General features: G+C 34.9%; 1 protein-coding gene across 1 annotated transcript; it reads left to right on the forward strand.

The window, feature by feature from the left end:
- The first annotated feature begins 42,260 nt into the window (after positions 1-42,260).
- Positions 42,261-92,896, forward strand: RAP2A (RAP2A, member of RAS oncogene family). The gene is made up of 2 exons (XM_074191924.1): positions 42,261-42,677; positions 88,381-92,896. Exons 1-2 carry the CDS (start codon positions 42,364-42,366, stop codon positions 88,616-88,618), a joined length of 552 nt encoding a protein of 183 aa, XP_074048025.1. The 5' UTR covers positions 42,261-42,363; the 3' UTR covers positions 88,619-92,896.
- Positions 92,897-144,179: the final 51,283 nt, after the last annotated feature.

Consider the following 144,179-nt stretch of genomic DNA (forward strand, 5'->3'; position numbering starts at 1 on the left):
TTCTCAAATGATAATTAGCAGGCAAAATATAATTGAAGAGAGTTAACCTAAGTGATATAGGTTTAATTGAGTCTTGTCTCTCAATTGAAGAGGTCCAAGATCACATCACTATGTTTGAGATAAAAAGCCCTGAAAAAAAAACAAGAGTGTAAACTTTAATTTAGGTATCTCATTATACTCTGACTGGCTTTAATCACAAGGTGCTAAGCACCTTGTCTAATGAGGGCATCATAAGATGCAAGGACCTGAGACGATATCTCTTTTAGTTACAATCATTTGTAAAGTTCTCAGTGAGACTTCCAGAGCCTTCCAGTACAGATCTCCAAGATAATTTCAGTTAATTAGATCAGGATGCTTCACTTAACAAGGGATTAAGTGGAGGGGGGAGGGAGTAAAGTGGGAAAGAAAATAGGCCAGGGGCAAGGAGCACAAATAGTTCAAGAAATGATATGGCTTTGGAGGATACTTTGGCTTCTGAAGAGGACTGTGTATATTTGAAAGATGCTTGAAAAGGGGGTAAGATAAAAAAATGATTATAATTATAATTTGATGCAATTTGAGTCAATGCTGCTTATAAAACAATCAAGTAAACAATCTATGATGATAACTTGATAAAAATAGGAGCTTATCAAACAATCAAGAACTGTGATTGATGATACCTGACTAATAATATTAATGCACCAAAGGAAGAGACACAAAGATTTATAATTTTAGAGGGGAGAGAAGGGAGAATGTGAATGCTGTGTAAATTCTATTCAATAGATTTAGCCCAGTGACAGAATAAGATACATTCCCATGTGGGTTTAAAAATCTAACTTAATCTACAGGGAAGGGGGGACTGGGAAAGGGGAAGATAAGGGAAGAAGGGACTGCTAAAAGGGAAGGGAAGGGAAGGTATAAGTAAAAACTGAAATTTAAATTTCTAAAAGATAAATCAAAGCAGAAAGGTATAAAATTTTGGTGAAGAGGAATAAGAAAAAAGGAAAGAGATAAATATAAATGGAGAAAGATAGCATGGAGGGAAGTACAGAATTAGTAATCTTAACTGTAAATGTGAATGGGATGAACTGTCCCATTCAATGGAAACAGCAGAATGGATTAAAAACCATAATCCTATAATATGTTGTTTATAAGAAACACATTTGAAGCAGAAAGATACACACAGGGTAAAGGTAAAAGGTTGGAGCAAAATATATTATGCCTCAACTGAAGTAAAAAAAAAAATCTGGGGTAATGATTCTAACCTCAGACAAAATAAAAACAAAAATCAATATCATTAAAAGGGATAAGGAAGGAAACTACATCTTCTTAAAAGGCACCATTGGGAATGCAGCTATATCATTGCTAAACATGTATGCACCTAGTAGCACAGCTTCCAGATTCCTAGAGGAACAGTTGAGTGAATTAAAAGGAGAAGTAGACAGCAAAACTTTAATAATGGGAGACCTCAACCTCCCTCTCTCAGAACTAGATAAATCTAACAACAAAATAAATAAGAAGGAAGTTAAGAAGGTTAAAAAAATCTTTGAAAACTTAGATATGATAGACCTCTGGAGAGAACTTAATGGGAACAGAAAAGAATATACTTTTTTCTCTGCAGTACATGGCACCTTCACCAAAACTTACCATGTACCAGGGCACAAAAACCTTATAATCCAATGCTGAAAGGCATAAATAATAAATACATCTCAAACCATGATGCAATAAAAATTACATGTAATAAAGGGTCAGGGAAAGATAAACCAAAACTAAATGAAAATTAAATAACTTTATCTTAACTAACAGGTGGATCAAACAGCAAATAATAGAAATAATCAATAATTATATTCAAGAAAATGATAATAATGAAACATCATATCAAAATTTATGGGATGCAGCCAAGATAGTTTTGAGGGGAAACTTTACATCTCTAACTGTATATATGAATAAAATTGGAAAAGAGGAGATCAATGAATAGTATGCAACTAAAAAAAGCTAGAAAGAGAACAAATTAAACATCCCCAATGAAATACCAAACTAGAAATTCTGAAAATCAAGGGAGAGATTAATAAAATAAAAAGCAAAAAAAAAAACCCTCCAAAACATTGATCTCATAAATGAATCTAAGAGTTGGTTTTATGAAAAAAGCCAATAAAATAGACAAACCTCTGGTTAATCTGATTAAAAAAGCGAGAAAAGATAACCAAATAACCAGTATCAAAAATGAAAAGGGTGAACTAACCACCAATGAGGAGGAAATTAAAGACATAATTCAGAACTACTTTGCCAAACTGTATGCCAATAAATTGGACAACTTGAGTGAAATGGATGAATATTTACAAAAATACAAACTGCCCAGATTAACAGAACAGGAAATATATAAATTACTTAAGTAGCCCATTTCAGAAAAAAAGAAATTGAAGAAACCATCAATAAATTCCCTAAGAAAAAGTCTCCAGGTCCAGATGGATTTACAAGCGAGTTCTACCAAACATTTAAGGAACAATTAATTCCTATTCTACATAATCTATTTTTAAAAAATAGGAGAGGAAGGAGTCCTACCAAACTCCTTTTATGATACCCACCTGGTGCTAATACCTAAACCAGGAAGAACCAAAACAGACAAAGAAAATTACAGACCAATCTTCCTAATGAATATTGATGCAAAAATCTTAAATAAAATTTTAGCAAGGAGACTACAGTAAGTTATTACTAGGTTAATACACCATAATCAGTTTGGATTTATACCAGGCAGGCAGGGATGGTTCAACATTAGGAAACCACTCAACATAATTAAAAATATCAACAGTAAACCAGCAGAAACCATATGATTATCTCAATACATGCTAAAAAACCCTTTGATAAAATACAACATCCATTCCTATTAAAAACACTAGAAAGTATAGGAATAAATCAATGTTGGAGAGGTTGTGGGAGTATTGAGACATTGATGCATTGCTGGTGGGAGTTGTGAACGGATCCAACATTTCTGAGAGCAATATGGAACTATGCCCAAGTTTTCATTAAAATAATGAATAGTCTCTATCTAAAATCATCAACAAATATTATATTTAATGGGAATAAACTCAGAGCATTTCCAATAAATTCAGGGGTGAAACAAGGATGTTCACTATCACCATTACTATTCAATATAGCATTAGAAATGTTAGCAGTAGCAATAAGAGAAGAAAAAGAAATTGAAGGAATCAAAATAGGCAATGAGGAAGCAAAACTTTCACTCTTTGCAGATAATATGATAGTATACCTAGAGAACCCAAGAAAATCATCTAAAAACCTCCATGAAACAATTAGCAAATTCAACAAAGTATCAGGATATAAAATAAACCCACATGAATCATCAGCATTTCTTTATATGAACAACAAAGCCCAAGAACAAGAGATAGAAAGAGAATTTTATTTAAAATAACAACAACCTTGATGGAAGCAGCTCCTCTCAGCAGTTCAGAGAGCTACAACAATTTATTAGACTGACTATGGATTATGCTATTGCCATCCAGAGGAAGAAAAACAAAACACACACACACACACACACACACACACACAAAGACAAAAACACACAAAAACAACCCTTCAGAATCTGATAAAACACGATCTCTTATGTATGTCTTTCCCTTAATCCTAATTCCTTATACTGAAAATAACTAATCTATAAACATGTTTTTCAAAATATGTATGTACAATGCTAACCTAACTGTTCCCCACTAAGGGGAGGGGTGTGTGAAGGGAGGGTGGAAGGAAATTTTGTAACTTAAAAATATACATGTGCATATGGATGAAAATAAATTTTTAAAATAAAATAAAATAACTGAAGAGATGTCATGGTGCTGTATTTACACAGGAGAGATTAAAAAGAAAAACATAATGGGTGGAATAATATCAGAAATAAAAGGAGAATTAAAAATCTAACTTTCACTATTTTAAGTGGAATGAATTAAACAATCTAATAAAATGAGAAAGCCTGGTAGGATAAGAAAACAATATTTTGCTGATGAGAAACAAAATTTAAAAACAAGGTGTTAAAAGAAAAATCCTGATTAGGGTCTTGACATGATTTATTAAGGCAAATTCAGGAAATAAAACAAAAGAACTTTTATTAGAATGTCAAGTCATCAAGCTGTTGGAGTGAGGCTTGAAGTCAGATTCAAACTTCCTATCTACTTTTATAGATGAGAATAAAAGAATTTACAAATAAGGATAAGACAATCCTGACTGGTAGACCTCCATGGAGAGGTGGGTTTAGTGGTACCTCAGTTCCTCCACTATAACAGGATCATTGGAAGAAAGTAGTCCTACAGGGATGGATTTTTTTTCAATAGACAAGATTAGTCCTCAGGGGATGGGATTATTAGTGCTCTATGAATCCACACACGGCTGAACCCCATATATAAAAATACAATCAAAGTTAAAATACAAAGGTCACTCAGATGAATTTCTGCCCTAGTAGCTAATTTTGCACAAAAGATATTCACAATAAAACTGAAAAGATGGGAAAAAGTGAATCCAATAAAGTAAGAAGTACAATCACAGTGTCTAAAAAAGCAAAAACAAGCATTTAAAATTAAAAGGAATCTTAATTCTAATTCTTCTTTCACTACATGACTAATATGGAAATATGTTAAACAAAATTATACATGTATAACCTATATCAGATTTTTTTGCTGCCATGGGAAATGAGGAGAGAAGGGAGAATGGTAGAAAAAATGTGGAACTCAAAAGCTTACAAAAGGATGAATGTTGAAAACTGTCTTTGCATGTAATTGTATTTTTTTTTAGCTTTTTCAAGGCAATAGGGTTAAGTGGCTTGCCCAAGGCCACATGGCTAGGTAATTATTAAGTGTCTGAGGTCATATTTGAACCCAGGTACTCATGACTCCAAGGCTGGTGCTCTATCCACTGTGACACCTAGCCGCCCTCTTTGCATGTAATTGAAACAAATTTTTAAAATTTAAAAATATTTAAAACTACAAAATAAAAATAAAAAGGATAGACAAGAAAGCTACATTATGCTGAAAGGAACCATAGACAACAAACCTTTTTTAACATGTACCTAGGGAAAAATAAAATAACAAAAAGAAAATGGAAAAAAAAACTGAGGATCTTGTGATTATTTTCTATTTAGAAACGTACACAAGAAGAAGATATGCTTATTTCTTCCCTTGCAGCTATCTTAACTGGTGAGGAATGTAAGAATGATGACAACTACAAGAACAGGTAGAGGCAGTGAGAAAAACCAGTAAAAAATAATTAACAAATCATGAATTAAGTCTTTCTGACAGATGAACAGAGTACAACTTAAAAAGGCTGTGTGGCATGCCTTCTGCCCTTTAGCATCATATATAGTCTTGAACTTCAAAGAGTGACTACTTAGACAATAAAGTAGTAATCAATAGAACTGAGTAAGAGTTCACTAAGTCAAGCCAACCAATTTTGCTTCCTTTTTTAAAAGGATTACTTTCTTAGGATCAAGATAATAAGACATTTCATGAAGCTAGTCATGATATCCTTATAGACAAGATGGAGAAAAGTGGAATGACAATTTAGGTAAGTAGATTCAAAACTGGTTGAACACATTTTTGACATATTAAAAGAGAATTAATTAATAGATCTAGCAAAGTGGTGGATACTTTGATAGTATGCCTCAGAGATCAGTATTAGACCTTCTTTTATTCACCATTTTTGGTGAGTAAAGACACAAAAAGTCATACATAACAAATCTACAGAATACAAAACTAGGAGTGAAAGATCCCTTGGCAAGTTCACAACTCAAAAAAACAGGCTAGATTGAAACCAACAAGTTGAAATTCAAGAGGCATAAATATAAAGCTTCAATTTAGATTTTTTAAATTGTTGCAAGAAGACAATGGAGGGAAATGTGGCTAGAGAGCAGTTCCTGTGAAAAAAGGTCAAGAGACTTTAGTTGACTCAAATTTTGAACTCTGTACTGTGGCTATTAAAACTAGTCAATGCTATCTTATTGATCTATTACTGAGAATATTCAAGTGATAATGGAGGACCATCTGTGAGAGATATCAATAAAAGTCAGGTCTCCACTGAATGAAAGATTGGGTTAAATGATTTCTATGATCACTTTCAATTCTAAAACTTTATATCCCTCCAGAAAAATAATTTTAATTCCAAAAATAAAAATGAGAGTGAATAACTATTTTATTTTTAAAAAGTGTCTAAATATAGTAAATATTCCTTTGTGAATTTATGCCTATATCCACAAATTTACATTACCAGTTAGATTTACATTACAAACCAATTAGATTTATATCATTAAGAAGAAGATAAAGAACTGAAGAAATTAACCACAAGCAAAAGGCTTCTTATTCATTGGTCTCCTATTCATGTAATAATCTTTCATCATATAAGTTCTATTATTTCGCACAATAATTCAGTTTCCTCTCTAACCAAACCTTAGTTTCTAAAGTTCTACCGAGCTCTTCTTTTTCAGTGTGGAAAAATCCACATTTTGGAAAGAGGAACTAGTGACAAAGAAAAGTTTGAGGTTGCCCAATAGAAGGAAAATCTTCTATTCTCATATCTACTGAATGTTCAAGATGTTAATCTCACTTGTATAATTAAGATCTTTTCAGTATTATCATTGGTGACCTGAGAGTCTATTGAAGTTAGAGAGTAGTAGGACAGTCAGATATTAACATTGGTTTAAGTTTAATTTTCTTCTTGCCTTATGATCATATTATTGAAAACTATATACTTCTTAAAAGCAGAGATTTATTTCTTCAAAATTATGATGGGAAATATACCATCTTGAAGAGAACTCTCAAGGTAAACCAGCTGTTGGCTACTAAGTAAAGTTGGCTGCTGAGGTAAAGAATTGAATCATTTAGAAATTAACTTCAGAATTATATGTAGAAATTGTCCACTCTTACTCAATCCAGTATACTGATTCTATTACTTCCATATAATTTACTACCACTGATTTTTGAGTTGAATACAGCCTTTTCTAATTAAATTCATCAGAAAAAAATCCTCACATTGATTTGAGGAAAGATGTTTTGGAATAGCATTCAAGTACGGACTTAAGAAGCAGTGGTAGCTACACTCCACATCTCCTAGATGGATTATTAGTTTCATGATCTGATATTTAGATTTTACTTCATATGAAGGAAATCAGATTTGTAAAATTTGTTTCTTTTGCTTTTTGAGGGGGTTACTTTTAGGGGAGTGGTTAGGGATTTGACACAGGCAGATACAAAAGCTATTAGTGAGTGATCTAGAGGTTTGCAATTCAAGTTCTTGTTTTCTGACTGTCCCCTTTATTTCCTCAGATACTCAAACTTCCCCATCCTTTCTTCAGTGAAGCAGTGAAGCAAACCACAGAGTTTGAGGCCCTTTGTTTCCTTCAAACCTCTCTCAAATCGCACCCCCCCACCCCCCCCACCCCCACCAATCCTAATAAAGAATCATATAAAATCAGCCCAGATTGAATTTAATTCCTCTGGGCATAGAGACCATGAGCTTTTTAAGGTTTCCAAATATTTTGTTTCCTGGGAATTTGCAGAAAACCCAAAACATTTTCTGATTTACCAAATAAGTTGGGATTGATAACAATGAATACAATAACATAAATAAAAAAAGAACACCTTTAAAATAAAACTGAAAGCTGAGTATATTTGGCACAATAGTTATACTACTTATTAAAAGTGATTGATTGTTGGTTGAATAGTTTCAATGACAAATCTTGGCCTTAGAGAACAAAAGAAGAAATGTACTTCTCTCCTGAGGAAAATAGGGTACTAGAAAAGTACTATGTTGCACAAGTTGCTAGATACTGACACTACATTAATTGTTTTTTGATTAACTGTTTTTCTTTTATTGTAAGAGAGGGCTCATGGTGTGGAAGGAGGTGGTAGAAGGAAGTGCATGATTTATTCAGCAGTGACTGTAATGTAAAAAAAAAAGACCTGATAAAGTTCATTACTACTAATAATAGCTAAAATTTACATACTACTTTAAGGTTTACAGAGCAATTTACAAATATTATTTCACTTGATCTTCAAACAGTGAAAGGTAGGCAATATTATTATCCCAATTTTACAGATGAAGAAATTCAAGCTGACAGAGGTAAGTGACTTGCCCAGAATCACATAGTCAGCAACTACCTGAGGCCAGATCTGAATTGAAGTCTTCTTGCCTCCAGGCCCCAGTGCTCTATCTACTGAGCCACATAGTTGTTTTTTTTATTATTTAATAAAGAAATGCAATGTAATGACACCCCACATTACCAAAGATAAGTTTGATGATAATTTTATGTGATAGAGACTCTTGTCTTAAATTCTCATTTATAAATTCTTCAATGATTCAGAATGACTTCTGAAACCATTATTTCATTGTTTCTTCCTCTTTGACTAATGTATTCTGAATTCTGCCTTGGTAGGGGCAATAAATTAAGCTCCTCACTCAACATCAAGTTGGTACAGAATGTATGTATTAACTTACCTTCCTCTAAGAATTGTTTTTCCTTTTTTGTTTCTCTGCATCTGAGGTTTAGGAGTGACTAGAGCAGAATCTGCAGGCTAATGTAATAAGGGGTCAATCTGCTGTTTCTTTGGCTTAGAATTATAAATCCAACTAATACCTGAGATTGATTATTTGTTTTAGACAGCAAACTACAAAACCTAAAACGGATTGCCTAATTTGAAGCTCTATGGCATGTACTAAATTCTCAGACATAAAATAAATAATTCATGTAAATAAGTAAAAGGAGACATCCAAGAGCAGAATTGTGTGATTATCCTTTTAGAGTAGTTGAAATAAATGACAAGTTTCATTAACAGCTGGCCTTAGATGATTGTATAAAGGCATATTTAACTAGCAACTACTTAACTGAGACTAGTGTATAGATTAAGGAAATTCTACTGTCAATCCTTGACTTGTTGCTTTCTTAATTAAAAATCTGTACTTTCTCAAAAGGTGATCTCAGTATCTCTACCCAAGTGTATGTGCTTGAAATAGTGTCCAAAGCCACCAGCTAAGCAGAATAGAAGAAACAAAGAAAGTATTGTAATATTTTTATCTGGAGTCATTAGGGTCTGGAGAACAAGCATAGAAAAAGTGAGTTGTACTTCAGACTTTCTACAGTGCTGCTGGGTGGCTTTGGGCAAGTCACTTTAATCTCAATTTCCTCACTGACAAGATTGGAATCATAGAATCATTGAGTAAGTATCCTGTGTTTATAGTTTGAAAGGATTAAAGGTCACACAGACAGCAAAGACAGGTATATTGAAATGTAAAAGATGCTAAGGGAGCATTCCATACCCTAGAAAGGGTTTAAGGTTTGAATTGCTCAACTAAGTATGAAAAAGGATCTACCCCTTCAATAACTTCATCCCCATTCACTCAACTGCATAAATCCCAATAATAATCTGGAGTGTCAAATTAAGTAAATGTGGAGTCCATCACTTAGGTAGCTGGCACTTTTCAGTCTTTAGGGAATAAACTCCCTGAAACTGCCTTCCCTCAGGTGATTACTACTCCCAGTGGGATATGTTATCTCCTATCAAAATTTGTCTTCTTTTAAAAATTCTAATAATAACTGAAAAATATACATAGTTGGTCAAAGTCTGTGTGAGATTTCAGATGTGGGACAGTAAAAAAGCCTTTAAAGAGTACTTATGAGATATATGTGCTGGGTTACCTCAGTCAGTCAAAAAGTATTTATTGAATGATCACAAGAGTATATTCAATTAAATCAATAAACATTTGTTAAATGCCTGCTTTCTTTATGGCTCAGTTAAAGGTGACAGACATAGATAAAAGAGTTGGTCTAAAATCAAGAAGATCCAGACAGAAGGATAGAGGTGGAGTCAGAAAGACTGGCCTCAGACACTTCCTGGCTATATGACCCTAGGCAAGTCATTTAACCACAATTTGCCTCAGTTTCCTCAAAGGCCTAATAATAGCACCTACCTCCCAGGTTATTGCAGGGGACAAAAGAGATAATATTGTAAAGTACTTGGCATAAAGCTTTATATACAGGAAGAGCTAGATAAATTATTATCATCATTACTTCTGTGGATGTCCTTTAAACTGTGCCTGGTGCAGCCTAGGTGATTAATCAAAGCTTGTTGACTTTCTTTCATATAATGTCTGTGTGACCCTGGGCAAGTCATTTAAATTTCCAAGGAACAAGGCACCCCAGTAAAACTATAAATTGTAGAGTAGGTTCTGATCTACCATGGTGGAAAAAACCACTCAGTGGGAATTCCCAACTTTAATGAAATCACTGATCCCATTGAAAACAGTGTTTTTAAACTCTGCTAGGTACTGGCACTTCCCACAGTTCCTGATCCATTTTAGGAACTTAATAAATGCTTGCTTACTTGCTTGATTGCTGCAAAGATGAAAGAAGGCAGAATTCCTGACCTCACAATCTTATATGATGATGAGAGGTACAAAAATAATTGCAAAAACAATTAAGGATGTGAAAGATTAAATGGAGAAAAATAAAGATTAGGGAGGGAGGATATAAGGAAGGACTTACTAACTTGTGTCTAGAAAGAATATGTAGAAGAGATGGCACCTAAGCTGAATGTTGACTGATTGGAGAAAGATTTTAATAGACAGAGATGTACAGAAGTAAAATTGTTCTTGATGTGACAAAATGGGGTAATTTTCAAATTTTGTTGAGGGTATACCAATGACTTGACCTATCTGCCACCTGTTAATATGAATATAGATAAAAATATAGATATATGCATATTTATTTTTCCCCTGATTTAACTGATCCAGTTTAGTTTCCTATCTTCTTTTAAAAAAAACACAACACTATTTATACATTTTACCTTGGCACAGCACATACTTCTCAACAAATACTCAAACTCCTTGTCAAAACACAACAATAAACTTCAAGAAAACAGTTTAATTAATCAACAAACAGGAAAGATGTCCTTTAACCTTGGCAATTACTAACACTGACATTAATTGTAGTAATTTGCTATAGTTTTGTTGCCTTTATTTACATGATTGTAGTATGTATATTCTTCTTTTGGTTCTGCTTTCATCAATCTGCATACTTCCCAAACAACAGGATCATGAACAGTGAACCATTGCTATTTTCTGGAGCATTCCTGGTGCTTGTTGACATCAAGCTTTATAAGAAGGGGAGACAGGAAAGAGGTGTCTGATAGCTACATCACCTCTCCCCAGGCTTCTCTCAAAACACTGACATGAATTGAAGAACACAGGAACTGACCTAGCTTGAAAAAATGGTTTGGGGGCTCTTCCAAATAATCAGTCAAATATCATCACCTTATGGCTTATCCAGACTATGTGTGTAGACCTGTGAAGACCTATTTTGAACAGAGAGGGGCATTTTAATATTTTTCATATTGCATTTATTCATAACAAAATCAGACACTGTTAAAATGCCAGTAGGAAGAAAAATTGATGTTAGTCAGTCTCTGCACAAGTTTCCTACTTTCATCCTCATCAGTCCCTGCCATAATTTAAACCTGTCATTGAAGGACAGCCTTCAAGCTCAAAATGAACTAAACCTAAGGGGCAAGAGGAAGAGGAAGAAAAAGTGCAATCTTTTGTGAGTGAGTTGAAAAAAAATAGGCTACTCTCACAATCAATTGGGAAAATGTGTAATCAGAGGGCATGCTTAAGCTATCCATCTATCCATAATAGTTCATACTTACATAGTGCTTGAAGTATTGCAAAATTGCCTTATCTGTACTGTGTCACAGTTTATAACACCATTGATCACTTCAGATTTAGGCCACATTGATTACTCAAAGATTGCTGAATTAGAAAAGCAGGAGCATCATGGTTCACTGACAAGATGTCAATGTATGGGCACCACACAGATATTCATACATCTGTGTCCCATATGCACATCTGCAAGAGCTGGGAGAGTGGGAACTGTGCCATTGGATTTATGGTAAAATATCATATATGGGGGGGAATAAATACTATTTGATACTAATGCTCTGATTTCATTCCTCTAAAACAAATCTCTATCATAAATCAAAAAGTTAAAAGCTCCAGTCACTTCTGTCATCTGTTTTTAAAGTTTGGAGATTGTTTTCAAGTCTAAAATCTTTTAAGCCATGTTTCCTCCTCCCTCACCTTCCCAAAGAAGTTTTAAAATTCTTTCTTCTATTGCTGGTTTACTATGTAGTCCTGAATAAATAAAATTAATCCTCTACTCCAAGGGTTCTTAAACTTTTTTTGTGTCATGAATGCTTTTAGCAGTGTGGTAAAGCCAATGGACTCATCAGAATAAAGTTTTCAGATGCATTAAATAAAACACATAATTGTGTTAGGATTACATAGGATTACAAAGGAAATCAAAAGTTAATGAAAATAAATGTGATTTTTTTTCCCATCCTAAGTCATGAATACCTTGAAAACTATTCAGGGTTCCATGGACACCAGGACAAAAACCTCTTGCTTCATTGGTTCCCGATCACCTACATATAACAAAGGAAATAGTTTTGGTAACATAGATTTGAGATGAGAAAGGATCTTAAAGAAATTTTATAGATAAGGAAACAGACTCAGAGATTAAATGCTTTGCCCAAGTTCATAAGGTAGTAAAGAGCCAGGATTTGAACCCCCAGCTCCAGGGATCTTTCTTCCATACCAGGATAAAAGAAGGAGCAGGGGTACCCAACAAGAAGTATGCTTAGCTCATTAGCTTAGCAAGGAAGCATGGTGAATATTTGCTAAATAACTAATTTTTCTGTGGAACATTCCAAAAATGGTAGAAGTAGTAAAAGAAATATTCATGTCATAAATATGTTATATAAAGATAGTTATCTTTGTGAAAAATTAGTCTGCTTTATGTATATGCATATTCTTGCACATAATTTATTTGCCATCATATTTCATGTTGAATAGGGAGCATAGAGATTTTATTAAAAGGCATGAGAACAGGAAAGGTTGAGAACCCCTGCCTGGCAGCAATTGTGCATATAACTAACCAAGGGACCATCATTGATTATTTAGTAATTAACCTTTTTTGGCTTACTCCTACCCTAAAGATTGTGTTAAGATTAAATTCTTTCTTATTTTCACCCTATTATCTATAATCCTAAAACTATGACATAGTTTAATCTATGAAACATTTGTAAATGTGATATTTGGTGGATAACTATGATTAAGGTTGAACAAGGACCTTAAAATACCTTGATTAATCTCCCAAGGTCTACAGATTCTCTTGCAAACCACTCAGATTACCTTTTGAGAGAAGGTCCTCTTTATCTATAGATAGCTGTGCATAAACTCAAACTAGTCTTAATTGCCCCTTTCCTAAAGAAGCACACAATTATCATTCCTATCAAATGGTTTGATAAAAAGAGTCAGAACCACACATCAGCCCAAAACCCCTCAAAAATGGCTAAGCTATAAAGACAATATTGCAATGAATATTGTATGAATTGACTGCAAAATTTTATTAACTTCAATAACTTTTAAAAGCAATTAAGCTCCTTAAAAATCTAGCTTTGGGCTCAGTAGTCAGGTACAAGAATGAATATAAAATATGGGTACAATGTTGGTCATTTCATGACTTTTCCCAAGAAGAAACATAAAAACAAATTTTATGCTGTTGGGGGTGATCAGGTTACTTTTTCTCAACTACTTAGCACTATGACAGTATCTCCATATTTTATCCATTCAACAAGATATAGAGAGAACTAGCTAGGAACCAGTAATTGAATCTATTCAGAAATGATGGATGAATCACATTAAAATTAAAATGCACAAGAAAGGATCTATTGCCATGAGAATTCTCATAACTTGTCCTAAGTGCTGAACTCCCCAGTGGTTTGCTGAACTCATAGGGCTATTATGAAGATCAAAGGAAATAATATATGTGAAAGTTTTTGAAACATATAAAATACTACCAATGTGAAGTCTAATATCCCTTATATAAAGTCTATATGAAATGTATTTCTCAGTATGTCTCTAAAGTAGAATCTACCCCATCTTCAAAATGGGAAATTTTATTTCCCCTAAAGTCACAGAGTTAACAACTTGCTTGGGCATTTTCCCAAAAAATTAAGGACAGAATCAGGTTTCTCAAAAAATCTTGAAAGAGAAACAAGAAGCATTCAGATTCAATGATTCAACTATTAGTTCTGGTAATAGTCTGTTCCATCCTGTTGGAAAAAAATAAGAGATACAAGTAACATTAGTATTTGGTAGTGTTTTTCCATCTATTGCCATTTTTGATTCAATAGATAAGAAGCATTTACAGGCCAAACTATACCACCTTGAGTATAGGTCATAGGCTATTAATGCTTTCTCAGAACCTATACAATACAGATTATGGACTAATCTCTGGTTAAAAATTATGGAAATTTTTTAACTCTGGGCTCTGGTTTATTACTAACCTAGGTAATATATTCCACTTATCAACATTTCTGTTTTTCAGTTTATAATCAGCAGAGAGAGAGAGAGGTGAAACAACTTTCTCAATTTCTCAGAATTTATTTGTTGTCATGGTAAGACATGAAATTGGAACTTCTGACTCCAAGAGCAGCTCTATTCATTATTTCACGCTTCTTCTCAGGAGTATTTAGGAATAGCAAACATCCCCATCCTGATGCTCCCTACAAGGAATTTTGCATTTTGGAAGGAAGTGGGACAGCAAATTCAGCTAGAAAAACTATACAGGGACCTCCAGATTAGAATTGAAATAAAACTTCAAGGTCACTCAGCACTCCCTCTTCTTGTTCTGTTTTAAGATAAGCTGTTTTAAGATTTTGGAGCAATACAATAACAATAACCTGGACCCCCACAGATATTCCATGCCCTAGTGGTTATATGCAGCCTTAAGATATAGAAATGTGAACTTCTTGTACCTTACTCTGACAAGATAAGAATGTTCCAGGATATCCTCTAGTAATATTTAACGCTGTCTCTCACTAAACTCTTCTGGTCTTCCAAGCACTTTTCACCCCCTGACACTTAGGCCATGGCTCAACAACAAAAGATGTAAGCAATTGGAGTCAGAAGTCCTAGGTTTAAATTCCAACCTTGTGATTAACTAGTTGTGAGATCTTAGATATGATGATTTACCATTTGGGACCACAGTTCCTTTATCTTTAAAATCCATCTCTCTAAATTTACTTCTGGCTTAAAAATACTATGATTGCATCAGACAAGCATAGTTAAAATTGAAGTCTGTTGAAGTGATGCAGTTTGGAACATTGATTGAGAAAGCGAATTAGTAGACATTTACTCAACTTTAGGCAATTTCCATAGAATAGAAGTTATTATATTTACATCAAAATCTCCAGTAAGACTACTCAAGATTGGGACAGCTAGGTGACAGGGTGGATAAAGCACCGACCCTGGAGTCAGGAGTACCTGGGTTCAAATCCAGGTTTCAGACACTTAATAATTACCTATCTGTGTGGCCTTGGGCAAGCCACTTAACCCCATTTGCCTTGCAAAAACCTTAAAAAAAAAGACTACTCAAGATCTATAAGGAATATACACAAACATATAATAATACCAAGAGATTTTTCTCAACACATAATTGTCAATGTCATAAATGCAAACTATTAACAAACCCCTGAAAAAATGTACCAAATCAATAAAAATAAAGGAATTACAAATTTAAAAAAGCTCTAAGCTTTCATTCCATCCTCCCAAAATTGGTAAGGATGACAAAATAGAAAAATAATCAATGTTTGATTGACTGTGAGAAGATATTCAAATTAATACATTTTTGGGAAAAGTATGAGATAGTTCTGACTTCCTGGAAAATAATTTGAAAGTATGTGTAAAAAGTTGTAAAACTGCTCCTATCCTTTAATCCACTTATCCTATTACTGGATAGTAATGATAGTCAATGACAAAAAATATGTTTCTGTATATACCAAAATATTCCTAGCAACACTCTTAGAGTAACAAAAATTGAGAATAGATATTAATCAATTGGCATATCATTGAAAAAAATATAACATTTAATTTAATGGAATATTATAAGAAATGTCAAATGTGGGGAATTCAGAGATAGTTTCAGGAAAAAAAGTCAGTTTAATACCTAAGAGAAGCAGGTACTAAGAGAACAGCAGTTTTCACATCTTTTTTCATTTTAAGTTCATTCAAAAGAGAAAAGAAGCATTCCAAATAGATAGCTAAATAGATAAAACCCCAAGTTATAGTAGCTTAAAACAAAACTGTTTCAGGCTGATATCTGCAGGAGCAACAGAACTCTCTACCAGAAATCTATATCTTCCTTTTTTTTATCATCAAGCCTGCATCAGAGAGGTAAATATTTCTTAATATTTCCATAGGAAGAACAAATTATAGTCTGTAGGAAAGTAGAGCCAAAACCTTTAGGTAACTCTGTAATTCATTAGTACCAGTGATGACTTTCTCAAATATTAGGGATAGCAAAAGACTGAAATTTAAGAGATGCCTGAAAAATAAATGATCAACACTGGAAGAAAGCCAGAAGTCTACTATTAATTTCTAATGAAAATCTCACAGTGGCTGAAAGGAACCAAGTAATGCAATTAAAAGAAGAAAAAGAAAAGTCATTAATGAACTGATTGATTGAATGAGGATACACAGAAAACACTTCATTTTCATAATAGTACATGAGCAAACACAAAAACCAAAACCTGAAGTATTCACTGTAACCCAGGAAAAGAATTTCTCATTTTACCAAGATAATAATACATTTATATGTGCATTTTATAAAGTTTTTTTCCCCTTAAGTCTATAAGGTCAGGAAGTACAAATATTATCATTCCCATTATATATATAATAATTACACTTCATATTTACATAGCAGTCAATGTATAAAGCTCTTTTGTGTTTGACTGTTATTTGTCTGCATGCTTAAAATAACTCTCTAAGGCAGAGAAAGTATTCTTGTATTGCTATTACAGATGATGAAACTAAGGCTCAGATATATTGTGATGGACTAGGGTCACAGAGTTAGTAAGAGTTAAAACCAAGATTCAAAACTAGGTCTTCTGACACCATGTCTAGGTGTTCTTTCCAAAATATTTTTATCTTTCAGCTTTTGCAGAGTTTCATAATGCCATTATCATGCTGCATCATTATTATTTTTCATATAATCAGAAAAGAAGATTATTTCTGCTATTATCCTATTGTCTCTCTCCAGCAGTAAACAGTCATATCTTTTATCTTTTTTCCACTACACCTGGCACTATGTGCAACTTAAGGATTGTGGTACTCCATTCAGCCATCTTAAACTTGCTACATAATTTTAGTGTTACAAATGGCCTTCATACATTATTTTATTTGATCTTTGTCACAGCCCTGTGAAATAGGTAATTCAAAAAACAAAATCCTTACTTTAAAGATGAAAAAAATAAGATTCAGAGAGTGTCTGAAGTCACATTACCAGCAAGTGATATTTGAGCATAAGAGTAATTAATAGGATATGTTGAGTGTTTCTTTGGATTTTTTTTTCCTCCTGGAACCAGGAGTAGTTTCCTTTTAATAAGAGAAGTATTAACTAATCCTGGTACATTAATCTCCAGTAAAAATGGAGTTCACATTTTTGAGTCTTTATACCTCAAAGAGTCACAGAATGTTGAAAGGGACCTCAAGGATAACCTAGTTCAATCCAGATTTGATTAAGAATTCCTAGGAAAGGTTTATCTAGCCCCTTGTTTGAAAGCCCCGGTGAAGAACAGCCTATTATCGCTTGAGGCAATCAGTTCCACCACTCAGTTTTGGTTTTTAGGAATTTTTTCCTTACATTGAGCACAAATTTGTCTCTTTGTAACTCATACTCCAATTGCTCTCTCCTTAGGGCCAAGAAGAAAAGATAAAATGGACAATGTTGATTTTTCTAAAATTGAAAAGGTTTTGCAGAAGCAACATTAAAATTAGAAGCTAAATAGTAAACTGGGAAACCAATTTTGGATACAAACTTCTCTGATAAAGATGTTATATCCCAAATACATAGGGAATAGTTCCAAACATGTAAGAGCAAGAACTATTTCTCAATTGATAAATGGTAAAAGGATATTGACAGTCAATTCTCTAAAGAAGAAATGTACATTATCAAAAACCATATGAAAAGATAATCCAAATCTAAGACAAATAATACAATTTGAGGCTCCATCTTAAAATCATCAAATTGATAAAGATGGTTTAAAAAAGGAAAATAACAAATATTGGAGGAACTGAGTGAATAAGTACATTAATATACTGTTTGTGGAGAGTTATAAATTAGTACAAACATTTCTGCCAAGCAATTTGGAACTATATATTAAAAATTACTAAACTCTTCATATCCTGTAACTCAGTGTTATTACTACTAGAATGATACCCCCCAAAAATGATTAGAGAAAAAGAGAAAGGATTCATATATATAAAACTATTTTATACTTTATATTATTGAATATCTTAAAACAAAAGGAGTGATCATTGAGAAGTCAGGAGTCAGAAAAAGGGATAAAATAACATTCTCAAGGTCTTTCTAACTTTGGAATTGATTGTGCAGCATCAGAGACACTGGCACAGGACCATCTAGTGTGGTGTGCCCTCATTAATGAGCAAGGCAGAATGGAAGCAAATCAAAGGAAACTTGAGATGTGCAAGTTTAGAGAATGCATCCCAGGTGTTCACTTAAACTCTTTCTACCTAATCTGTAGTAGAGCATTATGAACTCTGTATTGGCCTGATCAGCCAGTCAGATAAACTGTAACTTGCCACTAACATTCTGATGCCATTTTGGTACTCCTGATAAGAAAGGACAAGACTAATCAGCTTGTTAATGTAATGGAGTATTATTGTGCCATCAAAAATAAAGGTGGGGAATATAGATAAAGGGAGGGGAAAGGGGGGAAAATACAAACAGAGGAAGACAGCATGGAGGGCAATAAAGAATAAGTTATCGTAACTTTGAATGTGAATGGGATGAACTCTCCCTTAAAATGTAAGCGAATAGCAGAGTGGATTAAAAACCAGAACCCTACAATATGATTTCTCTCTCAACACACTCAATTTGGATCAATGTACAACATGGAAACAAAATAAAGACCGACAGATTGCTTTCCGTGGGGGGTGGGGGAAGGGAGGGTAAGATTAGAGGGAAAAATTGTAAAACTCAAATAAAATCTTTAATGAAAAAAAATAATTAAAGGAGTGAGGATTCCTAGAAACCTAGGAAACTTGCAGGAATTGGTGCAGTGTGAAGTAAATAGAACTAGGAAAACAAATTATAAAACTACAAGACTGTAAAAGCAAACAACTATGAAAGACATTTAATGAACAGTTATGACTTCAGAAACCTGGCCAGGAAGAAACCTCCCATTTCTTGATAGAGAAGTGATGAGCTAGAGATTCAGAATTTGTTTAATGGGGAGGTAATATATTTTGTTAGTTGAAGTGAGGAAGAAAAATAAGGAGATGGTAGGTTATAATTATGTCAAAAAAGAATAAAAGGGTGCTGATGAAACATTTATAAAATATACAGAAAAGTAGAAGGCAGTTAAGAAATAGATGTGGACAAGTTGTGCATAATTAAGATGCATGGTTAATATGTAATTCTCTTTTTTTCTTTGAGTATGGAAATGATCATGTTTGTTGATATTTGTCAAATTTCTAATTTTTTAAATGAAAAAGAAATTTTGAAAAAAATGAGAGAAGATAAACATTAAGCTGTAATGTATTTGCCACTCTTCAAATTCTGAGATGTAATCTTTAGGTTTTGGAGTTAGGTCAGAAAGTTTTAACTAATGATTACAGAAGTCTCAGTTTCTTCTTGTAGCCAGAGGAAATTTTGTCCTTAGATCCAGTTGTATTTCCTGGAACATGATTAGACATGTAAATGAAACAAATTTTATTGTCAGACAATCAATAAACATTTATAAGCATCTATTGGGTGCCAGGCACTGTTAAACGATAGTTCCTACCCTCAAAGAGTTCATCATCTAATGCTATTCAAAAATTTCTCACATGCCACAAATCTACCTAGTAATGAGGTAAATTTAGAGTTTAAGAAATATGATGCTTCAAAAATGTCATGTAAAATGAAATAACATCTTCAATATGAGGGAAGAATTTAATAAACCAAACATCTGGAAATGGATCATAACTGTAGCATCCTACAAGACATTTCACTTTGACATATAATCTATACTTGAACATTACTTTTTATTTTCCTCAAAATTCTGGTAATATTTTAAATGTAGGGATAGCTATTGGTCGGGAAAATTCCCTGGATGAGGAAACTTCCTTTATCAATGCAGACTGTCAATTTCTCTGCAACTTAGATTCTTAAGCAAGCTTCCTAAGGCCCTGAAAGATGGAAAGGACTTGTAAAGATAGCATCACACAGCCAGAATGTGTCAAAGGTAGGATTTTGACCTAGTTCTTCTTGGCTTCAGTTCAGACCAGAAGTGTTCAAAGATGCCAGCTACTGGTCAGTTATGGTCAGCAAAACACTTCTTTCCCAATCAGATTAAAAAGTAATTGGGAAATGTTTAACAAAGTTAACAAAAGTACAACATAAATAATTCTAATTTGTGGTTTTTCTAATCAATATGCACATCAACCCTTATTAGGTTGACAACACTGGTCTTAATAATGCTTCTGCTTATTTTAAATATGGACAGTATTAAGTATTCTGTTCCATAAATCATCAGCAGTTTCCCAAACATGAAAGGAGCATTTAAGAGAGCTATACAGTCTCTCAGTCTCTTCTTAAAAAGTTTAGAAGCTTGTTACATTAAATGTATAGTTAGATAGTATAGACAGAGAACTATACGGGAATTAGAAAGGACTGATTCAAGTTCTGCCTATAATATATACTGTCTGTGGGACCCCAAGCAAATGACTTTACCTCTCAGTGATCCATGCAATTCTCTGAAACTCTTAGCAGAGCCAAGTGCTGATTTACGTCAGAAAGACTGAAGAATAATCAATAGCAACATTCTCTTTTGGATAATATAGGATTCAGAAAAATCAGTAAAAATCTTTCTCATCCTCAGGTAAAGCAATACACTGGATAACTGCATCCCATTCAGTTTGGGATATGTTTCAACACAATACAGTAAAAAGGTATTTTATAAAAGAATTAATCAACTCCTACAGGTGTCACAGTGCATTAAAGAAGGAAGCATGATAAATTACCAATGAAATATTTGGATCAACTATCCTAATCTGAGCAATAGAGAAAAAAAACACAAAAATAATGATACCTAGATCTTGACCCTTTTTTAACCTCTAGAAAAAGAAGTGCTGCAACCTACTATTTATATACCCTTAGGTTAAACCATTTAACATCTCAAGACATCAGAATCTTCATCTGTAAAATTAGTGGGTTGGGCTAGATGATTTCTAAGGTCCCCTTTTTAGTTTTCAATCCTTTGACCATGTCTTGTTACCTATGAAGCACAAGAACTATTTGAGACACCTCAGGGTACCAATACTTTATATTTCATGGTTTCAATAAGGGGTAGAGATAAAAGACTTTATCCCTCCTTACTGAACACTTGCTCCAACATCACTTAATAATTGTGTGACTTTGTGTCAATAACAACTTCCTCAGTTCGAGTTTCCTCATCTTTGAAACAGAAATAGTACTGCTTTGCCTCCTTTGGGTCTACATATCAATTCAATGAAAGACACTTTGGCTTGTGCATTCCACAGTGAAGCTCTAAGGGAAAAAGACAGGGAAAATTACTGATTTGGGTGTATACTGGTTCATACCAGCTACCCCCCCCCCAATGGAACATTAATTCCATTAAGACTTCAACAATATAGCATGTAAACAAAATAAACTATTTATTGATCTCAATTCACCTTCATTTTATCTAGATTTTTTAAAACTATAGATCATTTTAGATAAATTTATAAAAGGTGGTTGAAATATCATTTTTAATTTATTTTATACTACATCTGTATACATCATAACTGTCTTCCTGAGACCCAATATTAAGTTTGATTTTCACTAAAATTGCATGTAATACACATTTCTTTTGCTTGTTTACATATGTAGTATAATATTTTCATTAAAAAATTATAAAGATAACAAGGAAGTTCTTCCTGTTTTCATGGGAAATAACCAAGCCTAATTAAAAGGTGCTTTAAAAAAAGAACTCCTAACTAGGAGAGAAAATGTTGAAAAGACATCTAAATGCAGAAGCAGAAGACAGGTTAAAATTCTGCCTGTATACTACCTGTGTGATATAACATGATTCACTTGCTCTCTCTGAGCCTCTTTCTCAGCATTAATAAAGCAAGTAGATTTGATCAAATGACCCTTAAGATCTCAAATAATTCTATCCTTTTTTTTTGACTTAATGAATGGTTTAATTTCACTATAACTTCAAAGTGTGGTCTATAGGAGGAGGCTAAAAATCTACCATCCCTTAATCTTGTTTCTCCTAGTTAAAAGTAGCCTGAAATTTATCTCATCATTTTTTGTCATTTGTTCACAGATTTGTCTTTTCCATCTATTGCTGATATTTGAATGTAATTAATTATTCATTAAATAACTAATATTTTCTGAGCCTGAATGTGAGAAGCATTAATGAGGATGGTAGAAGAGATTCTAATCTTTGAATAGAAAACACAGATTCCCAATTGAATGATTTGCCCCAACAAAATAACTGGATTACTGCTGAAAAAGAACATCTTATCAAATCTAAATGTTTAAAGCTTAAATACTGAATCATTGTGACAAGTATAAGAGAATTTGAAGGAATCAGCTTATGGGAGCATTCCAAGATTTTGAATATCCTTAGAACAATCTGAAATTAGAAGAGGACTTGACATAGTTTCAAGAATCATAATAGAAATACTTTCACAAATACTTTATAAATGAAGGCAGATTTAGGCAGAAAAAGGTTAAGTGATTTGCTAGGAACCCACTAGGGCATATCTACGAAAGACTGAAGAACTTGGTTCTTTCTTGATTTAAATCTAACACTATATCCATTGATAGATCCATTTTCATGATTCAGGAAATTGCCATTGTTCACAGAAAGTAACGCCAAAAGAATTTAATTATAAAAAGAAACATTATTTATTGACCCCATGTGTAACTAATAAAAATAAAAGAGAAGAGACTAAATCAACATTCTATAAACTAATTTGACTGTTCTTTAAGTCTTCTTTTTTACAATGTATCCTCGATTTTCCTTCTTTATAGAATTTCTGTATATAGATTTAGAACCATTTTCCATCTCTGAAATAAATTAGGTTTACTTCAACTTTACAGAACATTAGGGCCAAGCACATCTGAAATTGTGAAATAGATGACATTTATCTTTGGGGTTCTCATCATTTTTCTAGGCCATTTTCCCTTGGTAACTCATCCATTTATTATATTTTCATGTTCTCTTTCCCCTCACTCTTTCAAAAATCTATTTTCAGCAAAAATTTGACTTCTCCAGTAAAATGTAAATGACTTGTCTATCTTAATATGTGTTCTCTTCTTCCAGATGTATGTGTATTTTAATTGGAAAAAGCTTTAATCCAAAGAAATAAATTCTTGTGCATCTGGGAGTCATTGGAAGCTTTCCATCAGTAAAATTCGACCAAATCATTGCCACAAGGTACATGTAGACATTATAGGAGGAGTTAGGATGTCAAATTCACAGCTTGGTCACCTTTAGCAGAACTTTGGGTAGGAGGGGAATGGCTTGCAGGCTTCCCCAATATCATGTTTCCTCAGTATAATTCTTTACCTGAAACAATTTGTCATTCATTCATGCCTTGTGTTTCCCCCCATGTTTCATGTTGGGGTTTTTTTACCCCACTCTGTGTTGACCCTATTTCACATGCACACACACACACACACACACACACACACACACACACACAGAGATTTGGATGTGCTTGAACACATCTTCCCGTCCAGTCCCTTGAATATATTATTTCTTAGATTTCTGTCTTTGAACTTGGATCTGCTTACAGGTAGTTTTCTTAGCTCTCTGGAGCTGGATATTTTACTTGAATCACTACTTTCCTTTAGCTTTATTTACTCATTAACTAGCTTATGTGAAAAGGCAATATGGAAATAATGGAAAGAATTGGAGTGATAAGAGATTACATTCAAATCCTAGATTGACTACTGCCTATCTGTGTTTGCCTCTGGAGTCACAGAATTTGAATACCAATCTACTCCTTACTCTTACTCATCTACTTATACTTGATTTCTTTTGGTCCATATTGCTATAAGTAAATCTTGAACTCAACTAGATGCATGCGAAAAGTCTCTTAATACCTTTATGTTCCTGCTTCATTATCTGTATAATGAAAAAGTTATTATCTTGTAATAAAATCTGGAATGGGGAGGCTAAGTGGCTTAGTGCATAAAGCACTGGCCTTGGAGTCAGAAGTACCTGGGTTCAAATCCAGCCTCAGGCACTTAATAATTACCTACCTGTGTGGCCTTTGGCAAGCCACTTAACCACATTTGCCTTGCAAAAACCTAAATAAATAACTAATTAATCAGATAAATAAATGAATGAATGAATGAATAAATAGATAAATAAATAAATAGAATCTGGAATGGTCCCTACCCCTCTCTTTTGGGGATGGAAAGTAGAGTTCAAATAGTTGTGATTTTTATTCTTCATTTTTGGAGGGGGGGGGACTAAAATATAGGTTGGGATGATGTATATCTTTCTAAATTTTATCTAAGGCCTGATAAACATGTATTTCTAATTTAACCCCTCCCATCTATTATCCTTCCCCCTATTTGTGCCATTCTACTTTTCTTGCCATGATCCTGAAAGTAATTTTATTGCTTTTGTTTAGGTTAGGGTTCTATTCTTTTTTTTTTAAAGAGGTTCTTGAGATTCGCTAGTCTACTGGTTGTTTGTTTTGTTTTGTTTTATAAGACATTAAAATGTACCTTTTTAAACAGACATTTTGTCAGAGAATTATTCAGATTTTCTGAGAATGGTAATATGTTTTAAAGAGAGAACTATAACTATATACAGAAATGTTTGGATCAATAATCCTATTTTGACCACCAGAAAAGGCACCTAAAAAACAAAGTGGGAATTTGTTCAAGAAAAGGAAACATATGAAGATAAGGTAAAAGTTTATAATATATTTAAGCTCAGTATGACCACTCCAAATCCATTTTAGTTCTAAAATTATATATTCATGAATAATAGGCAGAGTAATTGTTTACATAGCACATAAGCAAGGATTCACAATCCCAGCTTCTTCTGGCATTGTTATCAAGAACTCTGTAATAAAAGTTTTATTCCTTTGATTTAAAGTTTTTCCCAAATTAATGCATATATCTCTGGAAGAAAGGTTGGAAACATGTTTTTGATTCTCCATAATTTTTCCAAGGGAAAAGGTGAGCCTTACTTTGGGGCTTTGATACGAAACCTGCCCAGAAACAAAATTTCAGGTAATTCTTTGAGACTTAGCCTATAGAACCTTTAATATGCAAATCAGTAGAGATCTTCAGGAAAGTCTGGATAAGCTTCAAAACTCTGAATCTATAATGGGATGTTCATGTAAATCGTGTACAGGGCTGACAAAACAAGAGTGGGCTGTTATAATCTGAAATTGTCTCAAGGATTGCAAGTCAGGACCATTCTGTAAGCAGAATGGAATTTCAATGTTGCATAGAACAAGCAAAGCTAGTCTGTTATTATCTGCAATAGTCTCAAGAGTTGTGAGGACAGATTCAAAAGAGACATTAGAAAAATGCAAATTTTGACGTGACTACTATGATGAAGCATTATAAGAGAAACCATTACGGTAAATAAGACTTTGACTGGATTAATAAATGCCTAGCCCCAAGGCCAAGGCACAAATGAACTTTGAGTGAGAAATAGTTCAATATAAAATTTTTATACTAGATAATGCAACAAAACAAAGGATGATCAAAAAGCAGAATTACTTGAATATGGATGTTGCAAATAATAACAAATAATAATTGCAATGAATAATCTCAAAGAATCATCCAATGAAAGGTCAGGAAAGATTAAAACATCAAAGATCTTAATAAGATAAGAGAAAGTGATGAATGCTGCAGATAGGTGGCAGGATAAGTGCCTGTGTTTTTATAAGAGTGGCAGTAGAATTCTTTTTGGTTTTGGATCTGGGTCTGAGTGACTTTTTATATTTAAGACTATGATTGAATTGACTATAGAGAAGACATTATAGTTTTAATGGAAAACACAAATAGATAAATGATTATGATAAAGAAACAAGTTTAAAAATTATGACATTATTATGACATATTAATTTCTAAGAATTCCATTAATAAAAGGAAATAGGATACAGTTTGGATAAATTGTCAAGACTGAACACTAAAATACGTACTGAAAACATAACTTAAATAAAAGGACATTTAGAGCTTTAGTATGGGAGGCTGGGGACCAGGGAAAGTATTATTTATCGGCTAACTCCAGAAAATCAGAAGTCAGAATCATGACATCAGATAAAGTTGAAATTCAATCAAAAGGCATAATAACTGGGAACTATATCAGCACTAAAGGATCCAGTGACAACTAAAGTATATCAATATTAAAAATAAAAATAAATTGGAAATAGCATTTTAATTTTATAGGAACATAGCTTCAACTGTAAATACTTAAAGTATTAAAAAAAATTAGTTGACTGCATGATATACTCATATGTTTGAGCCAAGAGCAACAGAACTCATGTATAAATTAAAGATACTATCATAGGTTCATATGATGAAAGGAATATTAGAGGACACTAAGCCCATTCTTTTCTATGACAGGTAAGGAAACTGAGGATTAGGGAGTTTATTTAATGTTGAGTATCATCATAACTTTTTTATACATTAAAATTTAGTGTTCCACATTTTCATAAACATCACCTAGTGCTGGTCACTTCTCTTCAGTTTGTGGTTTTCAATCTACACTTCATACCAGAATATATTCATTCAACAATATTCTGTGCCCTTATAGCAGGTATGACAGCAACGTAAAAATGAAATGAGTTACATGATCCAGGGTCACAAGGAGTTTGCAATAATAGAGTTTGGGAGATAACTACTAACAAATATATGCTGTACAACATTATGGCAAGAAGTAAATTTATTCAGACTAAGATGATGATGATGCCAATAATGATAATATTTTGTCCTTCGTTCTTTTCTTTTTAGGTTTTTTGCAAGGCAATGGGGCTAATAGTTTGCCCAAGGTCACACAGCTAGGTAATTATTAAGTGTCTGAGGTCAGATTTGAACTCAGGTACTCCTGACTCCAGGGCCAGTGCTCTATCCACTGTGCCACCAAGCCACCTCTTGTCCTTCATTCTTGAAGAAGACCATGACATCAGGGAGGTGATGCCTTGACAAACACATGAACTGGATTTGAGTGGGGGAGGGGTGGGGAGGCTGTGCTAAGTCACCAGCCTCAGTTTCTCCTCCAGAACCATCTGGGTCCAGTGCCCAGATATGAATCAGGACAACTGGAGATGGTCCTGGATGTGAAGCAATCAGGGTTAAGTGATTTGCCCAAGGTCACAGAGCCAGTAAGAGTCAAGTGTCTGAGTCTGAATTCGAACTCCCATCCTCTTAGATCCTAGTCAGTGCTCTATCCACTGCACCACCAGAGTGATGAAGCAGATGGAATTAACATGGAAAGTCTTGCTGAAATAAGTCTGAAGATGAACTTGAAAAGAAACATCACACTTATCAAGTGGGTGAAGAATCCAGGAGAAGTATGGGAAGAAAATCAAGCAGGTCTGAAAGGTCTGAGAGGTCTGAAAAAAAGTTGTTGATTAGCTTTTTCTGATAAGTTGATTAAAGTCATTCTCCACTGTAGAGTTTGGTCGTCTTTGAACTTGAATGTAAGCTTTCCTTTTTTAAAAAAATTATTTGTATTTTATTGGTTTTCCAATTTTATACAACAGTAGCTTCTACCCATCATTTTTGTAAGGTTTTGAATTTTACAATTTTCCCCCATCCTCCCTTCCCTCTCCCTACCCCCCCCCCCCAGAAAGCTGTCTAATAATCTTTACATTGTTTCCATGCTAGAATGTAAGCTTTTCAAGGACAGATAATGCTGACTGACTCTACCATGTGTCTTGGGTTCTTTAGATCTGAAGGCAGCTTAACAGTTTACTTATTATTAACTTGCTTATTATGAGTAGCTTCTTATTATAGAGATGTTTTGTATTTGTTAAAATTGCCTGACTTAGAACATGTGTTCAGAAGCTTTAACCAATAAATTTAGAAAAGTTAATGCAGATTTTCTATTATACCCAGTGTGAGACTTAAGACATCACATAATATCTGACAAACTCCTGAATTACATTACAAATATTTATGATGGTTGCTGTTGTTACATCCAATACTTCTGTAGCTCTATATTTCCAGAGTGCTTCACCATTCTATTACTATTATTCCTTACAGGTTTGGGTTGAAAAGATTTTTTCTAGGGAAATATATAAAAAAGGGAATATTTAGCAAAACATTTTAAATTACATTATTTACAAAATAAAAAACTCAAACATTATTTACACATTCCTAGTCTATTCACAATTTTCCTTTTCAGTAAAATTCCATTTATTTTCCCACATTCCATTTCAGCAAAAATACACATGAAAATCACTGTAAATAAATATTCTTTCACCTTTTCCTTCACTTTCTTTGTTCTTTGTTTTGGCTCCTATTTTTTTCTTAGTGAGATTGGTTTTTTCCTTTTTTCTTCCTGATGGCCTCAGGTCCATAATTAGTCCTCTGTGACAGTTCTTTTATCCTGTCTATTTAGATGCTAAATTATTCATTATTGTGACTATGTTGTGCCTTAATTCCAAAATATATTGATTCTCTGCTCCATTATTTTGTAGCTTCTATAATCTCTCCGTATGTGCAAAACCTCAGATGTTTCTAGTTTCCTATTCACAGGAGACTATTGCTCCAGTGTGTCTAACATTCGTTTCTGTTTTTTTCCCCACATCAACATATTTTCATCCCTGTTCTATAGTCTTCATTCATTCAATTGTTCTTTTCCTGGAATGGTTTCCTCCCTCCAAATATACTTTGAACTTTCTTCCAGAAAAAATGGATGTGTTCTATTTGGAACTACGCCCAAAGGGCAACAAAAATGTGCATACCCTTTGATCCATTAGTACAGCTACTGGATCTATACCCTGAAGAGATAATGAAAAAGGGTAAAAACATCACTTGTACAAAAATATTCATAGCAGCCCTGTTTGTGGTGGCAAAGAATTGGAAATCAAGTAAATATCCTTCAATTGGGGAATGGCTTAGCAAACTGTGGTTTATGTATGTCATGGAACACTATTCTATTAGAAACCAGGAGGGATGAGAATTCAGGGAAGCCTGGAGGGATTTGTATGAACTAATGCTGAGTGAGATGAGCAGAAGCAGAAAAACACTGTACACCCTAACAGCAACATGGGGGTGATGTTCAACCTTGATGGACTCATTCATTCCACTAGTGCAACAAGCAGGGACAATTTGGGGCTGTCTGCAATGGAGAATACTATCTGTATCCAGAGAAAGAACTGTGGAGTTTGAACAAAGACCAAGGACTATTACCTTTAATATAGAAAAAAAAAAAGATATCTTATTGTCTGATCTTGCTATCTCTTATACTTTATGTTTCTTCCTTAAGGATATGATTTCTCTCTCATCACATTCAATTTGGATTAATCTATACCATGGAAACAATGTAAACAATGCCTTCTGTAGGGGGTGGGGGGCAGGGAAGTAAGATTAGGGGAAAGATTGTAAAACTCAAAATAAAGAAAATCTTTATAATTAAAAAAAAAGGAATGGATGTGCTCTAAGGTTTCCCTAAGTATTTCATCCTACTTCTCACATTCTCTTTGTTTTTTCTAATGAGCATTTATAAAATTAATATTATGTCAATTTTTTTGCCTTGTAATTTTGTTTTATTCTTTTAAGTGGGCATGTTTTATTTTCCTTTGTGCCCTCTAAATACCCATTCTATATTTAACAACTTCCTTTCACTGTAGATAACTTCCTCTCATGTTATAGCACTATTCATTCACTAAGATTTGACTCACTCTCCTATTACATTGAATTTATTTCTGGCTATTCTTTCCAGTTTTGGATGCACCACCTTTTACATCCCCTGACATTGCTGGAGAAGCAATATATTCCTTACTTCCCATCTCCACTTCCAGACTTTCCCTTTACAAACATCAGTTAGCAACTTCTCTTCACACTGAGGTTCATTCTTCCAAATGTATGATCCAATCCAGATTCTAGATCCTTTCCCCTATTCATTCTCTCTTTTTTTCATAAGGATTTGAATACCTGACTCAAAGTCTTCTTTTGCACCTCAAACCCTGACCTTATACAAGCTTTCATCAAGTTGTATGCTCTTTCCTAATTGTTCCTCAGCTTCCTCAGCTCTCTTGACCAACTCCTTTACTTCATCACAGTCTCATAAAGGAGTCACCCTCTTGATCAACATTCACAAATGCTCCACTTCCATTATCAAGAATCTGAAATTATTTGAACCACCCAAACTTTTTACCATTTCATCTTTCCATTACTTTATTTTTCTTAGAACTATTCTTTGTTCTTATTTTTAAATTCTATTCTTGTCTGCCCTTAGTCCTCTGCCAGGCCATCCTTCTGCTTTCGCTGTACATTTTTTTTCCTTATCAATTTTGTCAACTAGTGCAGCATTACTCCATCCTCTAACCCCTTGTACTTTGGTCATTAATATCTTGCCAAACCCCAACTACTGCTATACCATCCATCCATATCTTATATTCTGACTAAGGGACTAAAGGGAGTCACAATAAATTATTAAGAATCACACAGCTTATAAGGTACTATCTCACACCTATCAAATTGATTAAGATGACAAAAGAGGAAAATGATCAATGTTGGAGAGAATGTTGGAAAATTGGGACATTGATGCATTATTAGCGGAGTTGTGAACTAATGCAACCATTCTGAAGAGCAATCTGGAACTATACCCAAAGAGCAATAAAAATGATCATACTTTTTGACCAAGCAATACCAATACTAGGCCTAAATCCAGAGGAAATCATAAAAACCAGGAAAGTCACATGTTGAAATATATTTATTGCAGCTCTTTTTGTAGTGGCAAAGAATTGGAAATTGAGGGGATGCCCATCAACTGGGGAATGTCTGAACAAATTCATGATATTTGAATGTTGTGGAATACTATATAGTTCTTTAAGAAATTATGAGTGGACAACTTTAGAGAAACCTAAAAAGAATTACATGAAGTGATGCTGAGTGAAGGGAGAACAACAAGAGAATATTGTACACATTAATAACATTGTGAGATGATCAGCTATGATGGATGCAGCTCCTCTCAGCAGTTCAGAGATCAAGGACAACCCTGAAAGACCGGTTAAGGACAATGCCATCCACATCCAGAGAGGGGGAAAAAAATCACATAATCTGAATGCATACTAGGTTTACTTTTTTAAAATTTCTCTCATGTTTTTCCTTCCTATCTCATGGTTTTCTTTCCTTCCCCCTTAGTTCTAATTCCTCTTACACAAAATGAGTAATATATAAATATGTTAAACACAAATGGACAGCTACAACTTTTACCAGACTTTGCTACCATGGGGAGAGGGGAGGGAAGGGAGGGTGGTAGAAAAATGTTTAATTTATAAATTTGCAAATGGACGAATGTTGAAAAACTACCATAGCATGTAACTGGAAAAATAAAATAAAATTTCAATTTAAAAAAGGAATCACACAGTTTTAAAAATCTTACACTTTAATTATAGCTACTGGCATTCTAAATGCAAGATCCTTATCCAATGAACAATGAGAATCATTGAAAGAACTGAATTAGGGGCAGCTAGGTGGAGCAGTGGATAGAGCACTGGCCCTGGAGTCAGGAGTATCTGAGTTCAAATCTGGCCTCAGGCACTTAATAATTACCTAGCCCTGTGGCCTTGGGCGAGCCACTTAACCCCACTGCCTTGCAAAAAAAAAAAATCCTAAAAAAAAAAGAAAGAACTGAATTGTATCTATCATGACAGTATGAGTAACACTAGCAAACAAAAGAACATTGTAGTTAAACGGATGGCTCACAGAGTCTCCTTAGAGTAAAAAAAAAAAGAGTTGGTGCATAAATAAGAGTATGTGCCAAAAGCATAAAACAAATACATAATTTTATGAAGCACTTTTATCTCATATTATAGTGCTCATAATAAGTAACTGAAAAAAGGAAATAATTGCTGTTTAGGCACCAATATCTATGGCTGAAGAGGTACAGATTCTCCCCAAAAAACCCCATTGAGACGCTTCAAATTTAATGAATATATAATTTGATATCAGTGAACTTAGTGCAAAGGTGCAAAGAGTGTTAATACAGTGCAAAGGTGCAAACAGGTTAGGATGATGAGAAATATAGATCAGAAATAAGAAGCAAGCAAAGCTTTCTAGGATATACCAGCCCTATAGTTCTATGCCTATACATCATGAATAATTTTTTTTTGAGAAAAGACTCAGAGGGCACTAGACATATTAAGCACTGAATAATGTGGCAAAAATGAATTTTGCCACTCGAGAGACTACTCTTTATTAATTTTAGAATTAATCATGCATTAACTACTGTTTATAGCCATACTTGTCATATTTTCCAGGGTAAAGATAAAATTTAGTACAAAGTTAGAATAAAAATAAGAAAAGGAAACTGCATTAAAATAAAAAAACTCTAACCTGATCTATTTTAAAATGTTATTAAGGATAAAAAAAAAGGATATGGATAAAAGAAAGAAAATAAACACAGACTAAAATAATTTTACATGTTAGTTAAACCAATTTATAACAATTGTCATAACAAGGAGACCAAAGTCAGCTAAAAAGCACATTAGTGAGCAAAGACTTAATTAGTTTGACAAATAGAGAGAGATATGGCAAATAGAAATAATACTACTTTAGAATTAAAATTCATTTAAAAGTGTTAATGGAAAAAGATGATGGAAAATCATGAATAATATTGACCCATAAAACAAGAAACAGGATAAAGTAAAATCAATTTAAAGACACTATGGCAAAAAACCAAAACAAAATCAAAAATAACAACAACAAAAAGAAGCAAAGTCATCTGGGATATCTGAAGAGGAAAATGAGAAGAAAATAGGCAGAAGAAAAATGGAAAGCCTCTGAAAAGGAAACTCTTTTCACAATCTGGGACTCCAACATCATAGTCTACAGAAGAGATAGCAATGAAGGAATAAAAACAAAGATGGGAAAGGAAGTTAGATTAAACTACCAAAATATAGAGGGATCTGTACAAGAGAAACATAATTGTGAAGCTTTTGAAGGATGCATTCATAAAGTACTTCAAGAAGGGTAAGGTATCAACATAGAAAAAAGTATTAATATAGAAAAGTAACTGAGGGATCAACAACTTCCAACATATATGTATAGATAGATATAGATATAGTTTTCCATGTATATAAAATTCATACGAAAAAGCTCTATACATGAACCAAGAATATCCTCAACGAGGGCATTGTAGGAAATAGTTAATTCTATGTGACATTCCACAGAAGAGCATAGCTCTAGCATCCCACAGTTTATTAAAAGATGTGCAGAACACAAGAAAGGGATACCATCAGGATACATAAATACAAAAAAATAAGATTGGGTAGTCTTACGGTGAGAGAGAAAATAATTGTAAAATTGTCCATCTACAAAGAAATACAGGAATAAGACCATGACTTGACACCAGAAAGACATGTATTCAAATCTGGACTTAGAAGATAATCAAATCCATTACTCTGAACAAGTTTCTTAATGTGTGTCCCAGTTTCCCCATTTGTAAAATGAAGATATGGAACTTAATTGCTTCTGAGGCTCCTTCTAGCACTAATTCTAAGATGCTATGAATGGTAAAAAAAAGTTTTAAACATTTAGATCATAAAACATTTAGAAACATTTAAAACATAAAAAAATTCTTACTGAAATTGAAGGGTTAGAATAAGTTTCCTATGTTTTGAGCAATTTCCAAAATATCCTCCAAAACAGAATCTCAGGAGCTGCAATACTGTTTTCTGAGAGTACTACAATAAAGTTTGACAATATCAAAAGAGATACATTTTACTTAGAGGTATCATGGGCAATGGAAATATTATTATCAAATATTATACATGAAGTAGCATAGATCCAAGTCCCCAAAGGTAAAAATAAGAGGATAGCAAAAAAAGATATTAATAATAACACAATAATTGTAGGGGTTTTAATGTTCTTTCGGGATGGATAAATCTAATAGGAAGAAAAATAAGGCAGAATATAGAACTAAAAAGACTTGGAAAATTAGATTTGAAATAAAACACTTATTGAATGTGAATAACAAAAAATAAACTTTTGCAAGACAGAAGAGGGATTGTTTATAGAACTGAAGTCAACAAGTTAGAACAAAGCATCAGGCCTGAGGGAAAGGAAACTTAAAAGCCAACAGGAACAAATTATCTCTTCAGAGTTTATGTAGGGTGGAAATACAGTATTAATTCCCTTATCAAAATTTAAGCATGTACAATGTGACAAGAATTGAACTAGACACTGCAGGTATTCTTAACAAAACAATGCAAGGGGTGGCTAGATGGTGCAGTGAATAGAGCACCAGCCCTAGAGTCAGGAGTACCTGAGTTCAAATCTGACCTCAGACACTTAATAATTACCTAGTTTGCCTTGGGCAAGCCACATTTGCCTTGCAAAAACCTAACAAAAAAAATGGCAATAGAATAACCCCAAATTTGAAAGGAATCTAAGATAATCAACTTTGGAAGTGCTACCGAAAAATCCCACAAAACTAACACACTATTGATGCCACGGTGAATTGGTTTAACTGTTATAGAAAGTAATTTGAAACTGTGCTCAGAAAAAGTAACTAAAATGTTTATAACTTTTAACCTAGAGCTTTCACTACTAGACTTAAGTCTCAAGGAAGTTCAAGACAGGAAGAAGGGATCAAAAACACCATCAATTTCATTGTGGTCGTTTTTTTATGGCAGCAAAGAATGATTGAGGCATGGCTAAACAAATAAGTACATGAATATTATGAACTATCATTTTACTGTAACTTTCAAATATGAAGACTGCCGAGAAACATGAAATGGTCAAATGAACTGATTCAGAATGAAGAGAACCAGGAAAATAAAATAAACAATGGTTCAAATGAACTAGAAAGAACTGGGGGAAAAAACCTGAAGGCTCTGTAATTTTAATGACTAAAGCTGGACACATGAGTTTTTTTTTTTTAATGCACCAAATAAACCCTCCTTTTTTCTTTACAGAAGCAAGAGACTTGGGGTATAGGATATTGAATATATTATTAAATTCAGTTAGTGTGCTAGATCTGTTGAATTTTTTTATTTGTTTTTTTCTACCTTCTTTATTACAAGAGGTGACTTGGGTAAGGAGCAAAGAACTATATATTTAGAAACTAAAGGATAATAATAATCTCAATAATTTTTTTAAAGTTAAAGAATACATTTCTCACAATACACACAAAAAGAAATGCAAATTTTAAATAACCACACATTGAAAATTTTATCCAAACCTCTAATTATAAGAGAAATGCAAATTAGGATAACTGAGTTTTTATCTCACAGCTAGCAAAATGTCAAACCGTAATAAAATATAGAAATGTTTAGTGTTGTGACCACCCTGGGATCATAGGCATGCTAATACATTGCTATGGAGATGTGATTTGGTCTAAATGCTACTGAATACAATTTGAAATCATAAGAGAAAAGTGACTAAACTATTTTAACCTGTTGAATAAGTGATCATAGAAATGTGTATGATCCAAGACAAAAAGATGTCAACTATGCCAAAATATTTAGAGTTCCCATTTATATGGGAACAAAGAGGATGCCATTGCATCACTGTATATGAATATAATGGAATGAAATGATGTCATAAGAAATTATGAACATATGAAATTAAGAGAGATATGTAAAAACTCAAACTAATGTAGAACAAAGAAATAGAATAATATATGCAATATTTTTGGTATGTAAATGAAAACCATAGTAAGGCACCTGAACTCAGAATAAATTTAGATTCAACTTTGGTAAATAATAAAGTATATTTCACTCTACCAGACTGAGAGGTGAGGAACCACAGGTGAAAAATGTCAAATGTACAGTCCACTGTTGTGGGCAATGTCTCTTGGCTTTACTTGACCTTTTCCATTTTGGAAGAGATGCTCTGGGAGTAGAAAGTGCATGGGGAAATGATTGCTGTGTAAAAGGAAAAGTATCAATAAAACTTTATAATAAAATAAACTAGGGAAAAATCCCTTCAGGGGAGCAAGCAATTGACCTTAAGAGGCCCAGTGTCCAATAATTGTGGACACTGACATAAAGAATGAAAGTAAGGGGAAGGATTATAATTTCTTTAAGACCTTAGGCTAGAGAGCAAAGAAAAAGACAAGAATTGATGAAAAGGGCAAGAAATAAAACAAGGCAGAGATACTCAGTTAATAAAAGTGAATTATCAGAATGACCTAGAATGAAGGTATCAAACATGCTGCCCATGACAATTCCAAGTGTGACCAGAACCAGATTAAAATTTAGTTCCTCTCTGATTTTAATATCCTCATGTATTCATACAAAAAGAAATGCATATAAACAATGGTTTTCAAAGTCAGTATGTGGCCTCCAGGGATCCTTATATACAGTTTAGTGACCTCTGTTTCTATCTGAATTTGACACCACTGACCTAAAATTCTGTTGCATATTTTCCAAGTGACCTAACCTTTTCCATTACTGTTAGCTAGAGAAGAGAAAAGATGGCAAGAGCTATGTTTCCATAACAACTTACAATAGCCGTTGAGGTCAGTTGAGCACAGATGAGTGAATGCAACTGTTTTCTTGGTTTGATGGCAAAAAGGAATGAAATGAACTTTTCTCATTCACACTCAAAGAACTAAAGAGAGTATGCTGTGTCAGTGTACATGGCTAAGAATTTACTCATCTTGCTGATTTTTAACTAGAGACTGAAATTCCACATAATTTATTGTCACTTCCCAAAGAAAGTGAATGGAAGCATAGAGATTGGCAAGGTTTTTATTTTTATAAAATAAAAAATAAAAATATTTGGAAGGAAACAGTTATGTTTAAAAATGCTCTGAAGAAGGAAGTTTGCTGCTGGCAGATACATACATACATATATATATATATATACATATATATATATGTATATATATACATATATATATGTGTGTATATGTAAGTATATATAAGAGTGTGGACTTAGAGGATGTGGGAGGGTGAATTTGTCCTCTTAACTTAGCTTTTGTTGTTGCTCAGTTTCAGGGGCATGATAATCAGGAAGGATTTGGGCAGCAAAATAAGCTTTACAATCCCCAAATCCACATGGCTCTTTTGCTCTCCCTCCCCACCTACCATTCAGAGTACATAAATGAGATTAGGATACCATTCATGATTTAAACAAAAGTTATAAGGAATTTTCTAACCCTTAGTCAGTTAATCACCTGGAGCTATAGACTTGGCAAGGCAAGGCAAGGCAAAGGCTATCTCCAGTTGTCCTGATACATATCTGGCCATTGGACCCAGATGGCTCTGGGGGAGAAAGTGAGGTTGGTGACTTAACACAGCCTCCCCTCACTCAAATCTAATTCATGTGCTGGTCATAGCATCACCTCCCTGATGTCATGGTCTTTGAAAATGAAGGACAAACTTTACTATTATTATGGACTTTGAATCATGAAACACAGGTAGAGCTGTCAATCTATCCTTGTCAGAAAAAAGCTTTCCAGTCACTGAACCTTAAGAGAAGGGACTGAGATGTCCAGCAGCTGGTTCTAAAAAACTGAAACCCAGAGGATGGTAGCAAAGAGAAGCTCAGCAACTGGTAGCAGCAAAAGATACTTGATGGCAAGTATAGAGATGGCTCACTGAGAAGAAATAAGCAGAAGAAAGCAAAATTCCATTCATCATCAGAATATATTGGTGGGCTTGTAGCCCTAAAAGTGAGAATTTCCTTGGCCACATTTGCCCTTTGCATGTTCTTTCTCACCCAATGGTAATGTGGAAATGCATACAAACTGTGTTAATGACTGAATCTTTTCTTGACATTTTCTTTGGCATATTTTTTTGTTTTGACTGGTTGGGTCTGTGGTTGATTTCCAGTTTGTCCAAGACAACTATCTGATTTCAGGTTAGAAAATTCTTTGCCATTCTTCCTTCACCTCAGTTGATGATCCTATGTTGCCAAACTATATTTTAAGGACACAAGCAAAGGAAAAATCCATAGAAACCCCTTGATTTCTGGGAGTATGAAGTCTATCTTCTCCCCAGATTTTCCCTGATTCCCTTGATCATGAGGTCGAATAAAAACAAAAACTAAATTAAAAAGAGCAAAAACCACAGCACAACACCCTTCTGATCCACATTTGGTTCTATATTAAGTATCTGTTGTCATCATCCCTCTCCCAAACTTAATTTGGCAATATATTCTGGTCAGCACAAAATTTTTCTACCTCTCTAGAAAGGGAAAGGATGTCTTTATTTGGTATAAAAGGATATTCACTGAAGAATGTGATTAAAAAACAGGAAACATTCCTACCACTTACTCACTTTTTAAACATTCTCTACAATTTAAGCCTCACATATCTATCTGTAAGTAGGTAAAATCATCTGATTAAGGGGCAGCTAGTTGGTATAGTGGAGAGGGTGCAGGCCCTGTAGAAAGGAGGACCTGAATTAAAGCCTGATACTTGCTAGCTTTGACTAGCAAGTCATTTTATCCTGTTTTCCCCCTGTGTAAAATGAGCTGGAGAAGGAAATGGCAAACTACTGGAACATCTTGGTCAAGAAAACCCCAATGGGGTTACTAAGGGTCAAGTATAACTAATTGACTAAAACAGCAGTAAATATGGAATAGAATGCTTACTCTTTGTCTTTCTAATGATAGAACTTATTCCTTGATGCCTCTAAATGACAATATGGAAAAATTTAAATATTAGGACAAGAAATTATGAGAATTTTAGTCAGGCGCTCTCCCATATTGGCAATTATCCCATAGTCCTCTATGCAATCAGAGAATTATAGGAAATACATTTTGATTAATTTTAAGGCTGGAATGAACCTTAGTCTATATTCCTTATTGCTCAAATAAAGAAACTTAGGCCCCTAGAGAAAATGTGATTTACTCAAGATTATAAAATAAAGTTAAAACTTCAAGTCACTTAGTCAAATTCAGTGCTTTTTTTTTAAACTAAGTCAAAATGTTTCAGGCATCTCCCAGGTCACTTTACACATCAATGTCTTCTACCAGATCCCAGATTCTGCTCCACCTGATCAATCTCCCAATTTCCTTTTTCACAAGTCATTATGATGAGGGGCCAAATTGGATCATTCCTGCTTTCAGGCTAAATGGTTTTCTAGAAGAGGTAACAATGGCTGGACTATAGATTTTTCTCATCGTATGTAATAATCATCCTGTTAGATGGAGGGCGCCCTAATGCTCCTTCAAGGACCTATGAACAAACAGTTTCTTAAAGTTAATTTATGAGCCAACTTAAACCCCAAGATAAATAAAATATAAAATAACCTTTCTTAAGTTTGCAAAATAAGTAAATTTCTAGCCACCAGTCCCGTCATTTACAGAATTGCAAACCAGAAGGTTATATAGGGTTTGCCTCGCTCTTAAATTCACTTCCTTTAAATACTTTTTTTTTAATTGAGTGATTAATCTTCAGGAATTCATTTAGTCTTTCAAAAAGAAGGTTCTTGGGAAAGTTAAATGAAGTGAAAGCAGAAAACTTAAGGAGCTTCCAAATAAGTACATTAGGAATCAGTACTATTCCATAGAATTATATACTTATATTTAATAATTCCATTAAAGACCTCTACCTGAAGAAGCCCAGGAATCAGTGTCTATTAGGTTGGGGTGAGAGTTCTAAAGTGGTATTAGATTTGGTGGTTATGTGATTATGGTTGTAGTCTTCTTACAGTATATAAATCCCCTAGTTCTCTGATATTTTGGAGATATTTTGCCTCCAGCTAGCAAATTTCTTGATCTTTGTGGACCTTATTGTCCTCATCCATTCAATTAATCGACAAGCAGTCACCTTTTGATAGTTATAAAGAAGACATTCTTTTGCAGGCATGGCTTGATGTTCTGTGAGAGATAATATATTTTGTAATGAAAAGGAGTGCTACATCTAGAATCAAATGACAGGGCTTAGAATGACCTCAGGCATTCTCTGCCCTAAATTTCCACATCTGTAAAATGTGAGTTGAACTAAATCAATTCTATGGTTCCATCTAAATCTAAATTCTATAAATGTGCAGCAGATTGTGGGATGGTTTCAATGTCTTTTTTCTTTCCTTTTTATTTTTAGATGTTTTTTTTTTTTTTTTTGCAACGCAATGGGGTTAAGTGGCTTGCTCAAGGCCACACAGTTAGGTCATTATTAAGTGTCTGAGGCTGGATTTGAACTCAGGTACTCCTGACTCCATGGCCGGTGCTTTATCCACTGTGCCACCTAGCCACCCCTCAGTGCCTTATTTTTAAAAGGGGAAATCTATGGTTGTTTGGAACATCCTCATTGAATTTGGGAGTCAGACCCAGGTTTTGATTCTAGTTCAACCTCTCACTAGCAATGTGGGCTTGTAACTAACTCCATTGCCTGGCTCACAGGCTTATTGCCCCTCACCCTAAAGACTTGTGAATGAGGAAACTGGAGAGATTGTTCAGGTGAAGAATTTGGGATCTTGTAGAACGACTGGAAAAATATTTTCTCTAATCTCACCACCATAATGACTCTGTGAGGGGACTAATCAGAAATAGAAGAGGAAGAAAGTATTATTTTATAGACGTTTGTAATAATGCAGGCCACTTCCATCAATCAATCAACAAATATTTATTAAACATCTACTATGTGGCAGACACAGGACATGATGCCGCTTTCCTTTTTCCTGGGCTTTTGTCTTTGGACAAGCTGTATTCCATTGTGTTAGTGTTCAAAGTCTTTCAGTTTGGTAGACGTTTGGACCCAGCCCTCAAAGTCACCTTCATAAGAAGAGAAAATTTAGTGCGGATTTGATAGGGGATTAAAACTGTGCCACTTGTTGGTCCAAGACATGGTTAAAAAAAAAAGGTAGTTTATGAAACAAGTTCCAGAAGTGTCCATAAATGCATTTGGATCTACAAGACAACCTAAGGATGAGTGGAATGAGCTCACATGAAGATGAGGGAATTTGGAACTGGGTTGGAATTCTCTCGTTACTAACTCAGGGGCGTGCTGGGAGGACAGAAGGAAGCCAATGCAGAGGGATGCGTCCTGGCCCCGAGAGAGAGGTGGCAGACATACAAAGGAGGGCGGGTGGGGGAAAGCCTTTGCTTTCCCTCCTCCTCCTCCTCCTCCTCCTCCTCCTCGCCAGCAGGCTTCTCCCCTCCCGGGCAAGGACCGCTTTCTGCGATCTTTGTCCCTCAAGGGCTAACAACCCCACACGCATCCTTGAGGTCGAAGGTCGGCTAGCGGTTTTTTGCAGAGTTCCCCGAATCTCGTCCCTTTTTTTTTTCAGACTAGGTCACGGTGACTTTTTCTTCCCTGACCACCGCCCTTAAGCCCACGCCCGACCACAGCATCGGGGGAACACAAATGCGGGGCTGCTGACTGAAGCTCTTCCCGGATTGGTCGAGAAGAAGCCGCTCACACCCCAGCTCGACCCAGGATTGGCTAGTCGCCGGCTTCCAGTCAGCCCCCGACCTGGCCCCGAGGGGTGGACTGTCTCTGGGAGATGGTGCCATCACGTGGTGCTCGGGCGCCTTCCGGTTGGTCGCTCGCTTTGCCACGTGATGCCGAGGCCGGCGCCTGGTTGGTCGGGGAAGATCCGGCCTTTGACGAGATGCCTTTCAAACTGGCTGTTGCTAGGAGGCATGCTCAGTGGAGCCGGGAGCACCGGGGATTCTCCCAGCCATAGCTTCCCGGGGGCCGCGCGCCGCGTTTGAACGTGTCCACGGCCCCGCGCCTCCTCCCCGGGACCCCCCCCCCCAGCCCCGCTCGTTGTCGACGCCGAACCCCGGAGGAGCGGGCGCTCGGCGTTTTCCCTCGTCACGGGACGGGGCGGGGCGGGTTTGTTTGTGTTCCGCCGGCGGAAGCGCGGGGCGCGCGCGCCTCGGCGTTGCCTAGGCGACGGGGGCAGGGGGCGGAGCCCGCCCCGCCCCGCCCCGCCGCGCCCCGCCCCCGGCGGCACTGCAGCTCCGGAGCCCGCGCGCGCGCGCCGCCGCCCGCCACCCGCCACCCCGGCCGCCCCGTGCAGGAAGCGGCGGCGGCGCCGGCACTGCGGGCCCGGCCGCGGCTCCCGCTTCCGCCCGGCGCGGTCCGTGCCCAGGGCCGCCGCCCAGGAGGCGGCGGTGGGGGCGGGGGCCCCGTAAGTCTATGTCGGCGGACGATGCGCGAGTACAAAGTGGTGGTGCTGGGCTCGGGCGGGGTGGGCAAGTCCGCCCTCACCGTGCAGTTCGTGACCGGCACCTTCATCGAGAAGTACGACCCCACCATCGAGGACTTCTACCGCAAGGAGATCGAGGTGGACTCGTCGCCCTCCGTGCTGGAGATCCTGGACACGGCCGGCACCGAGCAGTTCGCCTCCATGCGGGACCTGTACATCAAGAACGGCCAGGGCTTCATCCTGGTCTACAGCCTGGTCAACCAGCAGAGCTTCCAGGACATCAAGCCCATGCGCGACCAGATCATCCGCGTCAAGCGGTGAGAGCCCGGCCCGCCCGGCCGGCCTGCGGGGCGGCAACTTGGCCCGCCTCGGGCCTCGGGCCTCGGGCGGCCCGAGCCAGGGGAAAAGTTGGGGGGCGGCTTGTCTGTCTGTCCGTCCGTCCGTCCGTCCGGCTCCCTGGGCTGCACTGGGTGGCAGCACGGCGCCGGGTCGCCCTGCTCCTCAGCCCCTCCACCAGTGTGGCGGACAACTGCCCAGCCAGACGGGCCCTGTGGGTTGACAGATACATTATTTAAATGTGCATGCCTGCGTAAAAAAGAGAATCCAGAAAAATAGGGGGAGATTTTGCTTTTTTTTTTAACTTCTAAACAAAATTTTTCTTTACTGAATGCTTAACACAAAATTTCTAAGACTTGCGGGGGAACTTTCATATTTGTTTTTTTTTCCTGAAATAGGGATTATGATTTTTTTTTTGTTTTGCTTAATAAACATTAGTTTTACTGACCTACTTTTATCATCAAATATCGTTGAGTTGAAATCTATATATATTATGGGCCATTTCAGGCATTTTAAAATACGGGCACCAAAAAACCTCTGCAGTATGAAATTGGACAATTTTTAAGAAAGTTTTTAAAGATTTTTTTTTTAGATTGTGTACATCATTTGACACTTTTATTTTGCTATCATCGGTCAAATGATTTCCTCTGATTTTCTTTTTATCAGCTTTCGGTTTCGACTCTTAAGATTTGCTGATAAATTTGATGATGCCCAAGCTATTTGTGTTATTTACCCTGCCTACCATTTCTTCTCACATCCTTTATGGATGTATTCAGAAGCCTTATACTTTAGGAAGAGCAATAAATCTATTGTGAATATAATGGTATCCCCAACTACTTTGAATGGATCAGAATCAAGGATCCTGTATTCAAATAAGAGTTCAGAGATAGTAACTGAAAATAAGATTATCTTTATGCAATTTGTGAGCGTTCTAAAGTAGAAGCAGTGTTTTCAGTAACCTGCTCAGTAATTTGATTAAAAATTTTGAGTTTCCTTGCAAATAACAAACTAAAGACCAAATGATTATCTTTTCAGCCTCATTTATAACTCTGAAAACTTTGATTCTGATTTTACCCTTCCTTGCCCTTTATCTTTCAGATGGTTACTTAGCTTCCTGTAGAAGCTGTGTCATTTAATTTCCGTGGTATGCTTTAGTATTGGTTTGTATGATCTATAAGAATTTAAAAACAGAACAATGGCTATAAACAGTCTCTTGAATAAGGTTGTCTGATGAAATTGCTGTAGTGACTTGATACTCCCAAGTGCTTTTTTCAAAAAATATCAGATAAATTATATTTTATTATCATCTTTTCCATCTAGTAAACTGCCTACTGGACAAAAGCATTGCATTGAACCTCTCTAGAGATATTTTATCCTATAGAGTCTACCATCGTAAACCTTACAGTTAGGGGAAATGATATAGACAAATAACTCAAGAAAAGTAAAAAATAAAAATGCAAGAGGGGTGCAAACATTGGCCTATGAAAGAGCTTTATTAGAGAGTAGAATTGGGAAGGGATTTATGGAGAAAATGATACATAAGAATTCAGTAGGCAGGCCAAGGCTGCAGGGGAAGGAAATCCTACACTAGGGAAAAACTGAGCAAAGGCATGGAAATGGGAAAGTACAGAAATGGGTATATTTGAAATCTGAGGTTGATAGAAACTTAAAATATATGAATGAGAGTAAGTAGTATAAGATTGATGTGGGAAGAGAGAATGATAGCAAGACCGAAAAATGGCCAGAGTTTGAACTGTAATGTTTAGATATGAAGAAAAACCATTGAAGGGCTTTCATCTCACACACACACACACACACACACACACACACACACACACACACACACACACTCACACTCTCTCTCTCTCTCTCTCTCTCTCTCTCTCACTCTCTCTGTCTCTCTGTCTGTCTCTCTCTCTCTTACACACACTTTCTCCCCCCCCCCCCCACTCACAGCTTATTTACTCTTTCCTTTAAGGTGCAATGCTATTAAGTTTTTATTATCTGGGTATATAGGTTCATTGCAAATTGGAAAATGAGAAACAGAAGAATGGAAGAGCTTTTAAAGAGAAGCACACTGAAGCAGGAAAGGAGAAAGGAAGGAAACAGAAAAACTTAATCAACAAGGATTTATTAAGTGCTGTGCTAGGACAAAAGTGAAACAGTTTCTGCCCTCAAGGAGTTCACATATATAAACATAATAATAATATAATGCATAATATAAGGCAGTTTGGAGGAATCATTAGCAACAGTGAGGATTTGGGAAAACCATAAAGAAGGTGATATCAGTCTTTATTTTTTTATTTAATGTTATTTTCAGTTTTACAATTTTTCCCCCCAATCTTACTCCCCCCCCCCCCCGAAAGCAGTCTGTCAGTCTTTACATTGTTTCCATGTTGTACATTGATCCAAATTGAGTGTGATGAGAGAGAAATCACAGGTGATATCAGTCTTGAAGGGAATCGTGATTTTGCAAGGCAGAGGAAAAAAGGAATATATTAAAGGCATGGAAGAACAGCCAGTGCAAAGACCTGGAGAAGGGCTGTCATGAGGAATAGTAAGAAGGACTGGATTATAAACTGGAAGAAGGGGATGGTAACAGATTGTTGTTCAGTCATTTTTCAGTCATCTCTGGCTTTTTGTGATTTCATTTGGAATTTTCTTGCCTAAGATACTAGAGTGGTTTACCATGTTATTGTGCATATGAGCAAACTGAGGGAAAAAAAGGTTTAAATGACTTGCCCAGGGTCACATAACTTGGAATGACCGATTTGAATTCAGGAAGATGAGTGTTCCTGTCCCCAGGCCTGGTACTCTATGCACTATGCCACTTAACCTGTCTGAGGTAATATGTTACAGCATACATACTCCAGAAAGGTAGGTCAGGGCCAGATTATGGAGGTCTTTAAATATCAGAGAAATTTCTATGTGATCCTAGAAGTAATAGGGAGTGTTTTTGAGTTAAGGGGGAGTGATTTAATCAGAATCATGTTTTAAGAATATAACTTGCAGGACCATTGGCAAGAGGAAATGAAGGTTGGAGCTAGGCTGGTAGATAAGGGAAATAGAAAGAAGAGGTCTTATGTGAGAGATGTTATAAAGGCGGAAATGCCAAAACTTGGCAATGCTTGGATATAGGAGGGAAGGGAGGCTGAGGAGTCACGTCAAACCAGAATGTCTGAAAGTTGTGGTGATATCCTCAGCAGGAATAGAGAAGTTTTAAAGTAGGATGAGTTTGGGGGAAAAGACTAAGTGGACAAACACAACTCAGTTTCCCAAGTCCATTAATATATCATATAGCATAGTTTGATCACATTATTGATTCCTCAATAGGCTCTACTTGAATACCTCCAGTGTCCAGGAACCTAGCATCACCTGAGACAATCTTTTCTACTTCAGAACATCCTTATTTGTTAGAAAGTTCTTCCTCATATCAAACTTAAATTTATGTTTTAGTTAGGTTGTCTATACTTAATCACTTCTAACCCACCTGGGAGAAAAATCTGCTTCCAAGTGACACATGACCATAATGATTTTTCAGAAATGAATTTGTTCCTGTTTTTTCCCTGGGGCTAAGCAGAACAAGTTTATAATATTAACCCCAAATAATTAAGAAAAGCTTACATTATATTGTTTACTCTGTTGAAGGCCAGGTTTATATAAAATACATCTTTAGTATTTTCTGTTAAAAATGGTTAAAATAGAAAAGTTTAGGTAAATGTTACAAATTTGCTCCATTTCATGAGAAGGAGTGTGGGGTATAGTAGTTATCAGAACTCTCTACTCTACCAGTATTTGTATTAAGCTCCAACCCAGACCTTGTCAAATTCGTATAATGTTCCAAAGTCTCATTTTCATCATCTGTAAAGCAGGTATACTAACACTTCTTACTGTTTCTACCCACAGAGGTGATGTGAGTTGTATGAACTATAAAGAATTATTTACTTGTGGGACTTAATTATCTGTGGAACATCCCAGTCTTGATTAATGCTAGATAAATGAGGAATTGATGTTTTTACTATTAGCTCAAATAGTTTCTCAGGACCATAATCTTGAGTATTTCATGAGGGGTCTTAACCACTCTTCCACTTTTAAACACTGCCTTTGATATAGTATGTATTAGAACTCACTATGACATTTTTGTCACTGCAGTTTGAGATATTTTATCTTCTTAGACTTAGTCCTCTGAGCTCATTTCCACTATTCTTCTAGTCTCCTACATCCTTAACCTCATTGTTATCCTCATTTCTTCATTTTCCCACTTTCTTGTTAATTAAATGATAAATCTTGTTATTTCTACCTTCACAGCATCTCACATCTAACCCCTTCTTGCTACTCATATAGCCACAGTCTCTTTCAGTTCCTCATTATTTTTTGCTTAGACTGTTGTTATGGACTCTCTCTCTCTCTCTCGCTCTCGCTCTCGCTCTCGCTCTCGCTCTCTCTCTTTTTAAGGTTTTTGCAAGACAATGGGGTTAAGTGGCTTGCCCAAGGCCACAGAGCTAGGTAATTATTAAGTGTCTGAGGCTGAATTTGAACTCAGGTACTCCTGACTCCAGGGCTGGTGCTCTGTCCACTGTGCCACCTAGCTGCCCCAATTATTATGGATTCTTTGGTTTTCCTAACTCAGATCTCTCTCCACTTCTATCCTTCACACAACTGCCAAAGTGATTGTCTTTTAATGCAGATATGACCATATTGCTCCTCTCCATAATATAGTCCCTTGACACTCTATTGTCTCTAGAATAAAACATAAGCTTTTGTATTTAGCTATATAGACCCCTTGCAATCTGACCCCAACTTATGCTTCCAAATTCATTATACATGCTCTACAATCCAACCAAACTGACCTCCTCTAAATTCCTCAATAAAGGACACTGTCTCTTATCTCCATTCAGTGGTCATTTCCTCATTCCTGGAATTTAGCCTGTTCTGTTTCCATTTCATTCCTGTTTCTGTAAGACATAGCTAAAAGCATCACCTTCTACATGAAAGTGACCCTCATCCCAGGGCCCTTTCCCCCTATGTTGCATTTGTTTCATCTTTGTCTTATATATTCACATTTATATATATACATTATATGTAAATATATCACATTATATATATATATATCAGTATGTATATATGTGAATATATGTGTGTGTAAATATAGAGATAGTGTTATCTTCCCCAATAGAATTAAAGCTCCTTGAGAATAAGGATTATTTCATTTTGTATCCTTAATTGTCTGACACACTTTCTAGCATATACTGAGGTATTTTAATTTTATAAATGTTCATTGAACACGGAGAATAGGAATCCAGTGTTTGTGTTTCCTTTGCATATTTTGTAGATTTGTATGTTTACTTAATTTGGATGATTTACTCAAAATACTTTTTATTTTTGGAATGTTAGTGCCTCTAATCAATGAAATAATCTTGTACTGATTGGAATTGCTTTATATTTTTATCTCAACAAACAAAAGTAATTTGAACCCATTGGAAATAACTATATATTTCTCGTTTGTTTAAAAAAAATCGACTCATTATGATCTCATGTAGTTAGGAGTTAGACACAAGAAGTTTAAATCAAATTAAAACTGCATTTGCATATTTTAAATACTTTTTTGCATATTTTAGATACTTTAGATCATTAGGATCATTCTTTTCTCTATAATTTCCTTATTTTATTTCCCACCTAGATAAGCAATAACCCTGATTTCTGAATGTCAAGTTTTTATGGTAGGCACACTCAATTTTTTTTTTCCTTCTCCATTCTACTATTCTAAAAAAATTTATGTCTTACATTCACTATTTTCTAGAATTCGTCAGTCTTGGTGAGAATACATACTGTACTAACATAATTACTGTACTTCAGAAGCTACCTAATCTTTCCATTCCTCAGTTTTTTTTTATCTATAGAATGGTGTAATCCAATTAAATATCCCTAAGTAATAGCCTCTTAGGTCTAGAATCAAAGGCACCTCAGGAAAAAATCTAGTCCAACCAACTTCCTCATTTTATAGTCCCAGGAAAATTAAGTGATATGCCCTCATGTCACATAGATAAATAATAAGAAGCAAACCTCTTAACAGAAATTTGGTCTACAAAACCCAGAAAAAGCTGGGAGAAGAACATCTACAAATAAGGTCTGTCTCTGGGAGCATGGGTGAGCCGGGGGCAGAGAGAAGAGAGCCAGCGGGGTGAGACCTGGACTAACATAGGATTAGCTGCAGAGGCTTTGGCTGTGTGAGTACAGGGGCACTCCATTGGGGCTGGAGGGCTAGTTCCAGCACAGAGAGTTGCAGAGAGTTACAGAGTAAGGCTGGACATTGATTCTCTGGGCTCTGTTGGTCTGTAGGGCTGCAGGCTTCATACTTTCATTTCAGCAGAGCCCTCTTCCCAGAACAAACACAGTAACAGCCCCCACCCCACCCCAGACTCAGGTGTGAGCAGCAGAGCTCCCTCAGCTGAATAGGGAGATTTACTATCTTACCCCAGGACTCAGCCCACATTGTTCAAAGATAATTCAGAACCTGCTGCACCCCCCCACACACACACCTCCTCCAGCCCTAGGGAGAAGGCCTCAAATCAAGGTCACAGGCAAGTGACTGTATCCCAGCCTGGGAGAAAGACTCTCATAACTCTCGAGAATTGTAACTCTTATTAGAGAGAATATGCTTAGCCAGAAATAATGGACAGTCATGACTTAACTGTGATTTAAAAACAATATCCTTAAAAAGGGGGATGGTAAAGAGACGGGAGGATGGAGTGGATTGAATGGGGTAAATCACATTACATAGAGAAATAGGAAGGACTTATTGTAATAGAGGGGAAGAAGGGAAAAGGTGAGAACTGTCTGAATCATACTTGGCTTAAAGTTAACATACACACATTCAGTTAAGAAACTTATCTTACCTTTCAGGTATTAAAAGGGGAGGAAGGAAAAGAGGAACTAACAGGAAGAGAAGGAAGAAGGAGAAAAAGGAAAGGGGAGGGGGTTGGCTATAAGGGGAAAACTCACTGAATGTGGTAGTATTCAGAAACAAAAATACAAAATATGAATCAAGTGAAAAAAGGGGGGGAAATACAAACAGGGAAGATAACATGGAGGGCAATAAAGAATAATTATAACTTTGAATGTGAATGGGATGAAACAAAACATAAGCGAATAACAGAGTGGATTAAAAATCAGAATCCTACAATATGCTGCTTACAAGAAACTCATTTGGGGCGGCTGGGTGGCATAGTGGATAAAGCACCGGCCCTGGAGTCAGGAGTACCTGGGTTCAAATCTGGTCTCAGACACCTAATAATTACCTAGCCCTGTGGCCTTGGGCAAGCCACTTAACCCCGTTTGCCTTGCAAAAAAACAAAACGAAAACAAAACCTAAGAAACTCATTTGAAACAGGTAAAAGGTTGGAGCAAAATATATTTTGTTTCAGCTGGAGTGAAAAAAGCAGGGATAACAATCCAATAAATTTGATAATTTAAGTGAAATGGATGAATATTTATAAAAATATAAATTGCCTAGCTTTAAATGATGAGGAAATTAAATACCTAAATAACCATATCAGAAAAAAAATTCACCAAGCCATTATTGAACTCCCTAAGAAAAAATCTCCAGTGCCAGATGGATTCACAAGTGAATGCTATCAAACATTTAAGGAACAATTGGTTTCAATTGTATATAAACTCTTTGGAATAATAGGTGAAGACAGAACTCTACCTAACTCTATGAAACCAATATGGTGCTGATACCTAAACCAGAAAGATTCAAAACAGAAAGAAAATTATAGACCTGTCTCCGTGATGTAAAAATCTTAAATAAAATCTTAGCAAAACAATTACAGCAAATTATCACTAGGATAATATACTATGGCCAAGTAGGATTTGTCCCAGGAATGCGGGATTGGTTCAATATTAGGAAAATTGTTAGTATAATTAACTATCAATAATAAACCTATCAGAAATCATGGTTATATCAATAGATGCTGAAAAAGCCTTTGACAAAATACAGCACCCATTCCTACTAAAAACACTAGAAAGTGTAGGAATAAATGGATTGTTCCTTAGAATAATTAGCAATATCTATCTGAAACCAACAATAAGCATTATATACAATGGGGATAAGCTAGAGGCATTCCCAATAAGATTGAGGGTGAAACAAGGCCACCACTACTATTCAGTATTGTGTTAGAAATGTTAGCTTCAGCTATAAAGAAGAAAACGAAACTGAAGGAATTAGAATTGGGAAGGAAGAGACAAAACTCAATTTTTTGCAGATGACATGATGGTATACCTAGAGAATCCCAAAAAATAATCTAAAAAACTGCTAGAAACAATTAACAACTTTAGCAAAAGTCACAGGATATAAAAGAAATCCTTAAGAACTCAACATTTCTATATAGGACTAGCAGCATTTCTATTTATGACTAGCAGCAGGAACTAGAAAGAGAAATCCCATTCAAAGTTACTTCAGAAAATATAAAATACTTGGAAGTCATCCTGCCAAGGCAGACTCAGAAACTTTATGAAAACAATTACAAAACACTTGTCACACTAAATCAGATTTAAATAACTGGGCAAATATCAACTGCTCAGGGATAGGCTGAGCTAATATAATAAAAATGACATTTCTACTTGTTGAATTATTTATTTAGTACCTTACCAATCAAAATTCCAAAAAATTAATGAGTTAGAAAAAATTATAAGTAAATTCATCAGGAGAGGGAGCAGCTGGGTGGTGTAGCAGATGGCCCTGGAGTCAGGAGGACATGAGTTCAGATCCAACCTCAGACACGTAATAATGACCTAGCTGTGTGACCTTGGGCAAGTCACTTAACCCCATTGCCATAAATAATAATTTTAAAAAATTAATATGGTAGAATAAAAAGTCAATAAGTTGCAGGGATTTAATGAAAAAAGTGCAAAAGAAGGTGATTTAGCCCTACCAGATCTAAAATTGTATTATAAAGCATCAGTCATCAAAACTGATATTGGCTAAGAAATAGAATGGTGGATCAGTGGACTAGACTAGGTGTAATAGCAGAAAATGATTAGAGTAATGCTGTTTGATAAACCAAGAGTCCAGCTTTTGGGATAAAAACTCTTTGATAAAAAAATGTTCTGAAAATTGGAAGTTAATATGGCAGAAATTTGAATTAGACCAATACCTCACACTCTCTACCAAGATAAGATAATGGATATAGGATTTAGACATAAAAGACAATATTATAAGCAAACTTTAAGACATCAAGGAATAGTTTACCTGTCAGATCTGTGGAAAGGGAAGCATTTTATGACCCAAGGAAGAGATGAAGATTATCATTAAAAACAAACTAGTTAAGCTCGATTACATTAAATTAAAAAGCTTTTGCTCAGACAAAACCACTGTTACCAAAATCAAAAGAAATGTAGTAAACTGGGAAACAATTTTTACAGCTAGTGTTTCTGACAATGGACTCATTTCTTTTTTTATTTATTTATTTTTATTAAAGATATTATTCGAGTTTTACAATTTCCCCCCATCTTACTTCCCTCCCCCCACCCTCCCACGGAAAGCAATCTGTCAGTTTTTACTTTGTTTCCATGTTGTACCTTGATCCAAATTGGGTGTGATGAGAGAGAAAACATATCCTTAAAGAAGAGAAGTCTAAGAGGTAAGAAGATCAGACAATAAGATATCTGTTTTTTTCTAAATTAAAGGGAATAGTCCTTGAACTTTGTTCAAACTCCATAGCTCCCCATCTGGATACAGATGGCACTCTCTTTTGCAGACAGCCCAAAATTATTCCCGATTGTTGCACTGATGGAATGAGTGAGTCTTTCAAGATTGATCATCACTCCCATGTTGCTGTTAGGGCATACAGTGCTTTTCTGGTTCTACTCATCTCAGCATCAGTTCATGCAAATCCCTCCAGGCTTCCCTGAAATCCCATCCCTCCTGGTTTCTAATAGAACAATAGTGTTCCAAGACATACATATACTACAGTTTGCTAAGCCATTCCCCCAGTTGAGGGACATTTACTTGATTTCCAGTTCTTTGCCACCACAAACAGGGCTGCTATAAATATTTTTGTACAAGTAATGTTTTTACCCTTATTCATCATCTCTTCAGCCTATAGACCCAGTAGTGGTATTGCTGGGTCAAAGGGTATGCACATTTTTGTTGCCCTTTGGGCATAGTTCTAAATAGTTCTCCAGAAAGGTTGGATGAGTTCACAGCTCCACCAACAGTGTAATAGTGTCCCAGATTTCCCACAACCCTTCCAACATTGATCATTATCCTTTCTGGTCATATCGCCAATCTGAGAGGTGTGAGGTGGTACCGCAGAGAAGCTTTAATTTGCATTTCTCTAATAATTAACTATTTAGAGCATTTTTTCATATGGCTATGGATTGCTTTGATCTCCTCATCTGTAAATTGCCTCTGCATATCCTTTGACCATTTGTCAATTGGGGAATGGCTTTTTTGTTTTAAAAATATGACTCAGTTCTCTGTATAAAAGGATTCGTTTCTAAAATATACAGAGAACTGAGTCAAATTTTCAAAAAAACAAGCCATTCCCCAATTGACAAATGGTCAAAGGATATGCGGAGGCAATTTGCAGATGAGGAAATCAAAGCGATCTATAGTCATATGAAAAAAATCATTACTTATTAGAGAAATGCAAATTAAATCCTCTCTGAAGTACCATTTCATACCTTTCAGACTGGCCAATCTGACTAGAAAGGACAGTGATCTATGTTGGAAGGGATGCTGGAAATCTGGAACACTAATGCATTCTTGGTGATGCTGATAACTCATCCAACCTTTTTGGAGAGCAATTTGCAATTATGCCCAAAGGGCAATAAAAATGTGCATACCCTTTGATCCAGCAATGCCCTTAAGAGATCATGAAAAAAGACAAAAATATCACTTATTCAAAAATATTAATAGCTCTGTTGGTGGTGGCAAAAAATTGGAAATTGAGTGACTGTCCCATCACTTGGTGAATGGCTGAACAAATTGTGGTATATGTACATTATGGAACACTATTGTTTGTTCTATTAGAAACCAGGAAGGATGGGAATTCAAAGAAGCCTGGAAGGATTTGCATGAACTGATGCTGAGCCTGATGAGCAGAACCAGAGCCTGATGAGCAGAACCAGAAGAACATTGTACACCACAATAGCAACATGGAGTTTATGATAACCTTTTTTTTTATTATTTTGCAAGGCAAATGGGGTTAAGTGGCTTGCCCAAGGTCACACAGGTGGGTAATTATTAAGTGTCTGAGGTCGGATTTGAACTCAGGTACTCCTGACTCCAGGGCTGGTACTCTATCCACTGCACCACCTAGCTATCCTATGATCAATCTTAATGGACTTGCTCATTCCATTAGTGCAACAATCAGGGACAATTTTGGAGTATCTTTGATGGGGAGAATGCCATCTATATCTGAAGAAAGAATTGCAGCGTTTGAACAAAGACCAAAGACCATTACCTTTAATTAAAAAAACAAAAATGTTATCTTATTATATAATTTTGCTATTTTTTATATGTTATTTTTTTCCCCTTAAGGGTATGATTTTTCAATATGTTCCATTTAGATCAATGTATATAGCATGGAAATAATGTAAAGACTGTCCTACTGCCTTCTGTGGGGGGGTGTGAGGAGGGAAATGAGATTAGGGGAAAAATTGTAAAATTCAAAAATAATAAAGAAAAATAAGTTTTTAAAAGTGAATATAGGATGGTTTGCTCTGCAGTAATTTTTTCCTCTGGACATGGATGGCATTTGCCTAGCAGGTATTTCAGGGTTGTCCTTGATCTCTGAGCTGCTGAGAGGAGCCTCATCTATTATTAGTACCTCATCATACAGTGTTGTTATTAATGTGTCCAATGTTCTGGTTCTACTTGCTTCACTCAATATCAGTTCATGCAAGCCTTTCCAGGATTTTCTCAAATCTGGCCACTTAGGATTTCTTTTAGATTATTGGGGCATTCCCTCAATTTTTAATTCTGTACCACTACAAAAAGAACTATAAATATTTTTGTACATGTGACAAAAAGGTAATACTCTTAAAAGAAACAGTGTCCCAATGGAGAAACCCAATAAAGTCTACTGTAGTCTATGTTTTACAGCACATAATGAGACTTGTGTGTAGTTCTTTAATGGATACTGTATTTTAGGAAGGATAGTGACAAGTGGAAAGGCCTCAAGATGGTAAAGAACCTGGACATTTGCCATGCTTTTCTTTTATTGAAGGAATCAGAGATATTTAGTCTGGAGGATAAAAGACTGGAGAAATTTGAAAGACTGTAATGTAGGATTTGGATTAGATTTGTTCTGCTTTATTCAAGAAAGCAGAAGTCAGAGAATGGTTTGTAATTGCAGAAAGGGAGAAAAAGTTTGAAAACAATTAGACCTGTCCAAAGTTGCTTTGCAAGATAATGGATTTCCTATCTTGAAACAAAGACCATATAAATAATGGTTAGAAGGTGTAGTGAGAGGATTAAACTAGAGCACTGTAGTTCTGTGAGTTTGTATTTCATAGTTTAATAACATAATTATAGGGACTAATCTGTTATCAATTGTGAGGAGAGGGTGTGGGACTTGGTGGTGAACCATTAAGGACAATGGTAGTATTAATACAAATAAAATAAGAAAGAAAGGATACATGAAGTATTATGAAAGAAAAATCAGTAGAGGCCAAATAGAGGTTGAAAAGTAAAGTTTTAGATGAACCTGAGGGGTTTTTTGTTTGTTTGTTTTTTCCTAAATGTCTAGGAGGATTGTGGTACCATTAATAAAAATAAGGAAACTAGGAGAGAACCTGGTGTGTATGGGAAAAGAGATGTATATCATTTTATATATATATATGGAATTTGGGTCAATGAATATATGGGTTCAGTCTTCACTCCTTTAACAAATTTTTTTTAAAGTATTATTCATTCAGTTCAGTTGTAGGCTTAGCATGTGCTAAATTTAATAGAAAGTACCTATTTTCATGAAATTTATAAAACAGTTGAAAAGTGCTATATGAGGTTAGACTATATACTACATTTAGAATGGTACTTTAGAGGTCATGTAATCTACTGCTCCTCTCTGCTTCCCTCTACCCCAACTTTATTTTACATATGAAGAAACTGAAACTCTTGAAGATGACTTAGGAAAAGATCATTGGACAGGCAATTGTGAACATAGAACTAGAATTTGAAAGAGCGGTCATAGCTACATAAACAGATTTGGAAATCACCTGTGATCAGCAATGGTTGAAAACCCGGTAGTGGATAAAACCTGAAGGTAAGACTGAAATGAAACGATTACAATAGATCACCATCCTTTCCACTTTTCCTTTGACCCAAAGAAAAATTAAAGGGCTAGGTAAGGATTTCAAAAAATGGATTGAGAACAGTTAAAGATACTGAATGCACAGAATTGAGAATCTGGAAAAAAGTCATTGGATACCACTCTGCCATTCTTTGAACTCCTTTGCCATCACACCACCTTTTACCATATAGTCATAGGCCTTGCCTCCTTGGTCTCAAAAATAGCTTAGATATTATTTTACTTTATTTTAACTAAGAATCTCAAAAGCTGCATCTAGCTTCCAAATAAGAAAGACCTAACGATAAGAGTTAATATTAGTTAACATTTATATAGTGCTTATTATGTGCCAGCCAATGTGGTAAGTGCTTTCCAGTTATTATCCCATTTGATCTTCAGTCACCCTAGGAAGTATATTATCATCCTGATTTTATAGATGAGGAAACTGAGTTAAACAGGTTAAGTGATTTGCCCAGAGTAACACAGTTAATACATTTGTAAGGTTGATTCAAAGTCCAACTCTATTATCCACTCAATCCTACTTTTTAGTCCTATTCAGACCTATTGAATATAGAAAATATATAGAAAGGTTGTATATTCTCCATATTTAAAAGCAGAAGTGTTAGCTTTACCACAATTAAAGACCTGAACATGCTAGTGTAAGATTGACAATGAACTCCAGAAGCTTTTCATAGACACCAGTAAGACTAATTGAATTTGTAAATGAAGATTAAGAAGCATTCTCTCTTTGGGGGGGGAGGAAGCTCTAACATGAAATTAAACTGGTATGGAGAGAAGCCATTTGAATGTTACTGCCTTTTTCTGTTTCTTTTGATGGATGTGATTTATCTGATGAGAAAATCAAGTTTTTAAAGATAGTTTTTAATGGTGCACAACCTCAGACCATGGCTTAGTAATAGTAACATTGGTGATGATATAATAAAAGACATTTCAGTAAGAATAACTAACATTATGTTTCTATATCTGTGTGTGTGTGTATAGATATGTATATTTCTTTTACCATGTGAAAAATTGGATGGTAAAGATACAGTACAGAAAATTGATTGTAATCTCTCTTCTACTTAGTGGATAGTCTTGCAAGAATTGCTTTGGCCAAAAAAATTCATGCCAATCCTGGCAATAAGGTTCTCAACAAATTTATCTTACACAACAAATAAAGTCCATTGTCAGTCTTACACTTAAAAGCTTTTTTCCAAATTGATGAAACCTTGTTTGCTGTTGGCACTTTCTTTAAGAAGCCAGAGACCTAAGAGGGTAGCTACAGTGTAGGCTTGAGAATTGACTATTTGAAATACTGGTTTCCTACCATGTTGTTGTTAGGTCCATGTAAATGTAATTGAAAATCTTCTTTTTTTTTTTTGAAAAATTTTAATTTATTTTGAATTTTACAATTTTTCCTTTATTCTTGCTTCCCCCCTGAAGGCATTGTTAGTCTTTACATTGTTTCCATGGTATGCATTAATCTAAGTTGAATGTGATGAGAGAGAAATCATATCCTTAAGGAAGAAACATAAAGTATGAGATATAGCAGAATTACATAATAAGATAACATTTTTAAAAATTCAAGGTAATAGTCTTTGATCTTTGTTCAGACTCCACAATTCTTTCTCAGGATATAGATAGCAATTGAAAATCTTTTTTGAAAAATTGTACCCATCACTTCTGTGACTATTTGGGTTAAAAATATTTATACCCAAAACTACTATTTAAGCCACTAGTCTTGTAGGAAAAATATAATTTTTAAAAATCTTCAATTATTTGATTTGAGGATAGCCTTTATTGAGGGCTATTGTTGTTCTCAATTTTAATTATCATTAAAGATTTAAGTGAGTATCATGGAATTTGTTATTCTCTTAACTGTACCAGATATTAATTCTATATTAATATTGAAGTCATTGCTAGGGAAGTACAGTAATTGTGATATCAGCATCTTAAGTCTTTGAAAATTTGATGTATTTAGTTATTTAATGATAATTAAGCCTGTTAAAAATATAACTCTAGGGGTGGCTAGGTGGCGTAGTGGATAAAGCACCAGCCCTGGAATCAGGAGTACCTGGGTTCAAATCCGGTCTCAGACACTTAATAATTACCTAGCTGTGTGGCCTTGGGCAAGTCACTGAACCCCGTTTGCCTTGCATGAATTGCTGAAAATTCTATCTAGATAAGTTGTTTTAAGTAGATTAAAACATGTAAATTAAGTATACTTTTAAATTAGGCATCCTTTTTCATTTAAAATGCTGATCCAAGTTTAGTGGTAAAATTGAATATATACAATTACATATTTTGTTCTCTATAGTAAGTTTTAAAGTTTTAACTCAATGAAAGTTAACTTTGAGCTTTTTGATGGTATAATGTATTCATTTGAAATCTTTCATTTCCAAGAATTTAGTGCTGTCTTACTATATTTGTGTTAAATAGCTCAAATTATAGTTTACTTCCTGTTTTGCAGTTTATGTCAGATAGCCGATCATCTTCTTAGTATATGTTATTGAAAGTAAAAGAAATACTGTACTTTTTAAAAGATTCGGACAGAATTATTTATTTTCAAAATGTTTTGATTCATTTTTTCTCTTTAACCTCTAAGCCCTTTTAAAAGTGATTCAGAACTGCAGCAACTACTGAAATAGATCATTAAAACAGATGGTTGGTTAGTAAAGGCTGTGCCTATTACAGAGAAGTGGTATTCAGTTGTTGAGCAAGTGATGGTGTACCCTGGGAATATTTATTTCTAAATGTAATTTAGTAGCCATCCTTTATTGTTGCGAATATTAGAAATTTGAATGCATTCTTCTTTTTATAACATTTTTTAGTACAAATAAGCAGGATCTCTCTTGTCTACTGTGAACACAGAGGAAAGGGATGTTGTAAGAGACATTAAAGCTAGATAAATGGAAAAATATCCTGTTTTAAAGGTATTTTAGTGCTAAAACATTTTGTCAATAGAGGTTAAAGAAACATTTCCCCTGAAGTTTTTAGCACTGAGGTAGCTCAACATCTATCCAGGGTAATATTCATCTTTGCTATTATTTAACACATAATAGCAGGCACTACGCTAAGTTCTGAGGATACAAAGAAAGGCAAAAATATTGACTCTTAAGGTAGTCAAACATTTCACTTGAGGAAGACAAGATGTAAATAACTATGTACATAAGAGATAGAAAGTGATCCTTGATCTCAGCAGGGAGGCATGGGCAGCTGGAAAGTTCAGGAAAGACCTCATGTGGAAGGTGGAGTTTGAGTCATCATATGAAGACTTAGTTGAAGGGGGGAAAAAAAGAACCTTGAGCAGGAGAAAAATCATGAGGGTTAGGATGGTTCTTTAAGAAGTATACTGTGGGAGATTATTGGATTGGGAGCATTGCTTTTGGAAGTTGCAGATGTAAAGCTTTCTGTCAGGAGGTTAAGTGGGTAATGGAGAGAGCACTGGATTTACTATAAGGGATTACTGGAGTTCAGATCCTGCCTTGGACACATACTAAATGTGTAACCTTGTGCAAGTCACAATCTCTGTTCTTATTAGTTTTCTCAGCTATAAAACCACAGGTTTGGACACAGTGACCTCAAAAATCCCTAAGAATTCTAAATCAGTGATCCTATAATTATTGTCAATCAGAGGCCATGATTGGAACATAGGGGCTGAACAAATTCTTGTTGATTAAATTAAAGCTGACCAAAATTAATGGCCTCCAATGTCATTTGAGGAATTTGTTTTTCTAAACCAAGCATATTTGTTTTAAAATTTTCTCTCCCTAAATTGACTGAAAAATGTGAAAGGGAGAGAAAAAAAGTTTTGTTCATTGAAAAAAAATTTACTTAAAAAAACCCACAAAAATATAAATGGTTTGTCTTGGGAGATCATGAATTCTTATTGAAGGACTTCTGGAAGATGTTGGACAAACTATTTGTCAGGGTAGAGTTTGGATTAGATGATATCTTTTCCATCTCTAAAATTCTATGATCTGCTATTAAAGCAAAAGCACAAAGGTGTTAATTCAACATGTGTTTAATAATGACTGAAATTAGTTAAATTTATAGTGTACTGAGCCCCAGGTTGGAGGTCAGGAAGACCTGAATTCACACCTAGCCTCAGACACTTAAATAGCTTTGTGACCCTTTTGGTTAAGTTTATATCCTAACCCATTAGAGAAGGACATGGCAAAACACTCCAGTAACTTTGCTCAGGAAATTCCATGGACATGATGGTCCAGAGTCTGACATGACCAAACAACAATATGCTTAAAAAGGTTCAGGCAGAGCAGATTTGGGGGAAGGAGAAGATTATAAATGATTGGCGTAGAAATATGAATTTTAATCCAGAAAGTCTAAGATCATAGGTTTATTAACTAGAGCTCCCATAGCCCATAGGAGACATGATCTGATCTTTGTGTAAGAAAGTTTTTTCTAGTATTATTATGAAATGTGAATTGGACCAGGGAGAAAGTGGGCTGAGATGTTCCATAAAAGGGGCTATTGAGAAGGTAGCCAAGGGGGGGGATAGTAATTTGTCCAGGAAGAAGGATTGCAGAAAAAGAGAGAAAATGAATGGATTCAATTGATGTTGTGGAGGTGAAGTAGATTGGGTCTGTTAGAATTGAGAAGAATCAGATGTAGCACCCCCAGTTCAGAACATGCAAGCTAGGTGGTGCTTCAAACAGGTATACTGAACACCTGGTGCCCATGTCTTCAGTACATCACGTTGAGGCCAACAGACTTATGGTACTGTTGAGTTCTTGTGGTAGTTTGCCACAATACACAACTATTCTAATTATTCTTTCATCACTGGCCTTTTCTTACACTGAAGGAATATCTAAGGCCAACTATTTATGTTGTATCTTCTGATCTTCTCTGGTTACTGCTGTTGTGGTCACTTGTTCTGTCTCACTTATTTCTGATTCTTTTCTTTTTTGGGCATTCTTTCTCAATCCCATTTTAGCTTTTACTCACAAAAAGGTTAATCCAATGTATGGATATCACAGGTCTTTTCAAAGGACCACTCAACAAAGCACCAGCTATTGTCAGAATCAGAGAACCAGGACCTAACTTGGTGGTGAGACAAGACACACAAGAGTTGGATGATACCTTTTAGCACCTGGCAGTAGGACTAAGCCATACAAGTGAGGTTTGGTTCTAAGGAATAGAGAGTGATAAGTAGGATAAAATAGATGCCCTCTAATTCGAGGGCAAAACAAAAAACTCCTGGAGTGTCTATATAGAGAGGGCTCAGAAACTAGGGAATTCTTCATTTCTCCTCCACTTTATTCTGGATTCCATTTCACTATCATTGGGCCTCCTCATTTTAACTAACATTTGTGTGTTACCTTTCCCTGATGGATCGTAAACTTGTCGAAGACAGATTTTTTTATCTTTATCTCCAGCACTTAGCACTATACCTCATGCATGGAAAATACTTAAACATTTATTGATATTAATGTGTTATATGTTTGCTGTTGGTTGGGTGTAGCACAGGATTGTAATTGAGACTGAGGTAGCCAATGAAAGACCTTCAAGAAAATAAGGACTTACTCATAAGAACAAGAATTTAGGGTAAGATTTTAGTCTCTGAGAGAATTGGGGATAGACAAGGTAGTACCCAAGTCCCAGAGGAGATGGAATATTCAGCAGCTACTATAGCATGGGGATATAAGTTAGGGAACTAGTTAACTGGAAAACTTGAGTCTTAGTATTGCTCATAAGAAACTAGGAAAGGGCTTCATTACTAGGCATAGGTAAGAGTGGGACCAAAATAATATTGTGATTTGTTGTGTTTTTTTTTTTTTAGGCAGTGGGTTAAGTGACCTGCCCAACATCACATAGCTTAAGCATTAATTAAGTGCCTGAGACTGGATTTAAACTCAGGTCCTCCTGACTCCAGGGCCGGTGTTCTATCCACTGTGCTACCTAGCTGTCCCCTGATGTATGCTGTTTTTCCTGAGCTATGCTTCCCTGAATTCTTGTGTTGCCCTTTTTCTGGAGACCAACTTTGTCCTAGAATCAAGGAAATGCAGATTAATTTGACTAGAGTTAGTGTGTGGGATAAAAATCCACTTAAAAAAAAGAGACTCCCCTGAGCAAAAAAAAAAAAGTTTAATTTGGCTTTTCTTGAGAAAAGGACACACTCCAGGTCTCAGAAAGGTAGTGAAGATCAAGGAGCTGCCCCAAATTGACAGTCAAGCAAGATTATATGGTCTTATGTGATCCCCTCCTTCCTATGGTCCCTTTCTGGGGACTCATTGGTTAGTCTTCAGAGTTATATTCTACTTGTGAAAATCTACCCCAGCAACAAAGAAAAGAATGAAAGGTTTTTGTAAAATATTACCTAGATAGTGAGAATAACCTTCAGGATTATAACAGTCTTATTGAAGTAATGTAACTTGTCTTAGAGCACAAGGTCTAGGAACATTCTACTTATCATCAAACAAGAGGAGTCTTGTGGGCTTCATTGGAATGCAAGGTTTTTCTCATGGTAACAGTCTGCTGTTCTCCTGGTTAAGACAGTTATATCATCAAATAGGTGACTAACTAAAAAATGCAAGGTCTCTCTGCAAAAAGTCTACTGTTTCCCCCCCCAATAGAGGTGGTAGGATACCTGGCTTGGAAATGCAAGGTCTCTCCCTCTTTCTTCTAAGAATAGTCTAAGAGTAATAGTCTGTCTTTGTTTTAATGATTTCTAACCCTGAGAGGACTTTAACTAGGAATATTAACTCTTAAGAGGGAATATGTTAGAAAGTTTTGAAAGCATGGCATATCATTATCCATGTAATATTTGAATTCTTTTCCCAGGGGTGGGGGGGTACAGGGTTGAGTAGGGTAAGGTTTAGATTTGTGATTTCACCCTACCTATTCCCCAGTCAATCAGAAAAATGCCAAGATACTAAATTTCTTAACTAAGAAAAGAATACATTTATCAGATTTTAAGTGTATTATTATAATTAAGTTCTTGGCAAATGAATTTTACCTATCATTTTTAAGCATTGCTAAATAGTCATTAGCAGAGAAATGTACTTTAAAATTTAGTGATGTTTATAAAGAATATCAAATGCATTGTTAACTTTTTAGTATTTTTGCCAAGAATTTCTGTGATAGAGTATACTTAGAATATATTTTTATTATATTTCCAGATCAAAACTGAATGGTTTAATTCATTTATATATTTGTGACCATCTGGTTCAAAAAAAGTCTCTTAATGTATTAGTTAAGTTCTCTGATGTACACCTTTGATTTTTATGTGAACCAGAACCCATGTAGCCAGGGCTTTTGCACATACACAGTCCACAGCTCTTGAAAGACAAAAGCTGTGTTTTTCTTTGTACATTTCCAAATTGAGAACAGTGGCTTCTAATAGTTATAAGGAAAGATGCCAGTAGAAATGTTTACTATAGTTGTATTTACTTCCTAAGTCATAGGATTTAGAGATTTAGTTCAGTGCTCTCATTTTCCACTTGAAGAATTGAGTCTCTAAAAAGTTGTGACTCTTTTTTAAGGTTGTGACTTTTCCAAGGGAAGTCTTCTCATGCTCTTTCTATGCCTGTAAGAGAGAGAACAAAAGAGAAGAGATTTTAGGATATTAATTCCTGACTCTGATTTTGTTTCTGCTTCTCATATAATTCTCAAAAATTTGATTCACATTAATTTTAAAATATGTAATTTTTACTTGGATAGTTGCAGAAGAGGATAAGGTATGAATGTAAACAAGGGATATGAAGCTTTAAATATACTGGGAGTCACACTGACTTTTTAAAGGTCTCTAGTTTAGACCAGGTTGAGAAAAGAGCTTTCCAGAAAACTGAGTTGCCAAATGTTTTTCTCTTATCTCTCCCTAGATTACCAGCATAAGTGTTAGAGGAGGAGGATGTCTTAATTCACTGTAGTACTGGCACATTGTTCTTCTCATAGCTGATACTTAATAAACATGTTTAATTAAAGTCAGTAAAAACCAAGAATGGTGGTAGAAAAGACTATAGTGATGAACTGGGAAAATCCTGTTTTATCTTAAAGGGATATATCTCTCCTTTTAGGCCTTGATTTTGCATCTTTTTCTTCCATAGCCTGAAACAAATGGTGCAGAAACTTTCTGTAAAACCTTAGTCCCAGAATTGACCAGGAAGTTATATTTACATACAACCACTGGCTTGTAGCACCATAGTTTACTCAAATTCTCCAGAAAATGGCTTCTGTTATCATTCCTACCGTTTCTTAACTAGTACAGGTCTCTATATATTTTAAAACCCAGCTGACATGGTACCTCCCCAAAACCTCTATTCCAGAGTTTGCAAAGCATTTTGCTTATACTTCTCTTGGGCATTTAAATTGTCAAAGACAATATGGAAAGCTCCCTCCTTTCCCATTTCAGGACTTTTTCAGTTCTTCTGCAGCTTACACTGTTTTCAAATACATGGGAAGAGAGAGTATTTGACACTATAGGCTTCCCCCTTGTTCTGGGCAAGAGTCAGTCATTTCTGGGGCAGAGTGGATAGAACTCTGGCCATGGAGTCAGGAGAACCTGAGTTCAAATGTGACCTCAGACACTTAATAATTGCCTAGTTATGTGACCTTGGGCAGGTCACTTAATCCCACTGCCTTAAATAAAATTTTAAAAAGTCAGTCATTTTGGCTGAAAGGTTTAACTGGGTTAAAAGTAAGTTAATATCCTGATTTTTATAAAGAAAATATTTAAATCAAGTAGATAATTTGCTAGGCCCACTGAAGTTTGACCCTTTATTGCTTTTAAGATAAAGAAGCACAATAGATGGATACAAAATAATGGTGCTTTAGTCTTCCGGATTTTTAATTTTTTATTTGATTATAGTATTGAGATTTCTTGCCTTTGATAAATTTTTATTCTATACTTTTCTTGCATTTAAGAAGTTTAATTCTGATGTAATGTTGGATTCTTTTCCATGAAAGTGTCTTCCACAAAGGAGTTTTAACTTTTGAGACAGGCAGATTGACTCGCACGCTTATACACCCTTACCCTTATTAGCTGTGTAATCCCAGTCAAGTCACTGAACCTTCCTGGCTTCTGTTTCTAATAATCACATCTACCTCACAGGTTTGTTAGGAAGATCCAATGACAATAACACAGGTTAAAGTGGTGAGCAAACCCTAAAGCTCTATAGAAAAGCTAATTGTTGTTATTATTATGATTCTTAATTAGCCTTTTGAATATAATTGAATCTATTTTGTCACTGTTAATTCTCTAACACATAGAGGCAGCTAGATGGTACAGTTGACGAAGCACTAGGCTTGGAATCATAAAACCTGGATTCAAACCCTACCTCAGTATGACCTTGACCAAGTCACTTAAGTTCTGTTGGGTCGCAGTTTTCTCAACTGTATAAGGGGAATAATAACAGGCCCACCCTCCCTATCAGGGTTCTAGTGAACAAAATGAAATGATAGTTGTAAAAGGCTTAGCACAGGGTCTGGCTCATGAGCAGGTAGGATGTGAATGATAATGATGATGATGATTATGTCTCCTTTATTGATTTATTGTATTAAACCCTATTAGTCACTTCTGGGAAAAGAAAAATAAATTATGATGATATTTTGCAAAATGAAGTACTCCAGCACACTGAGTTGAAGTAAGGTATACTGGAAAGAAAGCTGGCTTTGATGTCACAAGGAAGAGGATTCCCACTTTGAATAATTTTTTGCCTGACCTAGTCTCTTAATTTACCTGGGACCCAGTTTACTTAACTCTAAAATTAGGGGTTGGACTGTTCTGATGACTTCTGAGGTCTCTCTTTTAGATCTCTGATTCTAATGAAGAATCTCTCGTAACTATTTGATAGCAATGGTTTTTAGTCTGCACTGCTGATCTGCATGAATTAGAACAGATCTTTTAAAGGTATTAAGTGTATATCATGTTTAGGGTTTCCTTTATGCCCCCTATGTATTGGCATACATGGGGTCTTTTCCTAGATGATTATAGAATCAAACTGCCACATTTCCCCATGTATATCTTTTCCTGAAATATTTGGGATCTAAAACCTGAGAGTGTCTTATACAGTGCTTGTAGATTTTTTTTACTTTGCATTTCCCACTTTTTCGTGTTTGTTTTTGCAATCGTAAATTTTCGTACGCATTTCTCACTTTTTTTGCACTTGTCATTGTGCTCATGGTTTCACATTTGTTACTGGCATATTAGGTTACGTTTTTGCCATGTTCTGCCCAGAAATGGCTTAGAAAAGATTTTTTTATGGTGCTGAATTCAAGTTCAAAGTGATCCACTTTGCAAAAGTGAATGGAAATCATGCTTCTGAAATGGCAAGTTTGGTCTTCCATGACCTAAGAAAACAATTTGAGAATGGCTATGGGAAGAAAAACCCTACTGAAAATGCCACTGCAGAAGAAGGCCATGAGAGGCAAGTCAGCCAAATGGCCTGATAAAAAGAGAGAAATGGAAATATGAATTGAAGAAGAAAGAGCAATTGGAAAGACTGTTCAGCCTAAGGCAAGAAGAATTGCTGAAGAAAAAGAAGTGACTGATTTTAAAAGGAGGACACAATGGTGCTTCAGCTTTGTGAAACAGAATAGACTAAGCATGCTTCATGCACCAGACTTGGCCAGGGAATGCTTGTGGTCAACCATAGATCGGAACACAGGCAGGAGAGCAGTCAGAGCTTATCCTAAAACAGATTTGTCATCAAACACAGATGAGGACAAGCTAATGGATGGGAGTTTTGACAGTGATGAGGAGTTGTAGGAACTTTATGATGAATAAAACTTGAGTTCAGTAACTTTATGTAATACAGGTTTTTTTCAAATTTTGGGTGGCTTATTAAGGTGTGGCTTATTCAAAGGAGCATATTGTACATGGGGAAGTATGGTATATATCAAGACTACAGTCTTCCAGTTGCATTAATTAAATTAATGGAGGTAGCCCTCATTGCAAAGAAAAATAACTGGCAATGAACCACTTTAGAGTATGGTACAAAAACAGTCAATCTTATTTGGTGAGAAATATGAGGAAATAGACACACTGTTGGAATTTGAATTCTAATTTTAACTTTATTGTAAATTTATTAAATTTTTAGTAGCCATTTTCTTACCATGTTAACATTTTTGGTTACATCTCTTCTCTTTAATATTTGAAATGCCACTGATGCCTCTGGTATTGTTCCTGATTTGGGCCAGATGAGGTATTTCAAGATACTTTTCAAATTCTTATTGAAATCTTCAGTTTTTGATCTTTAAAATGAAACGGGTTGGAATAGATGATGTCTGAGGTCTATGATACTTCCTGTTCTTTTTTATTTTATTTTTATTTTTGCAAAGCAATGGGGAAGGTCACACAGCTATTATTGTCTGATCAGATTTGAACTCAGGTCCTCCTGACTCCAGGACTGGTGCTCTATTCACTGCGCCACCTAGCTGCCCCATGTTCTTAAATTTATATGAAATCAGATTTTTGTTCTTCAGTTACTTCTGTTGTGTCTAACTCTTTGTGACTCCATTTTGGGTTTTTTTTGGCAGAGTAACAGAATGGTTTGTCATTTCCCTGCTCAGCAAATTTTAAATGGTTAAAGGGTTATGTGACTAGCTGGATCACATCGCTAATAAACGATGTCTCCACAGGATTTGAACTCAGGTCTTCCTGACTCTAAACCCAGTTAGCACTCTTTCCACTATGCCAAATTATTCACTTTGGTTTATGCCTGTTTGCTTTTTGATTCATTGTAGATATTTTAACATTTAAAAATTTTGAATGGATAAGTGACAATGACCTGATCTTTATAGTAAGTTTAATTTGACTCTAATATGAAGTATGGCTTGAAGGACAATCAAGGTTAGAGCCTGTTTTTTTTTTTTAGGTTTTTGCAAGGCAAATGGGGTTAAGTGGCTTGCCCAAGGCCACACAGCTAGGTAATATTAAGTGTCTGAAACCAGGTTTGAACCCAGGTACTCCTGACTCCAAGGCTGGTGCTTTATCCAGGTTAGAGCCTAATGTGCTCTCAAAAGTTATCAATTATATTTTCATTTTATTTTTATTTTGAATTTAAGAAACACCAAAAATCAGTATTTCTATAATTAATGTAGAATAAGGAAGAAGAAAGGTTGCAAGAGATATTTTGGAAGCAGTATTAGCAGGAATTAGGAAGTTAATTAGAAGACAAAAGAAAGAAAAGAGTCAGAAAAAATATTAAGACTTCAGATATGAGGGGTAGCTAGGTAGTGCAGTGACTAGAGCATTGGCCCTTGTGTCGAGGACCTGAGTTCAAATTGGGCCTCAAACCCTTAATAATTACCTGGCTGTGTGACCTTGGGAAAGCCACTTAACCCCATTTTCCATTTGCCTTGCAAAAACCTAAATAAAATAAAATAAAATTGAGGTGCCACTGATAGAAATTGTGAAATGAGGAAGCACATTTTTGAGTAAAGATAATAGACTCTACTGTATGTTAAGTTCAAGTTTACCCAGGATATCCAGTAGAATATTCCTATAGCAGTTGACATCATGGATCTGGAGCTGGAAAGAGAGAGAGATGAAGTTAGAAATATAGACCGGTAGTCATCTACCTAGAAATAATAGTTGAAGTGATTGAAATGAAATGGGATTTTTCACGGACAAGAGTTTAAGAGAGAAGAAAAGAGAGCTGGACACAAATGCCTGAGAAACATGACCATTTAGGCTTGGTTAGCAAAGTTGGAGAAGCAGAGAAGCAACCTGGTATAGAACTCCTGCTTAGTCTTGGAGCAGGGAGATCTGACCTTGTGACTCTGCACAGATCATTTGATCACTCTTATCCCAAAAGATCCTGTTTGAACATGAGGTTATTTGGAGCAGTAATGCAAATAGTCATGATATCTAGGAAATCAGGAGGAAATAGGAGGAAAAAGTCAGCAGTGTCAATGCTGCAGAAAAACCATGGCAAGTGAGGACTGGAAAAAGACAAGATTTTGACAATAGGGGGGAAACCTTTGAGAAATCAGTTTAGATGGAATGTGATGGGGGGTCTGGGGAAACAGTAGAAGCCAGGATTAAGGAGCAAGTAACTGATAATGAAGTGAAGGCTTTGGATATAAATCTTTTTTTTTTTCTTTTCAAGAGGTGTGGTAGTGAAAAGAAGGACCCAGAAGGGATGAAGGGAATTAGAAATGTCTAATTAGGAAATTTGAATGTGTTTATAAGCAAGTAGTAGGGGACCAGATCACCAGAGCCTTTTAGTCTTCCTAAGGAGTACAAAAATCTCTTCCTCTGAGATGAGAGAAGGAAAACGGTTGATGATGTAGAGATATTTTGAGGAATGGAAGGAGGAAGTTAAAGGAAATGGACTGCTATTTTCTATGAAGCAGGAAGCTAGTCATGAAATATAAGTGTAGGGGTTAGGGGGCTAAAGAAAGGAAAAATTTTGTGTTACTATGGGGAATGAGAAGGACAACCAACTGTAGAATAAAATGATTGCCAATTATTCCATAATATAATCTGAATAAAACTAGATCTATTAACCAACCTTGCTTAATAGATTGAAACAAAAATCAGTAAAAGAGATTATATTATCAAATAGCTTTATCTCAAGGATTCTTAACTCTTGTGTTATTGACACTTTTAGCAGTGAACTTTTAATTATAAAAAATAAAATTCATAAGATTACAAAGGAAACATAACATTGGAATTAGGTTGTGTATATTATGTACACATACATATATGTACATGTGTACATATACATACATAATGCTTATTTTGTTCGGTTTTGGTTTTTTGAAAAGCAATAGGGTTAAGTGACTAGGTAATTGCTAAGTGTCTGAGATGGGATTTGAACTCAGATCATCCTGACTCCAGGACTGGTACTCTATCCACTGCACCTACCTATTTGCCCCACAATAAATATTTTAAAGAATTCATAGATTTGTTAATAACCCCTACTTTATGATGTTGATGGACCTCTTTGGGTATCCCTGAGAACTGAGTCTGTTGATTACAATTTGCTCCCCATCCTCCTTTCACTCCCCCCTCCCCCAAGGCAATCTGATAATTTTTAATTGTTTCTATGCTATATATTGATCAAAATTTAATGTTTTGAGAGAAAAATCATATCCCTGAGGACAAAATAAAATATTAGAGGCAGCAAAATTATGTAGTACATAAGACAACTTTTTTTTTTAAAGGAAGGTAATAGTCATTGGTCTTTGTTTAAACTCCATAGTTCTCCAGATACAGATGATATTCTCCATTGCAGATACCCCAAAATTGTCCCTGATTATTACATTGATGGAATGAGCAAGTCCATTAAGATTGATCATCACACCCCATGTTGCTGTTATGGTGTACTGGTAGATAACTTTACATGGTGGTTGAGTTCAGCCATATAAAATGTATCTTTTTGAAAATATATTCTGTCTGTTTTATACCTTAAATCTATATGGTCTTCTATGAACACATAGAAGCTAGTTAAGGAGCTCTTATCAATCATTATTAGTAGCAATACGATTCTATGTGTTATCCCTTTGCTCTTGGATGTGGCGGTAATGATTTTTAGCCAAGCCCAAGACCTTACTCTGATTTTTCTCCGTGGTGTAGAACTGAACTTGGTTTCAAGAAAGCTGTGTTCACAGAGCACAAGTTCAGAGGGTTCCTGTAGCTTTGAGCATAGTGCCCATGATCTTCTATCATGAGAACTAGCTTTACTGAATTTAGAGAGACTCATCTTTAAAATACTAGACCAGTTGAGGTAACTTTTCACCCATATTAATTCACAAACACTGCCCCTTGATGATGTGGAAGCATGATATTCAACAGTGAAGTGAGTACCCACATTGAACTTTAAAATTAATATTAAAATTCAGTTATCTACATGTTTTAAAACTCTCATAGAAATAGGAAAACATGCCAGTAAGTACACAATAATACTACCTAGGATATTTATCAGACCCAGGATATTTTGATTTTACTTTGAAGTTTTATTTATGTATTTTGTTTTTACATTATTTTTACATATTTCACAAGTGGTCTCTTGAAACAAAGTAAAACTAATAATAATATTGTATTGAAAATGCATGAAACTTAACATTTGTAACACTATTTTTTCAAGAAATAAAGCAGACAGATTTTTAAAAATTCAATAGCTATATATAGAACTTTTTGACTTCAGAAATAGAAATAAGATCTGAATCACTGAATTTTATTAGGATCTCTCCATTTTATAGACACATAACTAGTCTATGTTATGGGATCATGTCTTTGGGATCATGTCTTATCTTTCTATTACTGCTAAATAGTTAAGACATAGGAGGATCTTGTACATAGTCACTCAGAGAATATTTGTTTTTACTTCTGCTTTGAAAAATGGAAGGTATGACTGTATACATTTGGGTTTATAATGTTTTCAATTACTTTTCTGAAATTTTACAAGTAAGAAAAGTGAGTCCATTTCACTCTATTGGTTAATCCAAATGATGAGCATGGATGTAGAATGATACACACACACACACACAAAACACACACACACACATAAAACTGTAATTATTTGGTTTGCTGAACTACACATGTTACAAGACAGGATTTCTATTTGGAAGTGTGGAGAGAAAATGAGTTTTGCGGGTATAGAAATGTGTCCAAAAAAAAAAGTATCAATAAAAGGCATGCAGCAGGAGATACAACAGATTTTTTTCTGTAGCAGTTCATGGCTACTTATACAGTCTTTTTGTCTTATTTTTGTATGCTGGAATAAGTGTTTGATGATTAACTTTATAATTTGCAAAGGCAATTGATAAAAATGCAAAGACTTGTATAAAAGACATAGTACCAGAGGAGTGAATCAGCAGGAATAAGGGATTGGAAATGACCACTTAATTATAAAACCAAGAACTTGAAACAAGAATACCAGGAGATAGCCCAACAATGAATAATATATATAATATTTTATATATATAATACATAATAATATTGAATAATCAATACTGAGCGGCACTAAAAAGATATGAGAATTCAAAGGGGGGGGAGCCCAGAGAAGTTAATGACTCACTAAAAATTAGTAGCAGAACTGGATCCATTGTCTGTAAAATGTTCTTAAAGATGCTTATCATGGGGCTGCTCTGTCATACCTGGTTCCAGGTGCCTGCCATGTTCTCCCATTGTGAAGTTAGTTTTACCATCTTAATTCTTAACACTATACAATGATGAACTTAAAACATCACAAACATTAACCTTTGAACATTATCTAGAAAGTCAGAAGAGAGCATTGGTAGCTTGTATCTTTATTCCCAACTAGCCAGAAGCAGCCAGGAGACTGCAGGGCGCATAGACCTTGAGTCTGAACCCAGGAACCATGGGTTCAGCTTTGACCTTCGACATGACTAAACCTTACAGTGTGACTTGAACAAGTCACTTAACTTCTGCCTGCCTCAGTTTTCTCACCTGTAAAATATGATTAATAGTGGTGCCTTACCTCCAGGGTTACTGTGAGTTTCAGGTATGGTGTTTATAAAGTTTTTTAGCCTAGTTGCTGGCATTTAGTAGGCTCTTAAATGTTTCTTTTCATCTTAGTGGCTGGTGTGATAGGGATTTAATGCATTCTTCTTGATTTATTAATAGAATCGTAATCACTTCTGTTAGAAGGCCTTTACTTTAACAAAACACTTGCAAAATTGCCCTGTGTTGTGCCCCATTTTGAACTGCCTTCTGTTATCTTCAGTGTGTTTTTCTTATTTCATTGTTGCCTTTTTTATCTTCATGGTTCTTACCCACCAACTTCCCATCTCTGAAACTAGAAATATTCCACATTTAAGCAAATAATTGCAATTAAGCAAAATAAATCAACATATATATTGTCCATTTCTGAAAATATGTCTCATTTTATACCTCTAGTCTGTTAGACCTTTCCCCCACATACGAGAAGCATATTTCATCACCAGTTTTCTAAAGTCTTGATGATCACTGTACTGAACATTCTGTTGTCTTTCAGAATTATTTCCTTTATATTATCATGGTTTTTATTCTTTTGCTTCCCTGCTTCACTCTACATCATTTATTGCATATCATCTTGTGTTTCTCTGAATCTATCATGTCTATAATTTCTTACAGTGAAATTGTACTCTGTTACATATATGTACCATAATTTGTTCAGCCCATCCCCTAGTGAATGCATACTCACTTTGTTTTCAGTTTTCTACAACAAAAAATGCTGCCGCAAATAATTCTGTATATTTTTGTCTTTTTGTCTTTGACTTCTTTGGGGTTTATAGCTATCAATGGACCTACTGTTTATTGACTTGGGGCAGTCTAGATCCAAATTGATTTCCAGACTTGTACTAGTTCACAGGTCTTCTGGCAGGGCAGTGGTTTATGTCTTACCGCAACCCTCCAACAATTTCCATTTTCCTCTTTTGTCATTTTTGCCAGTTTAGTTCATGTGAAGTGAAACTTCAAAATTTTTTTTCATACAGGAGCATAGTTTAGAATTTTACTGGATTTACTTTTTTAAAAAGAAAATTACATTGATATCATTTATTTTTATTTGGCTTACACTACCCAATGTATCCTTCTTCCCTCCCTCTCTATTTTTTATAAGCAAGAAAAGAAAGGGGAAAAATTTAGCAAACCTAACGAATGTTATCATGAAAAACAAAATTATGTGCATTATTTTACACTCATAGCCCTTCACTTCTGCACAGAAGTGGGAAAAAAGTAGTGTCTTATCATAGCTCTTTTTGGAGTCAAGCTGTTATAATTTCATATAGCATTCATTTTTCATTCTTTTCTATTTATGTTCTCATTTATACTTCCCCCTTTGCTTTATTTTACTTCACATATTTCTTTGTATTCATTTTATTCGTTGTTTGTTATTTAGTAATATTCCTTAAGTACCATATCTACCTTAACTCTTTCCCATTTGATAAGTATTAGGCTTTTTGGTTTATATAGGACTTGTCTGACACTGACCATCTTGTGGTGCATGCCCAGCTGTAAAATATCTGACTCAAAAGGGTATAAGTAATTTTAATAACTTTTCTTGGAATAATTCAAACCTGCTTTCCAGATTGACTGGACCAGTCCACAGTTCCACCTAATAGTCCATTAATGTGTCTGGCTTTCCATAACCAACATTGAATATTGACACACTTTGTCATTTTTGCCAAATTTATGGGTATGAGGTGTTATAACCTTAGATTTGGGGGGGGTTGCATTTTTATTAGTAATCCAGACAATTTTTTCATGTACTTGTTGATAGTTGCATTCCTTCTTTTGAAAACAGTCTGAATGTGTCTTTTGAGAAATTAGCTATTGATGAATGATTCTTAATTATGTATTTATATCAAGTCTCTATACTTTTCTAAAAATTTTAGTATAGTTTTAAATTTTAACTTAATCTCTTCTCAGACACTTACTAGTTGTGCGATCCCGAGGCAAGTTTTAATAGCCTAAAATTTCACTAAGGTTTTTGGGACCCTCTATCTTGGCTGTTAGACTTTTTTATAAGATCTTAGTTTTAAGAATTCACTCCATGTGTGATTGTGAAAGATCACTTTTTCCTTTGTGATTTGTCTGGGTGACTTTATATTTAAATAATATATCTTTTTGTAGTTGAATCTTACCCTTACTCATATACCTTCATATATGAGGAGAAAAGAGACAGTGAAAAGGCTAGAGTTGAGAATTGGAGATTTGAACTGAGCTCTTCTGGACTCCTACTACTTTAGACACTGTGACCTAAGTGCCTAGGCTTCTCATACTATTTTCACCATTAATTTCATTTGGTCTCATCTCAGAAACTTAAAGGAAGTTAGGTGCCACAATGGATAGAGCATCAGGCCTGGAGTCAGGAAGACTCATCTTCCAGAATTCAAATCTGACCTCAGACACTTAATAGCTATGTGTCCTTGGGCAAGTTACTTAACCCTGTTTGCCTCAGTTTTCTCAACCGTAAAATGAGCTGGAGAGGGAAATGGCAAATTACTCCAGTATATCTGCCAAAAAAAAAAGATCTTGAAGAGTTAGACCTAACTGAAACCACGAAACACCAGCAGACACTTATGTTGTGCCTAAGCAAGTCAAATCAGCCTCTTTTTCAGGTTCCTTTCTCATTTGTAAAATGTGAATGATAGTAATAGTACCTATCTTACAGGTTTGTTAGAATAAATTAGATAATATTTATAAGCCATGTGGTAAATCTTAACGCACTCTATAACAGTCACAAAAACAGTTTACATATGTAAAAGCTGAGAGGCTAAATTCTTTGAAGTAATTTAAATCTTTTTGGTAATGAAACAAGGAAAACAACAACAATAATAATACAGTATGTCTAGATTCCTTTTTCTCACAACTTTGAGAAGTTGCTGGTACTGTTAAGAAAATCCATGTCTCTTGGACTCCTATTCCAAGTGCCTTCTTGATTTCAAGATCTTACAATTTTTTTTAAATCAGAAATTATTGTTAGTTTTGCTCATTTATAGCACGCACTCATGGAGCACAACTAGGTTACGAAGTGGATAGAACAGCAGCCCTGGAGTCAGGAGGAGACCTGCGTTCAAATCCAACATCAGACACTTACTAGCTGTGTGACCCTGTGCAAATCACTTAACCATTATTGCCTTCAAAAAAAGAGAGCACTCTGAATCAGTGTTGGTCAAGTGTCAACCAGAGCCAGTATCCTGGTCAAGTTCCCCAAAACCTAATAGAGGATATGTTGTGTATAGACCAGAGACTAGAATGATTTGTTAAAAACTACTGTTAGTTCTAAATTTGCAGTTGCCTAGAAACAGGATGCTATTAAGATATGTATGCCAAACCTTCCATTCCAATAATGTGTCATATAAAACCATGTCATCTTAATGATTTGAAGTTCTATTACAGTAATATTGAAAATCAACAGTTGATATTTCTTCTTGTAGTTTTTCATTTTAATTAGTAAGGTGTCTCCTTTATATATGAAATACGGTTTTATGATGTGTGATATATCATCCTTAAGCTCAAAAAGCAAGTTTTGAAAAATTATATAACATGCCAAGAGGAGAAACAATACCTGGGGAAATTGAAGGAAGATTGTATGAGAACCCCAAAGAGTATGTGTATATATTCAAAGTGATAAATGAAATGATAAATAAAGGATAAATAAAATGTATGAAAAGAATTTGATGGTAAGTGGGAGCCACTTTGGGGGAGGATTTCTAGTTTGAGTATTATTTCCCACCTCCCTGTCCTAGAAATAGCTCTTTGTTGGAAGGCGAAATAACTTTTTTGGGGGAAATAGGTTGGCAATATGATTGAATAGAATGGGATTTATAAGACTTGGTATATTAAGTCTTAACTGTAACTAAATCTTGATTATGTCATCTCTGGGGTTATTTTCCTAAAACAAGAAATTGGTCTAGTATCTTTTAGATTCTTTCTGATCCTAAATTTTGAAATTATAATTTTCAAGTTTTTCTTACATGCTAAAAGACAGTTTTTATCATTTCAATAGACTGAAGCTAGTTGTTTATTTGGATTCCAGAATTCAGCTAATTAAAAAAAACCTTATTTAGATTTGTAATTCATTTCACCTGTACAAGACATTTTTAGTACTTTGTATGGGAAGTGTACTACTCTCATTAGAGAAATAAAATACAATTATATCCTTGCTAGTGGAACATAAATCAGTAGTTGTGGTTGTCTGCCTTGACACTATTGACAATGTTATTTCTCATGCCATATTTCACTTGTGTTCATTTTTTTAGAAGATCTTGCTAGTGAAATAGCTCATATGTGGTACATGGTGCTGGAGTCATGCTGAGACCTGCCCTCCCGGAGGCCAAATGGCTTACATAATGAATTGACTGCCTGTATTTAGGGTGCTTGTCACTTATGGAGAATGAATGTTTAGTAGAAAAAGATTGCTACCACTCAGATTCCATTAGGAAAAACTCGAGGGACTGTTGAAATTCTTCTATAATACTGGTATTTGTTGAGCTGGGCCATTAACTAGTCCTTGGAATCTTTAGAACGCATATAGTGTTTGTTAATGGTTGCTAATAGATTGCTTTGTAAGCAGGAAGACCTAGATACACTCCTCAATCCATAAGCTCTGTGAAGCTGGACAAGTCTACCCCCATTCAGCTCTCTAAAACTAATTGCAGAGCAGATGCCAGTCTGTGTTGGCAGAGGAAATTTCTGATACCAAATAAATCACAGATCCAGTGTCGCCTCCTCCCTCACCCCCACCTCACTTCAGGAAGAAGCGTTTTAATAAAATTTGACCTTAATAATAATGTGTAGCTGAGAATTGTTACTTCTCCAGTAGGATAATACTTTTTTTACTTTTTTTTTTTTTGGACAGGACCTAAAATTTAATCGGAATTGAACAACATGAGTTAACATAAATAATGTTTCAAAATAGTACTGTAATTATAGGCTTTTAGAACCTCACCTGCTAGTTGCCTATTCTAAGCAATGATCAAATTGTGAAACTTGGCCTAGAATGTCCCTGAGAAGGGTTCATCTCTCCTCCAAAGATGTCATATTCAGTTCACTTCTTAGGCTAATTAAGATACTGTATCCCCTAACTTCCTGTTTTTGCTTTGCTGTGAAACTCGATCATAACTTCATATCAAGGCCTACCCACCCCATTCTATGTGAGAGGAAGCACTGAGGCACAGTAGACACCAGAGTAGGAGGTGAGAGACTGTGGTTCTCGTGGTGACTCTGATCTGACCTCAGACAAGTGCTTTTATATTGTCTGGACTCATTAATTTTTGCTTCCTTTTTTGACCTCCAAGAGCATGTATAATCTTGAACAAGAGAAGTAGAGAGTATTTGTCACAGGAGGAATTTGAATCCAGATCTTCAGACTTCCAGACTTTCAATTCAGCAAGCGTTTATTGGGCACTTATTAGGCATTGTGGGCAGCTAGGTGTTGGATAGAGCCTGGCCTTGGAGCCAGGAGGGTGGGAATCCGAATAGACCTCAGACACTTGACTCTTAGGAGCTGTGTGAGCTTGGGTAAGTCACTTAATCCTGATTGCCTCACATCAGGACCATCTCCAGTCATCCTGATTCATATCTGATCACTAGATGGCTCTGGAGGAAAAAGTGAGACTGGTGACATTGCACAGCACCCTTTCACTCAACTCCAATTCATATACTTGTCATGGCATCACCTTCCTGATGTGGTTTTCCTTGAAAACAAAGGACAAATATCATTAGACACTGTTTTAAGTGCTGAGGATTCAGATACAAGTAAAGAGCAGCTGAAGAGTGATATAGAAGCTGAAACAGGAGAGGAAATATTCTTTGTGATTTTTAGATGAAAAGTCATTTAATTTCTCAATGCCTGTTGTGCAGAGAAACTTTTCACTCACAGAGTTCTCAATACCAATAAAATTGGAGGTAGAGATCTTGGGGGGGAAAAAAGTAAATTGAGGCTAATTTTAAATAGACAATAAAATTATTTCCTCACAAACAACTCTGTGACATAAGTAGTGCAAAATCTATGAAAAAAGAGATTAAGATGAAGAAACTAAGCCTTGAAGAGGTGATCTGACTCATCCATAGTGACACTGAATGTAGGCCCTTTGAATACAAAAATAATCCCTGATTTCTACTACTTCACTGCCTCTAATTTTCTTCAATCTGAATGTCTACATGTAGATATCATACCATTGTAGGCCTTAGATGTACAGTTAGGGATGTCTACATGTAGAGATCTAATCATAACTTAGGGTGCTTTGTTGTTTTTCCATAGTACTTAGCTTTTTGCAAGGGTTCACTAAAGGCTTGGTGGTTGATTTAAGAAAATAAAGTTCTGTGACTCCTAATTATTTGAATGACTATTAGCACCAAATAGATTACACATTGCTGCCCCTTTCCTTCTCCCTACCACCTCCTTGAAATTTGATAGTTAGATTTTTAGTACTATAATAATAATAAAAATAACTGATATTTATGTAGTAACTGAAAATTGGAAAAGCAGTTTATATATATATATATATATATATAAATACACATACACATATAAAATGACAAATTTAGACTTGAAGTCAGCAAAAACTTCCAAGGATTTTAGTTTATCCATAAATCAAATGTGCAGTTTCCAGAAGATAATGAGTTCTTCAGTGGAAGTCTTGAAGCAGAGGTCATTTGGAATGAAAGAATGAAAATCCCTTTTTTTGAGTATAGTTTGAACTAGACGATGGCTGAAGTGTCCCCTTCAGTGCTCAAAATGTATTAATTTGGAGATTTCTTTTCATCTGGGTTGACTTTGATGACTGTTCAGATCTCTTCCAACTTAGAATTCTATGATTCAATGAGTTAAGAATAAACTGAAGATGAAGATGGTGAAAAGTAATGGTTAAAGTTCCAGATAGTAAAGGAAATCAGAAGAGAGGTGAGGGGGGCATTTAAATATTTAAGATGTCATTTGGATGCTTGATTGAACAATTCCAGTTGCTTGGTTTAAACAAAACAGGTTCCAAGACTGAGAAGAAAAAAATAGAGAGGAAGTAAAAACTTTAGCTCTAGAAAATATATCCAAGAAGTCTGACCTTCACCAAAACTTTTGTCTGCAGGAATTTGGCTAAATTTTCTCTAGCTTAGAGCGATGTAATAAATATAGAGGATAATTGAATTAAAGCTGGAAGAGATCTTTTTGAGGTTGTCTAGTCTACCCAATTATTTTACAATTGGGTAAATAGGGCCCAGAGTGTTTAATACCTTTCTGAGGTAGCACCTAGCAAATTCTCTATTTGAGTGTAGTTCTTCCTCCAGATTCAGCACTATTTCATTGTGTCAGTATGCCTCCAAGGTAATTCTTCAATTTGAAAAGAAATAAAGAAAATCACATTCAGAACATTTAATCTCTGGCAGCAAAGATGTAATTTTTGTGTCTACTCAAGACATTTGGTTTTTATCAGTGTTGCTAGACTGTGGTGATGCTCTCCCATCTTTGCAGGCACAGTAGCAAGTTGGGGATCGTTTTTCTAATGCCATTGGCTTGAACCCTACTCTGATGTGTTCTTTCCAGTGTAAATTGACTTAACCAAATAATATTCACTAACTTTTTTTCAGTTTCAGAAATTTTAATACAAGAAAAAAAGTGTTATATCACAAAAGAAAAGCTTTAAAGATATACCAGCAAAGTCTTTTATTGCTAAAGAAGATGAATGTTCCAGACCCAGTGAAGCCAAGAGTTTCAAATTTAGTAAGAAATATCTTTCAGATGACTATTATGAATTCTCTAAAGTATGAGGTGGATTTTTTTTTTATAAAGAATCACATTTTGGGGCGGCTAGGTGGCACAATAGATAGAGCACCAGCCCTGGAGTCAGGAGGACCCGAGTTCAAATCCGGCCTCAGGCACTTAATAATTACCTAGCTGTGTGGCCTTGGGCAAGCCACTTAACCCCATTTGCCTTGCAAAAAAAAAAATCACATTTTAAGTTTCCATTTCACAATTCATTTTAATTTTTATATAAATTAATGAAACATGATACCTTTTTTCATAAACATATTTGTGTTATAACTTTCTATCAAGCCAATCTCCAAATTATTTTTTAGAAACCCATCATAGATAAGTGTACATTTTTATAACCACTGCAGTCATAAAGGAAAAATGACTATGTTAAAGACATTAGATTAGGTGGTGAAAAATAAACCACCAATAACATTAGCACCTAGCATTGGCCCTAGAATCAGAAGACCTGGGTCCTAATTCTGGCCTTTAAGTTCTAGCTTGTGCAAGTCATTTATCCACTCTGATCCTTTGTTCCCTCCTCAAAGGGGAACACTATCCCTTGACCTGCTTCCCCTCATGGACTTTGTCATGAGGATGAAATGAGATTATGCTTACAGTGCTTTCAAAACTATCACTTGCTAGATAAATGTAATGGCCATCTTTTAAAATCAAATGATAAACTAATTTTTTTCAAAGCTTTCATTGTGCAGTAATGAAAGTTAGACACAAGTTGGGGCTTTGAAGCGAGTTTATTTAGAAAGACTCAGGCATGGATAATTTTAGCATCTTCAAGTTTTGATAGTAAAAAATAGGTTTAATTCAAAACTGTGACTCCATTGCATTTGCCTTGCCTGAACTTCCTTGCAAGAGAGTGGATTCACACTTAAATCATTTTCTACAAAACTTTGCTGAGTTGGGTTAACCAGGTCTTGCTTTTAGGATGTGTGTGCTCAGCCATCCACAGATCTGTCCTGGACACCAGCCACTCCTTACTCAGACCTTTTGAAACTTCCAAAGTTGTAGCTATCTGTAGTACTCCACCTTAAAGCAGGGAGGGACACAACTGAGACATAAACAGCAATTTTTCCTCCTCCCTTGATTACCATAAAACAGGAAAGAAGAGGGAAGAGCCTCATTTTTTGAAGCACCCATTTCCAGCTCAGCAACCATTAGACAAATCTATTTACCACGTGGTTAGCAGACTGGAATATTTGGCCTTCTACTGAATCAGTAAGCAAGGCTCTTTCATTCCATTCTAAACAAGGCTCTCTTACCTTCTTGGGTTGTCATCAGATGGGGCAGTATTGTTTGAATGGTTCCTAACCAAATAATTTACCTATTTCACTGACACATGTGCCCCCGATATAGGACAATTTGCCCTTTGAAAGCTTCATCACTAAACTGTAATAATAATAATAATAACTAATAATAATAATCACCAAATTTAGGTATCTTGCTTATAATAGCAAATGCATTTCAGGTATCTAAAGTATATCAGACCTTGAAATTCTATCCCCCCCCCCCAAATTATTTCTTAGGCTCAGGATTGGTTTAGGCAAGGGATCATTTACACCTTTTTTTCCCCTCGCATATTTTGTCCTAGGAGTGGAGTTAAGATAACCAACTGACACATACTAGCTGGGTGACCATGTTCAAGTCTTGCAATCTCCCAGTTCTTGAAATTTTGGGGTTTTTTTTAGGATTTTGCAAGGCAAATGGGGTAAGTGGCTTGCCCAAGACCACATAGCTAGGTAATTATTAAGCGTCTGAGGCTGGATTTGAACTCAGGGACTCCTGACTCCAGGGCCGGTGCTCTATCCACTGTGCCACCTAGCTGCCCCCTCTTGAAGTAATTCTATATGACTCTAAGGCACAGTTGAGTTTTCCAACTCGATGACTGGACTGGTGTTTACATTTTGAGAGTTTTCTACATGTTAAAATCACAAGTCAAGACCCCCCCCAAAAAAAATTACTGCATATGTTATATATACAGTTTCTTCCTTTGTGTTAGATGTTATAGGAGAGTTTGATTCAGTGTCTTAGATATTCAAAGAACACATGCTAATTAAAACTTGTGAAGTTTTGAAAATGTTTTCTTCAGTTTTATGAGGTTGAGAATTCTCAAAAATGGGTCTTTCAAAGTTTCTAATCTAAGACATTCCAAATGTAGCATTTGGAGTTAGTGATCGGATCAAATGACCCAAATGATAAATCTTGCAGGTATAGCACTGCCACCTGTTATTCATCTGCTTAACATAAGCAGAGGATAAAAACAATTTTTGCAGGAAGATATATTACCCAATGTAGAATTTTCCCCCCTTGAGCTTAATATAGTCTAGCAATGGGGGAAAATAGAAACAAGGATAGATTCTTTTGACTAGTTGGGTGAATCATCTATCTCCTGTCCTTCCCTAACAGGGATGCCCCTAATTCTTCACATTTTCTCTTGTGGTTTTATTGATCCCCAAATCACCTGTTCCATGGCAATAGTTTAAGGACAGAAGTGAAATAGGCAATCTAAACTATTATATTGGGCAACTAGTGTCAACAACAGAGCTATATATGTTTCAGAATGTTATTAAATTCATATTTAAAAATTAATTTAAATGGATTTGTGCTACAAAATTATAGGCCTCTATTAACTCAGTCTAGTATTAAATAGTTCTTTTTTTTAATTTGTTAGACTATAGAATATATAGAATAACTTGAGTATGGATTTTCATTTCTTTTGTTTTTTTGTAGCAAGCCCTTAGGTGTTAAACTTATGATGGCTGGTTGATTGACTGGTTGACATTTCATTTCCAAGTCTGCCTTTTGTTTCGTTTGTGAATATAAAATACAGAAAAACACTTTGAACCCTTTAAAATAAAATACTTCATAAAAAGAAGATACTAAGGTGCGAAATGAAATCAATATATTCCTTAGTCTTTAAATGAAAACTCTTTCACAAAACTTAAATCTTTAAGTGCATAGCATTTTAAACAAAGACAAAGCAAATTACAAAAAAGGTCAACACCAAATATTAGTGTGTGTTTGAAAGTGCTAGTGATATATCAAAGAAAGGAAATCTTGTATTAGAATGTTACATAATAAAAACTACTTTCCAGCATTATTGTTGAATGAAGTAATCACTTAGATTTTCCAAGAAAAGTATGTTATGTGCACATATACAGTCACATATATGTACATACATACAGAGAAAAAGTTGCTTTTATTACATAGCAGTGGGATCATTCTATGATTTTGGAGCTAAAGCCATATGCAGTTTTTGCTATTATCTATCATAAGCATGATTGTAACATTCATTCTAGTTGACTGAAAATGTGGAGGAACCTCAAAAAGTCATCTGGTCTAGACTCCTGACCTTTATAATAAAAATGCATCTTTAAATTTTAGAGTCATATATACATTAAGGCAAGTGAGTCTTGAAACCAAGTGTCTACCCTTGTGTCTACCATGGAAGGATCAGTATCATCAATCAATGACCACAAGTTTTTTTTCAGTTATGATATACTTTATTACTAAAACTAACTTTTCTATAACTACTGTATGCCAATTTGTAAAAATTTTAGTAGGTTTTTGAGAGAACACAATACCTTTATTTTTAAACAATAATTTTTATGTCACATTCCTTTTCAAGAATATAACTTCTTGCCCCCAGCCTGTTTTCCCAATCCCTCCTTAAAAAAAGAGAGATAGAAGAGGGCAACTAGATGGCACAGTGGATAGAGTGCCAGCCCTGGAATCAGGAGTACTCTAGTTCACATCCAGCCTCAGACACTTAATAATTGCATAGCTGTGAGACCTTGGAGAAACCACTTAAACCCCATTGTCTTGCAAAAAAAAAGAAAGAAAGAAAATGAAAAAAGTCGGATCAATAAAACTAAGCTAATACAATGAATATGTTAGTAAGTATTTATAATATTCCATACCTGTGATCTTCCATCTCTAAAGGGGAGGGAAAAGTTCATTTTCTCAACTTTTCTCTGGTGCAAAGTTTGGTTATTCTAAATATTTAGTCTTGGGAGTTTCATTTTATTCTTTTTATGTATGCTGTATATTTTTCTGGTTCCATTTATTTTATCAGTTCATACAAGTCTTGCTGAATACATTATATGTGTCCTTATTGCACAGTCATATTACATCATATTCATATACCTTGATATATTTAGCTATGTCCAGTAAATAGGTACTTGCTTGATTTCCATCTGTTTGCTCCTCCCCTACATCAATTCATTTTATTTATTTTAATGTAAAGATATCTGATTTTTGTACCACCTTCATTTCCAAATGTAGACCTCCCTCCAACCCTTTCCCATCATGCCATTCCCTGTATCAAAAGAATTCTTTTTTTCCCCCTCAAAGGGGAAAAAGAAAGCAATTCTGCAAAAGTACTGTATTTCTCCCATGTATCTGATACACTTCTGAAAAATTTGGGGTCTAAAAGCTGGGAGTGTCTTATACAGTGGTTACAGATTTTTTTTACTTGCATTTCCCACCTTTTTTGCACTTGTCTTTTGCCCATTGTTTTGCATTTATCACTGGTATGTAAGGCCATGTTTTGCAAATTTCTGCCCAGAAATGGCTGAGAAAAGGTTTTTGTACAGTGCTGAATTCAAATTCAAAGTTATCCAGTTTGCAAAAGTGAATGGAAATTGTGCTGCTGAACGTCAGATTAGGTCTCCTCTAACTAAGAAAACAATCTGAGACTGGCTGTGAGAAGAAGAAACCTGACTGAAAATACCAGGGAAGAAGGCCATGAGAGGTGCATGTCAGCAAAATGGCCTGAATTAGAGAGGGAATGGAAGAGATGGATGAAAAGCAAAGGGCCAGTGGAATTCCTCTGTCCACAAAGATGGTTCAGCAGGAGGCAAGAAGAATTGCTGATGAATAAGAAGTGACTGATTTCAAAGGACACAATGGGTGCTTCAGGTTCATGAAACAGAATGGACTAAACATTTGTAAAAGTACCAGATTTGCCCAAAAGATGCCCAAAAGCTATGAGCAGAAGGTCTTTGATTTCCATGATGAATAAAACTTGAGTTCAATACCTTCATGTAATACTTTTATTTTTCAAATTATGGGCCTCAAAATTAAGGTGTGTCTTATACATACATGGGAGTGTCTTAAAGATGGGGAAATATGGTAACCAATCCTTCCATGCATGCAATGTTCCATTCTTTTAGTCTCTACCTGAAAAAAAAGTAAGAGATTAGTACATTTTCTCACCTCTTCTCCATAGCTAAGTCAGTATATAGCCTAAGTCTCATTTTGTAGGTTTTTTACATTTACATTCTTGTCATATATATTGTTTTTCTGGTTCTGCTTTTCTTTCCCTACATGCATTTATGTGATTCTTCTTATTCTAATGAATTATTCTAATTCTTTTCTTTTGACACAATACTATTCAATTTCATACAGTAATAATTTCTATGATCTGTCTTTGACCTAGTTGCTATTCTGATTGCCATTATTAACTACACATTCCAATGCATCATAGATACAATCAGTGGTTGCTTTGTGGGATAAAAATACACTTAAAAATATATATATTCCTTTGAGAAAGAAAATTTTATTTTGGCTTTTCTCGAAAAAAGGCACACTCCAAGTCTCATAAAGGTAGTAAAGATCAAGTAGCTGCCCCAAATTGACAGTCAAGCAAAATTATATGACATAGGGCGATTCCCCTCCTCCTCCTCATCGTCCCTCTATTTCTACTCATTGGTTAGTCTTCAGAATTACATTCTACTTGTGAAAATCTACCCCAGCAACAAAGAAAAGAATGAAAGGTTTTCATAAAATATTACCTTACTATCCAGATGGTGAGAATAACCTTCAGGATTATAACTATCTTATTGAAGTAATGTAACTTGTCCTGGAACACAAGGTCTTATCATCAGATAAGAGTAGGCTTATGAGCTGCTTTGAAATGCAAAGTTTTTGAAAGGGGAAAAAGTGTACTATCCTAGTAGTAAAAGTAGTCTTATCAAAAGTTAGGAAAGTGAGCCACTTGTTTACAATAGAAGGGGCTTTCTTCTAGACATAGTTTAAGAATAATTGTTCTTTCTTTAATGTCTTTAATGTTTCTTTACCTTGAGAGAACTTCATTAGGAATAAAACCTGAAATGGTTTTATTGGGACTATTCCACTCACTGTCTTCTACTTTTGTATATGCATGTCTTAGTTTGATTAGATTGTAATCTAGAAAGTAGGATTCATCTCTGTCTCTCTTATTTCTGTCAGATACCTGAGACCAGATATTAAAGTACTTTATCATGACCTCATCTTAATTTTCTTTTCTTCTGCTTCTTACAAACATACCCAGACCACTCTCATCCTTTAAAAAAACCCCAACAAACCTTCATGTGATCTGCCATCCCCCCTGAGCTAATTTTCTTTAGTCTTGTATGGTATAAAGAATGTCTATTCTTGGCTTCATTTCCCATTCACATCTATACCTCTTGCATTCTGGCTTAGCTCTGGGACCCTACTGGCTGTACTGACTGCTATTGCTGCTCCTACCTATCTTCTGACTAGTTTGGTATTTCATCATCCATCTCCTGACCTTCCTAGCAGGGAGACCTCTAAGACTCTTAACACTTTCTCTTGTGGTTTTATTGATTCCCAGATCTGTATATCCAGCCCTGATCTCTTAGTTCAGCCCCCTTGTCCAATTGCATGCATGTTAGCTACAGCATCTCAAAGTGAACCTAGCCACAATAAAATTCTTAACCCTCTTTCCTGGATCTCTACCCTTATACTAAATTTCCCTGTTTATCATTCATTCATTACCTTTAACTTCATTCCTGATTATTCTTGCACACAAATCATTTATTATTGAGTCTTTTCTACTTTCTTAAAATGAGATCTCTCACATTCACCTTTTTTTCTCTGCTCTTATCTATCTCTAGACTGGACAATTAGAATTGCCTTATTTTCTTTCATTCTTGATATTCTCAAATATATCTTCCACATGACTGTCTGCATCATAGACCCTTGTTTAAAAATCTTTACATATTTCACTATTTTCTCTAGGATAAACTACAAAACTTCCCACCTTGATAATATTTACAATCTCCTCATTTTGGTTCTAATTTTAGCTTTCCAGGAATTTCACATGACTACATTTCATTCTTTGTAATAGACTAACCTACTATCCCTCTTCACCATCTCTGAAGTTGGCATTCCATCTATATTATCCTCAGGCCCTCCTTGTGCTTAGCTCAGGTTTTGCCTGTTCCTTACAGACCCTTCCTGATGTCCCCGTCTCTTCATTCTTTAGTGTTTTCTAATTATTTGTTGAATGTGTTATAGTTTTTTCTAGTGGTGGAATGGTGGTTAAGGCCAGACCACTTATTTGGGTAATCTTACCCTCAGCCTCACATGATAGATACTTAATGTTTGTTGAATTGAATTGTTAAATTGGAATAAAACATATTTTTATCAATCCTTCATTGAGGAGAATGGATAAGATCCATCAAATTAATTATGTAATTGTAATGATACTATTTTTTATCATAGCCAAAGAATTTTAATTTAATTACTGAACCTCTTGCCATTTCAGCTAGGCTGGTCTTTGAATAACAATCTGTCACAGTGGTCAAATTCAGCTTGGTGAAATATTGTGAATATTAATAGTAATCAGTAAACTTCTATGAAAAGAGTATAATAGCTAACACTATTCAGCTGTAAATGATCAAAAATGTATTTTTTACCAAGAATAAATTATCATTTAGAGATGTGGGAGTTGAGAAAAAACTAATAAAACTTGTCAATTGAAATTTAAAGCTAACTTTAAATTTAATTATGTAAAACTAAAGTGCAAATTTTTGAAGTTAAATAATTTTTATATATGACACATTTGATTCACGAAACTTATGTTTTGAGTAAATTTCTTAGAATGTGAGGGGGGAATTAGCTTACATAATAGGATTCAAGAAGTTTTATTTATTTTGGAAGTATAACAAATACTTGATTTTAGGTATTTGGTATTTTTATGTAATAATAGGTTTCAAAAATCCTACTATTGACCCTACAGTAAAGCCACTTGCAGACATTTCATTGAATCATTCGTGAGGTTGGAAGTACCTGACCCCATGTATGTTTTTTAAAAGTATTTGTTAAGGGTGGTTAAGAGGATTCCTTTGAAGCAGGAAAAAAAATAAAACTTTGTTCTTTGTAACTTTTCATTAATTCTTGGTGTGTGTTTCTTTGTTTCATAGGTATGAGAAAGTACCAGTGATCTTGGTTGGAAACAAAGTGGATCTGGAAAGTGAGAGAGAAGTTTCCTCAAATGAGGGAAGAGCCTTGGCTGAAGAATGGGGTTGTCCCTTTATGGAGACATCTGCTAAAAGTAAAACAATGGTGGATGAGCTCTTTGCAGAAATCGTTAGACAAATGAACTATGCCGCTCAACCAGACAAAGATGATCCATGCTGTTCTGCATGTAACATACAATAGCATTTAAAAATGGACATATCCTGGACACAGTTTAATCCACTTTTGTAAAAGGTGATAAAATCCTGTCTGCTTTACTGCCCAATTTGCAAGGATGTGTGAAATGAATCTACAGTGAAGTCACAGTACTTATTCAGAGCTAAGCAGTGATGGTTAATCAGTGTCTCTGAATATATTTGGGTTCAGTAACTACATTTTTCACCACCATCCTCAATCTCCCTTATGCACCTGCAACTTGATGGCACAGCCAGTTAATCTACAGGGCATTATCCCAGACAACTTTTGCATAAATTGGAAATATTCTTGAGAGAGAGAAGTAAGAAGACCTGCAATGATCATTCACAATTAAAATATTCTTTTTTTTTTTTAATAGAGAGAAATCATTCACAAATTCAGAATATTAGGAGTTGTAATAGTGTTCCTGGCCAAGTTAACAGTCAAGTAAAGCAGGATCAGCTGTACTGCTGACAGCATTACAGGGGACATTCTCTACAAGGCTGGCAAATTTCTTGTTTGCAAAATCAGTGCTGTTAGTTGTAAATTTTATCCTAGTCTGTGACATGAAACTCATTGCATCAGTCCTTGAAAATCAAGAGATCTTAAACAGGTTGTGGAAAATGCAGTCTGATCGTATAATATGTTAAATCATCTGCTTTGCTTACTGAAAATGGAAGATCTCTTCAGGTTTTGTTCAGACAAAAAATAAGCAAACAAACCTCTGTTTACAAAGCAGGAAATGTCTTTATCATTTTACTGAACATGGAGGAAGCAACTATGATGAAAAGAAATTGCTTAGCCTTACTAACAAGGAGCATTTTAGTAGATTAACTAGTTCCATCTTCTAAGGAAAATGAAGCCATGTTGCATCCAGATGTTCCCATTTGCAGAAACCTCATGGGACAATACAAACATACTGCATTTTTTATTTTGTTAAGACAACAAATTCCTTTTTTGCCTTTAAGGGCTATGGTTTTTGGTGTGATCCCAAGCTAACTTTCTTTCAAAATCAAAATTTGCTATTTCAGAGCTTTAATGTTGACATTTTAAAAAATTGAATAACCATGTGAAACAATTCTGGCTTAAAGATAGGATAGAAGTTATAGGATAATGAGTAAGGGATGAGAAACCTTTTATCTCTAATTTTCCTGATATACTCAACAAAGGCTCTCCTGCAACAATTTTGCCCTGATTACTGAAGTGGCAAATAGAGTGGGAGTGAATATTTTGTTTTGAAAAGGTGCTCAAGCTCTGACATTTTTAGTTTTCATAGCCGTGAAGTATTTATCATTTGCATGACTAATGGCACAGAAATACCTATTCAGAGTTTTACAATCAAGTGTAGATGATTTTTCAATTTTAAGGTTCAGAGTTTTAAATGCTGAAGAGATTATCTTGAGTTGGTCCTCTGTAGATAAATTTGGCCTTCAAAACTGCAAAATCACTGAGCCTGTGGTCTTCATGCCACCCTACATTTCATTGGTGTCTCAATCTCATGCAGTAACTCGAGTCTTGTTAGGTAACTGAGCGGATGTGTACTTGTATGCCTGCATATGTGTGTTAGTTGCTTTCCAAAATTGAGAGACACCAACTGCGTCTAAAAATTTGTACTTCAGATTTGTTTCAGATTCTATTAGCTTTATTTCTTAAATTATTTGAGTGTTTTTGCATTAAAAATCTCCCATGTTTCAAAATAATAATTTATAACACAGCATAGCATTCAGCAGACAGAAAAGACCTGGTCAGACTATTTTCAGATAGATGTACTCTCTTCTGAGAAAATGGAAAGGATGCATGTGTAAAAAATCAATATTTAGTTTTAATCGGTCTTTTAAAATTTTAGTTATTTAATCATTTAGTCAATTGCTTTCTTTTGTGTAGTTTCCATCATCCCCAATTTTGAAGCACCTTGTTCAAATAATATTTTAGCCCTTTATGCCAAACCCAATGCTGAACCCAAGTGTTCAGGAGAATTGAAGGTATAAGAAAACTACTTGTCTCCTGTAGTAGAAATATCTGCCAGTGAAGGAGATTTCACATCCTATAACTTTTAAAAATTTCTCTATTTTACTTGTTTTGAGGTTCAAATAATTGAGCTTTGATAGTTCAGAATGCATTTAAAGTTTACTCTGTAAAGATCCTAGTCTTATGCCATGGATTGCTATGCAGACAAATAAAAATGGGCAAAAAGAGCATGAGGGGTCTTTCAAAATCTAAAGAGCAAAGGATTATCTAAAATTTCATGTAATTTAAGAGTTTGTTACATAAAACAGTCAGATGGGCTTTTTAATATGCACATCTTAGTAATCAGTGAATTGGCTCTCTGGTCGTGTGTTTCATCAGCGTCCTACATGTTTAGTGACAAAACAACACCCGTTGTCACCAAAAAAATGTAAATGCTGTTGTGCTCTCTGTCTTGTGGTTCTCCAATTTTGAAGCTTTCTTGGTATTTCATCTGGTGAGAACATACTTCGACTTGATTGAATGATAGTTACATTTGGTGAGATGTTGGCAAAAACTATGAGAAATAGGAAGACTAACCTTAAGGGGCCATGTGAAAAAAATTGGTGGCCTCTTTTCTACAAAGGTTAGTAACCTTAGCTCACTTATTTTTGTACCCTGATCAGACTAGCAATTATTATCAATGGAAATTTTTCTAACATGCCTTAAAAATATTATGGTTTGATCCAAAGACCCACTTTTACTTTAGCTGTTCTTGTAAGGTTTTGTACTTTCTTACAAAGCAGCTTTTCTTTTAAGTTTTACTGATTTTTCCTTTTAATGTTGCAACTTTAATTCTTGTAAGCTGTAATAGTGATGGTAACTGTTGCCTTTCATTTTGTTCAGCCTGTGCAAAACAAGCCAGCATCTGATCAAAAGTATTTCACAAAGTCTTTCTTAAAACATTTGAAAGGTGCTTTGATCACTTTTTTTCTTTAGTTTTTAAAATTAGAATTAGTTTTTCTGACTAGTAGTACCACAGTTGCCATCACTTATTTAATGGGAAAACTACTGGTATCTGCTCTCCTATGTAAAGAATGTTGCCTAAAGATGTCTGCCATTTGTTTTTCAGAAGATGTATGTACGTGAGAATATGTGTGCATGTGTGTATGTATGTGGACTTTTTTATTATTATTATTATTATTATTATTATTTTGTTCTGATCAGTGTCCTGTCCTTGGCACTGGTTAGGCTTTAATTGTGAAACTGCCCCACCAATCAGATGTTAAAAGATGATGGGAGTTTTTGTTTTCTGTTTATCTGTGTCATTGTGCATATGTTAAATCTTGATCAGGGTTTCAAGAGTGACTGCAGTGGGTTTTGGAAACAGACATAACATTATTGATTTGGGGTTTCCCAGAGATTAATTAAATATAGTTCACAGTTAATTGTTGAGCTCTAATACAACTGACCATTTAAAATTGAGCAACAAAAGTTTATTGTTTTGTAACAATGTCAGTTGTTAAACCTCACTGTTTGGAATAAAACAAGAATTGTACATAGAACTCAATGCAAATTCAACAGTTGTATTTGGAGTTAAATTATTTTAACAAATAAATTTATTTAATGAAACTTCTTTTGGATTTCTTTGTACTATCAGCATCCAAAAATGAACTTTCAAGGGTTGTGTAGTTTTTTCATGTATGATGAAACCTGCCCAATTAAAAGTGCTTGTCATTAGTTCTGGACATATATATTTTCAAATAGCAGAAGAACAGAATCCAATGTGCTTTAAGTTTTTTAGATTTCAAAATTAAACACAATAGGATTTGTCATATTTACAACTTAAAATTGTAAATTTTTTAAGGTTTTTGAATTGGAAAATGTCAGTGTTCCAAAGAAGTCTGATTATACTCCTAGTAATGATAGTTTGAACATTCATGATACTCATGTTAACAGGATTGTTCTAGATAATTGACATTGATTAGAGGCTGCATTATAGTTATGCCAGTATTACTCCAATGCACCATTGTGTTCCCTGGTGATGGGCTTCAGGCTGGCTTTTTCTTTCCAGGTCATGTGGATCTTAAGGTGCCAGAAGCTGGAGGCTGGTCCTCTGTAGGGACTGCTTGTTCTATAGAGGATTCTGTGAATGTTGACAAATGCTGTTAATTGTACCCAGCCTTCAGCTGCTCTAGACACTGATCACTAGCTCATTCATTCTGTAAACCAATTTAAATTGCCTTTTGGTTGTGTTGCCATTGGACTATGTTGAAAGCCTTTGGCAAAATTCCACTGATTCAGTAGTTTTGTTGTTTTAGTGTATAAGAGAATAATGGCAAGGATATAACAGAAGCACTATAGAAAAACTTTAGTCTATTTAAAGCAAAAATGCAACTATATATATATATATATATATATATATATATATATATATATTAAATCAGTATTAAATATTTTTTAAATAGGTTAGCTTCATATTCTTATTTCAAGTGTTTAAAAATACTTAGTTTATACCAGTGTCAATTGTACTGAATGGAAGCTTTTAAGACTAAAAAATGTTGCTTTAAAATCTGCCCAGCCTACAAATAACTTACAAGATAAATTTTGGTGAATTAATAGATGCAACTATAGGAGGGAATATAAGTAACAAGAAATAGGAGGTGGTGACTCACTCAATTTAAGACTGACTGCCAAGACTTGTGAAGCAAAGTAAGTTAAGGGAACTTAACTGGGAGAGAAAGAAGCAAATTGATGATTGATCTTACTTTGTTTATGTGAAAAACAGTTTCATAAGGAGGTTAGTATGTAAATTCTAACAAAGAACAATGCCTTGCTCCTGGTAGGCTCAAAAAGTATTAAGCAGGTGAAAACTATCAATGCAATTTTTAAACTCTTGTATTTGTAAGAAGTATTAAATAAGGATTTTTCCATTCATTCGGGAAACTTCATAAAACCTACAATATAACTTATGAAAATTGATATTTTGTGAAACTGGAAATTTTACAGTGGCCTAATTTTCTTTATCCTCTTTTATATTAACAGTCTGTTTTCCTCATTTCTGTTAAGCAATCTCAGACTAATACTTCAAAGCATTGACATATAGGTCATTTTTTCCACTGGAAAGAGTGACATCACCTCTCCAACTTCAATAGATGATTCTTCAAGAGATGGTGTGGGCAAAAGCATTCAGGCCAAACCTCTCCAAACTTCATTGGGTTGGTCCTTAGAGGAGACAGACAGGCAGACACACACACTTTTGCTCTTTTTTAATATATACTGTCTTTTTTCATATATATATATATATATATATATATATATATATATATATATATATATATATATACTGTCTATTTTCCTTTTGCAGAAATGCTTAGTATCAGTGTCTGTCTTAAAATTTTGTCCTCAGAACACAATTCCCTGTTTTTTTCTGGATACAGTATGAGTGAAGCTACTTTGATCCAAATAATTTCTCCTAGTGTAGCTTATGATTGCATTGGGCTTTTAAATCCTTGAAAGCTCTGGTTTGTCTTGAACTTTGTCATCAGATGAAATCCCCATAAACTGCTGTTAAGCCAGACCTCATCCACCTAGGACAGCTAAGTGGCATAGGGGACAGAGCACTGGCCTTGGAGTCCCAACCTCAGATACTTCCTAACTATGTGACCATGGGCAAGTCACTTAACCCTGATTGCCTCACATCCAAGGCCATCTCCAGTTGTCCTAATCCATGTCTGCCACTGGACTCAGGTGGTGCTGGAAGAGAAAGTGAGACTAGTGACTTAGCACAGCCCCCCCCCCCCATCCAATTCATGTGCTTGTCATGACATCATCACTTCCCTGACGTCATGGTCATCTTTGGTGGCAGGTTTGCGTAAGTGCATGACTGCATTTGAACTTTTTTTTTAATCTTGGTAGCTTTAGCCTATCATTTGAATCTGTTCTCTTCTTTAATGTCATCCTCAGATGTTACAAAAGTAATATCTTCTGTCCTTCAATAATTATAGCTAGCATTTATTACACAGTGCTTCCAGATTTCCAAAGCACTTTAAATGTTACTTCATTTGATCCTCAGACCTTATGAGGTAGGTGCTCTTATCTCTATTTTACAGATAAAGAAACTGAAACTTAGTTGGACAAGGATCTTGCTGAGGGCCCACAACTAGTGAGGACAAGGTTTGAACACAAAACCCCCCTGACTCCAAAGGCAATATTCCATTGACTGTGCCACCTAGTTGTCCTGTAGCATGTCAACATTGGGGATGATTTAAAGACCTTAATTATAAATAATGTGGCATGCTCTTAGCTCACTCAAACTGATGGGGTCCATTGGTCAGCACTCAGTAAGTCCACTTTACTGTTATTTAGCCCACATGATGTATCGATTCAAGTTTGGTAAATGCCTCTTTTGAAATATAAATACACTATGACAGATAACCCTCAGCTTTCCAGTCAAGTCCCATCATTTTACAGAGAAATTTGTAGAGTAATTCAACTTGCTATACATCTTGTTCCTGGGAGGTCAGACCTAGCAAGAGTAGGGGAAGTTTCAGAGAGGGAAATTTAAGCTTAATATAAAAGGGAAAACCTAACAAGGCTATCCAAAAAGGTTGGTAATGGTGACTCCCTCATTAGTAGGACCAAATGGTTTAGAGCTGGAAGAAATATATTTTCTCATCCAACATCATTTAACAGATGAGTAAACTGATGAGTAACTGGTGCCCAAATAGGGTCTGGCACAAGATTGTTCTACTTGGGCAGAGCTGACCCAAGTGCAAACTGGATAGCCACTTGTTAGGGATGATAGGGGATTCTTGAAATAATGATGTCCCTTAGGGTTTAACTTGGTAGTTTTACAATTAAGGGCGAACCTGGATTGAATTTACTAAAAGTTTCTCACCAAGGCTATTTTTGGAAATTTAACTACAAAGTGACTTTGGGCCATTGGAGATACCTAAAAAAAAAGTGAAATCTAGAGATAGAGATGCCCAAAGGAGAAATGAGGAGACTCTTTGGATTAAGAATATTAACTAGATGCTTCTGGGATTAATATTTGATCCAGAATTATTTAACATTATATTATAAATAACTAGGTAAGGGAACTAAAGGAGAGTTCACAACTAATTCCCTTCTATTCAACATCGCCTCTAAATACTGACCAATGCACCTAAGAAAAAGGCCAATAACCAAAATTGACAGTAAAAGAAACTCAGAAAAATTAACAGAAAAGATGAGTAAGTTTGAGGTTTTTGTATTTTCATAAAGCTTCAGTAGTGAACACATACCATAGCCTAAAAGAAAGCAAAGAAAATATCTCCACTAAAAATGAAAAAGCCTCTACAATCATAAGTATTTTTCCCCCTTAATCTAATATCAGACCACTTGGCTGGGGATGCTAATTAAAAGTGAGACAGCCCCTGCCCTCAAGTTTATGTTTACAGGGGAGTACAGCATATTTACAGAAAAAATACAGGGTATATCAAAATAATACTTGGTGATTTGTGTAAGGAATCGTCATCAGGAAAGGTTTCTAGGAGGTACCCTTTGAGTCAAGCCTTAAAGGGAATAAGATTCCAAGGCAAGGAGGTGAGGAGAGGGAGACTTCTAGGCACGGCAGGCAGTGGGGACAAAAGCACAGGGAGAGGATTGCTCTTTATATATAATAAGAGAAAGCCAATTTTTGTGGATTCACACAGTGCCTAGTGAGGCAGGAAAGATAGATCCCAGAACTTGACAGTACTCCTGTCATGCAAATTGGTTAAGTAGTTGAACTTAACAATGTAGTACATTTTTTTAAATGAAATTAATGAGTAAAAGTATGATTCAGTGTTAATTTTCCTATCAGAAGGCAACGAGATAACAGTCCTTTTAAACGATAAGAATTTGAAGGAAGAAACTCTTGGAATGGACATAGACAAACTAAAACAAAGGAAAGCAGTGAAATATTTTTTCTTGAAAGTGGGAGTTGAGAGAAGACTGATTCTAAAATGGAATACCAGGTTTGGTCTTTGTGACTAGGAGAATTGTGAAAAAGTTGGATGAGTTTTATCTTTTTTGGTTTGGGAGGTGTCAGTTTGTGCAAAAGTATGAGACTGGATTAAATTTTTAAAAGGGGATCCTTAAAAGATGATGGAATAGGAGGTAATCAAGGGGCAGGTCTCCCCAAACTTCCTCAAGTGATCCATGTTCAGAAGCCAAAAGTAGAAAACTGCAAAGACAGGAAGAGGACATGTAATAATACTTGCCACAATAATTCTTACAAAAGATATCTTGAAAACTAATCAACAGTTCTATGATCCTAATGGTCCTGTAGTGCACTTTGTACCTGACCATCCATCCATCCATCCATCTATCTATCTATCTATCTATCTATCTATCTATCTATCTATCTATCTATCTATCTATCTGTCTGTCTGTCTGTCTGTCTGTCTGTCTGTCTGTCTGTCTGTCTGTCTGTCTGTCTATCTAATCTATCCATCTATCCATCTACAGTCCAGGTAAATTGTGGACTGATGCAATTTTTGACACTGAACCTATGAAGCAATCCCTTCACAGTGTCCTAAGGGAATACTTCTCCCAGAGTAGACTGAATTCATGAATCAACTCAGCCCTAAGCCTCAAATAGAATGGATGGGGAATTATTTTGGAGGAATATGAACATGGGAAAAAATCATGGAAGAGGTAGGAGAACAGAACAGAAGCAATGGATTCACTTAATACAGTGTGGGAGAGATCAATAGTGTTTAGACAGTCAATATAAGAAATAAACGATAGATCACTCAAATGCAAGGTTTCTCAGAATAGCCTTCTCAACAAGTGTCCAAATAGAAAAGGGGATCATGAGGCAGCATATTAAATAACATTACATTTTAAAACTTTTACTGTATTTTTATTTATTGTTAAATATTCCCCAATTACTTTTTTTATCTGCTTTGGATCTCCCTGCAGCCAGCAGCATGTTTGACACCTGACCTAAGGACCCACTCCTAATTCTTCTTTAATAGAAACATTTATCTAAATCCAAGAACTGGTACAGAAAAATATTTGAAGCTTTCCTAGCACAAATGAATGAAGCAAGAATATTCCCTGTTCCCACTATTATTTGACATAGTTCTAAAAAAGGCTAGTTAGAGTAATAAAATTAAATTAAAAAATAAAATTAAAAATTAAGCACCAGTAAAGAAGCAAATGGTATGTCTACAGATGACATGCTAATATATGTTGAAGACCCCCAAAGAAGCTATTTTGGTATTTATCAATAACTTCAGTAAAGTTTGAAAAATAAGTTCACATACATTGTTAGCAAAAAACAGTAAGAAAGCATAATTATAAAGGTTCCATTCAAAGATAACTAAAAATGCATAAAATGTGAGTTAAGGTATAGGAGTTAAGGTATATAAGGAACAAAAAAGTAAAGGGAGACATGCTATTATGTTTAGTACATACTAATATAATAAAAATTATAATTGTAGCCATTTTAATTTAGAGATTTAGTACTATTTCAGATTCCTGAAGCAAACAACTTGATAAATTACAAAATGATTAAAAATAAAATGATAAAAAATATTTACTTGGAAGAACAAAAGGTCTAGTAGAATCAAGAAAAATAATGATAAAAAGTACACTGAATGGGACTTGGCATTACCCTACTTCAAACTATGTTAAAAAGTAGTAGTCAGGAGTGGCTAGATGGTGTAGTGGATAGAACACTGGCCCTGGAGTCAGGAGTACCTGAGTTCAAATCCAGTCTCAGACACTTAATAATTACCTAGTTCTGTGGCCTTGGGCAAGCCACTTAGCCCCATTGCTTTGCAAAAAGCTAAAAAAGACCCAAAAAGTAGTAGTCATATAAAACTATATGGTACTAATTAATAATACAGAAAAGTAGATCCATAGAACAAACAAGGAAATAATCCAAAGCAATAAAAAAATGTCCAACTTTTGATAAAATCATGAAAATAAACTACCAAAGGAAAAGACTTCTTTTGCAAAAAAAAAAACAAAACACTGCCAGAAAAACTGGGAAGAGATTTGTGAGAAATTAAGTTTGGACTGACATTTTATATTATATACCACAATAAACTCAAAATGTGAAAAGGAGATCAGGCATCTTTCATAACTATGGTCACAGGGAAAATTCTTAATTCAACAGGGATTGAGGAAATAATAAAATTTTTATTATAATAAATAATTTTATAATTTATAGTAACAAAATTAATTAAGGTAAAATACGTGACAGAAAATTTTGCCTCAAACTTCCAAAAGAATAATTTTTAGGCCTATTAAAAAATAATAATGTAATTCATCTGTAGAAACAAAAGATCAAGAATCTCAAGGACTATAATAAATCATCCTTTCCACTTTTTTTTTCTATCATCACCAGATCCTAAACTAAAAATGCAGAGACATGTTTCCTATTTCTAGGGCTTCCACTAGTTTTTCAATTAGAGTCTGATTTGTTTTGAGAGCTTTTTTCATTTACACTTTATCTATTGGTCTCTTGGTTAAACATCTTTTGTTCCACATAAATTCATACAAATCTCATGTTTCATTTCCACATATTTGTAATTTCTTATTGTGAAATAATATTTTAATACATTTGTTCACATACCATAGTAAAGTATTAGATGTGGAAACAGTTTTTGACAATATATATCACTTATTCCTGTTAAAGAACTAAGAAAATTTTTGGGGGGAAAGGATCTATTTATAATAAGTAATATCTATCTTCAATCAACCAGAATTATATGTAATGAGAAATAATCCAGAGGTAGATTATTACTTCTATTTGATAAAGTGCTGGAAAATCTACTCTATCAATACAACAAAGAAATTGAAGATAAATAGAGGCAAAGGAGAAACAAAATTATCCCTTCCTGCAGAGGATATGATAGTATACTTACAGAAACTTAGAGAGTCAACTAAAAATAAAATGAAACAATTATTCTGTGCCATACCAAGAGATTAGCTTATAAACCTAGGGAAAAAAATATGACATTAAATTGAACAACAAAAGATCAAAAAACAGTAGAAATAATTTAAAAAGAAAGGATAAAAGTGGTCTAGCAATATCAGATCTCAAAACATGCTACAAAGAAGTAATTATCAAGACTACCTGGTATTGATTAAGGAGAGAGGTTAATCAGTAGAACAAATTAGATATACAATATACAGATAGAAACAAATGCAGTTGTCTGTTTGAATAAACTGAAAGAACACTCTCCCCTTTCCCTAATTACTGGGGTAAAAATCCTCTATTCAACAAAACTTTTCAGAAAAACTGGATAACAGTTTGAAAGAAACTAGGTATGGACCAGCTTCTCACACCACCTACCAAGATAAGCTCTAAATGGATATATAATTTAAACATAAATGCTAGTATCATTTTTAAAAAATAGAGGAAAGATGAAAAAACAATCATTCAAACCTTTATATAGGGAGAGCATGACTAAACAAGTGAGAAAGAGGATCCTAGAAGATAAAATGGACAATTTTGATCACAAAAAATTTAGAAGTTGTACAAAGTAACTAAAATGATGAGAAGCAAGTTGGGTAGAGGACTTTAAAGCAAGTTTACCTGATAAAGATCTAATTTCCAAGACATATAAGAAACATTCAAATTTATAAAAGTAGTTCATAATTGATAAAACATGAAAGGAAGTTTTCAAAGGAAGAAAATCCAAGTACTAACATCCATATGAAAACTCATTACTAATTAGAAGAATTCAAATTAAAGAAACACTGAGGAATTCAGATTAGAACAAATACTACGAAGACTGTGGGAAAGCACATGACATTAATGCACTATTGGTGGAATTTTGAATTGGTCCAGCCATTCTGAAAAGCAAATTGTATCTCTATTCAAGTAAATAAACTATATATACCCTTCAACCCAACTAGAAATATCATTACTAGATCTATAGCTCCCAAAGAGATTAGGGAAAGAGGAAAAGGACAAAAAATACCAAAGATATTTAAAGTGTCTCTTTTGTGGTGGCAAAGAAATTCAAGGGGATACTTTTTAATTGGCAAACATCTGCATAAATTGTGATATATGAATGCCCCCCTTGTCTACTGATCATCCCACTCCAAGCCAAACCCGACCCAAGACCTGCAGCACAACAAAGCTCCATATTTCCCCCACTTCAACTCTTTTTTGAATTCTCAACTAATCAAAATTCAAATCTGCAAAAATTTGCTAAAGTCTCAGTACCCAGTCAATGAAGCAATCATTTGTGCTATACAACTCTACTGGAAGAAATGCCCAAAGGATCATTTTTAGAGAAACTTAGAGATACTTACTGATGTCAAATGAAGTGAGTAGAACCAGGAGAACTTTAAAAAAAATAATAGAAATATTATAAAGACAAAATAAACTTGAAAATTCTGATCAATATATGATTTCAAAGGACAGATGATAATGAAGCATGCTATCTACCTTTTGAAAGACATGGTTAGGCTCAGGGTGCAGAATGAAATGAATATTTTACACATGGCCATTGAGGGAATTTGTTTTGCTTGACATTGCATATTTGTCATAAAGATTTTGTTTTTTTTTTTATTTCTTCAAGGTAACATATTTTTAAAAAATGATTAAATGCCTAGCTGTGTGAACTTGGGCAAGTCACTTGACTCCATTGCTGTAAATTAATAAAATTTAAAGAACAAGTGATTTTATTTTAAGAAATAAAATACAGAATTATACTTTAATACAAGTAATAATAATGGCAAAATTCCCATGAACTTTTGAACACAGAAAGCAAAGTGCCAATGTAAAGAATCCATGAATCACCTCCAGGAAAAAAAAAGTCGGGAAAAAAAAAGAATCAAGGTTAAAAACTTGAAGACACAGAGGGGTTGCCTTTTAACAAATTCCTGGAGACATAAATTCTACACATGACTAGAAGAAAGAACTTCAAATATAAAAGTAAGGAAAAAATGTAATAACACAAACCTATTCTTCAACCACCAAAAAACACAGGAAGAAACAGAATAATGTGTTCTAAAGAGTGATGGAGCTTAAGGTGCACCTAAAGTTCTAAAGAATGATGGGGCTTTGGGGGCGGCTAGGTGGCACAGTGGATAAAGCACCGGTCCTGGAGTCAGGAGTACCTGGGTTCAAATCCAGTCTCAGACACTTAATAATTACCTAGCTGTGTGGCCTTGGGCAAGCCACTTAACCCCATTTGCCTTGCACCCCCCCCCAAAAAAAAGATTGATGGGGCTTAAGGTGTACCCAGAGACAAACAGGAACTTAACTATAAACAAAACAAAAAAAAAGATAGATATTCAGTAGTAAAAAGGTGTTTGAAACATTATTAGAGAGAAATACAGACTTGAAGAAGAGCATTTGCTTTTCAAATACCCCCAAGCAACTGAAATACATGTCAATGACAGCAACAGCAGAAAGATCAGTAAGAAATTTCTTTCAAAATATAAACAAGGAGACTATTCAGGTTGAAGGCTGATGTGAGGTGGGAGTGATAATGGAGAGGTGGACCTGTTAGTTATTGGAATTAAATTATAAAATGAGAGGGTATTTATTTTCATTTATTTTCCCTTTTGATATTTTATGTAATTCATGTTCTGAAAGTTTTTAACCTTCATCCACATGCATATGCATATTTTTAAGTTCAACATTTCCTTCCACTCTCCCTTCCAACCCTACTTCCCTCAGCAATTAACAATACTCAGGCTAATATTGTACATACACATTTGTGTTAAACATGTTTATAGATTAGTCATTTTTAGTATGACGAATTAGGATTAAAGAAAAAGAAAGAGGGGTGGCTAGGTGGCGCAGTGGGTAGAGCACCAGCCCTGGAGTCAGGAGTACCTGAGTTCAAATCTGCCCACAGACACTTAATAATTACCTAGCTGTGTGGCCTTGGGCAAGCCACTTAATCTCATTGCCTTGCAAAAATCTAAAAAAAAAAAACAAAACGATAGGAAAGAAATACATAAGAGAAATTTTTAAAAAGAAATTTTTAAAATTTAAAAAGATTCTGAAGGGTTTTTTGTTTTGTTTTATTTTGTTTTGTTTTTCTTCCTCTAGAGGTGGATAACATTGTCCATAACCTGTCTCCTAGGGTTCTCCTAGTTCTTTGAACTGAAGAGGTTGTTCATCTCATAATGTTGTTTATGTGAACATTATTCTCTTGATTCTACTCTCTTCGCTCACATCAGATCCTGTTACTCATTCTATGCTTCTCTAGAGTTCAACCATTCATAGTTTCTTATGGAACAATAGTATTCCATAGTATTCATGTACCACAACTTGTTCAGTCATTCCAATGGGAGGGCATTTAGAAGGAGAGAAGGAAGGAGGAGGAATGAAGGCGGTGTATGTTGTTTTCCTGATAGAACTGAGGGCTACTAATGAGGGGAAGGTAATTCCTGTGTTTTCTCAGGAAGAGGAGAGTCTATAGTAAAGTGGAAGAGTTTAGGGATTCAAAAAGGTGGGAAAGGGGAAGAGTGGAGGGATGCCACTGATGAATAATCTTATGGATGAAGACAGTTGACCTGTCAAGGGAAATAGAGACCCCCTAGTGGTGGGGGTTGACTATAAGAAATGGATATTTAGAGAAATCACTATCCTGTCATGAGAGGTTCTTTGGGAAGTGAAAAAAAGCCTGAACTTGAGGAGATTCTAAAGCAAATGAAGAAGAAGTGAGACCAGCAAGAGACCCCAAGTTGGTGGGAGACTGTAAAATCAGGTGTGGATATGGGCAAGATGGTTCTGGGGCAAGTGTAATGTTCTCTTTCTATCACCTGCAGGATTTGGCATTTTATAGGAATGAGACACAATGTAAAGGAAGGGACAGAAAGCCATATCTACAAGGCAAGGAGGAATAGCAGAAGCTGAGTCCAGAATGGAAACCTGGGAAATTTTTGGTTCCACGAAGAATGCAAAGATTAGAGATTACATAAATATAGGAGATGTGAAATAGAGAATTAGACTAGAGTTGACCAGAAAAGATGGATAATGAAGACAATAAGGGAGAGAAATCCCTTTAGCAAAGAGATGTAAAAAATGAGAATTTTAAAACTGGTAATTAGTTGAAGGAGAAGAGAGGAAGGGAGAACAGAGGAAAAGAATTAAGTAACCAGGTAAAAGCAAGAAATAAAAAGAAACTAATAAAATCCCAAAGGGGAAAGAATAATTAAAGGGAAGGGAGAATCAGAAGGTGAGGAGAAGAGAGTCAGTTAAAATTTTTGTGGCTCTTTGGTTTTTTTTTTTTTCAGTTGTGTCTGCCTCCTCATGACCCTATTTGGTGTTTTCTTGGCAAATGTACTGAACAAGCTTAATACTTCTCCAGGTCATTTTGTAGATGAGAAACTGTGGCAAACAAGGTAAAGTGAGGACCCAGGCTCACACAACTACTAAGTGCCTGAGGCTAGATTTGAACTCAGGAAAACTACTCTACCTGCCTCTAGATCCAGGATCACCTAGCAGGCCAGTCAGAGATAGGGTCACCTTAAGAAAGATTTCATTAAAGTAACTGAAAAGGAAAAGTACTCTATTTGCTGTAGAAGGGGAAGGAAATTACAATCAAAAACTATAATATTAGAGATAAATGAAAGTAAATATAAGTCTAACTTTCATGACTTAAAAGTGTGAGTGGATTAAATAATCCAATAAAGTAACAATAAAAAAATGACAAATTGTTTAGGAAAATAAAACTCCAAAATCTATTGTTTACAAGAAACACATTTAAAAAATAAAGGCACATACAGAACAAAACTGAGCATAAGTAGTGAATTGTACTATGCCTCAAGTAAGTAAAAAATAAAAATAAAAAAAACAGAAACAGCAAAACATTAAAAAAAAGGCATAAATAAGGAAATTATATAATGATCAAAGCAACTATAGACAAGAAGTCAACATCAGTAATAAACACATGCTCAAATGCTTGGCATCTAAATTAATAAAGGAAACAATAACTGAACAATAAGAATGCATAAACAATAGAACAACAGTAATGGAAATTTTAATGTTTTTCTCTCCTTTCTCTCCATGTTGGGTCTAACAAAAACAGTCTAACAAAAGAGAAAACTGGAACTGGATAAATTGCTGGTGAAACTAAAACTAAAAGACAATGTGAAAACTTCTAAATGGGACAGCAAAAGAATATACATAATTTTGAGTACCACATAGAACTTTCCCAAATTTGATCATATATTAGGACATAGAAATTTTGCAAACAAAAGCCAAAAAAAATGGAAATGGCAAATATATCCTTAAATACATCCTCTGTCTTAGCAGAGGTGTCAAATTTACAGCCAGTCTGTCTTCCTGAGTGCTACCTAACCAGATTAAACTACATTTGGGAAGTATTTAACAAAATAAATAAAAAAGCACTATACATAATGTTAATTTGTGGCTTTCTAAATCAAAATGTGGTCCACACAGATCTATTTCTATTTGAATTTGATATCATTGTTTACAGACTTTAATATAATAAAAATAAAGTCATTGTTTCAATGACAACAAAAAAGACCAAGACCCAAATGGAGACTTAACAATGAATTCCTAAATAATGGGTAGATCAAAGAACAAATAATAGAAAATATTTTTGGAAGGCAAAAAATCCATAAGGTATCTTGGCATCAATCTACAAAGTACATATAAGAATAAGAAAGATTCAATTACAAAGTTCTCCTTAAAGAAGTGCCTCAGGCACTTACTAGTTGTGTGATCCTAGGTCATCACTTTTAACCTTGTTTTGTGAAAATGATGATGAAACAATATACCAAAATTCCTAGGACAGAACTACAGTAGTACTGGGTGGTGGTAATTCATATCTCCACAGATATACATTTTTAAATTTAAAAAGCTTTAATGAACTGAATTTTTATTTTTAAAATTAAAAAGCCAAGGATTGCTATAGATACTGTGTACATTAATGGGGAGGGTGGTGTAGAAGAATGTGTAGGGGAGAGATTCTTGGAAGTAAGGTAGGTTAAGGAAGAGGTGGATATAGTAGAAGTAAAGTAGAAAGATAAGGTATTATGCTTTCAGGAAATAGTATAAGGATCAGAGATATATACAAACTAAATATATAGATATCTATGAATATGTATGTGTCTATGTTTATATATGTATGTGAGTATGTACATAAGTATATATGACATATATGTATTGTGAGTATCCATATCCATGCTTAATTGTTACTTTTGGGGGAGGAGGGACAAATAAAATAAACAGTGTACTGTAGAGGACAGAAGAAAATCTACAAGGAAGCAAAGAAAAGATGGACAATTTTGAACACAATGTGCTTTTTATATAGGTTTTCTTGAAATGGAAATTTCTGCTTCATATTATGAGTCCTCTCATGTTTGGCTGTGCATATGACAATGTTTTTTTCCCTTATTTTATATTTAAGTTTAAAAAATTAAAAAATTAAAAACCAACAAATAAACAAACCTAAAATAAACACAAAAGAGGAAATAAAAATCAGAGAAGAAATAGATAAACTGGAAACAAAAATAAATGTAGAAATTATAAACTAAAAATTAGTTATTCAAAAATACTAGTAAAATGGATAAATCTCTAGCTAACTTGATTTTAAAGAAGACAGACTATCAAGTCCATAAAATAGCAAAAGGAAAAGATAAAAATCAGAAGATCAGAAGAAAGAAAAAAGAATAATTAAAATCTGTTATGCACACTTATATTCTAACAAAACAGACCATAAAAGAAATAAGAATTCTTTCAAAAATAGAAAATATCTAAATTGAAAGACCAGATTGGTACCTTCATTCAATCTCAGAAAAGGAAATAGAACTATTTGCAAAAGAACCATCAAAAACTAAAAACAAAACAAAGTCTCCTGGTCCTAATGGAGTCACAGGATAATTTATCAAACTTTTTTTTTAGATTTTTGCAAGGTAATGGGGTTAAATGGCTTGTCCAAGGCCACACAGCTAGGTAATTATGAAGTGTCTGAGGTCGGATTTGAACTCAGGTACTCCTAACTCCATGGCCATTGCTCTATCCACTGCGCCACCTAGCTGCCCCTAATTTATCAAACTTTTAAAGAAAATTCATACTTTACAAATTTTTCCTTAAAAGTGTGAAAGGAAGTATCTTTCCAGAATCCTCTTATGAGATAAATATAGTTCTAATACCCAAGGATAAAAGACAAAGAAAATTATAGACAAATATCATTAAGGAATATAGATTCAAAATTTTCCCACAAAATCCTGTTTTTAAAATTACTACTTATAAAAAAAAATCATTCATTAATAGCAAGTTGGATTCTACCCTGGATACCAGGCTAATTAAACAATAGGAAAACAATCAACTTAGTCATATTAAAAATCAAAACTATATAATTATCTTAATAAATGCAGAAAAAATCTTTGACAAAGTACAATACTCATGTTTGCTAAAGACCCTATAAAGTACAGGAACAGAAGAACTTTTTAAAATATATCATAGATATCTATCTATAACCAAAAGCAAGCATCATATGCAATACATTATAACTTTCCCATTAAGTACTGGAAAAAAAGCAAGAATACTCAGTCTCCTCACTACTATCTGATATGGTTCTAGATATAAAGCAACAGAAATAAAACAAGGGGAAAATAGTTACAAAGATAAGTAAACATGTGATAAACTATCCCAATTTGCCAATGATATGGTGGCATATTTGTAAAATATTAAGGAATTAACAAAGATATTAATCAAGGCAATAGCTTCATCAAAGTTGTATGCTACAAAATAAACTCTCAAGACTTTCAAAGATCAAAGAAGCAATAATTGAAATAGAAATCCCATACCAAATAAACAAAATCCATAAAGTATCTTGGCATCAATCTACAAAGCACATATAAGACTTATAAAGATTCAATTACAAAGTGCTCCTTAAAGAAATAAAGAACAACTTAACCAGTTGAGGAATTATTCAGTGTTCAAGATTATGCTATGCCAAAATAATAAAATGAAAATATTATCAAAATTTATACTTTTAATACTATATTAAATTACAAGGGAGAACTTTATAGATTTAGAATGTGAAAGAAAAAGCATCAAAAGATGTGGGGAATGAAGGGAGAATAGTCCTTCAGTTCTCAGACTGTGTGTGTGTTTGTGTGTGTGTGTGTGTGTACATAAATATATGTATATAGTAACAGTCATTAAAACTATCTGAACTTGGTTTAAAAAATGGAAAGGTAAATCAATGCAGCAGATTTGAGAAGGGAAAATTAGAAACAATAGAACTCAGTGATTCAATGTTCTATAAAGTGGAAAACAGAAATTACCTTGGAAAGAACTTATCTGATAAAAACTCCTGGATAAACTAGAAAGAAATTCAGTAGGGACTACTATTATTACTACACTATTCTACACTACATTCTAAATGAATAGACAACTTTAATATTATAGCACATCCCATATAATAGAGTAGATTCTATGCTTCTCACAACTAGAAGTTGGAAATTTGTTCTTAATCAAAGAGACAGTAAATTACAAAAGATAAAGTTGATAGCTTTGACTACATAAAGCTGAAAAGTTTCTGTAAAGACAAAATGAACACACATAGGATAATAAAGTAGTCAAATGGGGAAAAAACTTAAATTTTTTTTTCTAATCAGGGTATTAGCAATCAATATATATATAAATTAGCAGACAGATTATGTGTATGTTACATATACATATATAATTCATTTAAGCATATATTTCAAATATAAATATATGCATTATTAATAGCCATTCACTATAATATAATAACAAAACATTTTTGAATGAGGAATTAGAAAATATTAACATGAAAAACTGATCCAAATCAATAATATTAAGATATATGCATATCAAAATACATCTTGCAAATTGACAAAGATGATAGGAAACCAGTTAATGTTGGATGATTTGTGGGATAAGCATATTAATGCATTATTGGTAAAGTTGTGATTGGCAAACCATTTTTGATAGTAATTTGGAATTATGTAAACAGAGTTTATAAGAAGAAAGTCCTTATATGCACCAAGATATTTATAGCAATACCTATTAGGATTTCAAAGATTTGGAAACAAAGTGGTGCCCGCTGCATGGAGAATAACTAAACAAATTATGATGTCTGAATATAATGGATGGTTACTATGATATAAAAAAATTTGAGAAGCATGGTTAAATCTACATATACTGATCTAATAATGAAGCAAGCAGAGTTAAGAAAACAATACACATGAAAACAACAATTTAAATGAAAAAACCATATACAAATAAAATTAAAAAATGTAGAAAAATTATTAAAATAAATCATTGCTTGAAAGAAGAGATATGATAAGGCATTATCCATTCCAAGCCTTCCTGGAGGTGGGATGTCCACATATTTTCATCCTTTTTTCAATGTATTGATCAGTTATGCTGGTTTTTCCTTTTTAAATTTTTTTTTGTCTTGAAAATATTATTTGTTGCATGGAATAGGGGAGGGGAAGAGGAAGGAGTGCTAGGGAAAACAATAGATGTATAAAACTCAAAAAACAATAAAATTTATTTTAAAAGAGAAAAAGGACATTAGAATGAACAATTGAACTCATCATAAATTGAAATAACCATAAAACTAAATAGAATATATTTCAATTTATTTTTAAGTGTTACATAAATTATAACAAAAATGTTATGAATTCCTTGGATAATTTAATATACTATTCTAGATTTATTAGGTTTTATGATAACTATAATGAAAACTCTCACAAAAATTTTCAAACTACTAGTATAAAATTATAAAACTAATAAAGTTATAACTATTAAGGAAAGAAATAATCTGATAAGGTCTTATTATCTACAAGACTTCATATTAAATTTATTTTGCAAATTTGCTAAAAATAAATATCATTTTAATTAAATAAATTGCACCATAGAAGATGCTTAATATAAAATAATATTACCTATAAACTTAACTTCCATGTTCCTCTTATTTGAACAAAGGCTTGCAATATTCAACTCAATATTATATTGAGTCTGTTTATAATTTTCTATATTTTGATTTAAAACAAAAATAAGTGAAAATTCTTGCTCACACAAATAAACAGAAAATGGTAGAGTAATCTTTACAAGCTGTCTTGCTGAGAGATGGAAATTATTTTTTTTTATTTTTAGTCCCCTAATTAATGAAAATGAATAGCAAGTTGATGATACAAAATATTTACTTTTCTAATGACAAGTTATGTATTAAATGATAAATGTGACTGAAATTCAATTGCATATATATATATTGGTTCCTTTAAAGTATATTTATGTTTATATTAATTTGTAAGGAAAGACTGTCTTCAAATGTGATTTCCTTCTCTTCTACTGACATGCTCACAGAAGAACTACTGAACAACTGACCAGTGATACCAACCCATTCATTTGTAAATCTGCCATATAGAAGAACAGTAGCACATATGAAAAATGAGTTTAAACTGGAAAACAGTATTAGCACTACAGTCAAAGGCAATATGAGGTTAAATCTACAGAACTTTTGTAAATTATAAAAAATGATAATTGAAAGATGGTTTGTAATGTGCACTTCCAAAGATCATGGTTTTCATACAGTTTGATATCTGCACTTCAAGAACTCAAATATTTATAAGGTCTTGATCATGCACCTACACAGATCATCATCTGTGTATGATTACATGATTACATGATAACAGAAGAGAATGAAGAAGTTACTCTGTGCAGTATTCAGAATACAAAAGATCTGCATCTGGCTAGCCAATAGGAATCATGAATCATTTGAGAATCATTGTGTCCAGATGTACACTTATTATGATTTGGAAACAATTTGACAAAAAGTTGAGGAACTTAAAGAAGAGATTGAGTTGGAAGTGAATATGAGTTTAACATAATAGTTGTATAGATTGGACCTGCATCTGGTTAGCCACTGGGAATCATTGTGTCCAAATGTTGTACCCTACTTATGATTTGGAAACAATTTGATGAAAAGTTGAGAGTCAGAAGGAAATCTGAGTTTGATGTAATAATTGTAATATGATCAAAATCACTGTGCTAGTGATTATGATGTTTTCATGTAGTTGAAGCAACAAACCTGTAATACTTTAAATGTTTATATGCTTTGTGTCAAAGACAAAAAATATATATGTAATATATTTGAGCAATTGTTTATTCCTTAAGACACAATTAAAGAATTTTAAACACAAATCTCTTGGATCTTTAATGAGAACCCCTAAGGGGTTTGTGAACCACTAAATGAGAATCCCTGCCTTGGATATTTTTTGATGAACTGCTGTTTAGCCATGCCCATCTTCCAATGAGGCTTGTGGTGCTAATTTTCTTTGTATCCAAATGTAAGAATTTACATTTATCTCAACTGAACATCATTTTATTCAAGTATTGTCTAGACTTTTTTGGATCTTGTCGTTCAGTGTGGAGATATCCCACTGAGCTTTGTGCATCTGCAAATTTGTTGAACATACCATTTATGCTTTTATTCAAGTCACTAATAAAAATGTTAAACAGAATAGGGCCAAGTACAGATCCCTGGGGCACTCCACTTAATATCTCCTGACATAATGACATTGAACTATGAATGACTACTCTTTTAAGTATGGCCATTAACCCAGTTCTGAATCCAAGTAATTGTTTTATTGCCCGTGACATATCTCTCCATTTTCTCTACCAAAAATAATAGTATGAATACTTGAGCAAAAGTTTTGCTAAAATCTATGTCTACTTGGCATTCCTCCATCTCCCCCCTTCCAATCTACCAATTTAAGAACTCTCTCAAAAAAACAGCAGGAGCAGTTAGCTGACAAGTGGACTGGCTGCTGCTTTATGGCTAGCCAAGTAAAGAATGGAATTCCAGCTATCATCTTTCAGGCTCTAGAAATTAAGAAAGATAATGCCTCTATCTAAAGAAGTGAATGTTCTTTGCTGCCTCCCCTTCTAACCCCTACTTGTTTTAGAATGAAATGCATGGGGGAGCTACTATAGGCACTCTTAGGGGAACAGCATAAACAGTCATAAAGACAAGAAAGGACAGGATGAAAAAGAACAAATAGTAGTACAGTTGTACTTGGACAAACAGTTTATTATTGGAAATGGTATGAAATAGGCTGGAAGGATTGGGGGTGGGGGTTGAATGCCAAGAAAAGGAATTTGTCTTTTATTCAGTGGAAAACTTTGAAAGTTTTTAGATAGAAAAATGTTTTGATTCAAGTATGAACTGGGCAAATGAGTTGAACCTCAGTTTTTTCATGTAAAAATGATAGGGCTGCTCTGAATGACCTCTAAGATTCCTTACATATCTAGCTCTGTGATTTTGTGATATATTTGAGAATTAACTCAGACACTGGTATGCTTTGAAATGAACTAGAGAGGATACATAAGAGGTTGTTAGTGATGCAGTCTTGAACTAGGGCAGTTGCTATGAAAGTGCAAAATAGGGAATGAATCCAAGAAGTGTTGTAAAGATAAGGAACAATAGGACTGAGATAACTAATTGAATGTGGAAAGTGAGGGAGTAGGAACTGTCAGATGACTCTGAAGTTCTGAAATTTAATGACTGAAATATTGTAATGTTAGCAACAAAAATAGACAAATTAGGTGAATGTGTTTTGATGGAAAGAGGAGAATATATTAGATTTGAAATGCTACCAGTAGACAAAAAGGATGGAATGGGATCTGGAACTGGAGTTATCTGCATAGAGGTGATAATTGAAACTATAGTATTGGGTGAATTAGTGAATTCATTAAGGATCTAGATAGAGACAAAAGAGTCCTAAGGAGAGACTTGGATGCCTGAGTGTACACATTACAGGATGATCTTCCAGTGGGAAGGAGAATATCCAGGTGGTAGTCATCAGTAATTACATGCTACCAAGTTGTCAAGATTTTAATAAGTTGCCAATTACTATAGATTTTATCTCAAAAATCACACCTATCAGATTGGCTAATATGACAAAAAAAATGGAAAATGACAAATGTGGGAGGGGATGTGGGAAACCTGGGACACAAATGCATTGTTGGTGGAGTTGTGACCTGATCCAGCCATTCTGAAGAGTAATTTGTATCTCTACCCAAAAAGCTATTAAACTGTAGGTGCATTTTAACCCAACTAGATATCAATACTAGGCCTATATCAAAGGCATCAAAAAAATGGAAAAGGATCTATTTGCACAGAAATATTTATAGCAGCTCTTTGTGGTAGCTAAGAATTAGAAATCATGAGAATGTCTATGCAGACTGAAGTATATGATAAGAACATTGTATGAAGATAACTGAGAATAATTTAGCTCTTCTCAACAATACAATGAACTAAGATAATTCCAAAGGTCTCATGATGAAGCAAGCTATCTGCTTCCAGAGAAAGAACTGATACCATCTGAATGCAGACTCAAGTATGGTATTTTTCTTTTTTTAAATAACTTTTTTGGGGTTTTTTGGCAAGGCAATGGGGTTAAGTGACTTGTCCAAGGTCAAACAGGTAGGTAATTATTAAGTGTCTGAGGCTGCATTTGAACTCAGGTCTTTGTGACTCCAGGACCAGTGCTCTATCCACTGAGCCACCTAGGTGCCCCTGAAGCATAGTATTTTTCAATAATTATTTTTATTTTTATCTTAAGTCTTTATTACTGGATTTTCTTGTATAAAGTAACTAATATAGAAATGTTTTTAACCTAAAAAAATCTCTTTCTTCATCATTTGTTACCACCTTACCTATTATAGGCATGATTCTTATCTGTAATACTAAACTTTTATTAAGAACTTATGTACAAAAAACTTTGATAGATGTCAAGTATACAGAGATCAGTATTAGGCAGTCTTTACACTAAAAGATTTTACATTTATTACAAATCTAACAAAGTTGATGGAGCTAAATATGTGGCCTGGCCTCTTCTGGTGGGCCAGATACACCCACCCTTTGGCTAAGGGGCATTCATGACCAAAAACTCCTGGTTAGTCCTTATCTGTTTGTGTAATAGAGGACAGATGACCATGGTTCTTGGACTATGGCCTTGTGACTTCAATTAACAAGCTATTATCATTTATCCCATGATCACTTACAGGCCCAAAGACCCCAGGTACCAAGAGACATCATTTCTGCCCAGCTCTAAGACTGTCTCAAAGATATACCCCAATAAAGTTTCTTCACAGTGCTCTTTTGAGGTGGCCTTTTTATTCAAGAGATAAAACCAATACTTTGGACTTTAAGGAAGGAGTAATACATGGTAACTAGACCATGTGATTTGAAGTCGGGTATCTGACTGCTCCATTGTTTTCTATTTCTTTTCCTGAGACCAGGTCACCAAACAAAAATAATATCCTGAGAAATTGTACCATTGGTAGCCTCCTAAGAGTGGGAGATAAAGCTCTGTTTTTTCAAACAGAAGCTATTTTCACAATAATTTCTCAGATGAGAAGGGCTCTGCCACCAGGGGAATTCTTCAGTTGAAAAGGTAAAAGATCAAGACTGACTGGCCTGAAGATCTGGATTTGTATGTTCCTCAGACTATATGGATCTGACATAAAAATGAAAAATCTGCTCAACAGTTTGACAGAATTATCTTTACCTCCTGGGAGAGCATAATACAAGGGACGAATTACTGCTTCATCATTTAATTCCTTGTCAATGCAGGTATTTTGTTTTTTAAGCAGAGTGTGTGTGTGTGTGTGTGTGTGTGTGTGTGTGTGTGTGTGTGTGTGTTTGTGTGTGCGTGTATGTGTTTTGGAGGAAATAGCTTAATATCTCATTCATACACTAACTACCCTTTTAAGGAAGACTTGAATCATATGGATTTTGTTAAATAAATTTTCTCTGTACCTTTACAGTAGGAATGGGGTGATGAGGTAGAGAAGAGAATTCAAGAAAAGCCCCACTATTAAAGGTTACTCCTCCCCAGAATTGAACCTGGTTGTTGGGAGGACCAAATGAGATAATGTTTGTAAGAGTCTGACACATAGTAGGCATTATACAAAATATATTAGTATCATCATTATCATTTTCTTCCCAAGTTGCACATTTTCTCCTCCATACACTCTGATTTCTAATAACACAAGACCTTCCATCTCCAAGTCTTTGCAAGGGCTGTTTTCCATTCGTGGATTATACTCACCTCTGCTTCGTGAAATCCTTAATTTCTTCCAAGGATCAGCTCAGATACAAAAGGGTGCTTTCCTGAGTCAACCTCTCAGCAATGCCCCTTAATTATTTTATATTTATTTTGTTTATATTTGGGGTATATTATTTCCTTGGATAGAAAGTAAGCTCCATGAGGGTAGGGCCATTTTCATTTTTTCTTTTTGCTTCTTTAGTGCCTATAACAGTGCCTCATAACTGACAGGTACTTAATAAAGACTTATTAGATTGAATTAATTTACTAGCATCCTAACACAATCTCTATTCTTTCTTCCAAACCATTTCATATACCACTGCTAGATTAAAATTCCTGATACATCTTCCATATCTCTTATATTGTTGTATTGCTCTAAAAAGCTTCAGTGGCTCCCTATTGCCTCCTGATTAAAGTTCACATTTCTTTTAACTTGGCAATCAAAGTTCTTCATAATCTGTCTCTGAACTACTTTACATTACTCCTCATTAATTATTGCATAAGTCAGACAAAATAAATTAGCTATCAAAATCTCAAACATACTCCACAGTTTTTTACTTCTAAAGTATAATCATTCTGTTCTTGGAATTGCTCTCCCCACCCACTTTAGTTTGATGAAATTCACTTCATCCTTCAAGGCCCAAGTTAATCCTGGACTATTATTTGATGTGTTGGCCAATTAGAAATTCATTTAGAAAAAAATTAATTAAAAGTAAAATATAATGGAAGTGAGCAAAGTGAGTAAATTCTCTAATACCCATTTTTAATTATCTCTAGATAAATTGGCTACAACCATGGAAACCCACATCCTCAGCAAATTCTCCTGAAAGTCATCTCAAGTTTTGATGTTTTGCAGGGGAAGAAGATTTTTTCCTTAGTTTTACGAAAGTGTTTCAGATGCAATGCCCTAATTTTGCCTTGGATTAATAGCTTCAAGTATCCTCTGAAGATGAGGCAGTTTTCTCTGAGCAATGAAAATGAAAGACCTTTAGGCTTTTTATTGTTTACATGGTTAGCCTACATGGAACAATTTTCTCCATCCTCTGAGGTTTGTTTGATTCATTAAATATAAAAGCTGCAGGGCCTAGAAAGACTAGAGCTTCTTTGTTTGGCAACAATGGGGAACAATGAACAGTTGTGAGTTGGATCTTGGCTGTCAAAGACTCTTCCTTCCTTAGGAATAAGTTCCTTTTCAGCCTCCTTTCCTGTAATCCTAAGGAGGGTTCAGTTTGTTAAGGAAGGAAGGAAGGCTATTTGGCTCACAAGGCAGCAGTGAGGACCTGGAGATCTTCAGGCTGTCTTGTCAGAGCATCTCACTGTGGGTTTGAGCCCCCCAATCAACTGCTCCCAACAATAATGAATGAGTAATAGTTCTGAACTATTATCTGGTAGCTCCACCCAGTAAGGAAGAATTTTGGGGTTTATTATTAGTGTATATTTTCTTCTATAGACAGTGAGTGAACCTTCATAGAATTTAGGCTCCCCAAACATTACCAATAACTAAAGCCTCTTTTAGAACCCAAGCTGAGTTTTCCCTATTTTTTTGCCATCTGGCAATTTGCACCATTGCAATCCTCATATTAATTGGGCAGAATACCACAATTAAAAAAGGCAGAGAAAGAGAGGCAAAGCCAAAATAAAGTTCTTACTTACATTAAGGGCTTTCTAGCACTTGACTGGTTATACTTATTAGTCATCCCCCCCCCTTCAGGATGAATTGTACCAAGATCAAATCTAATTTGCAATTTTGAGATAGGGGTTCATTTAACTAAAGCAAAATAAAGTTTTATGTTTGACTTTTCTGATCACTCATATCTAAAACCCTTTTATGATCGAAGATTTTGTATGTTTGACTAATATGGAAGTTTTTACATGACTGCATATATATAATCTATATAAAATTACAGGGAGGGAAGCAAAGAATTTGGAATTCAAAATTTTAAAAACCAAAAAAATTTGCATGAAATTAGAAAAATGTTAAAAATAAACAAAAAACCCCAAAATTCTGTGTGTGTAAGTGTGTATTAGTTTGTTTGTGCAGAAGTGCATGTGTGGGGGGGAAGGGGGGGATAGAAGTGAAGAGGTTGAAGAAAAGGGACAGTCCAATAATTAGTCCAATAATTATTTCTATTTTCATAGAATTCATCATATTTTCTTTTCAGAGGTTCTAGATTCTTGATCTTTGTCTTAAACTACTATCAACCTTTGGTTTATACATAATTCCATAAGTATTTGATATTTAGATAATGGAGACAGAGAAGAACATATGTGTTCCTATATTAGTTAGTACAGATGAAGGCATCATGTTAGATTAAAAGTTGGTTGTCAAACATTATGCACAAAGGTGCACATCCATGCAAATAATGAATCACCCAGACTATTGTGCTTGGGTCCACTCTTCCTCAACTCTCTTCTCACTCTAGTCCATCATAGCCATCAAAGGGATCTTATCCTTCTCAATGAACTCAATGAACTACCCATCTTCTCTAGAATTTACTCTATCCAGCAAATAAAATTTTTCACAACCTAGCCCCAATTAATTTTTCCAGACTTACTGCACATCTCTGTTGCTTATACATTCCACACTCCCATTACACTGATTTTCTTGCAGTTCCTCATATGACTTTATTTCTTGCCTATGTTGATTTTTCCCCTTATATCTAGAATGGATTCTATCTTCTTGGAATGCATTTTTCTTGGAATCCCTAATTCCCTTCAAGACAGATACTTCAACAGATACTTATTATGTGAAAACCTTTCTACCCCCCCCATCAATTCTTTGAAACTGTCCCTTTCATCTTTTCTTGAAACAATAAAATTTATCATATGTCAAATTTGTTCAGCCATTTTACATTGATGGCTATTCCCTTCTTCTCCTTCTGCTTCTTCTTCTGCTTCTGCTTCTTCTTGCAAATTGTCCAACTCTACTTATTGCTTAGACCAAATCCAGCCCAATTTCCACATGCAAAGAACTATAGTACTTTCAAATATTAGTATTTATTGAAGCTTTATGAATATAAATGGCAAAGCTAAATGAAATCAAAAGTGAAATGCAGGATCATTCTTCACTAATGGATTCTTCTTTCAGAAGACAAAAGATAGGACTGCCAGCAACTCATCTATTTAATATTTGGTAAGTAGTCAGACAAAAAATTGAGCATTGATAACCATGACCTAAAAAACCTTGTCTTTCCCAAGGTCATGAATGTTTCCTGGGGCAAATTTGGTAAGTGACAGACTATTGCAAAAATAAATGCAACACATACCATGGAAAGAAGATTATGTGAGTCAAGCTTGGTCAGACCTTGATGCCTTATATCAAAGGTCTTTCAAACTACACAAAATTATATCATGGAAGGATCAAGTATGACAAACACACTATAAACTTATTTGCTGTTTCAGGTTTTTCCTTTAAACTCATCATTTTGAAAAGCAATGATTCAGTACTCTATAGCAATGTAGATATAGAAAGTGTGACAGATAGGACAAATTATACAATGACCTGAAAGCATATATTGCTTTGCTTTCTCATTAAATCCTCCTACGTACTTGTAATTTTGTCATCCACATTTTTCTTCTAAAAGTTTAATGAAGGGAAACATCCAGTTAAATGAGATCAACAAACATTTATTAAGCAACTAGAGAGTGTGGAGCACTCAAATGCTTTTGAGATTTCCATTTTGGACCTAGTTAACTGAAGTTGTTTTGTACCTGTCCTTCAAACATGCACACACAAATAATAAAAATTCCTTCTTATTTAGGATAGGTGGTAAATTGTATCTTTTGATTAACTGAATGTTCTGATTAACTAAAAGTTACTGTATACTTGATTTGTGGGTATATACATTCATGTATACACATATACATATATAAACATACATATTTGTGTTGAGATGAAGAGGGTCCAGATGAGGGAGGAAATAATTCCACTATATTTTGATCATATTAGACTACAACTTCCTAAAGTTGTAGGAAGGACATGGACAAGCCTGAACATGTACAAAAGAAGGCAACCAGGTTGTTGAGATAATAGGAGATTATGTCTAAATAGAGGGAACAGTAAAGTTCAGCTCCAGAGCTTCTTCCTACATGAGACCTTTCCTTATCCCCGCCAGGTGCTAGTGCTATCCCCTGAAATTACTCAGAATTTTTCTTGTATATACTTACTTGTTAACACATTATCTCCCTCTATAGTATGTCTTTGTTTATTCCAGTGCCTGGAATATAATAGTTACTTAAAAGAGGCAGCTGGGAAAATAGATAAATGATTTCAACTGATCTGATAAACCTAAGTACTTCCTGTAAAAGATTAGTCTTCAACTCTTCAATGACTTAAAAGATAGTCTTTAAGAATTCAGATGGTCAATCTAGTGTTGAGAGGCTCAGAACTCAGCTAAGATGACTCTTATAATGAACATAAACTATCACCAAGCACAAAATTGAAGCCTATTTGGTTAGATCAGAGAATTTTAGAATTCTCTGGGATATGAACTTCTGAGGTCCTTTCTAGTTTTAGAGGTACAAATGGTACCCAGATCTTTTAATCCAAAATCTAGTTCTTCCCTTCTCACCAATACCTTAGTTTCTCTGGCGACTTTTAAAGCTCAACACAATTTCCTTTCTTCCAGAGGTCTTTCTTGGTGCCCTCCAGCTACTTCGTGTCATTCCCTCAAAACAGAAGGAATTAATTTCCTTCTGAATATGAATTTATTTTGTATGTTCTGACTTATATATGCCATTTTCTTCATTATAATATAAGCAATAAAGAATTGAAATTGAGGGAATGTCCATCAATTGGGGAATGGCTGGACAAATTATGGTATATGAATGTTATGAATTACTATCATTCTGTAAGAAATCATGAGCAGCCAGGCCTTAAAAATTATGAAATGACTTGTATGAACTGAGTGAAATGAGCAGAATGGAGAATATTATACACATTACCACAACATTGTGAGACATCCACTATGATGGATGCATCTCCTCTCAGTAGTTCAGTGATCAAGGACAGGTCTATTAGATTGATTATGGAAAATGTCTTCCACATCCAGAGAAAAACTATGAAGTCTGAACCTTTTTAAAAAAAAAAAACTTTCTTTTTTCTCTCAAATCTTTTCTTCCTCATGTTTAAGGCCAAGACACCAAGAAGACTACCCCATTGGAGTGGTGGCTTTAGGAATAAAGAGGGGACATATATGAAAGATGTTGTAGGAAAAGAAATAAGATTAACTAATTGGTTGGCTATGGGGAGCTCAAGATGACAATAAGGTTGTGAACTTTATTGGATACCAATTGGAAAACCCTCAATAATAAAGAGGAAGATAAGAAAAGGGGAAGATTGTAGGAGAGATAGGATAATGAATTTCGGGGGCATGTTGAATTTGAGATACTTATCTAATTCAAAATGGCACTAGGTATTTGTGATATGGAACTGGGATTTAGGAGAAAAAGAGCAAATCAGACAAATCTAGTAGAGTTAGGAAAATCAACCAAAACAATGTATCCAACAAAAGAAGATGGTTGAATGTCAAATGTTTCAAGATGTCACAAGAACAAAGTTCAATTTTTCAATTAAGAGATCACTGTTAATTTTGGGGGAGATAGTTTCAGTTGAATGATATGGTTGGAAGTCATAGTAGATGGTGAAATTTAAGATTCTAAAAAGAGTGGAGATGATGGGAGTTGGGGGTCTGCTGGAGAAGTAGGAAGGGATGGAACAAGTATACATATGGAGGTATTGACTGTGGCAAACAGAACTTTCTCATCATTAGAGACTAGATCGAAAAGAGAAAGCTCACTACAGACAGAAGTAGCAAAGCTAAGTAGCTTAGCTTCTAAAGGAGATGTTTCTAAAGGTTCAGTTGGAAAAGATCAAAGAAGCCTTCATGGAAGACATTTTAACTAAGCTCTAAAGATTGATTTGGGTTTCTTTAGGTGGAGGTGGTTGAGAATTGTAGGTAAAAGCAATCAACATGACCAGAGTGCTAGGGTCAGGAAAACCCAGTACACATACCATGAAGAGCCAATAGCCTATTTGACTTGGATATGGTTGGAAAGATATTTATGATGAATCTTTTTTTCAGGTTTTTGCAAGGTAAACAGGGTTAAGTGGCTTGCCCAAGGTCACACAGCTAGGTGATTATTAAGTGTCTGAGACCAGATTTGAACCCAAGTACTCCTGACTCCAGGGCTGGTGCTTTATCCACTACACCACCTAGCTGCCCCTATTTATGATAAATTTAAAGAATATTGATTATCAAACTAATGAAAGTTTGAATTTTATTCATTAGGCAAGAGGAATAAACAAAATGTGTTGAGCAGACATGACCAGAACAATAATTAAGGATGATTATTCTGTTAATAATGTGAAGGATAAGTTGGAACTGGGAAAGCAAGGAGTTTGGAAAACTTATTGGGAAGCTATAACAATATTCTATGCAAGTAATAAGAGAGATCAGCATGCTTGATTTTTAAAGATTTAGCATAAAATAGTAAACTAATTTTAGTTGGATTAATTGAATAAATGGATGAATTAAAAAAAAGCATTTATTAAATGTTTATTTTGTGCTGGGCACTATGCATTGTAAACTCAATGGATTGTAACCTCCCTGAGGGCAGGGACTTCTTTGTGTCTTCATCTTTTAGCATCATATTTAATAAATTTTTATTGATTAATTAATTTTAATTTGGGATGTAAGAGAGTACTACAGGACAATGGGGCTTAAGAAGAATATCTTAGTCTGGAAAGACACAGAGATGGAACATGAGCCCTAGGGCAGTCAATTTAAATACCCTTTCCAGCCAAGAATAGAAAAAGGGGGAAGATGAAGGAGATGGAAGTACATGTATGGTGGTATGGTATGGTATGCAAGAAGCATAATCAAGGTTTGGGGGGATCAGCTAGTTATAGTGGGCTATGCTAATTCTCATTAATTGGGACATTCTAGTGGCAGAGTGGGAAGTAAATTAACTCCTAAAGAGCATAGTTCTCTGGAAGTTCTGTTTGGAGGATATAGCAGTAGAGATATAAGATTGACATGGCAGGAAGATGATCTAAGTCTAGTAGTCTGTGATCTGGGCTGTTTAGATATAATATCCTCTCACCCAACACACAAGCACTATGCCAGGGCAGAAGTAGCAAAGCTAAGTAGCTTAGCTTTTTTTTTTTTTTAGATTTTTCAAGGCAATGGGGTTAAGTGGCTTGGCCAAGGAGTAGCTTAGCTTTTAAAGGAGATGTTTCTAAAGGTTCAGTTGGAAGGAAGTTCCAGTTAGCAGCATCTGAGAAGCATAATCTGAGCACTGAAACTATAGGTATTAGTGCTGGGTAAATCAATGATTAGAATGTATGACTTCATTGGACAAGTCTGTCTTTATACCTCAGCTTCATTATCTATAATTAAGACTCAGTTTGGATCATTAAAATCTCTGCCAAGCTTACAAATTTATGTCTGAGAAATGACTGAAATTATAATTCCTGATAATTTAGAATTTTGCCATGGCTCAAGTTGTCACAAATTATATGACAGATAATATTTTTAAAATGTTTTTATAGTTCTCAATATTGAAAGAAGAGAGACAATGACAAATAGTTAAGGAAATCATGATATGCTAATACACTGAATTATTGATAGGTATAAAAGAGATTAAATAATTTTGTTGTTGTTCAGCTGTGTCTGTCACTCTCTGAGTTTTCTTAGCAGGATGCCAGAGTACTTTGCTATTTCCTTCCCCAGATCATTTGATAGAGTAGGAAACCGAGGCCAAGAAGGTTAAATGACTCGCCCAGGATTTACATAGCTAGTAGGCATCTGAGACTAGATTTGAATTCAGAAAGATGAAATTTCCTGACTCCTGGCCCAGCATTCTATCCCCTGTGCCACCTACCTGCCCAATTAAGTAATTAGCTATGTCCAAACAAAGAAAGAGGTGCATATAATTAAAAAAAGAAAGAAAAAGAAAAAATCAGAACTCTAAACAAAAAAGACCACATATATTCTCAAAACTTGTGTATGAATTACATTTATAGAAATTGCAAGGGATGGTAGGGCAAAATGATTAGAGTTCAATATTTTAAGTTCCTTTTTTAAAAAAATAAACTTCCAAATATAAATTCCAAAAGGAAAAAAAGATAACTGAAATATACTAGGAATATCCTGTTTGAGGAGGGAAGACAGTTTAGTATAATTGCTTTGCTGAAGACTGAGAATGACCTAATAGAATATTCACAGAAAACCTACTGTTTTGGAAGTGGTCTTACCATTAAGAGTAATCACTAGAAAAATCCCTCCAAATAGTGGGTTCTCTTTTCACTTGATCTCAGTATTTCAGACTTTTGTGGGATTTTATTTAACAAGATCAGTGAGATAGTATTGAATCATTAATATTTGTAGTACTTCATAAAGAAGAATTGAAAATAATAAGTACTATAATGATTTGTTTTTCTTAAGAGACTCTTTAAAGTGAATAAAGAGATATTGCTTTTTTTGGCCAATCTTTTTAACATCACATGAATGTGCTTATGTTTTCTATGGATGTATGTGTATATATGTGTGTATATTTATATTTATATATTTATGTAAATAAATACATGTATATGTGTATATATATACATACCTATAATTCTCCAGGTTTCAGACAAATAGAATGCAGCAGACTGGATTTTCTACCCATGATTTTATGATCTTTAGTGGTTTTGAAAACAAAAACTAAAATTAAAGCTAGAGTAGGAAAAAAAAGCATAGAGTCATAAATTTAAAGAGGGAATAAACCTTGGAGGTCCTCTAATTCAACCCCTCTCATTTAATTTGTAATGTCCTGTTAAAATAATTAAGCTATAATGACCCCTAAGGTTCATATGGTTTCCTCATCTTTAACTTTAGGGAGTTTATTTTGCACAAACCACTGAGTCTAGTTGCAATCGTTGCAATTCCCAAGTTAGGAAAATTCTTAACATTTAGGCTGGGGTTGGGCTCTCTGCCTAACTTTACATTTATATCTTTTTCTGGTTAATCCCTGGCCTCTTTGTGGTTAAGGCAAAATTCAGTTTACTGGAAATGTTTAAGTAATGAAAGAGCAAATTGCATTATAATATCTGTGGATAGACAGACACTGGGGAAAGAACTGAACTTTGCATCAGATTTCTCCCAGCTTCTGTCTCAGCCTGAAGAGCAATGAAACCTGAAGAGCCAATGACATTCCTTGATATCTCCCTTTTCTTCCATAGCTCAGTCCTATCTTTTGTTCCTCAAAAGTATTTTGGAAAGCCACATGATCTAATCTTTAAAATTCCGCTTTCTAATTAATTAGATGTTTATAAACAGAACCAGAGAACCATTGAAAATTGGAAAGACCTCTTATCTGCTATCATTTCACTTCATCCAATGACTTTTTAAATCTTTATATTTAGTTTAAGATTGTTTGATTACCCAAAGGACAACAAAAATGTGCATACCCTTTGATCCAGCAATACCACACTGGGTCTATACCCTGAAGAGATTATGAAGAAGGGTAAAAACATTACTTGTACAAAAATATTCATAGTAGCCCTGTTTGTGGTGGCAAAGAATTGGAAATTAAGTAAATGTGTTTCAGTTGGGGAATAGCTTAGCAAACTGTGGTATATGTATGTGATGGAACATTATTGTTCTATTAGGAACCAGGAGGGATGGGAATTCAGGGAAGCCTGGAAGGATTTGCATGAACTGATGCTGAGTGAGATGAGCAGAACCAGAGAAACATTGTACACCCTGATGGCGGTGCTGGGGTGATTGATCAACCTTGATGGACTTGCTCATTCCATCAGTGCAACAATCAGGGACGATTTTGGGCTGTCTGCGATGGAGAATACCAACTGTATCCAGAGAAAGAATTCTGGAGTTTAAACAAAGACCAAAGACTATTACTTTTAATTTAAGGGGAAAAAAACCTGTTATTTTATTATGTAATTTTGCCATCTCTTATACTTTATTTTTCTTCCTTAAGGATATGATTTCTCTCACATCACATTCATCTTAGATCAATGTATACCATGGAAACAATGTAAAGACACACTTCTGTGGGGGGGGAAGCAAGATTAGGGGGAAAATTATAAAACTCAAAATAAATTAAATCTTTAAAAATTATTGATTAATTCACTAATAATTGATTGAAATATTTTTCACTTAGGTAAGGGAACAACAGAGCTAAAATGGCATAGAGGTGGTTTCAAAACCATCTTTACACATAAATTCATAAATTGAGCCCAGGTTGGAGAAATTAAGTAACTTGGCTATATTGATACACTATGCAGGGAATAACTGGCAGAGCCAAGTTTCAAATTCAGGTTTTCTGACTCCAGATCCAGTATTCTTTCCACTGTATATCACTGATTTTTCTAATGAGAGATTTTTTTTCTAAAAAAGAAATTGAGAAACTATGTTAGGAATAAAACCTGGACCTGAGATTCCATTGGTATTTTTCTCCTAGTTTTCAGAGAGTTGATAGGAACCCTGAGAGGTTAAGTGACTTGACCAGTCATACAGTCAGCATATGGCATAGGTGGTCATTTTTTTTATCTCAAGGTCAAGTCTATTCATTAGGTCAGATTTCCTCTTACCTATAAACTGTGTTAAGTATGAATTCTTCTGACTCTGTACCACTGGCCCAATGCATAGTTTACCCATATGTTGATTGCTGGTATTTTCAGATTTATTTTCATATGCATTGATGGCCTAGGCAGCTGACAAACATTTATTTTTCACAGAAAGGATTGTGAAGTTTGTAAAACAGTGCATCTAGAGAATAACAACATGGAATTAGTAAAGAGGAAAACAAATATGTAGCATTATAGAGTTAGAAGTTACTCTTTCCTTGTTCTAATCTTTCATGATCATTCCTTTTTAGTATCCTTTGCTAAATCTGCACTTAAGTCACCAATAATCGTGGGTGACTCTCAAAACATGCTCTTGGGCTCTCTTTTCTCTTGATACTATTTTTCTTAGCAATTAACTCCAATGATCTGTTTACAGATGATTCTGAGATCTATTTATTCATCCCTGAACTCTTTTCCTGACCATTAGTCTCAAATATTCCAATGTTGATTAGATATCTCAAATTGGATGTACCATAGACACTTTAAACTCAACATGTTCAAAACTGAATTAATTATAACCCCCACCTCCAATTCTCCCTTCCTCTAAACTTCCCCTATTTCTGTTAAGGATATAACCCTCCTCCCAGCTATCGAGGTTTATAATTTGGGAATCCTCATCTTCCATTCCTCTCATTTGCTATCTCCTCCAATTCCAATAAGTTGCCCCATCCAGTCATTTCTACCTTCTTAACATCTCTCAGATAAACTTCTTCATATCCTCTAGTACTGCCACCAATCTGATACAGGTCTTTATCACCTACACCTAAACTACTACAATAGCCTACTGCTTGATGTCCCTGCCTCAAATTTTTCCCCAGTACAGTCCATCCTCCACTTTACAGTCAAATTGATATTTTTCAAAGTGCTAGTCTGACCATGTCACCTGATTCTTCCAGCAACTACAGTGGCTCCCTATTGCCTCCAAGAACAATATATTTATATATATATATATATATATATATATATATATATATATATATATATATATATATACACACACATACATACTTCCATATAGCTTTTACAATCCTTCAGATTTTGACCTCTTCCTACATTTCCAGACTTCTCAAGCCTTACTCTCCATTCATATACTTAGGTCTAGTGACATCAATCTCTTTGCTATTCCTTGCTCATAACATCACATGTCCTGACATAGAGTATTTTCATTGGCTGTCCCCATGTCTGGAACTTTCTTCTTGTCTCCCCCTACTTCAAATCAAAAGTCCCACCTTTTGTAAGAAGTTTTCCCCATTCTTCTCTTTCCCCTAAATATACTATTTATTGAAATAAATCAATAGAAATAAAGAATTCCCCTCCCCCTTCTTTATAATTCTCTCCTTATTTCCATATAGTTTCAACTAAAATTGAAAAAAAGTAAAGCATATAAATGCAAGAAGCATATGCAGGTAGGAAATGTGTTCAATCATCAATTCAAAAGCTGATGCTAATTGAAATAAAAACTCGAGTCGTCACCTAGATTTCCCTACAGGACAATGAGTCAATGCTTATCTGCATTTCTCAAAAGAGAAAATTTTGATTAATATCAGACCCATCTGACTTAGTCTATTAAACCCTGAAGGAAGAATATTCTTCACATATAAGAGGTATATTTGATTAATAGTTCTGCCACCTTGCCATTCCAGTTCCTTTGTTTTACAGATGTAGATACCTAGGCTCAGGTAGAAGTATAAAAAGAACTGTATAATGTAATGGAAAGAACAAACCCTAGAGGATTTAGACTCTAACATATAAGCAAGTCACCTAATCTTTCTAAGTCTCAGTTTCCAGATAATAAAATTAGCTAAAGGAAGAATGTAGATTCACCTCATCACTTTCACTGAGTCTTAATGGTACAAGACAATAATGGTACTTAAAACAAAAATGAGCTTAATAAAAGATTGACAAAATTAGATTCATTTATAAAGTACTTTGAGATTTATTAGTCCTTACAACTCACCTATGATTAAGTATTAGCAAGTATTATTTTTAATTGAGAAAATTGAGGCCAGCACATGAATGCAGTCAAAGAATCATATAATTTAGGTGTTGTTAAGGGATCTCTGGAACCATTCTAGTTCACCCCATAAATAAAAGATTCCTTGCTATAATGTGATCTCAACATCTTTCAAAAAACTTTATTGCCTATAACTGAACATAGTACTCCAAAGGAAGACTGGGAAAGGAGACTACAGTAAAACTATCATGTCCTTATTTCTAAAAGACATGTTTCTCTTGATGCTATACAAGATTGATCAGCATACCACATAACACCAAAGAATCATAAGTATGAAACACATGAAAATCTCATATTTTTTAAGAACAGCTACTTTTTCTCTGTCCTTCTATTCTTGTACTTGTGTAGTTGATTTTTTTGTACCCAAGTTGAAGAGTTTTCATTTAATCCTATCAAATATCATCCTAATACATTTATTTCCAGTGTTCTAACCTAACAATAATTTATTGTTCCTTACTCTGTCATCTACTATATTAACTGTCCCTTTCCCTTTAGTCACCTGCAAGTTTAATAAACATGGCATCTACACTTTCATCCAAGTCACTGCTAAATATTTGATACAGCATAGATATCTGGAGTGCCAACACTGTACAATCTTCTACACTGATATTGGACCATTGACATCTAATTTTGGAGAAGAGCCAGACTACCATAATCCCTCTAATTGTGTTTTAAGTGTGGAAGTCAACCTGGACAATTACTCCATCATACCAATAAATATTACACCCTGATACCTTAACCAGGTGAGAATACATCTTAATCAGTCAAAGACTATTTAGCCCAACTCTGAAAAATTGAAAAATCTTTGAAAACTTAGATGGACCATGGTGATATTAAGTATATTGGTTGATATTAAGTGAGAAAACCTTGTCAAGAAATCAAATCCATGACTTCAGATGTTTATAGGCATATATAAATTCAAATATATATATATATATATATATATATGTATGTGTGTGTGTGTACATGTACACATACACACATACACAAATCAATATTTGAACAAGTATTAATTTTGAGACTGTTGTATGACAGGCACCTTGTTAGGCCTGAGGAAACAAACCAAAATGAAACATCAAGTAGATGAAAGAAACTTGAAGAAGGTAAACATGTTAAAAAAGTTTGCAAGTGCTAATTGATAACTTGATTGTCAAGTAACATGCTTCAAGGAGAAGATAAGACTCTCTCGACTATTATCCATTAAAGGAACAAATAGAAAATACTACAGTTTTTGGGTGGAAAGGAGTCAAAGGGTCTGAAAGAAGTACTTTTAAAAAAGAGAGAGAGATGGAATATGGTAGGACTTAGAAATTCTTAAAATATGTGTATCAAAGGCAAAGGTCATTGAAAAAGAACAAAAACTAGGGGCAACTAGATGGTGCAGTAGATAGAGCACGGGTCCTGGAGTCAGGAATACCTGAGTTTAAATCTGGTCTCAGACACTTAATAATTACCTAGCTGTGTGGCCTTGGGCAAGCCACTTAACCCCATTTGCCTTGCAAAAACCTAAAAAAATTGCTTTTAACATAAAACAAGTTAATACATATAATTCTGTCACTTTTGTTAAGCTCATTTTTGTTTTAAGTATCATTTTTGTCTTCTACCATTAAGACTCAGTGAAACTGGGGCGCGGCCAAGATGGCCACAAGAGCAGATCATGTCTTGGGCGCTCTCTCATAAAACTTCTAAACTAAGGACTCTTACTAAATTTTCAAGACAGAACCCACAGAGGGACCCAGTGAGGCAGTTCTCCTACTCAAGGTAACCTGGAAAAGGGCAGAAAGGCTCTGCTCCCAGGGGTAGGAGGGGCGGCCCACAAGAGGCATGGAGCACCAGAACAAGGGAACTTCAGCTTCCCAGAGGCAGCCCCAGGGCGCTGGGAGCCGTGGCTCACAGCAGTGGGGGAGTTTCCTGAGCTACGCCCTGGAGAGCAAATTGGGGGAACAGCGGGGGACCTCTGCCAGAGTGAGCATATGAAGCCCAGCCCTCAGGGCACACAGCAAGCAGTCCGGATCCAGGAAACATAAGCAGGCAGAGCCAGTTAGCAGGAGCCCCCAGGGTATGAGCCCATTGAACCTAGGGAGGGGAGTGAAGAGAGAGAGACTGCAGAGCTCTGTCCTCTGCCCCTGGAACAGGACTCTGGGGCTCTGACCACATTCAGATCCTGATCACAATCTAGGCCCCCCCATAGAACAGCAGGCCCCCCCCACCTCAGCCCCATGGAAGAGGGGGGCGCATATGGTTATTCACAGAACAGGAGGGAGGACAGAGCCTCACACACTGATAGCCTCGTGGGAGTGTCCCAATAGCTCAGGAAGCACCCCAAAACAGGCTAAGGCTGGGAAAATGAGCAAGCAGAAAAACAAGAGGAATACCATTGAGAAACATTTTGCAAATGAGCCCAAGAAGGATCAAAACACTCAGTCTGAAGATGAGGAAGCACAAGCTCCTGCATCTAAAGACTCCAAGAAAAACAGAAATTGGGCTCAGGCTATGACAGAGCTCAAAAAAGACTTTGAAAATGAAATGAGGGAGTTAGAAGAAAAACTGGAAAAAGAAATGAGAGAGATGCAGGAAAAACATGAAAATGAAGTTAGCAGCTTAGTCAAGGAAATCCAAAAAAATGCTGAAGAAAATAGCATGCTAAAAACCAGCTTAGGTCAAATGGATATAACCGTTCAAAAAGTTATTGAGGAAAAGAATGCTTTAAAAAGCAGAATTGGCCAGATGGAAAAAGAGATAAGAAAACTCTCTGAGAACAAATTCTTCAGACAAAAAATGGAACTCAGGGTGATTGATGAATTTATGAGAAATCAGGACTCAATACTTCAAAACCAAAAGAATGAAAAATTAGAAGAAAATGTGAAACATCTCATTGAAAAAGCAACTGATATGGAAAACAGATTTAGGAAAGATAATTTTTTTGTTTGTTTGTTTTTTAGGTTTTTGCAAGGCAATGGGGTTAAGTGGCTTGCCTAAGGCCACACAGCTACGTAATTATTAAATGTCTGAGACTGGAATTGAACCCAGGTACTCCTGACTCCAGGGCCAGTACTTTATCCACTGCGCCACCTAGCCACCCCTAGGAAAGATAATTTAAAAATTATTGGAATACCTGTAAGTTATGATCAGGAAAAGAGCCTTGACATCATTTTCAAAGAATTACTACAGGAAAATTGCCCTGTTATCCTAGAAGCAGAGGGCAAAATAGAAATGGAGAGAATCCACAGATCCCCCTGAGAAAGAGATCCCAAAAAAACAACCCCTAGGAATATTATGGCCAATTTCCAGAACTCCCAAGTCAAAGAGAAAATATTACAAGGAGCCAGAAGGACACAATTCAAATACTGTGGAGCTGCAATCAGGATCTCACAGGACTTAGCAGCAACTACATTAAAAGCTCATAGTGCTTGGAATATAATATACCGGAAGGCAAAAGAGCTTAGAATGCAACCAAGAATCAACTACCCAGCAAGGCTGAATGTCCTCTTCCAGGGAAAAAGATGGACTTTCAATGTACCAGGGGAATTTCAAATGTTCCTGTTGGAATGGCCAGAGCTGAACAGAAGGTTTGATCTTCAGATACAGGACTCAGAGGAAGCATAGAGATTGGAGGAGAAGGGGAAAATATGAGGGACTTAAGGATGATGAACTGCATGTATTCCTGTATAGAAAAATGACACTGATAATACTCATATGAACCTTCTCAATTAACAGAACAGGTAGAAGGAGCTTTTATAGATGAAGCACAGGAGAAAGCTGAATTTGAAGATAAAATATGATGTAAAAATGGAGTCAATAGAAAAAACGGAAATGTAATGGGAAAAAGAAAAAGGAGAGGGGGGGAATAGGCCAAGATATTTCATATAATAAGGTTTTTCTTTATTACAATGAGCTATTGCAATGATATGGAAGGGGGGAAGGCAAGGGGGAATGAGGGAATCTTCACTCTCATCAGAGGTGGCTAGAAGAGGAAACAGCATATACACTCAATGGGGTATAGACATTTGGAGTAAGAAGGGGGTGGACAGGAGGAAGGCATGGGGATGTGAATGAAGGAGGAGAGGATGGATCATGGGGGGAGAGTGGTCAGATATAACACATTTTCTTTTTTACTTCTTGCAAGGGGCTGGGATTGGAAGGCCTGCCCAGGACCATAGGGCCAGGTGGATTCTGGGCCTAAGGGGTGGTATGGGGGCCCAGGGCCTCTTGGCCCCAGGGCCAGGGATCTGTCTGCTGTGCCACTCAGCTACCCTACAGCAGAGTCAGTGAAAGGAGAGAGAAAATATAGTACATGGTAGTGGAGAAATATGAAAGGAGGGAGTTGTAATCAGCAATGGCAACAGTGGAAAAATATGGAAGTAACTTTTGCAATGGACTTATCATAAAGAATGTGATCTACCCATGACAGAGTTGGTGGTGTTGGAACACAGACTGAAGCACATTTATTTTTATTATTATTTGGGGGGGGGTGCAGGGCAAATGGGACTGGGTGGCCTGCCTGGGGCTGCATAGAAGGGTGATCATTGGGTGTCTGAGGCCAGATTTGAACTCGAGTGGTCCTGGATCAAGGGCCAGTGCTCTGTCCACCACCCAGCCACCCCTACTATTATTATTATTTTATTTTATTTTAGGTTTTTTTTTCTTTTTTCTTTTTGGTTTATGCAGGGCAGTGGGGTTGGGGTGGCTTGCATGTCACACAGCTGGGTGATTGTTGAGTGTCTGGGGCCGGATATGGACTTGGGTGCTCCTGGCTCCAGGGCTGGTGCTCCATCCACTGCACCACCTGGCCATACCTACAATTATTACTATTATTATTTTTTATTTTAATTTAAATTTTTTTCTCTCCCCTTTACTTTATCACTCAAGTGAGTCTATATTTTTTGGGGAGTAGGGGGTATTTTGTTTACTCTTAAACAAGAATATTTTATTAATGTATAAAAAACAGTGTACAAAATGAGAATAAATATTAAATAAAAATACTTAGTGAAACTGATAAGGTGAATATATATTCTTACTTTAGTAAATTTTATTATTTGGGTTATTTTTAAAAAGACACTAGTGATTTGAAAATGAGCTTGGAGCATTGGGTAAGTTTTAGGTGTAAAGGAGAACAGGATAGGACTGTTTCAAATGATACAATATACATGTTCTTGATCCTGTTTTTTAATAAATAAAAAAGATATAGCATGCCTAAATTTTATAGAAGGCAAAAAACTATGATAATGATTCTGAATGTTAATGGGCTAAAGTTGCTAATGCAATGGAAGAAAGTAATAAAATGGGTAGGGAGAAAAATTCAACAATTTCCTGAATAGAAGAATCAATTAAAATATAAAACTTCCCTTCAAAGTTAAAATGAAAGGCTGTTGTAAATCTTCTTATGCTTTATCTGAATTTTAAAAAATTCAGGAGTGGGGGGCAGCTAGGTAGTACATTGGATAGAGTACTGGCCCTAGAGTCAGAAGTACCTGAGTTCAAATCTGCCCTCAGACACTTAATAATTACCTAGCTGTGTGGCCTTAGACAAGACACTTAACCCCATTGCCTTGCAAAAAAAATAAAAAATTCAGGAGTGGCAATCATTATTTTGGATCATGGATGACAGTAGTAAAAATAGATAGTATCTAGAAAAAACAGGGAACAAATATTATACTAAACACCATTGGAGGAAATGAAGCATTAAATGTATGTGAATGAAAAACTTTCTGAATACTTAAAGGAAAATTCAATTGAATTTTTAAAAGTATAGGTGTCATCAGCATGCTAAAAATAGTATTACAAAGACAAATGTAAAGAAAATTATATATGTGAATAGAATGTTTTAAAAAAACTTGATATGAGAACAGATAATGTAGTGCAGTAGAAGGAATCTGAATTTGGAGTCAGAAGTCCTGGATTTAAATTCCCACCTCTGCCATTACTACATGTATGGCTTCAAAAAAGTCATTTAAATCTCTAGTTCTCAATTTTTTTTGAGCTTTAAAATAAATAGATTTGACTACAAGATTGCCAAGTTTCTTTCCAATTCTAAAACAAGTATTGTCTTTGTCATTAAAAAAAATAGGCATTTCAGGAAATAAGCTTATTTTTCAGCAGCATATAACTCCTTCACAAAAATTAACCATATTCATTACCATGAGTATAAAACTTAATACATATGTATTTATAGAGAGATATGTAGCCAGAAATATTAAACAAATCCTTTGTGGGTCACTATACAATAAGAATTATAAGCAAAGGAAATATGATTAAGAGAAAAAAAGAATAAAATGGAGATTAAATTCTAAATAATGCTAAAAGTCAACTAAAAGAAACTAAAATTAATATATTAAAATCACAATAATATATCAAACACTATGGGATACAGGTAACATGGACCTCAGAGAAAAATTTAAATCTTTGAACATTTATGTCATCAAAAGAAAAAAATGTAACATACAATTAAACAAAATATGAGAACATGAAAAGGTTATTAATCCCTCAAGCACTTAGAAGACTAAGCATTTTAAAAATCAAATGAAAGATTAACCAAATAGGAGGTAAGGTGGTGGTTATTAAGCTGAAAAAAGTAAAGATCTGAGTTTGTTTAATCAAAATGCTGAATTAAAAATGTTTGCATAAAGTCAATTAAATTAGAACCAAAAGAAATTATTCTCTGCCCTTTTGAATCAAAAGTAAAGATGATTTGGGGAAAGGTCTTTGTGTTGAAATCTTTTTTATTAAAATCTGACATTCAAGTTCTATATGGAATCGACACAAATATATAAAATTAAGAGTCATTTGTGATAGACTAGGATTAAGAAGATATGAATAATAGTAAAAGGAAATATAAATAGCCAACAATCTGAAAAATTCAAAATCATTATTTAATAAATGCACATTTAAAATGCTATCAAATTACGGGCAGCTAGGTAGTTAAATGAAGAGAGCAGCTGCCCTGGAGTCAGGAGGACATGAGTTCAAATTCAGCTTCAGATACTTAACTGTATTTTCCCATGTATAAGATGTACCCTTTTTTTAAAAAAATTGGGGTCTAGAAACTGGGAATGTCATACAGTGCTTGTAGATGTTTTTTTTACTTGCATTTTCCACTTTTTTTGCACTTGTCTTTGTACTCATTGTTTCACATTTGTTATTGGTATATTAGGTTATGTTTTGCCACATTCTGCCCAGAAATGGCTCAGAAAAGATTTTTGTACAGTGCTGAATTCAAGTTCAAAATGATCCAGCTTGCAAAAGTGAATGGAAATTGTGCTTCTGAATGTCAGTTTGGTCCTCCTCCAACTGAGAAAACAATCCAAGACTGGCTATGAGAAGAAGAAACCCGACTGAAAACACCAGGGTAGAAGGCCACGAGAAGCAAGTCAGCAAAATGGCCTGAATTAGAGAGGGAATTGAAGAGATGGATTGAAGAGCAAAAGACCATTGTAATTCCTGTGTCCACAGAGATGGTTCAGCATGAAGCAAGAATTGCTGATGAAAAAGAAGTGACTGATTTCGAAGGAGAACACAATTGGTGCTTCAGGTTCATGGGACAGAATGGACTAAGCATGCGTCCATGACCAGACTTGCCCAGGGAGGGCTTGTGGTCAATCCCAGACCAGAACACAGGTAGGAGAGTAGTCAGAGCCTCTCCTAAGACAGTGATTCATCATCAAACATAGATGAGGATGAGCCAATGGATAGGAGTTTTAACAGTAATAATGAGTTGGAATAATTTTATCATGAATAAAACTTGAGTTCAAAAACTTTATATATATATATATATATATATATATATATATATATATATATATATACTACTTTTTTTCAAAATTGGCCCCAAAATTAAGGTGGATCTTATACATGGGGAAATATGGTAATAATTGACTAGCTACTTGACTTTGGGCAAGTCACTTAACCCCATTGCCTTAAATAAATTAAATTTAAAAAATAAAATGCTATCAAATTAGAAAGAAAACATAAAACATGGGAGAAAACTGTTGTAGGGCTATGGAAAGACTGGAATGCTAATTCAATGGTGGTATTGCTATGAATTGGTTCATGTATTCTCAAAAATAATTTGAAATTATGTAAAGTTAAATGGTTCATACTCTTTGATCCAGAGTTGTTGACAGCAAAAAAAGAACTATATGTACAAAAATATTTGTAGTATCATTATTTATGGGGGAAAATTTTGGAAATAAAATATGTGCCCAGTGATTTAAGGAATGACAAACTGTGACATATGAACAAGATGAAATATAATTGTACTGTATAGAATATTGAATATGAAAAGTTCAGAGCAACATAGGAACACTATGAAAAGATAACAGAATAAAGAAAGCAGAGCCAAAAAAGAACAGGGCACTATCATAACTATATAAATAAATAATTACAACACTGAGAAATAATAAAGCATATCTAATATAACAAAGATTGTTACTGATATCATAACATATCCTTCCATTAAGAATTAGAAAACTACAAAAATAGAAAGTGATACTATTAGCCATAATCATACTATGAGAGGACTTTTAAAAACTTTTTTCTGGAAACATTTGTTATATAGACACTGTTGTGTTTTCCTTTATTCTAAATGCCTATTTGCTATAGTCTCATAATAAATATTAAAGAACCATACCTGGAATATTAACACTGACACAGTATGAAGGCAATTCAAATACAAATTACTTATCTCCTTTCTGAAATTGTCATATATTTGAAGTATGTCTAAGGTTCAACTTCAAAGGTGATATTCCTAAAGTACAATATGGTGGGACAGTATTCTAATTTCTTTCCCCTTGAGAGTTAAACTGTGTTTTTCTTTTTTTTCTCTTTAAGAGATATTGAAATCATTCTCAAAACTTGATTACTCAAAGGACTAAAGGCTATCAATATCACAAAGCCTTTGTTAGGTACTGCTGGTGGGCTCTGAGGCTTTGCTAGTGAACTAGCTTGTAATGGTCAATGCAGACAAGAGAGATTTGTTTTTGTTTCAAAATCCTTCCCCTATTACTGTTAAGTAAATCTTTTAAAAGATGAATAACAAGCTTATGTGTCATTTTTTTCAATGACCATAAATCACATTTTTATAGTGTTTCAAGATTTTTTTAAAGTACTAACTTACCAACAAGCCTATGCTGTATCTAGGTCAGTGTTATTTTTGCTGTTGTTCAGATCTTTTGATTTTTCATGACTCCATTTGGGATTTTGCTGGCAAAGATACTAGAGTGGTCTGACATTTTCTTCACCAGTTCATTTTATAGATGAAGAAACTGAGGTAAACAGTTAAGTGACTTGCACAGGGTCACCCAGCAAGTAAGTGTTTGAGGCTTCTTGATCTTTCTGACACTGTGTCTACTGTGCTCCTTCAGGCTTATGAAGAGAATATTCCTGTCAATATTCATGGATTAGAGGCAGCTAGGTGGCTCAGTGAATAGAGAAATGACCCTGGAGTCAGGAGGACCTGAGTTCAAATCCAGCCTCAGAGACTTAATAATTGCTTAGCTGTGTGACCTTGAACAAGTCATTTAACCCCAATGCCTTAAATAGTTAAAAAAAGTCATGGATTTTCAGTTTTAAAAAGAGCTGCTTTATCATGATCAAAATGCTGTCACACTTTGTCTGCATCTCTCTAATTCACTCATTATATTTTCATTATTTTTTTCATTTTCCCCATGAACTTTTTTGAGGGATGAACTGTCTTTTGCTTCTTTTTGTATCCCTAACACTTAGTTCAGTCACTGGTACTTACTAGGAGCTTAATATTTATTGACTGACTCTAAGGAAAAATGGACCCTGTGTTATTTAATCATCTTATGAGAGAGTAGCACAAAATATAGCATATATTTGTAATATATATATATGTATATATATATATATATATATATACCTACATATAAATATACATGCATATATACACATATTCTATAGTGCTTTTCAGATCTTATAATAGTATATAAATTCTAGTTATTATTTGTGGAAAAAAGGACCAGCCTTAGCATCTAGAAGACCTCATTTCAAATCTTGCATCTGATGTATTTCTATGTCCATTGACCAAGTCACATAATACCTTGGTACCCATGTAATTTTCTTTTTTTTGTTTGTTAGTTTGTGGTGCAATGGGGGTTAAGTGATTTTCCCATGGTCTCACAGTGACAAATGACTGAGCCAGGATTTAAACTCAGGTCCTCCCTGATTACAAGGCTGGTGCTCTCCTATGAGAGTTGCCCTCCCACCAGTACCACCCCAACCATGCAATATTGACTATCCAATACAATCTAGATTTGTGGAGGTTCTCCACACCATTGAAATCACAAATTTAAACCAAAGAAATCTCAAAGAAAAGTTAAAAAAATTAAAAAGATCTTCTAGTAGAAATTTAAAAGTTATTTGTTGAAGTTCCCCCCCAGAATCATAGAACAGTAAGAAAGTGACTTGGATGGAGTAAAGAGGCATGATTTCAGATTTTAGCTCTGCCATTAACAATGTGACTTTGGGTAAGTGAATTCACCTTTCTGTATTTCCATTTCATCATCTACAAAATGAGGGGAGTTGAACCACAGTGTTATAAAGTCCCTTCTGCCATTTAAATTTATAAACCAGCTCTACCTCTTCCTCTGGTTGTGTGAATGGTACCACCCTTCTGCCAGTCAGTCAGATTCAGAACTCTATAAAGTTTTTCACCCATTGTGTTCCTATCTTTCAATTCCCACCATTACCTTCCTGGTAAAGAGTCTCTAAGTACTTAGTTGGGAGTTCACAATTAGAGTTGGGCCTAGAACCTTCATTGATCGAATTTGCCAAAGTGTTTCACTGGCATATTCTTCAAGAAGTCAGGGTTACCTTTGTACTATGTATGGTGATTTATCAGACTAGGACTTTAGTGGATTATGCATATCTATGTATTTAGTTTGGTATATTATTAATATCTATACATATAATTCAATGTTCACTTATGCATATTGTTGGTTGACCATTCATTACTGATGAGACTCTCTGAGTTTGACTAGTCTGCCTCACAGCAGACAGCCACATAAGCCTGGACTTAAAATCTTTTCTCTGTTTGGCAGCATCTGCCAGGGTATTAATACCCTGACAAAGACTTTATGAATTTGGAGTTGAGGCAATGTAGTACAGTGGAAGAAATGTTGAATCTGAGAGTCTTAAGATATGAGCCTGAATTTCAGAATGAATACTTGTTTTAATATACTGGAGAGCAATTCAGAAGAATGAGGAATAATCTCAGATTCAGGAAAATCTAGGTATAAATCCTATTTCTGACACTATCTGCTTAACCTTGAGTGAGTGACCAAGGACTCACTTCCCTCAATGTCGGCTGATTCACGTCTTCTCAGGTTTTCCTGAAGCCATCATCTTCATAATTGCTTATGACCCCTTTGACATCACAAAAAAGAACTGTTATAAGAAATGTTGTACATATGAGTCCTCATTTCTTTATTCTTTTTCAGTAAGCCTAGCAATGTCATAGCTAAGTCAAAGAATATACACAGTTTGGAAAATTTTAGGGCACTGTTTCAAATTACTTTCTAGAATGACTGCAATAATCCACAACTCTATCAACAAGCCATTAATGGCTCTATCTTCTTGCAGCCTGCCATGATTTATCTTTTTTTCCTTTTTCGTCCACTATACCAATCTGAGGGAACTCAAAGTTGACTTAATTCGAATTTCTCTATTTATTAGTGGTTCAGAGTCTTTTTTAACCTTGATTATTGTTTGTTTGGATCTCTTCCCTTGTGAACTGCATATTCATTATCTTTTGACCATTTATCAATTGAAAAATGAGCCATTATTTTCTTAGGCTTCATTAATAGAAGCAGAGAGAAGAAAAGTGTTCATGCTAAAGGAAGTCTGTGCTACATTTTAAGACAAATGTTGATAAGCTGGATCACATCCACAAGATAATGAAGTTAGAATAATGATTAACTCTGATTCATTTTTAAAAGTAGAAAATTAATCATGGCCTTTTTGGAGTCAGTGTTAAGAAGTCTATCCATTGAGAAGAGAACAAAAGATAACTTTCCTAGAAAGTGCAAAATTTGTTGGGAGTTGGAACAGTTAGAAGAAACGTCAGGGAAGTTGGCCTACCTATTCCAAGTCATCCGTGTCTCCTAAATGTGAACTATTTAATCTGAATGTTTTATTTAAGAGAACAAGGATATATAGAACATCAAAAAAAGAATTACCTAATTACTAGTTGTGAAAGAGTAGGGTCATGTTTATTTCACTACTTGCTTATAAGTTCTAAGTTTTTCAGAGTAGTAAATAACATATTTCCATAGTCTTCTCAACTCAAGGTTCATTTTTTTAATCAAATGGAAGAATAAAGACCATTAGTAGTATTGATCCTGTATCAGCTCTTTGTTTTATGTCTAGGGCAATCATTTATTCTTTACCTAAACAGAGAAGGTGGTATAGTAGAAAGAAAGATAAATATAGAGTCAGAAGTCTGACATTCTAAACCTGGTCCTGGTGACTTTTATTAAATCTCATAAGTTTTCTGAGCCCCATGATCCTTTATGTCAAATGGAGATAATAAGCAACTGTGTGACAAAGAATAGGAATACCTAGGTTGAAATCCAGTCTCAGGCACTAGTTGTGTGACCCTGAGCAAGTCATTTAACCTCAGTTTAACTCAAATTTCTCATCAGTAAAATGAGGCTCATAATATCTACCTCCCAGAGTTATTGTGAGGATAAAATGAGACAATATTTGTTAAATGATTTGTAAACATTAAAGTGTTGTTATTATTATTATTATTATTATTATTATTATTATTAAAATATAACCTAAGAATTAGAATTCCAGGTATAGGCTTACACAGATCAACTTTAGTCTTAAGGACTTCTTGGTATTAATTCTATGACTCATGTTGCCCTACCCATGAGACCATGGTATCATAGAAACCATTAGGACAACTTGGTAGAGAGGTATTATCTTCAGTTCCCCTGCAAGCATCGAGGCAACAATATACATTTGAACATAAAATAAGGATTATACTTGAGCTTGGATAGCAAAAAAGGAAGAGTCCTAGCCCTGAAAAACTCATAGCATCAATGACCTTCATATACAATCATAGGTTCTGAGGCAGTACAATGTCAGAGTCTGTATCCCCTATATCTAGAATCTACTGCCTTTTCCATGGCTCCTAGCCATTCATGACACCTCTCAGCATGACCCCTCAACCTTCCTAGACCCTCACTTGCCATTGAACCCATCAACCAACCAACCAAAAAGTATTTATAATTGATGCATCAATGAGATGTAGTGGCTAGAGTACCAGATATGAAGCCAAGAACACTAGACTTTAAACCCTGATTCAGACATTTGCTAACTAACTAGGTGACCTTGGGCAAATTACCTAACTTCTCTCAGCCTTAGTTTCCTTATCTGCAAAATGGGAATAACTCACAGAGTTGCTATGGGAATCAGATTTAATAATGTATATAAAATAATTTGCAAACTTTAAAGTATTATATTAACAACTATTATTTAACGTCAGCTATATATCAGTCACTGAACCAAGTAATGTATATATGGTGCAAAGATAAATAAAAGAATTCTGAACTTCAATGAGAGATTTTATATTTTATATTATATTATGTTATATTATATTATATATTCTAAAGATTTTATATTTTTTTAGGCTTTTGCAAGGCAAAAGGGGTTAAATGACTTGCCCAAGGCCACACAGCTAGGTAATTATTAAGTATCTGAGGTCAAATTTGAACTCAGGTACTCCTGACTCCAGGGCCTGTGCTCTATTCATTGCGCCACCTAGCTGCCCCAAGATTTTATATTCTTATGTCAGGCAAGACATAAGCTTGCAGGTGCCCCCCTCCCCCCCCCCCACAACTTGGTAGAGGGGTATTATCTTTAGTTCCCCTGCAAGCATCGAGGCAACAATATACATTTGAACATAAAATAAGGATTATACTTGAGCTTGGATAGCAAAAAAGGAAGAGTCCTAGCCCTGAAAAACTCATAGCATTAATGACCTTCATATACAATCATAGGTTCTGAGGCAGTACAATGTCAGAGTCTGTATCCCCTATATCTAGAATCTACTGCCTTTTCTATGGCTCCTTTAAAAAAGGAGTATATGTCTTAGGGAAGGAGAATTAAGGGGTTCATTCATTAACACTTAACTGGCAATCACTGCTTTACCCATTTCTAACTAGTATTCCTCATGACCTAACAAGATAAAGGCACCTTCTTCCTCTTCTATTTCTTGTGAGCCTTGAGCCTGTGACATGATGGCAAAAGGCCATTTGGTGTCTCTTCAAACTATATTAGTCCCTTTGAACCTCGGGTCTTCAATATCCAGGGAAAGGCAATTCAGCCACCTTTAGGCTGATATTGGCAAATATTTGCACTCTCTGCTTCAAAGCAGGCTATGAGGATTCATTCATATGAATCTGTGAGGATTTAAGAAGTTGATGTATCTGAAGTGCTTTGTAGCATTACATTATCATATAAATGTTAGCAAGTAATATTAAGGGGCTAAGTCAAAACCACATTTTATACAGGTTACTTCCCCTCTGTCTACCTCACTCCCACCATCTGTAAAAATAAAAATACTCTCCTCCCCTCCTTCATTGCACATGAATTTTTATAAGGATTAATGATATTAAAGCCTAGGATTCATGTACTCATCAGGAACAGTTTTAAGGCTAGGCAAGGTAGGAAGCCACTAAGGGTGCTCTGTAATGTGGGGTGGCTCATGGGAAGATCATGGAAAGAACAAGAAAGATTTTTTTAAACTTATTTTTTAGGTTTTTGCAAGGCAAATGGGGTTAAATTACTTGCCCAAGGCCACACAACTAGGTAATTATAAAGCGTTTGAGGTTGGATTTGAACTCAGGTACTCCTGACTCCAGGGCTGGTGCTCTATCCACTGCGCCACCTAGCTGACCCAGAAAGACTTTTTTATATATGACATTTTATATGCCCATATTTTAAAAGCCAGACATGTCTGCTCTCTGAAACATAAATGTATTTATTTTATATTAGGTAGAATTGCAAAAGTTACAGTGAAAGATCAAGGCCCCCAGAGATAGGTAATGCACTTATACTTAGGCATACAACAGTGAAGAACATTAGGCTTAATCAAGAATTCTGTCAAATAACACCAAATGGAAATAAGATGACAAATATTTCTGTAAATGATGCTTTGTAATGTCCTTTTATGTGCAGAAAGAAAAAAAATAAAGAATATAGTGGAGTATTATGCTTTGGACCTTACTAATCACTGAATAGGATATGGGAAGCATATTCATTTCTGTGATGTAGCAAATGATTTTGTTGGATAGTGATCATTATTAAATTGCATTTATCTTTATATGGAATTAATGATTTTTTTGTCCCATTGCTGTAACAGTATGTCACTGGAGGACTTCAATTAGTATATTTCAATTAGGGTAGTCTCACTTGTCAGGAATGCCATAGAATGCCTATTTCGAGTAGGGATTGAATTTAATGACCTCTGAGGTATTTTCTGCCTCTAGGATTCTATTATGCCAATCTTTAGTACTCCCCATGTTTACTGGTAAACACTAAAAGGAAATGGAGTTAGGCAGTGTGTGCAAAAAAAAAGTCTGCTGACTTGATTCAAGGTGTGCATTGACTAATTTTTTATTTTCTTTTTAATTTTTTAATTTTTTAAAATCTTCTTTTATTTGTCATGTGTTCATCATTATGAATAACCAGCTATTTAATATTTATAACTATTCTAAATGGGATCTTTATTGATTCTTCTGGTTATTGCTGCCATTTAATATGAACAATTTTAATATTATTATTATATAATCTGTTAATTTCATCTACTATTTGATCATCAATAAAAATTCCTTAGCTTTTCTAAGTTTATATTACTCAGCCATATGTCTCTTCCTTTCCAATGTTTACCCTTTCAATTTTATTTTATTTCAATTGCTAATTTTTCTGGTACTTTGCTTGATTTTACTTTAAAACTTTAAAACAAATATGGATCTAACCTTTGAATTCAAATTCTATCTTTTTTCTTTTATATTACAATGATCTTTTCAGTAAATCTCTAATAGTCAACTTAATTGAATCGTTTCATAAAAATCACCTAACATTGGGAGAGCAGAGACTACATCCACATCCTCAAATGAAGTTGATCTCAGTCAGAGAATCTTTGTCAGTCAGAGCATCATGAGTAGCAGATTTGAAAAATCCTAACCTCTAAGTATTAAAGTTGGGGAAAGGGTTCATTCAAATGACCAAAATTCACATCTCAAAGCACTATTGGAATCAATAGAAATTTTCTATTTTTATGCATTCCTTTTGACTTTAAAATCAAGAACAAGAGGCAATGGGTAGATATTTTAAACCAGAATGTTTAAGTAAAGGAATTTTTTTTTAAAGATTGAATCTCTCTTGCTCAGTCTTGAAAGTACAGTGGTTAGTCAAAGACCTGATCCCACTACTGATGAACCCAAAAAATCTGATCTGCTTTGTGTATAACCAGTTTGTCTTTCCTTACCATATTAGGGTCAGACTCAGTGTGGATTCAGACACTCTTGAGTTCAAGGTATCCACAAACCTCAGTCTCTAGGCAGCAAGAATCAAGAATCACAGGTATCTTCTACCACATGTGACTGGGAACCCCCCTCCCCAAACAAAAACCTTTAAATACAATGGAGTCTTTGAAGGGTGCCCAGATAGTCTATCATAGAGTTGTGTGAGGGGTTTGACTTGACATATTTAAATCTCTTCGAATGCAATTACTCTTCATTCCCCAACTACATGAGTTATGATTTTGTTTGATCAGCCACTTAACTGGAATTGACTGCATCTTTAAAACTTATAGAAGAAATAAAGAAAGAAAGAAGAGAGAGAGAGAGAGACAATGAGAGAAAGAGGAAGGAGGGAAGGAAGGA

The sequence above is a fragment of the Macrotis lagotis genome, chromosome 6 (genome assembly GCF_037893015.1).
Source record: "Macrotis lagotis isolate mMagLag1 chromosome 6, bilby.v1.9.chrom.fasta, whole genome shotgun sequence".
Taxonomy (NCBI): domain Eukaryota; kingdom Metazoa; phylum Chordata; class Mammalia; order Peramelemorphia; family Peramelidae; genus Macrotis; species Macrotis lagotis.

What these genes read in the sequence shown, in the direction of transcription:
- RAP2A (XM_074191924.1), top strand. Translation starts at nt 42,364, where the DNA reads ATGCGCGAGTACAAAGTGGTGGTGCTGGGCTCGGGCGGGGTGGGCAAG. An exon ending in CAGATCATCCGCGTCAAGCG is followed by an intron (nt 42,678 to 88,380) that starts GTGAGAGCCCGG and finishes TTTGTTTCATAG; the next exon opens with GTATGAGAAAGTACCAGTGA.